Source organism: Carassius auratus, chromosome 34 (assembly GCF_003368295.1).
Source record: "Carassius auratus strain Wakin chromosome 34, ASM336829v1, whole genome shotgun sequence".
NCBI lineage: Eukaryota > Metazoa > Chordata > Actinopteri > Cypriniformes > Cyprinidae > Carassius > Carassius auratus.
Genome location: NC_039276.1, coordinates 1,973,729 through 2,075,308, shown reverse-complemented (window position 1 = coordinate 2,075,308; position 101,580 = coordinate 1,973,729). Strand labels below are relative to the sequence as shown.

Here is a 101,580-nt window from a genome sequence, read left to right as displayed (position 1 = left end):
TGTTTGAAGAAAAGAAGGCATTCTTAAGCAGTAGGCTATAGGCTAATTTTCCTTTGAACATGAAATAAATCCAGGTTTATTATTATTATATAATTCATATATATATAGTATAGTCTAATAATTTTATTTATTTATTTACATTTCTTACTTTTTTACTGTATTTCTATGTTCTATGTTCTAAGTTCTATATTCTTTATATTAAAAACATTTTAGCATCCAGATATGTCAGGAACATGGAAACATTTGGATTCGTGCCGAATGAGAGATAGGCGTCAGCTTCAGCTTACATTAATTTGTTTTTGGATTGAGGTTTTTATAGCCTAAACTTTAGAGGATTTGATTTGAAGAGACACTAATAACTGTTTTTATAATGTTTTTAAATATTTTGCTTTAGACTACAGGCATTTTAGTCTTCATTATTTCAGAAAGTAATAGGGCTAATAAAAATGCAATGAGCCCCGACTTAAGTTTTTTTTGTTTTTTGTTTTTTTTTTACTCTCAAAATGCAATCTTACACAAGTGTTTTTACTCTCAAAATGCAATCTTACACAAGTGTTTTTTTTTTACTCTCAAAACGCAATCTTATTCAAGTGTTTTTTGTTTTGTTTGTTTTTTACTCTCAAAATGCAATCTTATACAAGTGTTTTTTTTACTCTCAAAACGCAATCTTATACAAGTGATTGTGTTTTTAACAATGCAGCAAACATTTTTAAATATCTTAAAAATACTTTTAAAGTGTTGAGAGGTTTTTTTTTTTTTTTTTAAGTAGGCCTAGCTTACATTTGGACAAAATCTGGTGCAAGCTAAACTGTAAGCGTTAGATCTCTATTTTTTCCTTTTTTTTTTTTTTTTTTTTTTTGAGTAAGGAAAACGCTATACTTTATTATTATTATTAAATTATTATTATTAGGCAAATTATAGGCAAAAAAATATTGTTTTTTAAAAAATAACGATATTAATTTCTTCCTCCAGAACCGGTTTCGGAACAGTAATAATATCAGAGGAACGCAGAACAGAAACGTTAAAATATCGATTCTGCTCGGAGTGAACCAATTGAATTTTTTATTTTTTTTTTCGTTTTCAAGCCCTGATTTTAATATTAAATGTTCAAACTGTAACTTAAATAAAATAAAATGAATGGGGAAAATGCATAATTTTGGTTGTTCATGGCACGTTACTGCTTCATCATGGTGAATGCTTATTGGTCACCGAGTAAACTTGTTACATTTGATTTGCAGCGGGAGCGCAAAATCCATTTCAATTTGAAAAACAGTTTGTCCATCTTCCGTCTATATTATAGACATTTGTTGGAAGCTAATTGTAAAAAATTCAACAAAAAAAAATTGATTTACGAAAATGGTTTAGACCTCAGCAGGCTCGTCAATCGGTAGACTTAGATACTCCTGCCACGACCACCAGTACCACGGTCTATGAGAGCCCAGCTGGCCCTTCATCTGCGAATGCTAGCTCCTGACAACCGCCAAAAGATTCAACTAGCGCAGCCATACACCAACAATCTTCAAGTCCTTCAAGTCAGCGGACAGCGGTTGATGATATCGGGACTGACAGGCCTGTCCAAATTGTGTTAAAACAGTATCCTGTAAGGGGCGATCATTCGTTGATAAATGGTTTCACAACAGAGAGTGGTTGGAGTACAGTGTCAAGGCAGACGCAGCATTTTTGATAGATGTGGTTGGGTTCTTGGTTGAAAACCAGTTGCCTCTACGGGGGAAGATTGATGCTTTTGATGACATGTCGGAAGGGGGGTCTGGACTTTTCCTTTCCATGCTTTATTACACTATCCAAAAGGATCCTGAATTGGCTAATGTGGTGAAGACAATCCCTCGCAATGCCACTTACACCTGTCATGATATGCAAAATGAACTTATAATAACACTCAGTAATGTGGTGACAGAGGCTATAGTGGAGGAAGTTGGTGAGTCCTATTACACTTTGAAAGTTGATGGGACGCGTGACCCCACAGGATGTGAAAATATATCGATTGTGCTTCGATTTGTGAATGAGCCTTACGAAGTTACAGAGCGTCTGCTGTGCATCGCTACGGCTCAGAAAGGTGACCGACAAGCATTAACTGACACCATTCTGACTGAGCTTAACAAGGTTGGCTTGGATAGCTCAAAAATTCTGAGTCAGGTATATGATGGAGCTGCACTTATGTCGGGGAAACGTGGTGGTGTTGTTCAGAAAATTCTTCAGGACAGACTTGGACGTGAGATACCATATGTGCACTGCCTTAACCATCAGTTGCATTTGGTTGTTGTTCATGCCATGTCTGCAGAGACCGCACTTTCAGAGTTTTTCGAGGTGTGCGATTCCCTGTACAAGTTCTGTAGAAAGCCAACTGTTGCTATGCATTATAAAGGTGCGCATCTTAAACGTCTACTGGAGCAGAGATGGACAAGGCATCTTGCCACTGTATCAGTCATTCTTAAGTCATTTAATGACATAAAATCGATTCTGACCGATGCTGACACTGTGCTGAACTATGGCTCAGAGACGAGAATGGAAGCTACAGGTCTGCTGCGTGAGATATCTGAGCCAAGTTTCATGTTCCTTGCCAACTTAACCCACAGAGTCCTTTCTCTATTGGACCCACCGAACAAGCTTCTCCAGAGAGAGGACACTGACTTGTTGACAGGTTTAAGTGTTGTGGCGAGTGCAAAAGGATGTGTTAAAAAACTCAGTTGTGATGAAGAGTTTAAGCAGATGCTGGATACTGCCACGCACACCAGTGAGTCACTGAGACCCGGGCCAAAGCAGAGACGCGTAGAGAGCACACGGATGGTTACATCGTTACAGGGCCTACAGGAGGACACAGAGGTGATGGTGACGTGGAAACTGAACTTCGGAGATTGTACTACAACACTATTGATTCGGTGGTTGGGGAACTGGAGCGTAGATTCAGCGAGCGCAGCTCACAACTGGCCAGTGCACTTGCAGCACTAAATCCAGAGGCCGATAACTTTCTTGATGTGAAAGCTGTGAAGCATATTCTCGACCTGTCACAATCGATTATTGTGACCATGAGTTTGAAGTTGCTAAAGAGTTTTTAATGTCACAAAAGCAAGCAATGCAGGGAGACTGGACCATACAGCACATCATCTCAACGTACCACAACCATCTGATTGCCATGCCCAGTGTGCTGACTGCTTTCAAACATGCATTGTCATTTGGTGCATCCACAGCAATGTGTGAGAATTCATTCTCCACTCTGAAAAATGTTTTTTCGGAGCACAGACGCACAATGCTACACGAGAGAAAGGCCAGGTTAGTGCAGCTTGCATTCGAGACAGACTTAACACGCAAATGCACAAGCGAATGGAAGGACACGGTACTTAGACGGTTCAGTAGCAACACTCGTCGCCTGCTACTCTTCTGAGGGTAACTCGTTTGTTCAGTTCACTTACTGAAGCCAGCCCAGGCTTTTATAAGGCCTACTAAGCAGGTAAATTGTTAATGAATGTATGTGGGTTCTAACTGCATTTGTGTTTTATACTTGGCTATCTGTAAAGATATGTGGTTTTATGTCATTTCTGCTTAGTGCGTGCACTGCTGGGAGGTGTGTAACCCAGGTTAAAAACAAGTATTAGCATAAATAGCAGAATATACATTTATTTTTGTTCTTTATTTATTTTGTTTAGATTAGTCCTTTAGAGTATTTAAAGTCCTTGAAACCCTAAGACAAAACAGTGTTTAAAGAAATTATTTTATTTGTGGAAGCACACTTTGTATTTTCTGTATTAAAATTTTATTTTATCTTTATCTATTTCTCAAGTTCTACGAAATTTGCATTCTACGCAAACCAAAAACAAAATATTCAGCTTTACTTAAGGATTTTTCATTCATTTTCCCGCATATATCACTGTGCACTAAGCCAAGGGGTTCAACAGCTCTTTTGTGATCACTGCTTTTGAACTCGCTGCGAAAGTTGATGCTGATGTCACTAGCATATGTGTAGATGATGATGATGTCACTAGCAGGTGTGAAGATGATGCTGATGTCACTAGCATATGTGTAGATGATGCTGATGTCACTAGCATGTGTGTAGATGATGCTGATGTCACTAGCATGTGTGTAGATGATGCTGATGTCACTAGCATGTGTGTAGATGATGCTGATGTCACTAGCATGTGTGTAGATGATGCTGATGTCACTAGCATGTGTGTAGATGATGCTGATGTCACTAGCATGTGTGTAGATGATGCTGATGTCACTAGCATGTGTGTAGATGATGCTGATGCCACTAGCAGGTGTGTAGATGATGCTGATGCCACTAGCATGTGAGTAGATGATGCTGACGTCACTAGCATGTGTGTAGATGATGATGATGTCACTAGCAGGTGTGAAGATGATGCTGATGTCCCTAGCAGGTGTGTAGATGATGCTGATGTCACTAGCATGTGTGTAGATGATGCTGATGTCACTAGCATGTGTGTAGATGATGCTGATGTCACTAGCATGTGTGTAGATGATGCTGATGTCACTAGCAGGTGTGTAGATGATGCTGAGTAGATGATGCTGATGTCACTAGCAGGTGTGTAGATGATGCTGATGTCACTAGCATGTGTGTAGATGATGCTGATGTCACTAGCAGGTGTGTAGATGATGCTGACGCCACTAGCATGTGTGTAGATGATGCTGATGTCACTAGCAGGTGTGTAGATGATGCTGACGCCACTAGCATGTGTGTAGATGATGCTGACGTCACTAGCAGGTGTGTAGATGATGCTGACGTCACTAGCAGGTGTGTAGATGATGCTGATGTCACTAGCAGGTGAGTAGATGATGCTGACGTCACTAGCAGGTGAGGAGGAGCATGATGTCACTAGCAGGTGTGTAGATGATGCTGACGTCACTAGCAGGTGTGTAGATGATGCTGACGTCACTAGCATGTGTGTAGATGATGCTGACGCCACTAGCAAGTGTGTAGATGATGCTGACGTCACTAGCATGTGTGTAGATGATGCTGACGTCACTAGCAGGTGTGTAGATGATGCTGACGTCACTAGCATGTGTGTAGATGATGCTGACGTCACTAGCAGGTGTGTAGATGATGCTGACGCCACTAGCAAGTGTGTAGATGATGCTGACGTCACTAGCATGTGTGTAGATGATGTTGACCTCACTAGCATTTGTGTAGATGATGCTGACGTCACTAGCAGGTGTGTAGATGATGCTGATGTCACTAGCAGGTGTGTAGATGATGCTGACGTCACTAGCAGGTGTGTAGATGATGCTGATGCAGGTGTGTAGATGATGCTGATGTCACTAGCATGTGTGTAGATGATGCTGATGCCACTAGCAGGTGTGTAGATGATGCTGATGTCACTAGCATGTGTGTAGATGATGCTGATGTCACTAGCAGGTGTGTAGATGATGCTGATGTCACTAGCATGTGTGTAGATGATGCTGATGTCACTAGCATGTGTGTAGATGATGCTGATGTCACTAGCATGTGTGTAGATGATGCTGATGTCACTAGCATGTGTGTAGATGATGCTGATGTCACTAGCATGTGTGTAGATGATGCTGATGTCACTAGCATGTGTGTAGATGATGCTGATGTCACTAGCAGGTGTTTTTTCCAGCTCCTTTATTTTTCCCATGCCTCAGCAAGAGCACTTAATTAACATAAAGCAAACAACAATACATGTATTATTTTGTGTTAAACATAACACTTTAATAAAAACAACTCATTAATTTGGAAAGTTACTATCACATTTATGCAATAATATACCAGTTACTTAGAACATCAATTCAAAGTTAAATAACCTACAAACCAGTATAAAATAATTTGAATTGACTACATTTATTATTCTGCATTTAGTTTATTTCAGTAGATGGGGTTAACTTGTTGTATAACAATATATACACTATAATATTTCCATCGTTATTTAATTTTTTATTTAATTTTTTTTACATAGACTTCATTCATAAATATTTGATCTAGCCAAATAAATTGTATTTCAAGCAATAAATAACTAGAAAAATATTCACTGTAAGAAATAGCCATAACTGTCTTTTTTCCCCCAAAATAGGTATAAAACAGAGTATATATATATATATATATATATATATATATATACATACATATATGGGAAGTTATAACTTAAAGTGAAGAAATATTTCAGACACTATTACAGTGACTAAATAATGTAAATGAGCTTCATGACGTTTTCAGCTGGATTTTGAAAAATGGTTTTACATATAGCATGCATAAATCTATCAAGCCAAATAAATTGTATTTAATACTATAAAATAATTAAAATATTCTCTACTGAAATGTCCATGACTTTTTAAAATATTTTATTAATCTACACAATGTTTCCAGGTTTGGGAATCATCATTTTGGATTTTCAAAAAAAAAAAAAAAAAAAAAAAAATATATATATATATATATATATATATATATATATATATATATATATATATATATATATATATATATATATATATATATATATCATGTAAAATGTAAAATGTAAAATTTATTTAAATAATCATGTTTTTAAACACAGATATATTTAAAATATATTTGATTGTTCTACTGAAATAAAATAGGAAAACAAGATTTTAAAAATGTAATAAAAAATATATACTTACGACATACGGTTTAATATCTACACTATTTCTAGGTCATTTCTATGCAAGTAAACCATTGTCATGTGTCTCTTTGTAGAGATGGTCAGATGTTGATCTGAAATCATGCTGGAGAACATGATCATCAGGTTTAGTTCATGTAACACAAGTCCTGCTTTATTAAATCAAAAAACACCAAAAACTGATGCATTCCCTTTTCAGTCAAATAGTTTAGCTAATAACACTAATAACTTCTAAAGCAAAACAATGCATTAATTTTCACTAACGCTCTCAGATGTTTAGTCTGTGAATGAAGACACAACATGAATAAAACAAAAATCTGTTTTTATTCAAAAGTTCTCAAAGAAAGTAACAGAAATAAAGCTTAATTAACAATCTACTAGAAAAACAAAGAGGAAAAGGGAGAAAACTTTTCTTTTTTTTGGCTTAAACACTCAGAAAATAAAAGAAACAGATACAGAGGCAGGTTTCTGATAAACCGAATGTACAAGATACCGCTGACATCGAAAACAGAGGAAGAAATTACAAAATCAACTCTCATATAGACATCTCTATCAAAATCTTTTTATTGGTTTTGTTTTTTCAAACAGTCTGTACAAAACGTCTCTCTTCATAAATTATTACTTTTCATATAACTTAATGGCTGTCTAGTACATGATTTTTCATATTCATGAGCAATGTCTCTCTGCACAACAAGCCTTTCCAACTCTTTGACCCAGACACAGATTGGCACTTCGGATTCGGATGTTACTAGCAGCATGAGCCACACAAGAACTCCACACACACACACACACACACACAGATGCACGTCAAGAATGGACTCGGCTGTGAGCTGAGCACCGCAGATAACGCTGGACTCGGTCTGAAAGCAACAGTATAGAAGCTTGTTTCTGACACCGGATAAAAAATAAAATAATAATAATAAAAGCAAATTGCGACTTTTTCCTCACAATTCTGATTTTTTTCTTGCAATTATGAGTTTATACTGTATCTAAAAACTTTTTTCCTTGCAATGGCAAATTTCTATATTTTTTCTCTCTCACATGGTGAGTTTATATCATGCAGTTGTAAGTTCTAAACTTCTAAAAGTTTGCAATCACAATTCTGACTTTTTTCCCCCTCACAATTCTTAACTTTTTATTCTTGCAATTCTGAAAAAACAGACAGAATGATGTAATGTTAACTTGCAATTGCAAAATATAAAGAAAACTCTGATTTGTGAGATTAAAAAGTTGCACTTACCTTATTTATTAAAAAACAAACAAACTGAGATGTAAACTTAGAATTCAGAGAAAGTCTGAATTACAAGGATTTAACTTGCAATTGTGAGAAAAAACAATTCAGAATTTTTGAGTGAAAAGATCGCAGTGACCTGTCTTTTATTTTCTAGGTGGAAAAAATAAAAACAGAATTGTGAAATATAAACTTGCAATTACAAATTTATAATTTAGAGAAAAAAAATCTGGCCTGGCGAGATATCAATTTGAAATTGCATGACAAAAGACAAAATCCTGAGATAAAAAGTTGCAATTACCTCTTTTAGTTTTTATTCTGTGGTGGAAACAAAAACAGAATTTTTAAGATGAATTTAGAATTCAGAATTAACAGAATTCTGAGGGGAAAAGTCAATTGTGAGATAAAAAGCTGCAATTACTTTTAGTTTTTAATTCTGTGGTGGAAATGAAAATGGGAAAAAGTCAGAATTGTGAGATAAAAAAGTTGCAATTAACTTATTATACTGAGCTCGAAAAACTGAGAATTCAGAGAAAAAAAGCATTTTTTTAATTCCGTGATAGAAACAAGCTTCAATACAACAGTGATGTCTCTGAAAAAACACAACTTTCAGCATCGCTGTTCCTCATCGGCTCGGTCTCTCTCTCGCGCACACTTTCTTGTCTACTTCCTATGGACTACTGGAATATCTCGTGATGAAAAGCAGCAGTTTTTTTTTGCTTTTGAAACGATGAATCTGAATGCTAAACAACACTACAACGACACTTTCAACGCACAACGTTCCTTATAACGATAAAAAAAATCCGTTTGAAGAAGAAGAGGATTAAAGTATTTAAAAACAAAAAACCTGACAGAAATCAAGTGTTTGTGGGCAGCTCCAGAGCTGGCCGTTTGGTCTGGAGGGGCGGGCTGAACCTGCTGCCCGACCAATCAAAACAGAGGACAACAAAACTCTGAGGTAGATAACCGGTCAACAAGACCCACCAGGTCAAAAACACAGTCTTTTGGAAGACAAATTAATGAATAAAGCCTTAATAAACTATATTGTGAGTTTAAAAGAAAATAAAAACATTTTCCTGTAATGGATGCGATTATTATTTCAAAGGCTGTGTCCTAAAACCTTGTGAGCTGCCAACTGTATTTTCCAGAAAAATCAGGTTTTTTTATTACCTGAAACATATATATATATGTATGTATGTGTGTGTGTGTGTGTGACTGTATAAACTATTTATATGATGCAATTATTAAAATCAAGCATGCAAAACATGTTGGTTGGAGTTACATGTTTGATGTTTATAGTAAATGTTTGCTTTATACTTAAATTTTTCATTCCTGTTCTAAATTGCATCACATTTAAAGAATTCATTGTGTGGTGAGGAGAACTAAAACACATGCTTATGTTTATGTTTGTAAATTTACACTGTTTCCAAATGTAATAAATTTGCGAAGTATCTGCCTTTTTTTTCCTTCTCAATTTTGCCACGGTGTGACTTATAGACATCAAAACAACGTGTATAATGCAATTACATAACGCACCTGTGTTTTACATTATTAAGAACTTAATAATAAAACTGCAGTTTACAGTATCTGTGTTTTTTATTTCTCAACAATGCAATTTTGACCCGGTGTGACTTATAGCGTGCCGTATTTTCCACAAAATACGGTACATATGCAGTTTGATATCTACTTTTGGAAGCATCACACATATCCTTCACTTAAAGACAAATTCATGATGCATTTTAGGTGAAAAATTCATCTCAAAACTGTTGAAAAAAGGGTAAAAATAGTTAAATTCTAATTAATAACAACTAATATTTTTCTGTGCTTTGAACTGTAATTTTACTGCTAATATTCCAATGCAAAACTCCAGTGAAATCTATTTGCACGATGCATGTGGATCGTGCAGAATTACTGAACTATGTAGGCAGCTCACAAGGGTTTTGGAACGGCGTGGTCGTTTCAATCTGTCCTCGTTCCATGTTTTAGTTTCAGTTGTCTCCGCTCTGTAGTGATGTCTTCGTTTAGTTTGTGGCACTTGCCGGATCCAAATCGTCCTTCAAATCGGTGTCCGCATCTCGCCAACTAAAGACAGCTGAATGCATATGTACAAAGAAGGCACATTCTCCACAACTGCAACCTAGTCTGTTATAAAGTCTCAGCGTGGCCTGCCTCGAGAGAAAACGACGTCACTGTCTTTGGTGAAGTAAACTTGAAAGTGCCGAGATTTGTTTGTCTGCTATAATAAACCGAGCACTAAAATCTACACTGTCACCTCTCCTGAAGAAGCCTGCTGCTGAAAGTTAACACGGGAGGTTTTACTCTGAACGTTATTCGATCTGACTGACAGGCCACGCCTCCATCCCGCCCCCTCATTAGAATACAAGACAAAGCTCCTCCCCCTCCCACACGAGTTCATCTAAAGCTAAACTACAACACCGAGATTTATAAACGAAAAGGCAATTATCAAAAATGTGATCGTTCAGCAGAATTTCTACCACATTCAAACAACCAAAGGCTCGTCGTCACCTCTGATTATAAAAACATTCAATCCTATTAAAACTCCATTAGTGTCACTCGAAAAGATCGGAAAAAGCAAAACACCGAAATCCAAGCACGGCAAAAATTTAACTCTGCGAGATGCTAAAAAAGCCCTATTCAGCTGATTTACAAGGCAGCGGCCGGACGGCTTTTCTTCGGCTGCTGTACGGGAAAGAGTTTAAGGCAAATCGTAAAAGACGGACAGATTGGTCAGACCGAAAAGATGAAGCACACGACAAAAACACATCAACAACACTCACACCGCAAGCACAAACGCATCTTTCTCAGGATGTCCGGCTGATAAATCTCTAAAAACAAACGTCTGTTTCAGTACAAAAGAAGAGAGAGAAAGAGAAAAAACTAATCTGAAATCATAAAAATAAGAAGAATCTCCATGATGATGAAGTTCCTGCATCTACGTGACGGTCCTTGGTAAAAAATAAGCGTTGTTTCCTTAGTAAAATAAAACTTTTCTTTTTCTTCCCATTTTGTTTTCTCTTTGTTAGCATCCTCTGATGAAATGAATCCTTGAATGGAACTTATACCAAAATAGTTGAAGTAGTTTTATTATAAAAACCGAGGAACTCATCGTAGAACCTGTGCAAAAAGTCGATTCATCGGTAGAGCCGGTGCTTCAGAGGAAGCTGTTATTGATTTAGCAGTCGTCTCCTTTCGTTCTCTCGAACCCCGGGAACCCTGCAAGAGAATCAAACACTTTAAATCCACAGCAAGGATGCATTAAATTGATCAAAAGTGACACTTCTATAATGTTAAAAAGACTTGTATTTCAAATAAATGCTGTTCTTTTGAGAGTTCTGATCAATTTCATTGAGACTATTATATAAACATTTTATATATAGAGTACAGACCAACAGTTTGGAAACATTACTATTTTTAATGTTTTTGAAAGAAGTTTCTTCTGCTCATGAAGCTTGCATTTATTTGATCAAAAATACAGAAAAAACTGTAATATTGTGAAATATTATTACAACTTAAAATAATAGTTTTCTATTTGAATATACTTTAAACAAATAATTTATTCCTGTGACGCAAAGCTGAATTTTCAGCATCATTCCTCCAGCCTTCAGTGTCACATGTAACATCCAGTCGATCACATGATCATTTAGAAATCATTCTAATATTCTGATTTATTATGAGTGTTGGAAACAGTTCTGCTGTCTAATATATTTGATCAATAAAAGGTTAAAAAGAACTGCATTTATTCAAAAAAATTATAATTTCTAATTATATATATTATAATAATATATTTTCTTTACTATCACGTTTTAGCAATTTAACACATCCTTGCTGAATAAAAGTATTGATTTTATTTAAAAAAAAAGAAAGAAAGAAAAATTACTGACCCCAAATTACTGACCAGTAGTGTATATTGTTATTACAAACATTAACATTAAATCATTAAATCCATTTTTTTTTAAAACATTAAAGGTCCCCTTCTTCGTGATTCCATGTTTTAAACTTTAGTTAGTGTGTAATGTTGTTGTTAGAGTATAAATAATATCTGTAAAATTCTAAAGCTCAAAGTTCAATGCCAAGCGAGATATTTTATTTAACAGAATTCGCCTACAAAAAACGAGCCGTTTGGACTACAGCCCTCTAGTTCCTGCAGTAATGACATCCCTAAAACAGTTTTTTGACTAACCTCCGCCCACATGAATTCACAAACAGGGGGGCGTGGCCCTGTTGCGCTCCGATGGAGAAGGAGGAAGAGCTGTTTGTGTTTGTCGCCATGTCGTTGAAACGCTGTTTTTTTCATCTCTGAGTACAATCACCTTTGTTTGGGCTTCCCAGGAACGCTGTACTTTGACATTAATGGTTACAATTTATGTTTAACTCGGTTCCCGAAAATTATAATGCACATGTAAAACTATGTGCAGCTCATTTTTGCTGAGGACAACTTTCTCAATCTCAATCAGTTTAATGCTGGGTTTGCACAAAGATTATTATTGAAAGATGGAGCAGTTCCCTCTTTGTCTGGAGAAGGCGTTGTTTATGGACCACAACCGGTAAGTGTATTTTATTATTTAAGTTGGTGCGTTTAACAGTTTCTGTAACTTATTACACAAAGGGCAACGCTGTTTAGCTTTGTTAACTAGATGTTAGGGCTGTGCAAAAAAAACAAATGCGGTTTTCATGCGCATCTCGTCAGTAAAAACGCTCCTGTGATTATAAATACATCTCCAGCACTTGTGTTCTAGCCCAATCACGTTACCAGGAGGGCAGCCTGCTCTCAGCTGCTGTCGAATCACAGCACAGGAACCGCTGGCCCAATCAGAACTCGTTATGTATTTCTGAAGGAGGGACTTTATAGAACGAGGAAGTCATCAGCCCGTTTTTGTGACAGTGAAAACAGCAGTATACAGATAGGTGAACTGTGTGAAAAATACTGTGTTTTTTTACACGCGAAACATGAACACATGTTATATTGCACATTGTAAACACAATCAAAGCTTCAAAAAAGCGCGTAAAACGGGACCTTTAAAAATAGTAATGTTTCCAAACTTTTGGTCTGTACTGTATATATATATTAATATATATATATATATATATATTAGTGGTGGGCCGTTATCGCCGTTAACGTGCTGCGTTAACGCGAGACTCTTATCGGGCGATAAAAAAAATATCGCCGTTAATCTATTCTCAAAGTTTGGTTGGGAGCTGGGTCTATACAAAGCGAGCTATGATGACTTTCACCTTTATATTTTATATAACTGACTGGTTGAGGCCAGTCTAATTGACAGCGACACTGAACCGAGCTCTCTTCTGCGAAGTTCTCCTCAAAGTCCCTCCTGCACCGGAGCGAACAAATACAAATCGCAGTTTGAAACAAACAAGATGTGAAAGAGCCCAATTCAGTACTCGCGGTGTTCTGGTGTTCAGGGCTCACGCAGAGAAAGACGTCTCGAGACGCTAAAAATAAGCGTTTTCAACAGTTTTGATCAAAACACTTGAACATCGAATTTGCTTATTTTTGCTCTAGTGCCGACAAATACATACGAAATATGTCAAAATGTCCACCTTGGAAATTATGCTCGAAAAAATAGTCAGTAAACAGTTGAGGAAAAAAATGGGATGTGTATTATATTGGATGCGTTCATCGTCTCTTAAAGTGACCGCGCCTAATTTAGCTACTGGCTGCTGTAATGTTAATCCAAGAAAATGAAAATGAAAATCACTCACTGCTCTTGGCTACTTTGTAGTTTTAACAGTCAAACCAAATATTATTCAGACACCAGATATATATTTTTGATATATATAGCAAAACTGTAATAATGTGAAAAATGTTGAAGGTGTCTGAATAAATGTAGGTTTGATTGTATATTTCATTTTTACATTGAAGACTATCCAGTGCATTTTTACATTTGATTATTTAGTTTCTGTACCTTGACACCTACAAACTTGAAAAAAAACCCTTAAACATTGTGTAAATAGCACAAACAAATAAAAATAAACGAACATACAAATTAGACAATTTCAAACAGGGCCCACTGGTACAACCTTCACCGGGTCCCCGCTTGTGCAATGTGGAATTAGTTTACAGATTTTCAAGCAGTTTGTGATGCATTTTGGAAACAGGAGATGTACATTTCTAATGCACCATCTAGCTTGATAAACCCCTTCTCAAAGACTTACTGTTTGTAAATTTTATTTGGGTAACACACATATTCTGAATGCCGTCGGTAGAATTCGAATGAGCCATTTTAATCTAGATTAATCTAGATGAATCTAGATTAATTTCAAGATCACAGTGAGATTAATCTAGATTAAAAAAATTAATCTATGCCCACCTCTAATATATATATATATAGAGAGAGAGAGAGAGAAAGAGAGAGAGAGAGAGAGAGAAATACTTAAAATTTTCGTATTTTCTGTATTTTTTCAATTTTAGTATTTCTACTTATTTTTAAAGTGCATTTAAAGTACTAGTAATTTTTTGTGTATTTTTTATGCTTTAGTAATAGTTATTTTAGTACACACAGAGTTAAAATAAATGAAAATAATATTTTTTTCTTTACTTTTTTAGGTAACTATAACAATCCTTTCTGATTTGTATTTCATTAATGTTCAAGCAGTTTCTTGTAAATGCACCTCTTGTATGTGTGGATGTAGAGATGTGATATGCAGTACCTCTTCATCACTTGGCCTGCTGATAGGTATACGGTGAATGATCACTGGACGATTCCACCTGAGGTTGTGGACTGTTCTCCTGCAACAAAACACAGCGTTTCATTTCTCACATCTATACACCAAACCAGCACGGCCTGCACAAATCATGCATGTTGGGCTGAAAAGTTCTTCATTATTTTAATATATTTAAAAATGTTCTATAGCAGAAATTAGCAAAAAATCTAAAGGCAATACCCACAATATTACAATGCATAAATATTTAATAGTTCAATTTAAATAATAATTTACTGTTATTGTTGTTATTATTATTATGCATCACAGTAATGAGGATTTAGGAAGAATTGGATTAATTGTCATGAAAATAATCTCACAGTGTAAAACAATGTCATCAGTCCTAAAAATGAAATACCACTGGATTCAAATAGAGTATTCTCTGTATTACTGTAAAAATAATATTAATAATAATATTATTGTAATAAAATAATTTTTATTGCAATATAATAAATAAAAAATTATATATATATAATTATATAAAGGCAATGCATAAAAAGTAGAAAATACTTCAATTTAAATATTATTATTATTTACCTATTATTGTTGTATTATTATTGTGCCTCATAGTAATGAATATTTAGTGATGAAAATAACCTCACAGTTTAAAAAACAAACAAACAGTGTTCCTAAAACAGGCTTTAATTTCTTCTGAAATATTCTATTTTATTTCTTTTGTTTAATTTGGTTCCCTGGACATGATCTTCACAGGTTTTTCGTGCGATTCACTCTAAAACATTTCAGCACAGCTGCAAGGACACTCTGTTCATGAACGTTTCTCCATTTATGGTGATTGTAAATTCAGTGGAGGACGAGGTTAAATCTGTGTCTGGGAAAGTGTTTTTCGTCATGAACGCACCTCTACTGAGACGGTGGTGGTCTGCATGTGAGAGTATTGAGGGATGTACGGCCCCTGGAGAGCTGGACTCGCTGTCATATACTACAGAGAGAGGGATGAGAGAGATTCACATGGACACATCAACATATGTTGCTTCAGTACAAATCTGCACACACTGTGTTTCGTGCTCTCATTCAGTCAGCAGTTCATTTTGTTGTGCATGAGTCATGTGTTGCCTGCATGAGTTTAAATATATACATTTTTTGCAATCAGTTTGTCTATATAATGCAAAAAAATAGTATTTTTAGAATTTTCTACATAACATTTGATTTTTCATTATGCACAGAAAATGTTATTCCATGTTTTAATTGCAACTTGATTATTCACCAGTAGATGGCGAGGCATTTAAGATCAGTCATGCAGATTACTATAAATAGAATACTAACACTATTTCAGCAGAATATGGTATGCACAATGCATAAAAAAATGATACCATCATGCAATAGACTTGGTTGAGTCAATGCACAAAAAACACACTGCATAGAAAAACTATCCCACAATGCAATGCACTCACTTGACTCAATGCACGTGTCCTTTTTTATGTTTAATGCAAATAATACCACAGTTGAATTTCAATATTAGTGTATTTCTATTCACTATTTGTGTTTTTATTAGGTTGCCAAATGTTAGGAAATTTTGAAAGTTTAATTACAAATGCAAATAAAAACACACTGCATAGAAAAACTACCCCACAATGCAATGCACTCACTTGACTCAATGCACGTGTCCTTTTTTAGGTTTAATGGCAAATAATATCACAGTTGAATTTCAATATGTCTATATTTCTATTCACTATTTGTGTTTTTATTGGGTTGCCAGATGTTACGAAATTAGGAATGTTTAATTAAAAATGCGAATAAAAAACACACTGCATAGAAAAACTATCCCACAATGCAATGCACTCACTTGACTCAATGCATGTGTCCTTTTTTAGGTTTAATGGCAAATAATATCACAGTTGAATTTCAATATTTCTATATTTCTATTCACTATTTGTGTTTTTATTGGGTTGCCAAATGTTAGGAAATTTTTAATTTTTTATTCAAAATGCAAATAAAAACACACTGCATAAAAAAACTATCCCACAATGCAATGCACTCGCTTGACTCAATGCACTTGAACTTTTAAAAATGTAATGACAAAAGTAATATCACATGTATTTTAATTTCGATTCATTGTTTGGGTTGCCAAATGTTAGGAATTTAGGAACTTTTTATTTAACTGCCATTCACATGCAATGTGATGAGGTCATGTGACACCAATATAACAACTATATTTATCATATATTTATATTTCACAGTGCATACTGTTCTGAAGTGGTAGGCAGTATGCACTGTATACTGCAGTATGCACACGCTATTGCATTCTGTCTGCATTCACAGGTTTCAACAGCTGTGAAATTATTTTGCGGATCTTGAAGAAACAAGACAACACATATGTAAGCACTCAAGTGTTGGTTTTGCTCACCGTTCCTGCGCTGCCCATAGAGAGGTGACTCATCTGCTGAGTGAGAGGATTCATCATGGACGCAGGCTGCAGAGACATGGAGTGATCTATAGAGGGCGATAACACTGCTCCCTGTGACACAATGGGACAGTTACAGTACATTTATTCATTTAGGAAGTAAAAGCAAGAAAGGCACACGCATACACTTCCTTTCCACGGATAATACTGTTAACTAAAAATTAACTGAAATAAAGCTGTTATTTAAATTTTTTCATCAGATAATTTTTTTTTTACTTTGAAATGTTGCCTTGGCAAGTAATATTTGACTATTTTACTCAATACATCCCCTTGGAATTATAAGGTTCTATCTGACATTTTTGTCAAAATTGAGTTATTTACATATTCTTATTCTGTGACAACTTCTTTACATTATGTGATGGTTTTTTTGAAGTTGTGTACATTTTGGGACTTTTTATTGAAAAAACAAAAAGGTTCTATCTACAAAGACAAACTCTAACTTGGCTCTATAAGGTTCTATCTGCGTGAGCCAATCAGCATTTCGAATTCACAGAAGAGGACCAATCAGGATCAACTTTATATGTCATGTCGCCGGCTTTAGATCGCAGTGTGAGGATTATTGCACGCAACAAAAAGGTTTTAAGAAACCTTAAGATCGACAATTTTATTGACCATTTTGTCAAGGACCGCAGCCCGAATTCCAGGCAAGTTCACCCTTTAATTTTTTTCATTTTTTTAGGTCTTGCTGAGAAGATTGTTTTCATAGTTAGACTTCACACTAGCCAGCAGCGCTAGCTTTATAGTTCCTGATATTAAGAGGCAAGCACTAAGATACAAAAAAAATAATAATAAATACAGAAAAAACTAAAGAACCTATCCTACTCAAAATAGCGCGTTTACAGTAAGTTATGATCGTTATATGAACATGTGAAAGATCGTTAAAGCAGTTAAGTTACCTCAGTATTAAAACGATTTAAGAATGATTGTAGACTGTGTAGCTACTCAGTGGTATACCATGCTAAATATGTATAATGTATTTAAATATTATGTTTAAATATGTATTTTTTCAAATGTTTTTTTTTTTTTTTTTTTTCTCCAGGCAGGTGACAAGGATGCAGCAGGGCCTAGGGTCTTACCAGACAAACCAGTGGGGAGCCAGTGACTGCACCTAACAGTTTACAAATTAAAGAGCTGGGGGCTACTCAGAAAAGAAGACACAGGAGAAGTGTCTCAGATAGAGAGTATTCTAAGTCTGTGTTTGAAAAAATGTGTCACAGAGAGTATAATAGTTATGTGTTTTAAAAAATGAGTCTGACTTTTTTTTGTGATTTATATATAGTCAGTGAATAATTTTTGCTGAGAATAACTGTGGAACACACTACACTATTTATATTTATATACACATACACTTATTTATCTAACATGCATACTGCACATAATATACATGTACATACATAAATGCTCATTGTAATATACAGGTACCTGCCATACACTGTCAATTTGTATATTGTCATTCCTTACCCCACCTATTTGTATATATTTTTTTTTATTCCTTATTGTGTGTTTTTTTTTTTCTGTCGCTGTTATGTTTCACAGCAGAGCTTCTGTCACGAAAACAAATTTCTCGTATGTGTGAACATACCTGGCATTAAAGCTCATTCTGATTCTGATTCTGATTTTTCAATGATTATTAAACTTTATGAATTAATTTGCTGAAGCATGTCTTTTTTTTTTTAGGTCTTAAAATTTCAATATTAAGCCTTAAAGGTCAAATAGTCAACAATTTAATTGATTGGGTCTTAATTATAACAATAAACATTAGCATGTTATTTCAGCCATACTGATGTCTAGAGAAAGCCATTTTACCTGGCCCACTTTAGGTGGAATAAAGACCTGCTCAGATATATTACTGTAGCTTCTTTCTGTCTAAACAAAAGAAAGATTAAAGTAACAATTTCTGCAATAGTGTGTTTAATTACCCACAAAATTGTTACTAAAAATTAACATCTGCACTCGACAAAATATTTAAACCTACCTTGCTTAATTTGAAATCTTCTTAATACATGGAAGTGCTAAAAATATTAAATAAATGTCATAGACAGGATAAAATTTTACTTTCTAACACATGTTGAGACATTGTTACAACATTAAGTTTATATTTAATGGTCAAATAATGTTTTGGCAGATAGAACCTTATAATTCTAAGTGAAAAGTGTTTTTTTAGAATTAGAAGGTTCTATCTGCATTTGACCCATTCCAAAAATACCCATTTACAAATTTGAGAGGATTTTGATATTGAATATTTAGAATACATTTAGGGTGCCTGTTATCTTCATGTTTGAAAGAAACTTGTTCCCCATATAAATTTTCCTATATGTAATGCAAAAACTTTGAAGCTCAATATCTCAAAACTGCTCAGAACGCAGATAGAACCTTATAATTCCAAGGGGACGAATATGTATTTTCAAGCTCTCCAGTATTACTGTTAAATGAAACTAAACCTGTTCTTGTTCTTTGAAATGCAACTGAAATAAAATACAATTAAAATGGTATATGAAAAACCTAAACTAAAAAAATTATTATAAACGAAATATAAAACAATAAGTTATTAATTGGTATAAATAATAATTGATTATTTTACTCTATATGTGTACTATATACTTTTAAGCGTAAGCAGTTTTGATTTGCTGCTCTTTCAGTGTTGTCATTGCTAACTAAAATATACAAATTTGCTGTCATCAATTAAAATAAATCTGAAATAAAATGCAAATATCAGATAAAAAATAAAAAAATAAATAGAAAATGAGATGTTGACTTGGCAAGTAACTGAAATAATAAAAGATAATAAAAATGTATAAAAAAAATAAATAAATAAAATGAAGCTGCGGCAATTAACTGAAAATAAAATTTAATACAATTTTAAAATTTTAAAAGGAAAATTAAATGTTTACTTGGCAAGTAACTGAAATAATAAAATATAATAAAAATATATAAAAAAATATGCAGTGGCAATTAACTGAAAATAAAATAAAATTAAAAAAAGTTAAATAGAAAATGAAATGTTTTCTTGGCAAGTAACTGAAATAATAAAATATAATAAAAATGTTAACAAAAAAAAAAACTAAAAAAACTAAAAAAAATTAAAACTGGATGTTGTGACAATTAACTGAAAAGAAAATGTTGACAATAGAAAATGAGATGTTGACTTGGCAAGTAACTGAAATAAAATAAAATAAAATAAAATAAAATAAAGGACAAACTCCTTATGAAGCCCACATGTCAGGGCACTTTCGTGTGATTGGAGCACCCAGGTCTCTCTGGGATGTGCGTGATGAGCCCTGGTTTCTTATTCTGTGAGTCAGACTCTGTAAATCTCTAAAATATCAGCGTCATAACTGGCCTTTAACTCCACAGTTTCCTCATTTCTGATCGCCGACGCTCACTCTATAAGTACTGACTCACAACAGTCATTAAACACACATTACTTACATATAATACACACACCCACACAAAAACAAACACACAAAGAGTCTCATTTAGACTCTCCCTGTATGACAGAGTCATTCATGCAGCTTCACTTATTACCATCAATGATCTCACACACATACACACACACACACGCACACACACTGTAATCCAGCATCTGGGTGTGATTAGGTGTTAGTGCATGTATACACACACACACATACACACACACCTCACACCAGTGTTTCCTGCACAACAGTGATGGCCACCGCTGCTCTTCAGAAGGAAACACACGTCACTTATCAAGGACTAAATGTCAGCGGTTTGCTTCAGACAATGTGGCTCCTAGAAGCTGCTTCTCAAACAATTCAACTACTGAATTAAACCACGGACATCTAGGTGTGTGTTCTTTGTAGAAATGTTATTTTAGTATCACTGATACACTGTGATAGTTTTTGTTAATATTCCGAAGTGTATTTTACTTTTATTTTTTCTGATTTCACTTTAAATTTAGTAAAAGTTTTAGTAATTGTATTGTGTATTTCTGTAATTATTCTTTTTATATATATATATATATAGTTTTTATAAATGTATCTTTATTTGTTTTCGTTTACTTAGCTTTAGTATTTGAAAATGAGACTGGAGTTTTTAATATATCATTTGATTTCAATTCAAAATTGTATTTTATTTTTAAAGTTATAAAATAGTTTTTTTTAATGGTTAATGTTTTAGTTAACTACATAATACATATGACAATAATAAAAATAAAAATAAAATAAAATAATAATTATTGTATAACTTTTTCACAGTAATTCTATAAATAATTTTTTTTAAGATTACAGAAACTTAATTTTGTCTAATTTCTAACTGGTTGACACAAACAAGTTATTACAAATGGTAATTTATATGAAATAACATAAATTACATTTTATATTATAAATAAAAAATAAAAAAATAAATACAATAATAAAACAAAATAAATATTATAAATATAGCCAAGCATATTACTACTAAAATGAATTAAAATAAAACAAAATATAATATAATATATTACATGTAAAATTACAAAAAATAAATAAATAAATAAAAAAAAAAATATTATAGTAATTAATATAGCAGCTATTATATTAATACCGGTGTGTCTAAATAAAATGAAACATTTCTTTATAAATGCAAACTTCAGACTCTTCATTCTGTTCGGATGCAAATCTACTGTGCCCACCTGTCAGCTTCATAACTTTATTATTGTGCATAAGCTTGTTGATTCTGATTACTCATAAACTGCTGTGCTTTCTGCTTCAGTATGTTTGTTCTGACTCTCTGTCCCTGTCGCCCACACTCTCAGTCCATGAGCAGTCAGGATGAAGTTCAAGTGTATTTCCCACACACACACACACACACACAGCTCAGGACAATCACAGACGACACTCACCGGATGCTGCATGATGTAGGGCTGATGGGTGACCCAGGATGGATTCTGTACCTGAAAAATAAAACACAGATTCTCTGAGACCTGGATCTGTCTGGAAGCAGTAGAGTTCGATCTGAACTATATATCGTGTGTTACCTGGTATGTGGACATAGGAGAGATGTAAGGAGAAAGTGGGGTCTGTGTCATCATTCTGTTTGTAATACTGTAGGCAGTGGGATAGAATCTGGAGAAAGATAAAAACGGCATATTTAAGCAATAATGTTTGACAGGTCCTGGAGTATTATAAATAGTATTATTCTGATGAATTGAACATTTTAAATTTAGATTTTTTTTTTTTGCCTTTGACCGCTTACAGAAAAAAAAACAAAGTATATATATATTTTTTTTACTGGAAAAATTTACTTGAAAAATACCCTTAAATAAAAACAGTGAGTTAAAAAAAAAAAAAAAAAAAAAACTAAACATAAATTCGTTTTTAATTAAATTTAGAAAGGTTACCTTGGCAATTAACTGAAAAACATAAATAAAAATAAAATAAAATAAAATAAAATAAACTTTAATTAAATTAAATTAAATTAAATTAAATTAAATTAAATTAAATTAAATTAAATTAAATTAAATTAAATTAATAATAATAAAGAGTTTCTAAGAGCTGAAAAATTGATAATTTAATGAATTAATTAATTAAATGACTAAAATTACTAAAATTAAACTATATTTAAACTTAAATAAACTACAAATATTTTAATGAAAATAAAGCTGAATTAAAGTAATCAAACAAAAAATGTTAACCTAAAAAACTTGAGCAAAAATTTGAAATGCAGAAGTACAAAAATTACTCAATCTGAAAAAAAAAACATAATAATGACAAAAATCACATAACAATGAATAAAACGTGAACTAAGATAGAAATGAAAAGAGAAAATATCCAAATAAAATCTAATAAAAACTACAATAGTATATAAATAATACTACATTAACTCAGGACTCTGGTGGTCTCGTACCCATTTTGCATAGCAGCTGTGTTTGGGTCGTATGTGAGTGTCATTCCAGTCTATGAGACAGAAAGAGAGAGAAAGAAAACATCATTCTTACACAATTCAGCTCACAGCAGCTTTTGAAGGGATGAAAATGAAGTCATAAGTGTTGAAATGATTTCATACATCCACTAAAAGACACTGAGCAAAAATGACGAAGAAAAGTGTTCGTTAAAAAGTACGTGAAGTGAAAAGCTCCTACAGTATTTCAACACAGATACAGACTAAAAATAAAACCCGTTAAACTGTATAAGAGTTAATGAAATGATCTGACCTTCTCTGTATATGGCTTTATTTTAAGGGAGAATTTGTGTGAAGGCTGTTAATGCTTTGTTTTTATATACTGCAATCCCAGAATGCATTGTGACAAAATCACATGGAGGTTGGTTATAAATACGAATAATTAAATCCCAAAGATTAGTGATTAATATGCATACACACGCACATTTTAATTAATTTTTTAATTATTAAATTTATTTCAATCACTGCGTGCATTTCGGGACTAGTTAATTATTAAATATATTCAAGACAGCGGACAAAGCTAAAGAAATGTTGATTATAAATATGAATAAATAAATAAATCCTGAAGTAAATCAAATTAAATAAAAAATGTAATACAAAAAAAAAATAATACAAAAGTTTATTTTATATTATAAATGAGACAGATTTCAGACACAGAATTCATTGCAAAACTAAATAAAAAAATAACTTAAAATTGACAGACAAAAAAAAATACGATGATTATAAAAATAATACATTCTGACCCCCCCCCCCCCCCCAAAAAAAAAAAACTATATATAAAAAAACAATCAAATATATTATACTAAAACTGGTGTGCAGAAATGAAAGAAAGAAACATTTCTTTATGAACAATGCATTGCAAAGCAAAATAAATGTTGATTATAAATATAATGAATTAAATCCTGAAGGGTACTGATCAAAATAAAATAAAAAAGAAATACAAAATAAGAATATAATAATGAAAAACAATAATAAAGTAAAATAAAAAGAAATAGGTTATTAATATTGGTCAAATCAATTCAAGATGTCAAACAAAGCTAAATAAATGTTTATTATAAATATGATTAAATCCTGAAGTACTAATAAAACCAAACAAAATTAAATTAAATTAAATTAAATTAAATTAAATTAAATTAAATTAAATTAAATTAAATTAAATTAAATTAAATTAAATTAAATTAAATTAAATTAAATTAAATTAAATTAAATTAATACTGGTCAAATCACTTCATTATGCCAGACAAAGCTAAATAAATGTGCATAATAAATATGATTAAATCCTGGAGTACTGATCAAAATAAAATTAAATAAAACAACAAAATTAAATAAAAAATTGGTATTTTATTGGTTATTATATTAATACCGATCAAATCACTCAAATCAATATTTCTGACAAAAGTAAAAGAAACGTTGATTAAAAACACAATTAATTAAATCTCAAGGAGTAGTGATCAAAAAACTGATTTACAAAATATTGGCATGCTATAGTTTTTAAAACTAAGTATCACATCTGATATCACTCGTCAAGGTACATTTCAGTTCACTAGGTCCGGGAAATGACTAAACGGTTTACACACACACACACACACACACACACACACTTCTCAGTCTCACTTCTGTGGTTCATGTAATATATGACTGTGCTGGTGTAGCTTGTATAAACACACACACACCCACACACACACACACACACATCCCTGCTGTCCATGTGTTCACTAACAAGCAGAGACAGGTGATATATGTCCACAAAACAGATCCGGACACACAACACGGTGATGAGAGCAAAAGAGCAGTACTCACAAGTCTGGTCTCTCCATCTCTGGCCCAGGCTCGTCCGTTCTGCGCATATTTATTTTGACTCAGACGCTTCTTCTGGCCTCCGTCCGCAAACTTGCACAGCAAGGGCTCTGATGGGGCTACAGACACACACATGATCTCTCAGCGTGATGATGAGTGCTCACGCAACGCTTTAACCAAAACCATCACAGCAGAAAAGACGTGAGATCTCGTTAAACTGCTGAACGCTATTCATGGAGTCACATTTTAGCATCCTCTGAAACACTTTCCTTTTGGATGACATCACTAATGACTCTTATTTTTAGCCCCTCCCCCTCTGACTCCATTCTGGAATTATATATAAAACCCACTTTTCACAATCCGATCGATTCTTGATAGAGAGAGGCACAAATATAACTGCAGAACATCAGATGAATATGGCCAACGTTTGTTTTCATTCGTTTCGCCCTATTTCAAGATTTGAGACGATAAAATGATAACAACAGATAAAGATTGAACCCTTTTGGAGATTTTAGAGTAACATCACTCTACTCTTAAAAGCAAAGTGCTTTAGTTAGTTATTCCGCCTCATTAGAAAAATAAAATAAAAAAATCATACTTTGGTAAACAGTAATTATGAGATTAAAAAGTGGTATTTATTAGATCAATTGTAATATCCACAATTTATTTTATTTTTTCAGAATTTTGGCTTTTTGACATAATTATGACTTTTTTTGGCCAATTTTGACTTTTTCTTCTCTGACTATGTCTTCTCATAATCACGACTGTCATCATTTTGCCTTTTTGACAATTATGGCATGTTTTATCTTATAACTATGATTAAGAATGTCATAATTTTGACATTTTATCTCATAATTATGACCTTTTATCTCAATTTTAAACTTTTTATGAATTATGAAAATTATGATTTTTTTTTTCTTGTGTGAAAATTTAGTTTGAAGTTTTTTTTTTTTTTTAAATCTAGACTTACAAATATAATCTACATTTAATATTTACATATTTACAATAACATTTACTGTCTTCATTTGGAATATTTTCATCTAAATTTAAATTAAATTTTTTATGTCCAAAATATGTTATAATTCAACTTTTTAATTATCAAAGTGGGTTTTTCCAAACATGTTTAATGTATTATTTTATTGTTATTTTATTAGCTATTTTTTTACTTAATAATTTAATAATTATTATTTTTTTTTTACAAACCATGATATTGATTACTTTATGACTGTCATATTATTTACTTTTTATCTCATAATTATACCTTTTATTTAATAACTAACTTTTTGTTATAATTAAATTGACTTTTTTTCTTATATGGCAGAAATGGGTTTTCATAATTGAAAGTAATTTTTACTCTGTTTTATTAAATACATTTTATGTTTCTTTTTCATGATAGATTTGCAATATCTATTAAATTACTGGCTTTCAAGCATAACATTTAAATAATTTCAAGCCCTGTTTTCTTCCAGACTGAATATCAATGTTGCATGAAGAAACACATGTAATGATGTTGTATATTTTCAACTTTAATCTCTTTTTTTTGTTGCACTCAGAAACGTACCCTCTCCTTGGAAAGAAAAGTCATGCATGTTTGGAAACAATATATGAACGCAGACATATTTTAATCTTTTCATGAGTAATTGTATTAAGTAAATGTGAAGCATGCAGACGCACACTTACCCATAACTCCAGCTGGGGTTTTGAGATATTTCCCGTTGAAGTGAGAGATGACAGCTTCACATTTCTCTGTCGACTCCATCCTAGAGAAACACAGTAAAGGATTACACATTTCACTCTCGGTTTGGATATAAAGCATCATTCCCTTCACCTGCACCAGCTGTCAGTGTTCAGAAACATTAAAGTCATATGAAGAACAACTAGGGGATTTTGCATTACTAAACTACAGCACAATGCACTCATCTTAATGCATGATCCTTATTGTCCTTTTCCTGACATTTAAACTTGATTTTAGTGAAATGTTTCAGTCGGTTCATTTAAGTGAATTAACGTGTGCCCTCTGCAAGGCGTTTTTACACATTAAAAAGTTTAGCAATAATATATGTAGTTAAATATTGCTGTTAATTTCTATATTTTGTTATATCCGTGCATAAATCTTTCTCCAGTTCATTCAGAGTGGAAAGCATGCTCGGATTATTTTAACAGCAAACAAATACATTGCAATCAGTTTCAAAATGAATACAGAAATTTGTATTGCATATCATCAAAAGAGTCATGCAAACTGAGATTTTCATAAATGTTTAGACATGCCGAGCTTTGAAACCCATATCAACAGAAGATTTGCCAATTATGTTTTGTTTATCATAAAAAAAAAAAAAAGTTATTATGAAAACGTACTTCTTGAAACGTGTTCATCTGATGAAATAAACCAGTTTAGTTTCCTTTAAGGGGTTTTTCTCTCAAATGAGCAGGAATAACCCTTTTAAGGTTAATAAGTCATCAAAAGAGAGTAGAAACTGACATTTTTGTCAATTTTTATACATGCAGAGCTATGAAAATCATAAAGACATCACGTTTAGCCAATGCATTCTGTGTTTCTCATTAAAAACTCTTTTTTTTTCATTATTTTTAGTTATATCATTCATATTCGAAACTCCTTCATCTGATTAGATAAACCAGGTCAGGGGTTTTTCACTCAAGTGTGTGAGAATAACACTTAGTAAATTTACGACAAGTAAAAACTTGTGCTAAGAGATGTTCAGAGAGCTTATATGTCAGATGCACAGCTATGTTTTTAAGGAACTGACTGGCGCTAAGGATCATGGGAACTCTGAAGTGTTTGTGTTGCGGTGGGCAGAATGCCAGGGGCTTTCCAGGACGCATGAATCCCTGACGGACGCTGTAGGATTGAACCGTAGTTGGTACATAGAAGGGGAATTCACAAAGAACGATAGCGTGACAACAAGAGTTGACCTGGTGATTCGGGGTCAGATACAAGAGCCTCACCTTGCGAATCCGACCCCTCGGCTGGCCCCGTTGGTGTCCCGCAGTATGCGTGTGGACACGACCTGTCCGAAGGGCTTCAGCATGGCCTCTAACTCCTGTTCGTCCATGCTCAGCGGCAGATTAGATATGTAAAGGTTAGTGGGGTCCTGCTCTTGTTGCTATCGGGAGAGAAGAACAAAACAAAAACGGTGAAACTTTCACCATTTGATTGGGTTTCCTGATGCAAAAGTCACTGATTAATAGCATCAAAATGAGCTCAAGTTGTATTGAACATGGATCTTTTGTGTAAAGAAGAACAATTACTGTTATTTTTAGCACATGTAGGTTAAGCGCACCTGTAAAAACACCTCAGATCTTATTCACACACACACTGTCGGAGCTCCTTCATAGTTTATACACACTTTATCATTTAACAGAGGAACACCTGGAGACCTGACAACAGAAATCAGTGGACATCCACATCTGCAAGTCAATAATGGGCCGCTTACAAAACCTAGTGTGCTGCGTGCATGGATTGCTTCTTACATGTCCCAACAATCCCGAAGAGACAAGTAGTCTGTCTCAAAATACATGGCATAATTCCGACCAATCAGATTCAGTTTTGTGGAACTGGATTTTGGACCAATTGGATTTGACTGTGGGCGGAGCTACTCAGTGCAACATAGGACAAACATTTACATTACATTTACGCATTTAGCAAACGCTTTTATCCAAAACGACTTATAGTGCATTCAGGCTAACATTTTTTTACCTAACACATGTTCCCTGGGAATCGAACCCACAACCTTGCGCTGCTAACCCAATGCTCTACCACTTGATCCACAGGAACATACAAATACAATCTAAGTAGCCAAAAACTTCCCTGTGCTAATTTATTATAATGTATATTTTTTATAAGACTGCACTAAATTTTTATCCATATACAGTCTTGTTCAAAATAATAGCAGTACAATGTGACTAACCAGAATAATCAAGGTTTTTAGTATATTTTTTATTGCTACGTGGCAAACAAGTTACCAGTAGGTTCAGTAGATTGTCAGAAAACAAATGAGAACCAGCATTCATGATATGCTCGCTCTTAAGGCTGTGCAATTGGGCAATTAGTTGAATTAGTTGAAAGGTGTGTGTTCAAAAAATAGCAGTGTGGCATTCAATCACTGAGGTCATCAATTTTGTGAAGAAACGGGTGTGAATCAGGTGGCCCCTATTTAAGGATGAAGCCAACACTTGTTGAACATGCATTTGAAAGCTGAGGAAAATGGGTCGTTCAAGACATTGTTCAGAAGAACAGCGTACTTTGATTAAAAAGTTGATTAGAGAGGGGAAAACCTATAAAGAGGTGCAAAAAATGATAGGCTGTTCAGCTAAAATGATCTCCAATGCCTTAAAATGGAGAGCAAAACCAGAGAGATGTGGAAGAAAACGGAAGACAACCATCAAAATGGATAGAAGAATAACCAGAATGGCAAAGGCTCAGCCAATGATCACCTCCAGGATGATCAAAGACAGTCTGGAGTTACCTGTAAGTACTGTGACAGTTAGAAGACGTCTGTGTGAAGCTAATCTATTTTCAAGAATCCCCCGCAAAGTCCCTCTGTTAAAAAAAAGGCATGTGCAGAAGAGGTTACAATTTGCCAAAGAACACATCAACTGGCCTAAAGAGAAATGGAGGAACATTTTGTGGACTGATGAGAGTAAAATTGTTCTTTTTGGGTCCAAGGGCCACAGGCAGTTTGTGAGACGACCCCCAAACTCTGAATTCAAGCCACAGTACACAGTGAAGACAGTGAAGCATGGAGGTGCAAGCATCATGATATGGGCATGTTTCTCCTACTATGGTGTTGGGCCTATTTATCGCATACCAGGGATCATGGATCAGTTTGCATATGTTAAAATACTTGAAGAGGTCATGTTGCCCTATGCTGAAGAGGACATGCCCTTGAAATGGTTGTTTCAACAAGACAATGACCCAAAACACACTAGTAAACGGGCAAAGTCTTGGTTCCAAACCAACAAAATTAATGTTATGGAGTGGCCAGCCCAATCTCCAGACCTTAATCCAATTGAGAACTTGTGGGGTGATATCAAAAATGCTGTTTCTGAAGCAAAACCAAGAAATGTGAATGAATTGTGGAATGTTGTTAAAGAATCATGGAGTGGAATAACAGCTGAGAGGTGCCACAAGTTGGTTGACTCCATGCCACACAGATGTCAAGCAGTTTTAAAAAACTGTGGTCATACAACTAAATATTAGTTTAGTGATTCACAGGATTGCTAAATCCCAGAAAAAAAAAATGTTTGTACAAAATAGTTTTGAGTTTGTACAGTCAAAGGTAGACACTGCTATTTTTTTGAACACACCCCTTTCAACTAATTGCCCAATTGCACAGCCTTAAGAGCGTGCATATCATGAATGCTGGGTCTTGTTTGTTTTCTGACAATCTACTGAACCTACTGGTAACTTGTTTGCCACGTAGCAATAAAAAATATACTAAAAACCTTGATTATTCTGGTTAGTCACATTGTACTGCTATTATTTTGAACAAGACTGTATGTATATTTATGCTTCATTTCTTGGGGAATCTTTTTCATTGAGCATATTATTATAATCAGCAATCAGCATAATAAGCACAAATATTTATCATATAAAAACAGAATATTTAATATATATTTAATATATAATAGTGTAACATAAAATATCAATAAAACAATATTACAAATTATTAGGCTTAACATCTGCAAAATATAGAACTGAATGTGTGTGTGTGTGTGTGTGTGTGTGTGTGTATTTATATATATACTGTATGTATAATTAAAAAGATAAAAGATTAAATATTATATAATTACAATATTTTGTCTTTTTCACTAGGTTTGTCTAATGCATTATGGGATAGCTGCAATGATGCCTACCTTTTGGGCTTTGTGTCAATGCATTAAAATGCTGTCTAGGTAGACATCTCACTAGGTTACAGTAAAACTTTGAATGAAGATCATATCTAAATCCATGGAACAGGTGAATTATATTCATAAAAGAGGTTAAAGTGAAAACATATCTCTCTCTCCTGACTCTCCAGCTAATAAAGGGTGAGCATTAATATTGATGAGAGGCTCGTTTGCATGCGGCTCTCGGTCACCCCCAATACAAGCAGAGAAACCTCGACTGATTTTCCGCCGTGGTTTCCCTTCCATCAGCAGAAACAGAGCAGAGAGCGAACGAGAGACTCTCCCCGGGGACAAAACATTAATATTCATTAACATCCTACTGCGTTCAATCTCCACCCCTAAGAGATGGAGGAAAAATGAGCAGAACAAAGAGAAGACAAGGGAGAGGCGGGATTGGATTACTAAAGTAATAACAGGCACTGGGGATCCTGGAGAGTCATCGTAGAACACGGTTTAAAAAAAATAATAGCTATTGACAGTGCTATGACAATCCCCATAACTAAACACTGAAGGACGGACGCTGAAGCTAATGGCGGGTGTTTTATGGGCCGTTTTTGAAAGGCAAATAAATTCACGATGTGCTTGGCTTGCTCCAGAGGGAGAAGTAAAACGCTGGCGTGGCTTTAAACAGACTTACCCCGACCGAAACCTAATATCAGAGCCACATACCAGTGCTACCTCGGCTCATCAGGCTCGGGTTACAGCAGCCATACGCAAAATCTTATTTAAAAGGTTCTGGAAGCATGTAATACTTGACTAAAATATGCTGAATTGTAATTCAAAAATGCATTAAATGCAGGGATGCATTGAACTGATGAAAAGTGACAGTGAAGGCATTTAGTAAAGGCTAAATTTGTAAATAAAAATGTTTTTTTTTTTTTTTTTATAAATGCTGCTGTCAATCAATTAAAAATATTCCACGGTTTCCAGAAAAATACAACTGTTTTCAGCTAATAATACAGATAATAATCATCATGTTTCTTGATGATTTCTGAAGATCATGTGACGCTGAAGCCTGGAGTAATGATGCTGAAAATACAGCTTTGATCACAGGAATAAATTGCATTTTAAAATATAGTCATATCAAAAACTGCTTCTTAAAATTGTAATGATATTTCACAATATCACTGTATTTATTGTATTTTTGATCAAATAAATGCAGTCGTTGTGTGTAGAAGAGATTTCCCACACCAACCAAATATATATAATACATAAAATATAAACATATATTTAATCATGAACTATATTGATATTCAAATATAAAATATACGTGCATTTTGTACACAAATATAAACGGTCAATGAATTTCCTCATAAATCTGAATAAATCTCATTAAAATAAACTGGATTAGCTGCAGTGTTTTTTTAGTAACGTTGATATGCTATTACAGTTATTATTAATTTATTTTTATTTTCTGCCTTCACTTTAATTTGAGTAAAAATCTAGTAATTTTATTATGTTTTCTTCATTTTTAAATATGTCTATATACTTAATTATTTTTTTATTAGTTTAGTTATTTTAGCACTTCAAATTAAACTAAACTAAAATGAGAAATCCGGGAAATTTAGCTTAAATTAAGTAGTTTCAATTAAATTAGTTTTATTTAAGTGACTTTATTTTTCAAGATATAAAGATATAGTTTGTTCCAAGTGTGCATAATTTCCAAAATTCCATTTGTGTTATTTCATGACATTTTTATGACTATTATTCCAAAATGTGCTCTAAAAAGAATAATTAAAAAACAATTAAGCGGGGCTGGTGCATCGGGTCTCAGATTACAGGACAGAGCTATGGAAAAGGATTACAGGACATGGAAATCAGCTCAGCGCTGGAACGTTGTGACACTGAGCCGGCACGCAATGCTGAATTACATCTCTCAGGTCAGACATTAAGAGCTTTATCCTGATATCAGTGTACAGAGGCTAAGGAAAAAGGTGCTTTTCCCTTTCCATCAATCTGACACATACACATCCCTATCAGCTGATCACATCAGTAACCCTAACACAATATAAATCAGCCAATCTGTAAAAAACCAAGTCTGAAATATCGCACTAGACTAGTATGAACCGGAATAGCAGTGTAGCAAACACTGTGTGTGGGCCTGCATGTGTGTCACCTGCTAACAATTTACTCAACACGAACCATGTGACAGAAAAAAGCACTCAATATGTATGTGTGGAGTACATGTGTGTCAGACACAGATGGTACGAGAGAAAGTAGGAGAAAGAAACCAAGTGTATATGTGTGAACGAGAATGCATGGGCATATGTGAGAGTCTAAGAATACTGTGTTCAGAATAGCATCCTAATCTTACTTTTCCTGCAGTATATTCAGTGGCCAAAGAAAAAAAAAATCAACCCCCTTTAAAATAATCACATTTTGTTGCTTTGCAGCCTGAAATGAAGAAAGACAGTTTTTGTTCTATCCAGCTGTATTTACTCAGTGCAACATGAAAAATGGATCGTCTCCCCTCCTAAAAATGACTTGTAAACTCAATCAGGTGTAACTAATTCACCTTCTCAATGGCGCACAAAGCCATTTGAGTTTCAACTGTTATCAGCTCTACCCATTTTGATCAGCTCCGCATATAAATAACTTTCCTGGAGCATTTCAGTCCTTGGTAGTGCAACTGAAGCAAACAATCAAAAGATCTCCGGGATAAAGTTGCGCACATGCACAAGTCATGAGATGGATACAAAAACATTTCAAAGGCTTTATCAATCCACCCATTCACTGCAGAGCATTCACTGGTGAGCAAGTGATTTCTCCAAATCTGTACTGATGAAGAAACAAACTCATCTACATCTCAGCAATTTTTAACAAAATCAGATCTAAAATGCAGTTTTTGATAATGATAACTGAATTAAGCATGCAACGTAATGAAATCATGTGACAGCAATGCAGTATAAGACTGTTTGCAAGGTTTATTGTTGCATAATGTGTTCTGTGTTTCACATTTATATTTTTATAAAACACTGGAAGTATAAAGGACATGCTTACATTAAAATGGTAAGCCAGTTTTCCATCGCAAACAAAGCCAGAGAGCAGGGTTCAGACACAGTGCTATGTCACCAGGTTACTCCAGAGGCTTCCTGTCTGAGATATTAATGTCTAACCATCTGTTCCTATATCATAAACAAGGTGAAAGGAAGATACATGCAAGGAAAACAAGCCAAGAAGTATCGCCCTCTCGCCCGAGCAACTCCATTTCTAATGTGCACGGAAAAAGACAAAACTTTCATTTTATAGGTGAACTATTTCTCGAGTCTTATTAAAGAACATAACTCTGCTCTTAAATGGTTATTTCCAGACATAAAAATGACATGTCTTGGCAACTAGCTGAAAAACAACAAAGTTTTTTATATATTTGATAGTTTCAAGTAACATTTTTTTTTTATGGTTTTAGTTTTAACTTTAACAACAACCTTAAACCTCGATATCTAAAGTCAATATGAGTTGTCTTTGCATTTCTTCAACATAAAAACTCCAGGCTCGTCTAACAAAAAATGTAATTTAAATGGAAATAAAACTGGGGCAAGAAGGCGTGAGGACCGTTGAAATGCTCACTAGATTTGAGCGTCCCTGATTCATGTGAACGAGTGAGACACACCCTGACTGAGGCTTTATAGGCTTCAGACAGACAAGCATTCACCATGACAACCTCCAATTGTTTACTTCCTTTTCTTCAGCGCAGTAATGTAAACTACACAACTGCAATGCAACACAAATGCAACACTTTATGCCTTTTATGCATGATATTATTTTCATTACAACCGAGTGCATTTTCTCAAATTCTACCAAAACAATTCCAGGTGTTTTAAAATGATTCATTAGAGAGATTTAAAATCAGTTATTACTAATGAGCTTAATAATTAATGTAATTAAAACATTATTTTTTTTTTGTTATGAAAATCAGCCTAAATTTACGGCCGAAAAAAAAATACATATAAAATTCAACTTTTTTTTATATTTTTTTATGTGTTTGCAATAATGAGAATTTGGCTGAAAATGTGTTTCATTGCCAGAAAAATGCCAATGCAAAAATATCTTGATGATCACAATGTTCTTTATAGAATGAATAATTTCTAATATAATTTGTAATTCCAGAATAAGAAATTATAACTGTGCGTAATTGCAACATAATTGTAAAATAAACGTAATTGTGCAGTATGATATTATTTTCATTACACCTGAGTGGATATTATCCCAAATTCTACCAAAATGAATCCGTTTAAAACAAAAATAATTCCTATTATTCGCAATAGAGATGATTTTTTTTTTTTTTAAGAATTCATTGTAATGCATCACCTTAAAAATCTAGAAGACGGTCTTCATTTACTTTATAGAAAAAGATAATTTCTATATAATTTGCTGGCTGTTAATTTTAGTGGTGAAACGTGATCTGGACATGTTCCTGTCTTTCAACCGGTCGGCCGGCTCGTCTGGATGCTGCACCTGTACAGGTGTGTCCTCCTCACACTCTCAGGCATCTGCCTCTGACATCACCGTCTGCTGACGTCACATGACTCAGACGGATCTCGCTGCAGGTGACAGGAGAAACAGGTGTGTTCTTACCTTTGCCATCTGTGCCTGAACTCCGCTGGTCTTCAGAGCGCTGACGGCTTTCTGAGCAGCAGCAGGGCTGTCAAAGTCTACAAAGCCATAACCTGAGAGAAAGACAAGCACAACATGAGCTGTGACACAGCTTTAAAGAGACGGCACACAGTTTTGAGCTAAAGAAACAAGGTGTACTACGGTAACAGGGTGACTCTCATGACTAAAAGATACCCATCTTAGATTTAAGTCTGAAATAAAATGAGAAATAAATAAACATGGGGTTGATGATGATGATAATGATAATAGTAATAATAAGAGAAATAAGGAAATAATAATAAAAGCAATAATAGAAAAAAAATTTATAATAATAAGACCAATTAATAATGATTAATAATAAGGATATTTATTAATATTATTTATTTATTTATTTATTTATTTTTAAAAGTGAATGCATTTAAGACCAATAAACATTTAATAAATGCTTAATAAATACGACTACTAGTAATAATAATAACTGTATAAATACTACTACTACTAATAATAATAATAATAATAATGTTATATTTATTATGAATCAATAAAGAATTATTAATTATTAAATATTCACATTATTTTGCATACTTTTTTGCGTTACAAACTCTGTTTTGCATATTTTTCCTGTTTATTCTCAGTGGTGATTCTCATACATAAATAAAATAAAATACCTCTTAAAATGCCCACATCTTTTTTTTAATCGCCACATTGCGTCTGCACTATAACCGAGCTGGGGTAGGTTTCCCAAAACAATAGTTGCTAACCTGTTACACAGTTGACACAGGAATTGTCTCTTGCTCAATCGAGGCAGTGTTGCATCGTCACTAAAGTTTAGAATTTGCATTTCTTTTTAAGCCTTGCCAGTGTTTAAACAGTACGCTCATGCACACTCAGAGCTCGCACACATAAGGCCACCTCACATTCGGCTCACAAAATCAGGCTTGTGCTGTGTGCAAGCTATTGTGCAACAATTGTCCCATTGTTAAAACAAAAATGCACTGCATTATCAAACATTTAGGTGATCGGTGATCAGCTCAAAAATCCCAATCAACAACAAATTACATAATTTACAAAAAAAATAAAATAATAATAACCAGAAAATCAAGATGCATGGCTCAGAAGATCTGAAATGACAGCATCTAATGGATACACTGATGTTTTTTTGAGGCACAAATGGCCAGCGAACACGCACACTTTAATGGCCGCAGGAGGAAGCAAAGCTCTGCTTGTAGAAAGCATCTCAGTAAGTGTGCTGTGAGTCATATATCAGAGAGCCAGGAGTTAGAGAAGTGCTGCACTATCAGTGTTTGCTTCCTCTAATGAGAACAATTAAATGGACATGAGGAAGTGGATCCAAGATAAGTCCTTGCGTTCAGCTCCACCCTTCACACTCCTCTTGTGTAACTGCTGCTATATTTAATCAGCCAACAGGTCAAACCACAAACGCAGCTCATCCTGAGTAAAAGCTGAAATATATGTGACAAAGAAACACTCACTAAACACAGCTAGGATCCATCCGCACAACTATTAATGATAGACTTTTGATAATATACCGTATATGGATTTGCTCTGAGAGTGGAATCATCACACATTTATATTTATCAATATAACAATATACAGAAAGGAACATTTTCCCACACATTTTTACTAAAGCATTTTAATATATGAAACACGGAGAGTGCTGTTGAGTGATTCATTGAATCAGTTTTAAACATAAGAATAACGTTTCATATCGTTAGTAACATTTCAAGATGAACACTTAATTTTTTCAGTAATTTTTGACTTGATTACCCATCTTTTTTTTTTTTTTTTTTTTTTTTTTTTGAAAAATTATATTCAAATGTGAGTATCAAATATGATCTTCAGGCTTTTGAGGAATGTTTATTTATATTTAAATCGTTATGACAAGTACTTTATTAATACTATATGCAAGTGTCTGCTGTACTGTTATAAAGATCTCACTGATTTACATAGCAAGCATCACGATTTCTTCTTAACTTTAGTCCATATAAATATCAGCATCTGCAACAAATTGCATGTTTTTCCTCAGTTTGGGTCTCTGATTGAAATGTAGGTGTTTTTCCTCCATATTCTTACTATATCATACTATATGAGCCATAAAAGCCTGACGTATCAAATATGATACTCAAAAACAAAAATGCAAACATTATTATTATTTCTAATATTATTTTAAGTATTTATTGACATTGTTAACCAGACTCAATCAACGTAAACTGTAAAACTAGTCTATACTAGAATCATTAGTCAAATAGAAAACTTATTTTTACATTTCCGGCAAAATCATGTCGTAACTATACAATATATACAGTATCGCCCAGCTTAGTGTTGGACAGTTTAATGTGAAAGTGAAAGGCTCTGCTGGTTAAACAATGGGTTGGGTCAGTCGCTCAGTGACTTTAGATCATTTGCATTTGTACATCACCGTGATACTCTGGGTTAATATTTTCCATCCGCCTTCTTTAAATTCGGCTGGGTTGAAAGGGGCCTGACAGAAATTACTCAGCACATAAATAATCCAAAGCGCTGTGACTAAACCACAAGCTCTGGGGCAGTCGTGCCTTCGAGGTGCCAAACCAGGAACGGAGCCAGATCCTGGGCTACAGAGGCCTGGAACAAACCCAGAGGCCTGATACACCCACGCCAGCATAGCTGCACAATGACGCAAAGTAGTGCGTGCAAACACACACTCACACACACACCAGTGCATGCATGAACACTCAATCAACACATAAGTGTGCTTACAGATGAGAAACTCTTATTTGCACGCACTCATGTAATATATTGCAATGCTTTTGATGGGAATGTATGGACGCCTGTTTCTGCCACAATTAAAAATATTGACTTTTTTGTCTTTTGCATGACTTTCATTCTTGTAATTCTAACTTTAAATCTCACAATTCTAAATTTGATTTTCATAATTCTTAGTTCAAATCTCACGATTTTGACTTTGGTTCTCTTAAATCTGACTCTGATTCGCATAATTCCGAGTTTAAATCTCACAATTCTAACTTTGGTTCTCATAATTCCGAGTTTAAATCTCACAATTCTAACTTTGCTTCTCATAATTCTGAGTTTAAATCTCACAATTCTAACTTTGGTTCTCATAATTCCGAAATCTCACAATTCTAACTTTGGTTCTCATAATTCCGAAATCTCACAATTCTAACTTTGGTTCTCATAATTCCGAGTTTAAATCTCACAATTCCAACTTTGCTTCTCATAATTCCGAAATCTCACAATTCTAACTTTGCTTCTCATAATTCTGAGTTTAAATCTCACAATTCTAACTTTCGTCCTCATAATTCCGAGTTTAAATCTCACAATTCTAACTTTGCTTCTCAAAATTCCGAAATCTCACAATTCTAACTTTGCTTCTCATAATTCTGAGTTTAAATCTCACAATTCTAACTTTGCTTCTCATAATTCCGAGTTTAAATCTCACAATTCTAACTTTTGTTCTCATAATTCTGCACCAATCGACCTAATATTAATCAATTACCAGGATCTCACTCACATCTTCCTCGTCCTCTTCCTGAGCCGCTTATGGAAGCCGTGCTTCAAATCAAAAGCTTGAAAGCGTTAAGTGACAGAAAAAGCTTTCAGGGACACTCATAATTCCGAAATCTCACAATTCTAACTTTTGTTCTCATAATTCTGAAATCTCACAATTCTAACTTTGGTTCTCATAATTCCGAGTTTAAATCTCACAATTCTAACTTTTTATTCCTGTAATTCTGAGTTAAAATTTTATTAGATTTTTATTCTCATAATTTAAAGTTTAAATCTTCTCAATTGCAAGTTACAAAATCACAACTTTAAGTTTATATCTTACAATTGAGATTTTTTTTTTTTCTCAGATTTTCAAGAAAAAAGTTACAACTGCCAGCCTTGGATCTGGAATATTTTTTCCAGTAATTATTAACTATAAAACAATATTATTTAAAATCATTTTCTCCATGTAGAAAATGGGTAGGATTTATACCCAGCACTTAACTACGAAATCAGCTGCATTCTTTCATTATCTCAGCCATAAAAGCCATTTTCAGGATCTGTTTTAATTAAAAGCTGGGCACAACCATACAATGTGATGATTCAGAGTTTTCTGAACCAAGCATTGACATCCTATCTTAGGGCAAAAGTCTAAACTTCACAGATTCTGAGCCACATAAATCAGAAAGCAGAACATAAACGTACGTACCTTTGCATTTGTTCGTGGTTTTGTCTAAGATGGCCTTGGTTGATACGATTTTTCCATATCTACAACAAGAACAAACAAAGATGCGTTAAGAATTTTAAAACACAGGTATAAAAGGGCCAGTTTGAACGTTACCATATTTGTACCATGGTTATAATCTAATTGAAACTAAAACCACTTGCACTGCAGGAGAAGGCGTCTCTGGAGAGAACAGAGCGGGGAAAGAAGTCCTTGGGGGGAAATGTGACTGATTTACGAAGAGGTTATAAAACTGCAGTGGAATGCTGCAAGGCACATGTGAGTGGAAACATGACCTTTGACCTTACAGCACGGGCACCAATAACACCTCACGAGTCACAGCCACCAATGGCAAGAACAGATAAAGGGGTCATTAAGCACTTTCAATTAATAACTAAATGGGAACGACTTCATGAGATTTGAAATCCAATTACAGCAGATGACTCTTAAAGCCTGTGCCAGTCTCTCCGGGGCCACAGTGACATCACGCTCCGATTCTTCTGGGGGATGAAGAGTTTGCACCAATCGACCTAATATTAATCAATTACCAGGATCTCACTCACATCTTCCTCGTCCTCTTCTTGAGCCGCTTATGGAAGCCTTGCTTCAAATCAAAAGCTTGAAAGCGTTAAGTGACAGAAAAAGCTTTCAGGGACACTCAGGAGATTCTTTCAGCATCTTGGTTCCTGAAGTAGTTTTCTCACGGGGATTTTTAAAAGACTTTGTTAAAGAGTTTGACAGGCTTTGTATCCAAACCAACCAGCTACGATGAGATTCACAACATTACAAACTTTGATTTGAAGCAAAAAAGTGCTTGAAAATCAGAGAGAAAGACTGTGAACTTTATTCTCTCTCTCTCGCTCTCTCTATCTCTCTCTCTCTCTCTCTCTCTCTCTCTCTCTCTCTCTCTCTCTATATATATATATATATATATACACACACACACACACACACACACATATTCATACACACACACATATATATATATATATATATATATACACACACACACACATTTACAAATATATATATATATATATATATACAAATTTTAAAAATAAATAAACGTTTTACAAATGCTTCTCTTTAACTCTGCATTAACATTCATTTTTTTATATTATTTACTAAACATTAAATAAATGAATATTACTATGAATTATTTTCATTTGATAAATAACTAAATAATAATCTAGTATACACATGGTTTTGCAAATGTGTCTCTTTGCCTACACATTGTCATGAGTTAGAAGCAATAGTTTAAGTATTTTTTCACATTTGTTTTGCCCATTGGGATTAAAATAAAAGTCTTTGCTAAAGCAGTAAAAGCCATGAACCAAATCAAATAGCTATAAGGAGAATTAAAACATTAAAACATTGGTGTTTGAAAATTGGACAGAAAGACAAATGTACAAGACTATACATGATAGTTTTAGTGTGGGAAAGAACTACAATCCCATGAAGCACTGTGAATGACAATTGATATAAAAATGGACAAATATCAAACCACTGATGTAAGGATTATGCATTTAGAATTCACAAATATTATATATATATATATATTAAATACAAACACATAGAAGTTTGAATGTTTAGTGTGAGCTAAAGTGCGATTTTTTTTGTTTCGATGGAGATTTCTCTGCAGAATCATGGGTAATGTAGTTTTTTACCAGGAATTCTGATGTTAAATACCATTGTTTTAAAAATAAGTTGAAATAACGTGGCTAATGGCTTCGGAAAAATAGCATATAGCATCGATTAACAACCTCATAGCTCACAGTAGGTCTGTCTTAATGATTTATAAGTTACTGTTCAAAATCAATTCTCCTATGGAGGAAATGAATGTGACTGTAGCGCTCTGTAAACAGAAGTATATGCACCACACACAGATATTGAATGAAATGCATTAGAATTAGCCAAAAGGCGGCATCTTATGACTTCCTTTAGGTTTCGTAAGAGAGCGAACACGTTATGAAAAGCTGACAAATGCCATTCATTAATCTTGCTGTCCACAGAGACAGCACAACAGCGTTTATAGCTCTTTTTATGTGCTTCATCGTCCGGTTTACCGGAAAACGATGAGGCCATCAGGAGGAAAAACCTGTCCTAATAGGCATCCTCTCCATTAGCTCGCACTGAAAATCTATTAGAATTGAATTGCAGAGGCCAGACGGTGGAGAAGAGACAGAGAGACGGATAGAATGACGCTCCTGAGAGGAGGAACAATGTGACTGGTGTTTCACCTGCCGTTTCAAGCCCAGTCTTGATCCCATTATAGAGATCCAGTTTCCCTGCACCAGGAGCTTATTGATCTCCATAGTAAGAGCTCAGGGCTGCGTGAGCAAACATCAGCAGACTTCTCTGCTCTGTGTTTACAGACTTCCTATTTGTGATTTAAACGCGTAGAGATTAACAAGGGATGCACAATATTTGGTGACCATAACAGTGATGGTATTTCAGAAAACTGTATAGATTTACAATTTAATTAATGTAGGCTCCCATACTTTTTGACTACTGAATATCCAGGACTTTTCCAGTCATTCGAGAGGATTTTGAAAATGTACGGAGCTCAAACGGTCTCTGAAAATTTAATTTTTATTTACTCAAAAAATGCATTTAGATATAGATGCACACAAACCTGCCAATTTGCAATCAGGTACGATTGTGAAACGAGTCAAATCACAGTTTTTAGGAAACAGCATTATAAAGTCATTTACAAATTTGACATTGGATGACAACACAAGCAGGAAAATAACCTGAGTGACAGGACAAGAGACAAACTCAGATGAACCAGGAAGAGTTTGCTTTTATATCGTCTCATTATTGCACCACGTCTGGTTAGGACACAGTGTACAGTGACCATTGAAAAATGTTTGAGGAATTTGTCCTCCCTGGTTTTGGCTCATTTACAGATAGACAGCGTTACCTTAAGGACATGCTCTTTAATCTACTCTAGTCTGGATATGAGCAAAGGTGAAAGGGTCTTGAAAGCCATATCCTCTGATTTCAATGAATATGACTTACATGTGCTTACTTTAAGTGTTTTTTTGTTTTGTTTTGTTTTGTTTTGTTTTATGGGAGTAAAATCCTCCCAACAGAAATTCATAAGCATAGTTATCGTGATTTTTTTATACATTCAGTAAAACATAGGTAGAAGCTTTCTACCTAAATAAAAATATAAAATGACAGACAGACAGATAGATAGACAGATATAAAATATAAAATATTTATTATGCTATTTATTATGTTTAAATAATTGATTTATGTATTTGTTATATAAGTATATTGGCTGGATTTATTGATAATCCACATTTATATTGAATTTATAGGGCTCTACTGTATTTTTTTATTTTTTTTCAGTTGGAATTTTTCTGGATTCAATTTTTTTTTTCTGGACTCTGTCTTAATGGTTAAAATAACATTTATTCATTAAAAAACATGTCTAATTGATTGAAATCATGAAACTTAGTTAACAGCAATTTATTAAACTAGTAACAAAAAAATCAAATTTTTAGGGCCCTATGACATACTTTTTTTTTTTTTTTTTATCAAATTCGGTGTTATTTTTCACTAAATACTGTGTTTTCTCTTAAATTGTTCTGGATTACATTTCAATGGTTTAATACAAATTTTAACTCTTCAATAAAATAAATTTTAATTATTAATATTAGTTTAATTAATATATATATATATATATATATATATATATATATATATATATATATATAATTTTTTTTAAATAGGACCATGAAATGTGTTTTTTTATTATTCCTTGAAAATAAAGTTTTAATAATAATGTTATTAGTAGTATTAGTAGTAAGACATACATTCTACTGTAAAATAGACTTATATTTCTGTCACAATTTCTTCAAGTTAAACTGCACTTTTAATTTAACGGCTTGCAAATCTATTAAAGTGACTCCCAGAGTGTAATAGCTGAATTTTGCTGATATTAGTCATTTCAATTTCAATCTATTTGGCAATAGTGACTGTTTGACTATTGGTGGCTGAAATAAATAAGTAAATAAGTACATTAAAAAAATCTTTTTTAAGCAGGCAGTTTGAGGAAATACAACAATATCAAGATGCAGAATATCATCAAAAGGCTTAAAAATATTGAATCATATAAAACTATAAAACAGCCCTTAGAGTATTATATCAGCAGTCGTCTGAAGCCAATGATCAGCACAATGATCTGAGGTTTCATGGTCATTTTATTTGATTCTCAAAGCTCCATAACCTCAAGTTATGACATCGATATCTCTGACCTCATATCGTTCACAGGGAAGTGACCTGGAAAAGGTTACATCCCAAAGGTTAAAGGACAAGTCGCTCTAGGCATCAGGATGAGATTAAGCTAAATCTAGTGAAGGGTTAGAAGATCACACCACTGAAAAGCCCAACACTAATCCAGAGCCTCAGTCACATCCATGCATGAACTGAGCCGTTCTCTTTAAACCGCAGCAGATTTCTAATTAAAGACGCTGATTCAGTTCCTTTGAGGACAGACCTGTGAACATCACAAGACATGCAGTCTGAGATTTGAAATGTTATTTGCAGTGATGCAAATATCAAAAGCTGATTTCTAAAAGAAGCAAACACATTGGCCTACGCATTCAATAGTATTGTCCCAATAAATGTGACACGTTAGGTCACTCCCAATTACTCCACATGCTTACAATTGAAGATTTCTCAAGTCTAAAAAATAAGATCATGAGTCGATGAATGCATGTAAAGGTAACTGTTGCCTTGAAAAAATAAATATACGTGTTGTGATATACATTAGATATCAATATTAATATAGATATCAATCATTTCAGTGGTGAGCAACATATTTGTAGGTGTCATAAAACATTATTATAATATGTATTATATTCAAATTATATAGTACTTATTTAGCAACTAGGTTTCAAGTAAAATAAATGAAAAACAGAATCATGATGTCATATAAATATATATATATATATATATATATATATATATATATATATATATATATCAAAATTTATTTAAATGAAAATGAAAATGCATGTATTTATTAAGCAAATAGGTTACATATTAACTAATATATATATATTAACTTATATTAACTTTTAATATATATATATGTATATATATATATATATATATATATATATATATATATATATATACACATACATTAAAAATAAAATAAATAATAATAAATAAATAAACATGCATATATATCAATGTTTTTACTGGCAAGCAACATATTCTTATGTATTTTAGGTTATAACAAATATATATATAAAGTTATTAATACTTTATCACTACATAACTATTAATTAAGAAGATAATGAAATAATGTAAATGCATACTGATGTATATATACAAATACAAATACATATACATATATATATATATATATATATATATATATATATATATATATAGGCAGAGAAAGCACAGATATACATATAGTTGAGTCCTTCTTTTTATTCTTTAATAATCAGATTCTAATTAGGAAACAAAATGGCCATGTTTTTCCTAAGAAGTGTGTGTGTGTGTGTGTGTGTGTGTGTGTGCTTGCACGCACATTAGTGGGAGGAAGTTTGATGAAGGGCTCGGAGGAGGAAACTGAGACTTCAAAGTCACATCGGTGTCTTTCATCCAGTCACCATCCGTGGTTCAGTAACTGGATCATTCTGTGCTTCTGCTACAGTGATGCACCAAAACAAACCCTGTGGTCCTTTGAAACAATCCATCTCTAATATTCTTAGAGCTTGTACTTAGAGTTTGAGCCGGGTGGGAAAATGATACATACAAAACGACCACACACTTTTGAATACTTTTCTACACCCTTTACATGATGATCTGCTGGATGGACTGCTTTATTCAATTTACATGTGACCGCAAAGAACAAATATAGAGTGCTCAAAAATTCAAAGCGCGATGTGTCCTAAATAAATCAAGAGGAAGAACTTGTTATCGAGGAGTGTTTTGCATAACAAAAAGCAGTGTTTAGTGCTGATGTGCTTCAAATCATTTTCAATGTAGATTCGTAGTTTCCAATTGTTTCATAATGTGAAGCTGTTTTTGCACTAATTTAAGGTTTCAAATCCAAACAAAAACCAAATATAAAAAATTTATAATAATCAAATGATATGAAGCACATTGCATTTGAAGTTTGTGTTTTGAAAAATGAAATGAAAATGCAAAAATGATAATAATAAAACAAAACAAAGCACCTTTCCTGTGTTATTTAAAGGTCCCATGTTGTACACTTTTCTGGATATTTATTTTAGGTTTTGATGTCCTTAAGAATATATATTTGCAGTGTAATTACCAAAAACCATCTCATTATATTTGTACAGCTCCTTTCTCAGGAGTTCTGCTAAGAAGAGGTAGATTTTAGCCTGTCTAATTAATATTCATGAGCCTCTCTTCTGATTGGCCTGTTGTGTTCTGAGTGACGCACGGCCAGGCCAATCACAGGTAACTAGGGTCAGCCGACGTCAAAACAAAGGGGAAACTGGAGGCGGCCCACTCAAACCAGTGCAGATTCGGCTACGTAAGGATCTTATAATATCATCTTGTGATGCTGGGTACCAGAATCAACGTAATACAGTCTCAAATTAGAAATCTGATCACATATCTGCTGCCACTGCCAGATAATCAAACCGATGACAGCTGTGGTTAAACGCGATGAAATGAGCAGACTGCACAGAGACATTCATAAAAAATGCTCGAAAAGGTAATAAAGTATGGTCTTTTGTTGTTATGCACGAGTCTACAGATTTCTTGCCATATGTATCTTATGATGTCCTGTATGAAAAAATGTCTGTGCGGAAATTTATATGTAATTAAATAGCCCCTAGACCTCAATTATCGTGAAAAAAAGCCAGGAAGTTTCACCTTTGATAATACAGGACATTTAATTTAATGCAACTGACTATCCTACAATTCATACACATTAAATAACCAATCATTAATGAGTTTTTGTATGATAGTCAATTGAATTCAACTATTTATTCATAAATTGCATTGAATTCAGCAAACATGACTAGATCCTGTGATATAATAATGTAATTGCGTATAGCGTTTGGTCATCTCACCCACTCAAAATCAGACTCACAACACCATGTTCTTCTTCTGTTCATAACATAAGTGTCATTTGAGTCTGCAGTAAAGCAGTGTGGAGGATCTGTCAATCTTCTAGTGCCTTCACTCACAGGAGTCCTCTGATTCTGCTGGAAAATCACTTATATCACCCAATAGGCTCAGAGAGACGCAGCATATGCCTCATCTTTTATTGATGGCATTCATCCCAGACCTCTTAGAGGGGAAAGTCATCCAGCAGCCCTTGACACACAATGACCGAAATATGAGCGTTCCCTGAGCCGCAGTGCCAGGATGATGAGTGAGATTACAAAACTAAGACCAGAGAGCGGCCAATGGCCCTTTATTTATCCAACACCGTCCCAAATACTCCTACAAATGTTTCGGGTGCAATCAAAGTGAAGCGCAATGGACAGCATTTGTGGGATAATTATTTGTTGCATAATCCCTTAGTTTATAAAAAACAGTATTTAATACACTTACGGTAGTGCACAAAAATATACAGAGTGCACGGATATTCAAATTCTGGCTGATACAAATCATATCATGGCCAATAATCAATTAATGGCCCATTTTAAAATTCTACCAATAAATACATTTATAAATATATAAATTAAACTCAACTCAACTATTTAAAAACCATGAGAATGGACCAAAATACTTTTTGTATAAAAAAAATAAAATAAAAAAAAACTAAATATAATAACATCACAGCTTGACACAACTATATATCATACACGAAATCCAGCTCAAATGCCAAAAGGCTGATGAAATGACTAAGTCTTTAAGTTACTTTTAAAAATATCTAGAGTTGACGAAGATTTCATGATTAGCAGCAAGAAATGCCAAAGTGTAGGAGCCGCAAACTGAAAAAGTGCGATAAATTACAAACGAAACAATGAAAATCAATTGTTTTAGATATATAAAAAAAATCTAAATAATTTTTCAGATTTGTTAAAGACTAAAACTTTGCTTTAAATTGTTAATTTAATTAATGTAAGATGCTACCTAATCTAAATAAAAGTAGGAGAAATTAGCATGTACAATTAAATATTGGGAATCATATGTAAAGTATAGACTGATTATGATACATTTAAATAATAATAATAAAATTACCAAATAACTAATATTCTGATAACCAATAATTAATTATCTGATGGCCAATAATCAAAAATTTCCCATATTAAAGCTATATTAATAAATACATTTATAAATGTAAATAATTTAAAATAGAACATTGAAAATTACTTGTTTAGATGTTACAAGTGAATTTATGCATGAATAATATATTTTAGATTTGTTAAGATTGCATTTAACGATCTAATTAAATTAGTATTGTAACTACTAATTTTAAAATTAAACATTTTCTAAAGATAAGAGCACTAGATGGCAATCTTAATGTAAAAGTAAGAATAATTAGCATGCACTATTAGACAATATTTGGACAATATATGTAAAATATACACTGATAATGATGCATTTTTTAAATAATCTGTCATATTAGCTGATAATCAATATGATTCCGATATGACATACATCCTGAGAAAATAGTTTTAGATATTATTAAATAAGTAGATTTAAGACTTTATACATGTTAACATGAGACTAGTGTGAGAGAATAACAATGTGAAAATGTGTAAAGTTGTACTCAATCTTTTAAATTCAACATCAAATGTGCATAACTTATGTAGTTCGCTTTAATACTAGACACCAAAAAGAGACGGCGAAAACTTAACAGTAATTAATAGAATATTAATAGATAACTCATAAAGATAATTTACAAGTTTACAGCTTGAATAATAAACAGATTGTTACTGAATAATTCACATAAGTCGGATATAACACTGCCTGATTGCTTGTATTGGCATAAAATGTACACTATAGTATGTTATAAGATATATTAGATATAAATAACATATACAGTAAAGATAATAAGATATAAAACACACACACACACACACACACACACAAGCTTACATATTTCTGCCTTTTTATTTTTTAAACAAAAAAAAAAATGAGTCAAAACGTTTTTCTGTGATAATCGGCACCACGCCACAGATGCTGAACTTGCATTGAGTGCGAACCAGACCTTAGATCTCAAGCAAAGCTATTACACTCAATAATGTGCCTCCCTTTCTGAACAGAGAGCCTCTGATCGATAGACCAACCACATGTTGAAGCGTTCATCAAGCAATAACTGCACACTGATTCAGAAACAACTGAGAATCGACTACAACGATGACCTTGTAAGCACTAGCCCTATGGCCACAGTAATCAATCTCCATTTCCAGGAGCCACCGTCTCGCAGTGAAACTGGGCTTAATGAGACACATCCGGACAAACCGGGACGCTGGAGGCCACACTCTTCATCTTATCTTCCTCCACATTAAATAAAACATCTCTTAAAGCTGTTAAAGGTATAGTTCACCCAAAAATGAAAATTGATTCTGGAAATGTACTCATCCCTCAGGACATCCAAGGTGTAGATGATTTTGTATCTTCATCAGATTTGGAGAAATGTACATCACTTGTTCACCAATGGATCTTTTGCAGTGAATGGGTGCCGTCAGAATGAGACTCCAAACAGCTGATTAAAAACATCACAATAATCCACACCACTCCAGTCAGTCAGTTAATGTCTTGAGAAGACAAAAGCTGCGTGTTTGTGAGAAACAAATCCATTATTAAGACGTTTTTAACTTCAAATTGTTGATTCCTGCTATTATGTTATTCTGGATAGAAAACTCAAATTTTAGCCAGACGATGGATTTGATTCTCAAACATCTTTTTCAGATGTTAACCGATGGACTGGAGTGCTGTGGATTGTTGTGATGTTTTTATCAACTGTTTGGACTCTCATTCTGACGGCACCCATTCACTGCAGAGCATCCATTGGTGAGCAAGTGATGGAGTGCAATCTGTTCCTGTGAAGGAACAAACTCATCTACATCTCAAACGGGTGAGGAGGACATTGAACTATTCCTGCAATTGATCCTGTATTTCAATACTCTTTTAATGAGGATTGTAGGATATACTGCAGCTAAAAAAAGAATATCCTGATATTTCTCAGCCTTCCGGCAGTATTCGATCGTAATATTTACATCTGAAGGTGGATGTAGGGTGGTACTCACGGCTGGCAGAGCTTGACCAGGTCATGGTCAGTGGTAGTTGGCAGTAAACCACGAATGTAGAGGTTCGTTTTACTGAGCTGCTCCCAGCCGGCTGTGCTGCTGCTGCTGCTGCTGTGATTGGTGCTGCTGTTGGTGCCAGGACTGGGCGGAGCCATCGGGTGGAAGGCGGGGCCAACAGGGGGCTGGAAGGAAGGACACAAAACAAACCGTGGTCAGAGACGAACAAGGTCAAAGAAAACAGAGAAGCAAAAAGTAAAACATATGCCTCATTTTACTGAACAGAATCCAAATGAAATGTGTAACACCGCCCGTCACACTGCAGAGTTCATGAAACACACTTAGGAAGACGTTAAACAACTGTGATGTACCTTTGTTTACACATTGTTTTACATTATTACTCCATTACTCCAACCTGCATGCTGTTATTTTACATTGGGCTACTGTGATGATGTTTTCATAATATTTAAAGCTCATCTCAACACATTTTGCTGTTTAAACCCTTTCTGCAGATTTTAATGCAAACTCTGTGTAGAAATGTAAAATATTACTGGTCTAGGCCAATTAAACATACATTTAGTAGTGAAATTTTAGCTTCTGAAAAGGTTTTAGACTTTTGGCGAGTTAATATATCTCATTCACAAAAATGTAAGATATAAAAAATATTTTCTGACAGCCAACCGAATAGGTTTTGTTTTACACATGCTTATCAATATCCATAATTATTAATCATGAATAAAACCCATTTCGGTTTCAGTTTCTAGCTGAATGAAAATGGTAATTTCGGTTTTGGTTAAAAATTATTTTCAGTGCATCATTGCAAATAAGTGATGCTTTTACAGATTATGCAACCCTAAAAAAACACAACTAATCTGCATAAAAAACCACCAAACATCAGCTTTATCTGAAAACATAAGAATAAAAGCAAAACAGGAAACCAATGTGATCATTTTTAGACCCTTACATCTGTATTTGATTTTGAAACAGAAACAAATTTTCAATTCAAGTTTTCAGCAACAGTGCATGCATGCAAATCTTTGGCAAGTTAAAATGGTTAATGCACACATTTTGTAAAGATTGCAAAACATGTCAAAATGTAAAATATGTCTGTTCTGACTCACCAACAGAATACGTTTTATTTTGAATGTTTTTCAATAACCATTATTCTGAATTAATTTTATTAATAAAACCTTTTCAGTTTAGCTTTCTCACAGAATGAAGATGGTCATTTTGGTTTTGGAAAAAAGAAAATAATAATAATTTCATCATTATAAATAAGTGCTGCTTTTACAAATTCTACAACCATAAGAAAAAAAAACACTTCAAGTCTAATCTAAAAGAACAAACTCCAAACATCAGCTTAATTTGAGAACTTATAGATCATTAAAACAGAAGAATAAAAGCAAACGGGAAAGTTTGATACATATTGATACATTTCAAATTCTCAGCAAACGTGCACGAGTGCAAATCTGTCAAAAAGTTGAATTTTGCTAAACACAAAATATCGTAAAGACCGTAAAATAGGAAATATGTCTGTTCTATAATGTTCAGCTTTTGACTAACCGCAAATAATGACTAATTCTATGACTTAAATCCAATTCTGAATTTTGGAGGATCAAACAAGAATGGTTTAAGGCTGGAGGAATCAATGAATCGCTCTTTCCCTCCACACCTATAGTGAAGAGGATCTGTTCCTGAACCTCCTCGGCTGTAATGCTACACTTCTCATGTTAGTCAGAGCGAGGATGGGTCTCTGGCAGCGCTGTGATCCATATCTGCAGTGCAGTCTCTCCTTCTTCAGAAAGCAGTTGTCAGCATAAAGAGGCTCCTCAGGGGCCAGAAGCCCTGACCTCGGAGCACGGCTGATGGAGAAGACGCTTCGGGAATCTAAAGGAAGCGAATGCGGCACTGAACGTTTCTACGCGCTGAACACTTTTGTTGAAGGTTTGGACGAGCTTGATAAGCAACAGACCCAAAGCTTTTAGTTTTCTCTCAATGCAGGTGAATCCTTCTTGTTCTGTAGAATTTAATTTCTAGGTAGGTCTGCAACAACTTCAAGAGGATCATCAGGAATTGCTATTCCTGTGGTAAAAACTCATTATAATTTGGGTTGAATTTGCAACATTCAAAACGTCCGCCCTGCTACACCGTGTGAGCTAGAGACTTACAATTTCACAAAGTCCCACTTCTCACGGGAAACGATTTTTCCTCAAGGACCCGTGTGTTTCGTAATTTTCATTTTAAGGTAAAACCTTTCAAATTTATTCTCTCATGAAACACTCATCCAATGAATCAGAGATTCTTCACACGTCATCTTTGGATCTATATTTTATACATATGCACATTTTAAACTGATTTGCTGAGAAAAATACACTCTGAACAAAAAGTCTGAACCAATTTGGAAATAGAAATTAAAACCTGCGATGTCAATGTCAATGCAACTCCATGGATTCTAATATTACATTTTACTTTAAGAAAACAACTTGATGCTCCAATTAAAGTGTTTCACCACAATCTAAAGCAAATAACACAAACAGGACGTTATATACTTTTATACATTTGCATTTTTTGCTTCTCACGGATGAAATCAAGATATTTTTTATTAAAACAAAAGCCTACAACACGAAGAACTCAAAAATAAAAGAGACTGATAAATCTTTGTACAGTGAAAACCTGAAAGTTTTATTGATTTCTCACGCATGCAATAAAGCTATTTTTGCTCATAATAATAGTGAAATTGTTGTGGTTTATCATGCATGCTCTGAACACATGCAAAACTTAGCAAAAGTGAAGGAGCATGAACGAAGTAAAACAAAAGTCAACTACATAAAATACTCAAGCTTTATCAGGCATAAAATAGTTAAGTCATTGATTGTACAGTGAAAACTGGAACTTTGGATCGATTTCTCACGAATGCAATAAAGTTTTTCTGGTCATAACAGTGGTGAAACTGCGATTTATCGTGTATGTTTTGTACACGTTTAATCCAGTATTTTCTGAGAGCAAAATGGAAGGAATATGAACTATCCAAAACAAAAGTCAACACAAAATACTCAAGCTTTATCAGGTATGAAAGAGTCTCAAATAAAAGACGCTCCACTGCAACAAACATCAAGTAAATGTCACGCAGATCCATTCCAAACTTTCGTTTAACCAGAACAGATTCAATCCAGAATGCGAGGCCAACGGCAGTGAAAATGATTGGGAATGTCTGAACGGCAATGCTTCATTCTTCGCACTATAAAGGAGTTCTTGTGTGGTAAAGACATCACTTCCGTCCTGTTTGTATGGACACAGATGTTCTGAGCTTCGGAGGTCTTCCTGCTCAAGTGCCCTCGCAGTTCAACTGTGATTATCCCGCTCTCTTTTTTGTGGAAGTAACAAGAAAGAGGAAGCGTTCGGAATCTCTGGAATGCAGCAGTGACAGTTCACTGAACGAGATCCAGAGAGAGGAAAACTGTCCCCCTGTGTTCCCATCCTGCTTTTTACGCAACTTCTGATCCAACATGAAACTAACAGAAACTTAATTGTGAAAATACAATCCATTTGTTATCCTACTGAAATCCTATTTAAACTTCTTCTTCTTCTTCTTCTTCTGACCCAAAATTTTGCAACTGCTACTCCTCCTAGAGCGTTAACTCTACAGACTCCAAACTCAGCCCAGCTCTTCAGCCTATACCCACCGGGTGTGCTATATCTTTTCTAACTGATTGGACTGATGATTTTCATAAAAATGAAGATTAAAAATCATAAAAATCCCATAGATGACCCAAGCTCCAAATCCCTTTAGACTCAATCAAGCTTCGATGCTAATCAATTTAAACTCATTCAAACTCATCTAATCTATCTATCTATCTATCTATCTATCTATCTATCTATCTATCTATCTATCTATCTATCTATCTATCTAATATTTCTTATCTATCTATCTATCTATCTATCTATCTATTTATCTAATATTCTTATATATCTATCTATCCATCTATCCTTACAACATGCTAATCATGCTAAAATCATGCTAGCAACATGCTAATCATGCTAGAAACATGCTAGCAACTAACATGCTAGTCGCATGCTAGTCATGCTTGAAACATGTTAATCATGCTAACAACATGCTAGCGACATGCTAGTAACTTGCTAATCGTGCTAGCGACATGGCTAGTCACTTGCAAATAATGCTAGCGACAAGCTAGCAACATGCTAATCATGCTAGCAACATGTTAGTCACTTGATAATCATGCTAGCAACATGCTAGCAACTTTGCTAATCATGCTAATGACATGGTAGTCACTTGCTTGTAATGCTAGCAATATGTTAATTACTGTCTTTTTTAAACTTCTTAAACTTTAAAAACTTTTTAAACTTTTCACATTTTCTAACTTTTCTAACTTTCTAAACTTTTCTAACTTTCTGGTCAGGCTTTCTCAAGCCAACTTAAAGTTTGTCTTGACAAACTTTTTTATCTAGTTTAACATGATATTATTTCATGTCACATTAACTCATCATCTTTCCATCAACCAAGAGCCAAAACACCTTTATAAAGGATCTAAGCTGAAGTCTGTTTTTTATTCACAGAATTTGGTTTTGGATTTACTTTGGAGCAGTTATCACAAATTGCTAGTAAATTTCCACAAATAATTAGAAAGAAATGGCACACTGAAAATTAGAAAGACTGAAGTGGTATATTTAAAGTTCCAATAATCTGTGGAGACTTTGAAAAATCATTTTTACAGTGATATAAGTACTGGGAAAAGGCATTGATCTTCCACTTCTGTCTTCGTCCGAAGTCCTGAAATCTATTTAACTAATTTAATAAATTGAGGTAATATTTGATGTATTGTATGCAACAATCTTTGCATGAATTATGTGATATAGATATCATTCTGATTCAAAATAAAGTGTATGCGCAAGTTTCTAAAGACATAAACATGTAACATGGCTTGGCTTAGCAGAGGAAAATCATTTGAGACCAGTTTTTTTTTTTTTTAAATGTTCCACATTATGCAATTTTTATGCAAATGCAAGATTTCATTTGAGAGCAAAGGACTCTAAATCGAGTTCAACACTCATATAATAGCATATTAACATGGTTTGTAATGCATATGAGGCGTATACATTAAATTAAATATTGGGAATAGTGCCAAGGGTTTGTTTAGATGAATATTATTTTATATTATGCTTTCACTAAGCATTGCTGTTTACATCGACTCACAATTAAAAGAACAATTCACTGCAAATGACAATATTATTATAATTTACACACCTCCAACCTCCTTGGACTCGGTGTTATTGTCTTTCTTACATGCTAAAAGTAATTCATATGATTTATGTGCAACATTTCTTGTTTTCTGAAGCCATGTGACAGCTCTGTGTGAAGAGTAGACTGAAATGTAATATTTCTCACCATCATATAAGCTACTGTTTGCAGGTTTTTTGGAGCGTGACGATATAAAAATCACAATCCATTTTCACGAATATGGAAAACAGAAGCTTGGACATTCTCCTGTTTACAGGTTTAATGTGAGCAAATGAAGACTACTTTTAATTTTAGGCTGAACTCTCCCTTTTATTCCCACACAAAAGCAGAGACAGCAATGAAAATGACCAAGATTGGCAAGTGCTGAAAACCACAGACCTGCGCTCCAGGAAATCCAGTAGTGCTGAACAAAATATCATTTCATTGAAGGTCTACATAACAAAGACAGCATTTATGGGTCAATGTCCTATTGAAATGGCCTGGCAAGCCTTTGGCTGCTCTTTCTGCTATTGTCTAATGCAGCTGCGTAAAGAAGTGATCACAAGACTGGATAAATAAGACAAGCTCGACTTTAAAAAGGCGGCGGTGGATTATTAAAGGTCAAAAGCAAATCTAAATCTGCCTCGATATGGATTGCTCCAACACTGCTTATACTAAACATTTAACAGGGTGATAAAAGCGCTTTCTATGAGGCTTCTGAAATTAGACAGCAAAGTATTGTTATTACATGGTTTCTGGTTTAAAGGCATAAGGAACAAATACTTAATTCAGCAAACAACCAATATTATGCATTTTAATACATAATTAAGTCACATCCCAGCTGTTTCTGAAAGCCATTTCTCAAATGTTTTTACATTTAAAAAATATTTCTTCTGGGTTTATGTGAATGTGTTAAAGGAACATTCAATTGTATCATTTTGCTAATGTTACTTTTGAATGTTCTTGGAATGTTCTGAAAAAATATTGTAACATTTTAAAATACTAAAACTAGAAGGTTCAGGGAAACAAAAAGATGTATCAAGAAGATTCTTGTGGTAACATTTTGAGACGTTACTGAAGAGCGTTTCTTCATAACTTTGAGAGAACGTTGCCAGAACGTTCTGAAGAAATTCCCTGTTTGCTAGGATAAAAGTTAATCAAGTTGAACTCAAGTTTGAAAGCATTTCTTAAATTGCTTCAGAAGAATTTAATACAATAAAACAATATAAAGCTGTAACTTTTAGCCTCCATTCACACCATACTAAATGCATTAGCTCACATTAATAATGTGAACGTAACCAGCTAAAGGAAGGCAAGAGAGATGATTTATTTGGTGTCACTACTAGATAGTGAAAAACGAGTAATTAAAACAACTTTTGAAATACTGTTTTTGCTTTGTTTTTGTAGGCTATTGCAAATTTTTAAAGCAGTTAAAATAAATGCTTGACGAACTTCAGTCAAACATGATTAATAATGACATTTTTGTAATAACTAGCATGTTAATATAAACGTTAGAAAATGCATAGTACTGGGTGCTTGTTGATTGTGTAATGATGATTTCCCTCCTTCATTTTGGAGATTGTGTTCTCATCCTATAATTTTTTCGGAGAAGTCACTGCCTCCCTGATCTCTGAGAAAATGCCCCTGGTTTCTATTTTAGATTAAAATAAACTTGTCTTCCTGTAAAGCACAATGACTTTATGCTATTAGTCAAGCGTTCTGAGAGGACACGCTGGAAAATGGCACAGTTAGTCACGTTTCTGGTCAAGAGGGAAGTCCTTGAAGCGTGCTAATCTTTTTAAACGCTCACAAAGTGAATGGTTTAAACAGCATCATGTTTGGACATCCTAAACTGCAGTTCATGACACGTAAAGTAGTAAAGTAGATTATTTTGGTGAATTTTCCTATATCAGACTGAAAGCTGTGTCGCATTTCTATTTACTTCAAATAAATATCCGTGCACTTCCCAAGAAAACACCAAGTCTGTTTTTCAGCATCAGGACAGACCTCAAAAACAAAACAAGACAGCTCATCTGATCTTTGCACTGGAGAAACAGCCGTGCAAACAGGAAATGAGGCACGAACTCGGCCTGCAAGTGGACAAAGAACATCTTTGAGGAACGAGAAGCCAGTGTTTCCCCTCGAAGGTCCCCTGCCCCGACTGAAACCCACACATTCCCAGAGTGGAACAGGCTTTTCTTAGGAACTCAAAGCCTGTTTGTATCTCACATCTGTTTGACTATTCAGCTTGGCGGGGAGAGACTGGCTTCTTATCAGAGCAGCGCAGACCTAGCCAGCCCATCATATCCGCGCTGGAAATACACTGAACTTCCAGTAACCGCCCTAACCCTGTGAGAGATGCGGCTCTGCTGCTAAACAGCCTATGAAAATATGCATAATCCTCGAGTGACTACCAAGCCCTTCCTCTTCCTCTTTTAACAAGAAGTCAATCTGCTGATAAATCAAATTTCATCATTAGGCGACGCACTGTGAGCATGTCATTCGCATTTTATTTTCATTAAAATTAAACACACCAGTAGCATAAATCCTCATTATTGTAATGCAGACGCTACTTTTCAGCTTCTTTATCATTCCTATTATTATTGTGTGTTGTTACTGAGATATATGTTAATGTTTCAATGTAAATTAGATACAACAAATACAGCATAAGTAAATATCATAGCCTTTTGGCATTTAAGTGAATACAATTTGAAAGGGAAATGTGTGTAATGTCATGAAAATATGTTATTTTCTTTATGCAAAAACTAAAAATATGGCTGAAGTATGACTGACATGTTCGCTTTCAGGTTTCACCCAAAAAACTAACATACAACCATGAGAGCCTCAATCAAAGTCAAAATATGATTTTTACCCATTTACCATTATGCATAAACTTCAATGTGTGTCCAGAATTTGCAAAAAAAAATTATCTTTAACAAACAATGGATGGATAAATGTTTCAATCTTGTACATTCTCATCATAGACATTTGCATTTTCTTTATGCATAACCTAAAAATAAGACCGAAATATGATTTGGACATGTTGGTTTCACCCAAAAGACTTTATAACTGCAATTTAAAGAGCATGAGGGCCACGATTAAAGTCAAACAAGATTTTGTTTTACCTGTTTATGACTATGCAACATTCTCACCGTGTGGCCAGGATTCACAAAAAATATTTTTAACATCCAAAGGATATATAAATTAGAAACATTGAAATGTATTATATCTTGCATGTTCTTATCATTACAATTTGTCATTTTCGTTATGCAAACTCTATAAATAAGGCTGAAATTTGACTTGCATATTATTTTATAGGTTTCATCCAAAAGGCTTTATAATATAAGATTTTTCCCTGTTTTCAATTATGCAACATCCTCACTGTGTAGAAGAATTTGCTAAACAATATCCACAACAACCAATGGATGACTACATTCCCCAAATGCTTCTATTTTGTAAATTTCCATTATTAAAATTTAGAATAAAGAATAAAAAAAATAAGGCTGAAATTTGACTTGGACTTGTTCTTTTAGAGGTTTCACTCAAAAGTCTGCATTATTGGAAATAACCACGAGGAAAACAGTTAAAGTTAAATATTATTTTCACCTCTTCTCCTCACAGTGTGGCTAGTATTGGCAAAAATCATCCACAAAAACCAATGGATAAATACATATCCAGCAAATGTTTCCATATTGTACGCTCTTATCATAAAAAAATTTCATTTTCTATATGCAAAATCTAAAAATAATAGACAGATGTTCAATAATGTTACACGTTTTCTGCATTAGACTTTATAATGCACAAATATCCATGGGAACCACAATAAGATTTTTACCTGTTTTCAATTATGCAACGTTCTCACTGACGGAATTTGGACAAATAATCCATAACAACCGATGGATGAATGATCTCTTCTGTTTCTATATTGTACATTCTCATTCAAATTTCTTAATGCAAAATAAGGCTGAAATATGGCATGGACATGCTCAAGTCTAAAAGTGCACATGAAGGATTTAATGAAGAGTGTCATTCGTGCATCAGTTCAGCACGGTGACTTTTGACCTTTACAGGACGATAAAGCAGATTAACCAGCGAAACCAAACAGTCCATCAAAAGAACAGACAGGCAGGGCTGTGAATGTAGATTCCCATCAGTGCAAGATACATCGATGTGCATGAAAAACACATAAAAACTTGCTCAAATAGAGGCCTATTTTTAAACTGGTGGGAGGGGTTTAACTGGGAGAGGGGAAAGGTGTGATAAAATTGTGAATGAGATCCGGTGCCATAACACAATCAAACTAAACACTAGCACAACAAACACACCCATCGGAGGGGAGCATCTGATTGGAAGGGAACCAATGACAGCTTTTCTTTATGGATTTCGTTTCATGGAAGTACTGCTTTTAGACACTAGTAGTCTTTCATCCATCAATCATCACTGGAACAAATGACAATAAAAGTGTCAATAGCAGTTTCCACAAACACATTAGCCCGGATCATTTCAAATGATGACTTTAAAACCCAACTTTAGACAACAAATAACCATGAGGCCCACAATTAAAGTCAGAGAAGGTTTTACCTGTTTACGATTATGCGACGTCCTCAACGTGTGTCCAGAATTTGCAAAAATCATCCTTAACAAACGAACATCCACTGAAGGATGAATAAATTTCTACCAAAGGTTTCTATTGCGTACGTTCTCGTGTATCCAGGAGGGTAAAGTTGTATCAGTGGCTCTATAAACCATAGAGACGGAGCAGTGCTGTCATAGAGTCTCACTTTGACGTATCTTTAAGACAAGGGAAGAAATAATAGCGTGAGCAGCTTATATCCCACGGACGCTTGCTATAGTCGGCTTGACCAGCCCGTCTGTTTCGCTCAGTTCATTGATCTGCGGTGACTTCTCCAAAGAACTACACCTCCCACTATGGAAGAAGCCACTGTGCTCGGTTTAGAGGGGGGACGTGCACACAAGCAACACTTAAACACATCACAAAACAGACTCTTCACTCAGATACTAATGCATATTGCATGCTAAGCATGCATGAATGCATTTACATCCACTGTAGCATGCACAACGCTCTAGTTTTAAAACGAGAGGATATGACATTAAATCAATCCCCCCTTTGGCTGCTCTTGGTTTCCTTTGCCCCGCATACTTCACATTCCTGAGTGAGGCCATTAGGTTTTGTGGTTTTACAATTTCATATGTGCTATATGGACTGATTTAACACTGTGTTTAGAACAAGAACCCAAAATGTAGGTAAACAGCATGAAAATCAATGGAAATTAAATATAGATATATTCTAAAAAAGGGCCACTAATAGCTTGTCGGTGTTATCTAACTGCAGGAAGAGCTGGTATGTAAACTGACACTCCTCTACGGGTGGAAGAGCTGGCTGTGTAGTTAGGGTAAAATTCACGAAAACATGTTCAGGTCACGCTCAACCTTGTAAAGAGAATGGAGAAACCAGGAATTATATTTTGCATGAATTAAATGAAGCATATTGTAGGACCATTAAAGATTATTTGCAATGTGACAGAATTTTCATGACAAGTAGACACGGATGACTTTAGGAGTGCTTTGTTTGCTTTGTCACATTTATTTTAATTAAAGTGATTTATTAAATAATATTTAGAGGCATGTAATATAGATAATTATATTACATGGCATTACATTTTATATATATTTAATTATTTTAATGCAATAAAATAGTGGGGGAAATGTATGTATGTGTTTGTATGTTATGTTATTTTATATAATTTTCATTTTATTAAAAGAAAAAATAATAAAACACATTTACATATACATTTATACACACACACACACACACACACATATATATATAAAGAGAATAGACAATAAAAATGCAATATAGTAACTAAATATAATGTAAAGAAAATATCAGTAGACAGAATTGTGAATGTGCATATATATATATATATATATATATATATATATATATATATAATTATAATTATTATTACTACTACTACTACTAATACTAGTCTACAGAGTTAATTTTCTATTCAACCAGATTTGGCTTAATCGCTCAACATAAAAAATAATAATAAATTAATTAATTACATGAAATCAAGCAAATGCTAAATGTCCACAACCTAAAAACCATATCTGTATCAAATAAATCAATGAATAAGTTGAAGTTTCTCTATTACTGACGACAAGACTCTGATATCTGCATGAATACTTTATTTAAACTCAACTCACACCAGCAACTATATTAAAAGTATGACATAACAGATGAGAGGAAGTCTGGCAATAACGCTGTGACCAAGACACGTGACACAAATGCAGCCTCTCTTATATTTGAGCTGCTTCTTGGACTAGATTTCAGCTCTTCTCAATCTGGAAATTCATCAACCAGCTGCATCACTGAAGGAGGAACATGCATGCTAAACACTTGATGATGCCTTTCCTTCACTGTCTGCTGCAACTCATCCATTTAGACACGAATAGAAAGAAAAATGTAATTCTCTCAATGCACACAGCACGTCTCGCTTTTCTCCGTCGCTCTTGCTCTTTCTCGGAGGCTGTGATGAATGTAAGGCACGTCCTCGCACCTAAACAATGCATTTCCTGTTGTCTTCTTAAATAACTTCCCCTGAGCTCATCAGTTTTTGATTTCACTCTGCTGTTTTGAATCTAAGTTTGATCTTAAGAGCACCGAAAACACCTTGTGGTATCAATAATCCTCGCCTATCCCCCGATTCTGCTTAGACATCATAGTTAAGATGGAAATAGGTCATTTTTATCGCTTTTATCACAGGAATTAATTACATTTTACCATATATTCAAATAGAAAGCAGCTATTTTAAATAGTAATAACGTTTTAAAATATTACTGATTTTATTACTTTTTTGATTAATTAAATGCGGTCTTGGGTGCAATTTCATTACCTTAGCTTAAGCATTCTGCTAATATTATAATGTTTTCATACATTTTCAAAATAGACAAAGTGATCCAGATGCGTTTTTAAATAGTTACATAAGCAGAGAGGTGCAATAATGTGGTTTTCTGCACTCGAAGGACACTCAGGGTCATTCACTCGGTCATGTACGTGTTTGTATGAATGATGGCAGCCATTCAACAGGCAAATATAGCAGAAAGGGATGAATCAGCAAAAGCAGAGGGTCAGAGAGCAGAAGAAGAGAGAGCAAAGAGACAAGCATTACTTAGATTTAAAATGTGAATATATATAATAACAATAAATAGTTTCTTAAAATACAATTCTATCCATCTATCTATGTATCTAGCTAGCTATTGTACACACACACACACACACACACACACATATACATATACATATATATATATATATATATATATATATATATACAGACACACACACACACACACACACACAGGTGCAACTCAATAAATTATAATGTCGAGGAAAAGTTCATTTATTTCAGTAATTCAACACAAATTGTGAAACTTGTGTATTAAATAAATTTGGTGCACACGGACTGAAGTAGTTTAAGTCTTTGGTTCTTTTAATTGTGATGATTTAGGCTCATGTTTAACAAAAACCCACCAATTCATCTCAACAAATTAGAATACTTCATAAGACCAAAAAAAAAAAAAAAACATTTTTAGTGAATTGTTGGCCTCCTGGAAAGTATGTTCATTTAATGTACATGTAATCAATACTTGGTAGAAGCTCCCTTTGCTTTAATTACTGCCTCAGTTCAGCGTGTCATGGAGGTGATCAGTTTGTGGCACTGCTGAAGTGGTCTGGAAGCCCAGGTTTCTTTGACAGTGGTCTTCAGCTCATCTGTATTGTTTGGTCTCTTGTTTCTCATCTTCCTCTTGACAATAGCTCATAGATTCAGTCAAGCACACCAACAACATGGTCATTTAACCAACTTTTGGTGCTTTTGGCAGTGTGGGCAGGTGCCAAATATTGCTGGAAAATGAAATCAGCATCTTAAAAAAGAAGGAAACATGAAGTGCTCCAAGATTTCTTTGTAAACGGGTGCAGTGACTTTGGTTTTCAAAAAACACAATGGACCAACACCAGCAGATGACATTGACCTCCAAATCATCACAGACTGAGGAAACTTAAAACTGGACTTCAAGCAGCTTGGGATATGAGCTTCTTCACCTTTCCTCCAGACTCTAGGACCTTGGTTTCCAAATAAAATACAAAACTTGCTCTCATCTGAAAAGAGGACTTTGGACCACTGGGCAATGGACCAGTTCTTCTTCTCCGTAAGACGCCTCAGGAGTGGCTTAACAAGAGGAATATGACAACTGTAGCCAGTTGTGTGGTGGCTCTTGATGCCTTGACCCCAGCCTCAGTCCACTCCCACTCAAATTCCTGAATCGATTTCACTTGACAATCCTCATAAGGCTGCTGTTCTCTCGGTTGGTTGTGTATCTTTTTCTTCCACACTTTTTCCTTCCACTCAACTTTCTGCTAACATGCTTGGATACAGCACTCTGTGAACAGCCAGCTTCTTTGGCAATGAATGTTTGTGGCTTATCCTCCTTGTGAAGTTGTGCATCTTTTTCTTCCAGACTTTTTCCTTCCACTCAACTTTCTGTTAACATGCTTGGATACAGCACTCTGTGAACAGTCAGCTTCTTTGGCAATGAATGTTTGTGGCTTACCCTCCTTGTGAAGGGAGTCAATGATTGTCTTCTGGACAACTGTCAGATCACCAGTCTTCCCCATGATTGTGTAGCCTAGTGAACCAAACTGAGAGACCATATTGAAGGCATGGCATGACACAATATTCTAATTTGTTGAGATTGGATTGGTGGGTTTTTGTTAAATGTGACAATTAAAAGAACCAATGGCGATTCCAATTGACGCGCATCCACAAACTCGTTGCGCTGTCGCGTCTTTAATTGCCGAACACATTGTTTCCCACGACTGTATATGCACTCGCGACTTTGATAACTGTGCACATCATTTTGTCTGACTGTACATCTAACGGCAGCGAGCTGCAACTGCCGCAACTAAATTACATTATATTTGTCCCATATTGTCATTAATATACATACTGGCTTCAACTTGGTCCACTAAATAAATAGACTGCTATGTTATGCAAGTATGAGGGTTAGATTATTTAGTGTACATGTCATTTCAAGAGTGATAAAGTGATAGAAAATATTTATTTTAATGCATTTTAAACGTTTAAAAATGTGGAAAGCACTCATTGCATCACACCATCTCCTGACTGCATTATTATTTGTAAAACGGGCTTTATGGAGAGTGTGTATACATGTTTATAAGTTTAACCGTTTATATTTCATTAATTAAGGGAAATTAACAAGTGTCTCATCCCTCAAGGGACTATTTGGCCAACAAGCTTATTCCTGCTTGAAAGGAAACGTTATTGATAGAGTAAAAAACATCAACTTTGAAACACATGCTGATTGATGGACTAGCATTACTCAACATTACCTTCCAGCAACGCTGCATTCAGTGAAGGTAAAATCTTTTAAAATCTCTTCAGACTTATGTGCCTCTAGAAGCTTGCGTTCTGTAAGTGAACGTCGCTTGATTGTGCCATCCCAAAGAAGCACAAAGTCACTTTTACGGACTTTTAAATTAAATGTTCCCTTCTGGTGGAATGAACTTCCCAACTCAATCCGAGCAGCTGAGTCCTTAGCCATCTTCAAGAATCGGCTTAAAACACATCTCTTCCATCTTTATTTGACCCTCTAACTTTAACACTCACTATTCTAATTCTATTCTTTAAAAAATCTAACTACCTTTATAATCTTTTTTTATTCTATTATCTTTTAATTTATTATGCAATTGTATATGTATGTGTGTGTGTATGTGCAAAGACCTCTAACTAGCTTGCTCTATTTTTTTTTTTTTTTTTATTCTATCTGTTTTCTTTTTATTTATTATATTAGTTAAAATCCCATGGTAGGTGTACTGTGTTAACCTAACTGAGACTTGTTATAGCACTTATATATCATTGCTCTTTTGTTGTTGTTTTTGAATGCTTCCACTGTCTTCATCTGTAAGTCGCTTTGGATAAAAGCGTCTGCTAAATGAATAAATGTAAATGTAATGGAAAGTAAGAGTGAGTTCACACAAACCCTACACAACGTGCAGTGATTTTAAGAAATGCCCTTTCAACAATACTGACCTAATATGCAAATTATTGAACATAAATTAATCTAAAACAACTCTTTCTATTATTAGCATTTAACTTTAGACATTTACGCTCTTAGCAGGAGAATTCTTAGTATATGAACTTTGAATTTCATCATAGAGTATATAGTATATATTGCTTTACGTGAAAATACTGTATGTATGCATGCAGAAATAGTTGAACATACTTATGAATCCAACTTTATTTAGGGAGCTGGACGATACATGGAAACATGTTTCCACCATGGAATAAAAAAAATACAATTTTAGACTATAGAAATGTATTCTGAGGAAAAACAGACAACGTCTGTTTACAAAGATTTGCAAGATGTCAGTTCGCAATTGAGTTTTTATTCCGAGATGCATGTTTTTCCTCAGAATGGCAAAGAAAAAAATAGATTTTTTTTTGCAATTAGATATTTTAATTCCACAGTGATAATCTAGTTACATTTTGTGATGATATAAACAATCATGCAGCTGAGATTTGCTATATATATATAGTATACAGTCTCTTGCTTTACTTGAGTGTGCCGGATGTAAGGTAGGATGGACTTGTAAAGTACAATACAATTTATCCTTTGCAATACCATTCAAAATGTGAATTAAGCCAATTTGGGGACATTGTTGTTGACATTGTAAGATAAACATCTGAGTCCTGAAGCAAAACCAGTCAAGAACCGCTGGTTTACAAGAGCAAGGATGTTTAGTAAAATCTCGAGAAGCTGCAGGAAAGCAGCCCACAAATCAGCCCTAAAGTAGCCCTGCTTGACACGGTACAGCTGTCTATGCTGAATGTGCAGAGAAAACAAATGAAGAGAAAAGCGTTCGCCTCCCCCACAGGCGATCAGAGCGACTATATATCACACTCCAGCCTGCCAACATGTGAGCACACATGCATGTGTATAAATCCATGCACACTCAGACTATCTCTGTACTGTAGTTAAGGCACCCTCCAAACACCTTTGACTGCTGAACAAGAAGCTTTTGAACTCCGATGCAATGTCTAAAGCGCCACGTTAAAGCGAGCAACTTGCCCAGACCACATTCTCGACATTCTCCCTGCCTTCCACCGTAATGGAGAAACATTTCAGCCTGTGACTTCCTATCTTGTTCAGACTCGGTACATCTGCTCTGTATAAATAAAACGTTGCAATGTGTGCGTCGTCGAAACAATGCCAGCATACGTACCTTCCTGCCTCTGCCGCCTGGCTCGAATCGAGGGCCCCATCTTCTAGACGGGGGCCACATTGTAGTCGTTAACAGCGACAGCTTCGAGTTTTGTCACTGCGAAACCAGCGTGTTTACATGTGTGTGTGTGCGTGTGTGTGTGTGTGTGTCGCACAGGAAGACGCCTCTTTCACACGGACAGTCAGTGAGAGAGAGAGAGAGAAAGAGAAACAGAGAGAGTTTGGATGTGTGCAGGGCTGGTGGGAATACAACACTATACTGTAGCTTACTACTTACTGCACAGTATGCACTCTTTACTGCCTACTGCGTTTTAAAAATAGTGCATTATGCAATGCTAAATGTTTCAAACAGCTGTACGTCTTATGAGCTCATCACGATGCATAATCTTGATAATCTTCTATTGTATAGAAAATCCATTTACATTTATGCATTTGGAAGATGCTTTTATCCAAAGTGACTTAAGTTGCATCTAAAGTTATATTTCACCCAATAAAAACAAAAACAACTCTAATTCAAATTGTGAGGTAAACTATCCCTTTAAGGTACACATTTTTATTAGTTATTGCTTTCTATGGAAAATACTCCACTTTTTGCAATCCAAGCAAACCTTGAGTCATGGAAATTGATGTTAAAATCGTGGATCTGTTTACTTCCAGTTCATTCACATTACATTAGAAATGAAAGCAGAAGTTGAGGGTGTTGTATTGTGGGATGAAGTATCCTGTGCAGTACACATACTTAAGAAGCAGACATTTTTATGATATATATATAGAGAGAGAGAGAGCAGGTTATCAATATAAATGCATATATATATATAGAGAGAGAGAGACATTATTTTTTAATATTAAAATGAGACAATTCATTGTTAATAAATATAACTCTGAATGGCTAAGAATAAGATGAGAAAATGAATAGACCAGAAGATCAGAATGCTCAGAATTTATGTGTGTAATTATTTTGCACATAACACTGAGACGAGCTTTGCCAATGTAGACAACTTCTCGGATTTTAATTGGAATGATCTCGTTTCATCCAAATACGCTGGTCGCATTCACTTTAGACATGGATGATGTGCATGCTAGGATGCAATCTTAAGTGTTTGATTTTGTCTAAATTGGAATTGGATTGGGGCTCTGAAAGAAATCCAGCAAAATTAGATCCTCTAAAATTCACGTCTGTAATATGATTTGTGTAATTGCATGACACAAAACAACACTTCGCTCCCGCAACCCACACATGTAATTTTAACACATGAGACATTCTCCAGAGTGAATATTGAAAAATGACAAGAAGATGATTTTTTTTTTGCATCCAAACCTGACAATAACAGCATTAATAATCCCACCGTCGAGTGAAATATTCATATGTAAACTGATTAACTGCAGAAAATGAGTATACGTAAATTGCTCTGAGGGAAAGACAGTGACAATGTGACATCAGTTGTGATGCTTTCAGAAACCATAATGATGAATCCAAAGTAAATAAAATAAATATAAACATTCATACATGCATTAATATTAATCAGCTTTATTCTCGGATAATACGGTGAATTAAATACTTCATATATGATTATTTTGTCTTTTTATTTGGAACTTAACATAACAAAAAAAAAAATTATATTTGTGCAACAACAGCTTCTTCACATTGTTAAAAAAAGTAAGAAAAAATATAATTAATATATAAAACTAAATAGCTTTATTTTGGATAATGAGTAGGTTAAAATGAATTACATATGTCTTAATATATGTACAAATATTGAGCAAAATTCACAATGTGATCGCACTGAGTTTTACAATAATAAAGAAAGATGCAATGCTTTTTATTTATTTTTTTGCATTGTCACGTTATCTCATGTCATTCCCATGTGTGAATGGTGTAAAATCATCCTGTCCACTGATACCCAACACAAAAACATCTTCCGCTAAAGCAGAATCTCTACCAGCCGATAGATTTAGCGTCATCCGACAGTCTTCAAATAGCTTCTTTCCACAGCGAACCTATTTTTACCCCATTCGATCTGCACATATTTACTTACACATTTACTGAATTGCCTGTATACACAATCTAACAAAGCAGGTCTATTAATACCAGACGAGTATGTGTGGCTCTCATTGACCTTGTCAGTTAAGCTGAAGGGCTTTTCCAGCTCTCCGTCTGTGTTTGTGAGACAGGCCCTTGGCAGAGCGCTTCACCGCCGCGGTGGGTAGTATTGTGAGCCGGTCCCTCATTTTCCACATGTCAAAAAGTTCCCAGAATGACTATCATAGGAGAACAATTGGAATTCTTTCAGCTCGGCACGCATATAATGAGGCGGCTGCGGCGCTGGTTAATTGTGTACATTCTGCTGCCAGGCAACTCTTCAGACTTCATTGTAAACATTGTATAGGGCTTTTTAAGGCCATTCACAATGGCTTTGTTTGGTTTGCAGGCTCTGTGTGTAATGTCCAATGGCAGTTAATGTGCTAAAACCCACCCCTCGATCACAGGCTCATGTTGACACGGCCAGCCCACCTACACTGATCAAAAACTGGTGATTTTTTATTGTTATTCATATTATTGACGATGCATTTTTTTAACACTGGTGATAATGCAACAGCACGTCTCGCTTGACTTGGGAATTTTACATGAATAACTTGTTACAGTTCGGTTGCTTCTCAAATAGCTACGGAATTCCTCGGCCAATTTCATGCATTCTTAAGAAAATGCACACTGCAATCTCAAAAAAAAAAAAAAAAAAAAAAAAATGCTCAGGTTGCGTTTAACATCAAAAAAAAAAAAAAAAAAAAAAAAAATACCCGGATTCTTATTAAGCTTATTTTACCCTTTATATTAGTTGCACATTATTTTCATTGCAATTAAGCACAAATTCCCCCATATATATCAGTGCCACAATGCAACTGAATATTTGCACTTCCATTTATACTCTTGCTAAAACTGTTTTGCACAGACTGTAGATAGATCTAGTGATTGTACACTATTGCACAATTTATTATTCTGCAACACTTACCAGATTACACTTCCATTTACATACAGTTTTCTAAACCCACTTGTACTATACTGACATTTGTTCAATGACAATAAATTGAATTTAATGCCATCTAAAAATGTCAATAAATGGCTATTACACAATAACTTTTATTTAAATCAGCATAAATTAAAAATAAATACTGCTATGCACTACAGTAAAAAAAAATTATAATTCAAAAACCTTAATAGTCCTCAAACATGCTTAGTTTTTCTATAAAATAAAATATAATACTGTGAAATATGATGTAAAGATGTTTTTGACACTTTGACCCTTCTGAATTTTAAATCTTTTTTTTTTTTTTTTCAGTTGCATATGCTATTCTTAACTATTATTCACTGAAATTAGTTTAACAACAACATTTGTCTAAGTTAATTTAAATGGCTGTAAAACAATCATTTGTATTTAATTCAGCACAAATTAAAAGCAGTTTAAAAGACTGCTATGCATTATAGTAAGCATAATTTGGCAAGAAATGTGCTTAAAAATAATGGCATAATGCATCATTTAAATACATAATGTTAAAATGTTCAATTTTTATAAGAAAAATATAATAGAGTGAAATATAATGAGAACACATTTTCAACAGGTTTTAAGAAATTGAATCTTTTTTATTTTTTATATTAAGTAAAGATTTTTTGTTAATTTTCTACCATATATATAATAAAACTTAATTTTTGATTAGTAATATGCATTGCTAAGAGCTTCATTTGGACCACTTTAAAGTCTTTAAATTCTCAATATTTGATTATTTTGCACCCTCAGATTCCAGATTTTCAAATAGTTGTATCTCGGCCTAATATCATCCGATCTTCATAAACCATACATCAATGGAAAGCTTATTAATTCAGCTTTTGCATGATGTATAAATATGCATTTTTAAAAAATGACACTTAAAACTGGTTTGCGGTCCACGGTCACATTTGTCAAGAAATGTGCATTAAAATAATGTCATAATGCAAAAACCTTAATGCTCATAAAATATGCTCTATATATGCCAAACATAATAGTGTGAAATATGATTATAAGCATGTTTTCAACAGGTTATGTGAGACCCATTTGACACTACAATTAAACAGTTAATCACATTCAGATCTGTTCAAATTCAATGCATAAGATTTGTTTGTAGCTTAAACTGGACGTCATGCTGTAAACAGTCGAGTGGAGCGCCATATAAATGTGTTCTACCTCTCCGCCTCTCAAATAAAGACAAAAGCTGTTGGCTTCCAGCCTTGAAAGAAATCAAGCTGCTGCAATAATAAAAAAAAGCCCGTTCCTCCCTTCCTTGTCAAAGCTTATCTTACAAAAGCATCTCAACATGTTCCAAGCTCCTACAAGGGCATGTGCCTAAATATAGCAAACACTGGAAACTTTCTGAATCAGAAATGAAATTCTAATTACAAATATAAGAAATGAGGGAAGATAAATAGTGTGAACTCGAACCGTGGGCTATTTATTCTGTCCACTTCATTGTGGAGTTGATGGAGCGTTTATGGGCCTGTATAACTGTAAGTATACTGCAGTGTTTGGAGGTTCAGGACACTTCTGTAAAGTCAACATGTTATACAACAATCCAAAGCTTCATGGCCTCTCATGTGCAACCCATATCTTGCCTGACTCCATTTGAGCCAACTGGTACAACTAAAGACACAAAAAATCTAATTTGATCTTATTTATACCTCCCCAAGCTCCTGGTCTTGTTGTACATGATTCATCAGTCAATATTATTCTAAAGGAGACCAAAAAAATAAAGTTTGTCTTTACTAAATGTATATCAAAATGTAATTTACTACGCAACTAAGTCATTATGGGACGACATCATTAATGCTATGGATGCATGATTTGGGGGAAAAAATAATTCTGATCAAAATTGAAAAATCGTTATTTAAAATGCGACTAAAAATAAATATTCCATTGTACGGTTGCACAATTAGTATTATTAATATTAATCAACAATTATACTTAATATTGTTATTATTATTATTATTAATTAACAAAACATTTTAATGTTGTTATTATTATTATTATTATTATTATTATTATTATTATTATTATTATTATTATCTCCTATTGCAAAATTGCACTTTAAAATAAAAAGTTAAGCATTTTTGCATTACTTTAAATTTCAATTTATGACCATTGAATTGAAATATTAATTTTCAAATGTTAAACCATCATGCTTTTATTTTCACAGATTTAAACTTAATAGGCACTTTTTACTATCAAATAAATTCCTGATCAATAAACTCATGTCTGGGCTTCAATGTTTCCGTCAGAAACACATGATCAGACTAAAATGTGTTGACACATTGACTTTGATAATACTGAAATATGAGGCCTTGCTGGAGACAAGAACATTAAAGCATAAAAACACTCAAGATCTGATACTCATCTGACAATCACAGTCAGACAAACTTTCCTCATTTGCATCAATTTTAATAAAGCAAACTATAAACTATTTATATCAAATATTCAGCCACTGCAATAAATGTGATGTGCAATTAGCATCATATCTAAAGTCAGGCAGTATAATGGATGTACTCCTCAGTATTGATCATCTGTGATGATGTCTCTGATAAACTTCCTCTCTGCTCCCCATCTTTCATGACAATTCTCACCTTGTTCTTTTAAACAGCCTTTTACCATGACTTAAATCCAGCACTGTGAAAACGGCATGTCTTTTTTAGCTTATTAAAATTTTTTGGGGAAAAAATATTAAAATTACAGGTCGACCAATATAACTTTTTATGAAAGATGTTGATGGATGGTGGTGTTCATGAGGAAATATACTCCAAATTGAGTATAGTATTTGAAAACATTACAGCTAACTAGGCATGGTTTTCTGTTAAATGCACTAAAATATGTCAAAATATTTAGCTGATTGCACTAAATAAAAAAAAGAAAGCACCAAAATAATACAGTAGATCAAGACCAACCAATCAGCTAATATTTCACCATTTAAAGGTACAGGTTGTAGGACCTGCCAATAGAGGGCGCACTATCAAAACAATAACGGTCGCTTGGTTTGATGACGAAGGAGCGTGGGATGATGGGATTTGTTGTCTTCTACCCAACCGCTGACAGCCATCAAATCAGACGGAAACATAAATCATGTATTTTATGACGAGTTCAACCATTTGCGCGAGTAGATTACATACCCCGCGTTTGGCGTGTATGCCTCATAATACTAATCTTGTTGATCGTTATAATAGCATACGTTTTCTGTAAAGATACAAATCAAAACAACTCATCTGTTGAGTAAAACACAAGCGAGATCGGCATCTCTTTCTAGTTGAAGTATGTTGCGAAGCTACTTCCGCATTTGTCCATCCACGACACTGCTGTCATGTGGTTTGTACGTCAGTAAAGGTGGTAAAAATGAGTAACTAACGTCATTAGATTCATATCCATGCTACATACTCCGATACAGTAGATGGCGGTATGCACCTGAGGGCATGGTTGCAATCTGCCACAAAACTAAGAAGAAAGAGAACTAACATCATGCCCCATGTCACTGTTTAGAATGGGAATTTTTCTCATGATTTACAAGTAGTTGAAAACATTACAGATATTGTTAGTAATCAGCTGGACAAAATATATAACACTAGCCTAGTGGTTTTTGTATATTTCACTGCAAATATCTTACAAATTGTACCTTTAAAAGATTATCGGCCAGCGACTCGGCCTCAATGATTTGACTGAAGTAGCTAGAGAAAGTTTCAGTTTCCACAACATCTAACAACAGCCTTGTGAATGGAAAGAAATCATTTTCAGTTTTGATTTGTTTTTAATTTAAGAGAGAGAAAGAGAGATTTTGAGTGACTATTGTGTTTACAAATATTTATTTACTAATATTAAGAAGTCATATTAATTCAATATATTTAATATTAAGCATTTTATCTCGCAGTTTATAAAATTTGCCATGATTAATTTGTCGTATCTAGCCTATAATATATAAGTAGCCTGTGTTAACCATTAACCAGCCTGCTGGAAAAACTGTAAAAATATATATATATATATTATTATTATTTATTTTTTGTAAATACAAGAATAGGTTTTAATACATTTGATATTAAGAATTTTATTTATTTTTAATAAAACATTTTATAACATTATCTATAATATATCAGTATGTCAGACATCACTCAGCCTGCTAATATATATATATATATATATATATATATATATATATATATATATATATATATATATATAGGCGTTATATCGGTCATTGACCACCCACTAAAACACTACATCCGTCAACAACCAACTGTGTAAACAAACTACACAGCCGGTCTTCTCACAATGAAACTGATTATTTTGAACTAAAAGACACAATAATGGTTTAAAAGTGGCTAAACCAGTGTTATAAATGAACAAGTTCACAGGAGAATCGATCGCAACATCGCGCACTAGACCAGAGTTCAGCGCGAGCGCGTCATGTCACAGGAATTCACAACCAGCAAAACATTGAATAATGCCAAAAACGACGGCCACAAAGAGTTTCAACCAGCCCTGCAGCGACGATTAGCTTATATCTGATTAAAAAACGATTAAAAATGTCCGCCCGAAAGTACGCACGCTTTAAACTTACTGACTACAGTATCGACCGATACTTTAAAATAGCCCACGGTATCCAATAAAACATGACGCACAGTAGTCGGAGCCACAAAAGCGATATCAAACATGAGGTAAAACTGATTTTCATACCTTGGCTTGCAGGTAAGGGGGGTAATAGTAGGTGTATTGGGGGTACATCTGCCTCCACACCTTGCCCATGAAGATTATCGGTAAATTTAGATGCGGATGTCACTTCTGTCAGACCTGAAACGCGGAGAAAACCAACACCGAGCGCTGCTGTCGACGTCCAAACGCGGGGACTGGAGTGTAGTGGGCGGTGGAGCTGCAGTGGAGCAGAGCAGCCGCCCTCCGGTGCACACACACTCTGCCCAACAGTCTGCAACACACACTAATAACACTGTGCATCTAAAGCAACGTGTGAGAGTCTGCCATACATGTTTCAGTGTTTTTAATCTTGCAGTATATGGTGAAAAATAAAATATAATAGACTAACAAATGTTCTTGGCTTATTAAGAGGTTGAATTATTACTGCAGACATTGTTTTTTACATTTTTTTAGACAAGACATCAAATGTACAGTATGTACCTGCTCATTTCGCTAATGAGCCAAATAGAGGAGATGGGGGCAAGTTGTCACTTTTTTTTTTTTTACACTAAATGTTATTGTGATTGACATACACAAACCTTAAAAACTTAACTACACAAAAAATAAACTTTTGAATATGTTTCTCTTATTGACTATGCATTCTGACCATTAGTGTGGCATATTGTCACTGTATCTGGGGTGTAAGTTGTCATAAATTATGACTAGTCTATAGGCTTTTCAGCTAAATTTAAAACAATACAGACAAATTGATATGGCAAAGAGGGTCGCAATAAGGGAATGATTTCAAAATACTTATCAATATCATATAGCCAAATATTTCACTAAATTGAGCAAGCATGTTTTTAAATACTAGATCTTGATAAAACAAACTCTTAATGCCAGTTAATGTGCATTTGGACATAAATATAAAGTAATGCAAGCTCTCCAAGTAAACTATTTAAAGTATAACATATTAAATAATAATAATAATAAAAAGCCTTTATTCATGCCCAACAAATTACATTGAATTGTAGGATAAAAAGCAATTAAAATGTTGCATTAATAATATATGACATTATTTGGCATTAAATCACTTTTTTATTAAGAACACCAGTGAACGATTTGAAACTCTATAAGTGCTATAATTATCTATGCAAACAGAGATTCAAATGCTGCTTTCACAACATTTCTGCAGGCCTGTAGTTTGGAGTCCAGCCAGATGTTGGTGTGAGTGATGCTTCCTGTTCAGCTTCAGGAGACAGGAAGCATCACGCATGTCGGAGCGCCCCGTGAAGAAGGGTTGGACCAAAGCCTGCTGTTAAAAACCATGAGCCAGTGAATCCCCTTAATCTAGACGACAGAGAGAACGAGAAGGGAAAACGATGACTAAAGCTATAGTCATATAATTAGGTGTGTTATATACCTGGAATTAAAATTTTTCAATGCATATCTGTCCCTTTCCAAGTTTCCATGTGATCATTGTCTTAATTGCCTTGCAATTAGTCTCAGACGGCACTCCCACAAACCTGTCTGATGCACATTGTGCAAAACTTCTATTATACTGATTTGATATGCATCAGACCAGTTCAGAGCAGCTCCTCGTCTCTAGCTCTTGCTTTTGCATGTTTTTCTTGACTGTGCAGTAATCACAGAATTAAACATAATGTCATCCAGGCGTGGGAAGGGCCTGTTCAGGTCACCTTGTGTTTTTTTGTTTCCGTCCTGCCGTGGTTCCTCTGCCCTGATACCAGCTTCCAGATGGAGCCTCGTGACACAGTCATTTATCATAGAAAAACACATACAGCCATTTATTACAATGAGACACTCATTTGCTGTAAGTTCATTTTTTATTTAATCAATTGTGAATTGTAAGAGAAGGTTCATCCATTCATATACTTATGGACCATCTTTAATAATACTAATACAAAACCTGGCCCAGTGTTTGGTGTAACAACAAGTTCAGGTGGGTAGAGTTTAATATGGAAACCCATTTCTGCCATGGGATAAAAAAATAAATAAATAAATAAAACAACTCTAAAATATTAAAAGTCAGAAATGCAAGTTATAAATTCTGAACTGTGAGATATAAACCTGCAATCTTAAAAAGAAAAGTCTGTATTCTGAGATTTAAACTCGCAATTGTGAGAAAAAAAGTCACAATTACTTTTATGAAATTGTTTATTCTGTGGCAAAAACTAAAAACAATTGCGAGATGCAAACTCAGACTTCAGTGTAAAGAGAATTGTGAGAAAAAGTTATTTATTTGTTGCAATCTTTTTTCTCAGAATTGCACATTTATATTGTGCAATTATGTGTCTCTATCACACAATCCTGACATTAGAATTAGAATTTTTCACTTTATATCTCAAAATCTTTATTTAAAAAGGATGAATTATGAGATATAGACACAGAATTGTAAGATAAAAACTAGAAAAGTTATAATTGAGGTATAAACTGAAAAGAAGTTGCACTAACTTTTTTATTTTTTAATCTGTGACAGAAACAAAAACACTATTGTAAGATGTAAACAGAATTCAGTAAAAAAAAAAAAAACAATTGCAAGATATAAACTTATTGTGAAAGTCAGAAATCTGACTTTGTATCTATGACTGTTTATCTGAAAACTTCAAGAAAAAGTTCAGAATTGCAAGAAAATATTGCAATTACCTTTTTTATAGCATGGTACAAAACATGCTCCAAGGCCTTAAATGCAGCAAAAAAACATGTTTTTAAAAGTTTTTCATTTAATTCATTTTAATTTAATAAGTGAGAAAGCACAGAGGAAATCTACAAAATCACAAAAATGAAAGCACGTCTAAATGTAAGATTCAATGCATTTTATTAGTTGCTAATAACTCAGCTCTTATTATTTTTAAAAACTACCAAAATTAGCCTGGATGAGATAACTGTTGTCATACAGTATCGATGTAAAATAACTTCGAATATGAGTTGGTAGTGGAAAAATTTGAATGAAAAATGACTTTTGATTGCAGACTTTGCTATCTTTGGCAAATCTGATCACAGTTTGAGATCTTTGTTGAGATGTGATATTACTAGGGTGTTTTTCTTAGGAGAAGTGCAAATCTCCGTTTGATCTTCATTTGCTGTCACTGTTTGTGATTTCCTTCCTGTTCATGTATGCACACCATATCCCAGTCACCCTTTATTTTGGAGCGAATGCAGGAACGTATTAAAAGTGTAATGGTTCAGTGAATGCATGTGTTTCTGAGGACCTTCATTCTGCTGACCTGTGCTTTGTGTTGTCATGGCTTTTTGCAGAGCTCTCATTCTTCAGCTTGTTTTTTTCTCTCTTGTCCATCAGCTCTGTGACCTTTGTGATAGTACGAGCTCATTGGTCAGCCCACTCCATAGGCCACACCCCCAGGATGTTTAGAAAACAGCAGCAACTTTTTTGGACAATATAACAATGTCAGTGACAGAGCTGATTTAAGAATCTGTGACACAGTTAGATTCATGTGCCGGGAAATGACCGCAGGGAAAATTTCACTTCTCAAGTTTCACTTTAACAAAAATAACTCTATTTGTGTTTGTTACATGGAAGTAGAGTTCAATAGGCAGGTTTCAGACATAAAATCGAAATTGTTTTCTCCATAAAGATTTTTATTAATACTATTAAACATTTCAGACCTGCCATGAGCTCTGAGGTTCGACAGTTATGATATTTGCTTAGCTTGAAAGTTTGCAAAACCAAAAATACTTATTTTAAAGTATTGTTTTTATTCTTATTTAATGATTTTAAATCGATTGTTCTATTTCATTTTTATTTGATTGTCTCGAACAATACTTTATGGAATCATGCTGCATTCATTCATAATTTAAATGCAAGAGTCTTATACCTTTTTTAATGCATTTTCATACATGTTTTTAGCTTTAAATCAAGTACGTTAAAATTCATTGTTTTAGTTCATGACAGAACTGTTAATGTTTTTAAATACCTAAGAAGAACAGTGGGGGGGGGGGGATACCTGCAAAAAGTACCCCAGACTTTCTCATCAGCTTTGGTTGCTTTAGTATGTTTCCCATATTGTCGTGTTATATATCAGGGAATTTTAAAATGGTATTTTCCATTGGAAACTGGCTAAAAATTTCGACATTTTGGATTTGAATAACATTTCTTGGTCATGCACAGCTCAAACATATACTACTGATAGAAAGTGCTCTCTTTTTAAATCCTATCGTATAGTTCAAATTCACAACATTACATTTAAAAATGATTTTCCAGTAATCACAAAAAGCCATGAAGTTGTCTAATTAATTCATTGTTGACAAAACATCAGCTGAACAAATAATTGTTTATTTCTCTCTTTCTCTCTCTCTGTGTGTCTTTCTCTATTACTTTTTTCACTCAAAATAGCTTTTTTGGGCATAATTGTATAATGTTTCTATATTCTTAATTAATGACTCTAAATGTTTTATTTTGTACCATCACATTTATTTGATTTTGACTTACAGTGCTTTATGGAATTTTAGTTATATATGTTTATATCTGTGTATGTGTGTGTGTGTGTGTGTGTGTGTGTGCGTGTGTGCGTGTGTGTGTGTGTGTGTGTGTGTGTGTGTGTGTGTGTGTGTGTGTGTGTGCGTGTGTGCGTGTGTGTGTGTGCGCGTGTGTGTGTGTGTGTGTGTGCGTGTGTGTGTGCGTGTGTGTGTGTGTGCGTGTGTGTGTGTGAGTGTGCGTGTGCGTGTGTGTGTCCACAATACAGTTTGTGCAGTATAAAAAGCAATATATGGAGAGTTCCCAGAATGATGGGAATACCTGTGTGTGTGTGTGTGTGTGTGTGTGTGTGTGTGTGTGTGTGGTGTACAGTAAGTGAAATCCAATTCAATTCAACTGAAATAAATAACTTATAATTATATATATTGTGTGGTGGGTTTAGTTTGGACTTGTTATCATGGGATGCTCTAATTATGACAAAAAGAAGTGAAACTTCTGAGCAATATGACGCCAGTTGAGTCATCACCAAAAATAGACATTAAAATCCAAGCCAAATGAATAAGTTCCTTATTTTATTTGTTATTTTTCTGTTGGTGTACTTAAATGTCCAGCTAAGTAAGACATTTGTATTTTCCCTGACTAAAAGAAATCGGATTATAAGGACTAGTAAACAAAATTTGCCCCCGTGATTCTGGTGTTGTTAGCCAAGGTGTTGATATGTGGTTGCGAGGGTTCTCTGTGGTTTCTGGTGTGTTTCTGTACTGCCAAACCTGAAACATTAACAGATGACCGCCCACACTTACACGTCAGTTTCAGTGTTCAGGAACTAGCAGGATAGATACTTTTATTCCTGAACAGCAGGAGAACTGGTGAACGTGAATCCCGTGGGTCGTGAAATGTGATCTCCTGTGTCTTCTCTGCATTCCAGAGCAAGATTCCTAATTACGTCTCGCTCCCATGAGCCGGCCGGGTGCCCTTTATCTGATCCCAGACCTACAGCAGTCTGTTTATTCTGTGGTCTCAGAGACAGATTTACCATCGTGTCGTTCTGCATCAGCCTGACTGTGTGGTAAAGAGTGAACGAGAGAGAGAGAAAGACCAGATACACAAAGAGATAGACACCTTTTATTTTTCTAAATGTGTTAATGAGTGCTTTCTTTGTTTTACTCTGCATTTTCAGTGGTTGAGGCTTACATGCCACTCAGGTGTCGTTCCTATAGTCAGTTATGTGTTGTGTAAGATCTGGATTGGGGAATATTTGACCAATTGAAATAAGAAAGAGTATTATTTTAATACCTTTACTCGATGCTTAAAGGTTTGGCAAATGTGAAGAAATGACTGTAATTTTTACATTTTCTTCTTTTGTTTGTGCACTGATGTTTGTTGATCTTAATGTTTTTATGGTTGGGTTAATGTCTGGCCAGAGGAGTTGAGAATTAGCCAGCTGGCTAATACTGGCATGTTTACAGTACTGTTAATTAATATGCACTGTGATCTTAAATAAACTAGAGATAATGAGAGATTCTACTGGATATACTGTTTTACAAATATATATTGTACAAAGTATTTTTCTTTTCTTTACAACCATTGAACAAAAATGACTCAATACCGAACAATTTATGAGCTAAGCTCAGTAGCTATTTTTTTTTTTAATATCTTTAAATTATTTTTCTCAAATACTTGTTTATTTAATATTACTTTTGATTCATTTAATCCTAATTTGCGAATACATTTTGCCCATACTTGTGGATTATTGTGATGTTTATATCAGCTGTTTGGACTCTCATTCTGACGGTACCCATTCACTGCAGAGGATACATTAGTGAGCAAGTGATGCAATGCAAATCTGTTCCCATGAAGACACAAACTCATCTTGGACGGCCTGAGGGTGACTTTATTTGCACTATTGCTAGTTATTTTAATAGTAGTGTGTATTACACAGTGTTTGATTGAACAGCCAGTGAGAAATCTGTACCTACAGGACTAGATATAAAAGCAGTCAGGAATGACCTTTTGCTAACGACTTCAAAGGAACACAATGTAAGCATTACACTGAGTAGGACCCTGCAAAAACTCACACTGAGTCACACTGAGATCCATGAACTGATGAGGCCTTTTCTCAACCAATCTGAAAAGAGTAACAGGGCCATTGCATGTCATTTTGATCTGCTTTTGAGATTTGTACTGATCAGTGATGTCTCCATGGTTTAATAATAATTAAGATTTATCCTGGAAAATACCTATAAGCAATTACAGGGCGCCGATTCGTCATCACCTGCCCAGGCACTTGAGAACATTCCTGTCAGACATGAAATCCCGCGGAGTATAAATTCAGCAAATTAAATAATGTCACGGTGCAAAAATATTTAATGGTCCTAAAAATAAGATAATAATCCAAATAAGCTTACAAAAGAAAATTTATTTCATTTTGGTTTGAATTTGGGATGAAAATGTATTGAGAATTCTATGTACACACACACACATTCAAATGAATAAATATATAGGAAAACATTTTGAAACCTGTCATTCATAAATTTTGTAATGCATGTAAGAAAGGATTACTTATTTATTTATTTATGTTGTAATGTTTGTAAGCAATAATTATTTGTTTGTTTTGCAATGCAAGTAAGCAGGATGATTTATTTATTGGTTTGTTTATTTTTAATGCATGCATTTGTTTTTTGTAATGCATGTAAGCAAGGATTTTTATTTATTTATTTTATTTTTTGTAATGCATGTAAGAAAGTATAATTTATTTATTTATTTATTGTAATGTATGTGAGCAAGTATTACTGATTCCCAATGTTGAATGCAGGCTTGATGCAAGCTGTCTTGTGTGTAAAGTACAGTAAAGTGCAGTCAAGCTATTCTTACAGAAAACATAGTCTCTGCCTTTCACCAGCTCACTGTCGTCTTTAGTTTCCACAGTTTGAGCAGCAAGTGCTGAGAGACGCTGCTTTTGAGAGTTTCTCAAATCAGGCTAAAGAAGAGCAGTAACACAGACCTCCTTCTTAATTACAGAGAAGTGAGCATTAGTGTGGATATGTGAGTGTGTGTGTGATTAAAGCATGAGGCTGTGTCCTGAAGGATGGGTGTGGGAATGCTGCGGATGACAGGGCAAGGATACTTGATAAGGCCGGTCGGTGGGCAGATGGCTGTGTTTGTTTCGGTCGGTTGTCAGATCACTGATTGGGACGCTGCTGTCACATGGAGAAGAGCATTGTGCTCTTGAGTTTAGAGATGCACTGGAGTTTAGCAAATGCATTGACATCTAAGACCTTGGATCACTCATAAGTGCAACTTATATGATTATTTCACAGTTTATTAGAGACAAAAAACAGAAAATAAGCTGTTAATGCATTTGGATTATTGCAAAGTAATGTTATGCTGTATTTGGCCAGAAGACCATTACCTTTCACAGCAGATCCTGAGGCAGTCGGTGATTCAGGCCACAAAATGCTTAGAAGTGGAAAAAAGAAGAAGCAAAAAGCTGTGTGTTCGTAGAAAACGAATCCTTTTTCACGTTTACCATTGTTTCCGGTTAAGATATGAGTCCTCTATCCATTAAATTGTTTATCCTCTAGAAAGATCTGCATGGATCGAGCACCGTGTACAAACGTAAACAGTTCAAAACAGCTCGAAACAAATATGTGCGTCGATTTTGACTGGGGATTCATTTTTTCACTGGAGGAAGGGATTATGGACTGGTATTTTGGACAGAAGCGATGGTATGAAGTTAAAAACATCTTAATGATGGATTTGTTTCTTACAAACAAACAGCTTTTGTCTTTTAAAGATGTGAACTGATGGGCTGGAGTGGTGAGGGTTATTGTGATGTTTTTATCAGATGTTTGGACTCTCATTCTGACGGCACCCATTCACTGCAGAGAGATCCATTGGTGAGGAAGTGATGCAATGCTACATTTCCCCAAATCTGATGAAGACACAAACTCATCTACATCTTGGATGACCTGAGGGTGAGTGAATTTTCTGCTACTACTATTTTTTTTTTTTACTATTCCTTTAAAAGTAAAACATTCATTAAATGCATTTTAATAAAAATGAAAATAATGCTGCAGTGCAAAACATCTCGAAAGTCCCATCATTTTATTCGTGCACAATATGATTTCTTGTTGTCTTAGGTGAAATGTGACCTGGACAAGTTCCTGAGATGATTTATGATGCACAAAGGGGTGAATCTGACCGTGTTTTAGAGCTCGGAACATGAAAACACACTTCATAGGCCAATTATTGGATGTGTTTTATTGCCAATTTTGTGAAGCCAAGTACTGCTTTATCCTGCTAAACTCTAATGCTGCCAGAATGTTGTGCCAAGCTGAACCTGGTGACCTAGCACTGTTCTCTCTGTCTACAGGTCTCTTTGCAGTACTCTGTCTGTACCATTGCCCAATTCAACCCCGATTAATGGCTCTAAATGCCCGTGGATTAATGATTGACAGGCCTCACTGATGACTTCAGACCAGGATATGATGGCACATCAGTGTAGGTTCGGGTTACTGTGTGCTACTGCAGGTCACCTGCCAAAACAGACTGAATGTACCCGACGGGTTCAAGTTTGAAATTAATTAGTTTTATTAAAGCATGATTAGATACAAAGATTATACATTGTATTGCTTTGTAAATAATTAATGCAATTTCTTTAATTGCATGCTTTACATATGACTACACCAGTAGTAGTCAGAATAGTATTAGTTTGTTTATTTTATGCATGCAATTTTCTGTGGCTCGTATACGACATTTAGTTTGTTCTTACATAAATAAATAGGAATAATGAAATACATATTATTGCTAGGTGTAAATAGGAACATTCATGAAGGTAGAATCAACTTTGGCACATGCACAATCAACAAGTGCTAATCATAGAGCAGCGGTCAAACGGTCATTTGGACACATTAACAGTCATGCCGACACAGAGAGACATACACCTGCTTCAGAGAGCCAGACCAGCCAGTTCACCTCGCAGTTTATCCCAGTACTGTAATGAATTATTCAGGATGGCGTCTCAGACAGTAGCCGAGGCGTCAGACTCACTCGCTGCAGACTCCTGGAGCGTTAAACACGAGCAGATCTTCACTTACACTTCATCAGTACTGCGTCTGCAACATTGACAACATCAGGGGGAAAATACAATTCACAAATGCAAATTATTGCCCTCTTTTCTGCTGACAAAAAAATACACTTCAGCATACTTTTTAATACATTTTAATAGCTTGTACTTACGTGCAAACTAAATGCATTGTTTTCAGAAACACAAGTGCATGCTATTAACAATTAAACAAACATGTTTTACAGTTTAAATTAATATTAAATGCAATAAGCTGAACTTTCATGCATTTAGATCCCCTTAAATAGACATTTTTAAATCATAATTACTTCTTCTACTGTCTTTGAAATAAGTGCACTTTCAAAAGTAATATGAGCATTTATGGCAAACTGTGACTATATGTCAATTCAAAATGTGTATATCATGCATTTAAATATAATTGTAATGACAAAGTATGTATGTTAGTACACATTCAAATAAATCTCCTTTTTAAAGCCATGACAAAAGATTATTAAAACATTTTACAGCCATGAATGCATCTATATTTAAACAGACTTCACTGGCCTTCTATTTCATTCATATTTAATTATAGTACATGTTTTTTCCTACACATTCAATACACTTCTTTTTCACATGAGCTATAGTAATTGACTCAAGAATGCAAATGTTGTCATTTCTGCAGCACAGCCTGATTACCACAAAGTCTCTTTGTGTGTTCAAAATAAAAACTCTCAGGAATTTATAATAGCAGGCATCCTCGTGCACCAAATTCACCGATACTGAGATGTCTGTCGTCTAGATGCGGGTGTCTACAGTGGAGTGTTTTACCTTCAGACAGCAGCCTGGTGTGAGTGAATCATATCCTGTCAGTAAGAGCTGATCCTTCAGTGAGATGTCAGTGTGTGACAGGAATGCCAAGCATGCGTGGAGTGTGTGTTGTGTGAATGTTTGGTTTTAAGGCGGTGTCCCACATACTGCTGAGGTGGGGCACATTCTTCATCTGCAGCGTACATTCCTTCAAAAGCTCTTTGTGTAAGAAAATGAGCAATGCCATTAAAAGCAATGCTTTTCTTTTTCTTAGTGTGGAGATCATATTATACTCCAAAGAAACTCGTTCCACTGTATAACCTTTTGTGCATTGAAAATGTTCTATGGATGTTTAAAGGACATGAACCATTAAACTGCTAACAGGGAACGTTCTCAAAACATTCTATCAACGTTCTGAACAAACGTTCTTTCAGTTACATTAATAGAATGTTTATTCAAAGTTCTCTGCTCTTTAATGATGTTCTCAAAACACTTGCACAAAAACACAATCTATACATCGTTCATTAAACATTTTTTTCTTTCTAGTTGAATGTTTTTTAAATATTAGCTACTTGTTTCAGAGCGTTCAGAGAATATGCAAAACGTTCCCATAATATCTGCAAAATAATTACAGAATGTACAGTTAATGATCATATAATCAAGATTTTAATCACGTTTTAGAAACTTTTTTATTTTTTGGGATGCAACGTTTTCATAACTTTTTGGGAACATCGAAAAAAAAATGTTTGTTACCTGCGAATGGGAATAACGAAAACTTATTTTTAAGAGTGTGTTAAGTGATTGAGAAAGCCTGTTTTATGAGAGCTCATCAAACCCAAAGGAAATCCTTCAAAAGAAGGAGAATTTGAACAATGTATATAGATTTATACGGTAAAAGCTGCTTTCCTGCATGCAGATTAAACAGATTTAGTCCCAGACCAAAACACAGATCTTCAATGGTGGATTAAGACCACAATGATAACATACTTAACACTTTACCTGGTGTTTCCAGTCAAAACAGGCCTTGTAAATATTCACATTATTCTCTATTATCACCAAATAATTCATAAGCAGTTTTTGGATGCAGAACAGCACAACAAGGTTGGGGGCAAATCCTAAAAAAGTACAGACTGTGTGAACATAGCATTAACTGGCATTTTCAAGGTCCTCTCCAAGTCAAAATGACCAGAACACAACAACATTTGTCAACATTTACTTTTCTAAACCAGCAACATCATAGAGCTGTAATGCTTTTCTGAATATGAAAGCTGGATGTTGAATTATTTAGCGGGTTGTGACTACTTACACAGCATACACTTGTCTAAACAGTCGCCTCAGGCTCTGCGCCTGGCCCTGGGAGAACAGAGATGAGAAATAAACCTGGGAAGACAATTAATATGCAACTGCCAAGAAAGGGACGTCGTGCACTCGAGATCCACCTCCACAGCGGAGTCAGGTAACTGTGAAGACATGCATTAATGCACACATCATGTCTATGTGTTGTTAAGCACTTTCTGTGGTGAGAGAGTCTCATCTGAAGAATGCAAGCGATGCAGATCTGCAGTCGGATGTGGTCAGTCTGGTGATGTGTTGGAAACACCTGCCTGGATCACTTTTAATAGCTGATCGATTTCTAAAAAGGCACTTTCAACTGCATCAGGATGAAAGACCCTTCATTTCATGTTCTCCTTGTGAAATGTATGAACGGAGAAATTTTTGTATGAAACAAAATATTTTTAAGTAGCGTATTTTTTAACTAAAAATAAAACCATATTTTTTTGCCATTATTAATTAAAATAAACATAACTAAAAAATCTACAGATGTATTAAATATTTACCTTAAAATATATTAAAAGTAATATATTAAAATATTTTTTAAATCAAACTTACAAAACTCTTCAGCCGTTTTTTTATTTCAGACATAAACAATACAATATAATAATAATAAAAATATATATTTTAATATAAATTCTTAGAAAGCATATATACATTTACAAAAAACATTTAATAATTTTAAGATGAAAACAGAAAATATAAAAACTGACTCAATATATTAATAAATCGCAATATTAGTATCTCATCGACAAAAAAAACAATATGGTTATTGTAGTTTTGTTTAATCGTATTATTGTTTCTATTCATATTTCAAATTCGTTTTTCCATTTTCTTTATTTCTTTATTTTTCAATTTTTATTTAATTTTGGTTAAAGTTTTAGTAATTTTGTTTTGTTTTCCATTATTATTATTATTATTATTATTATTATTATTGTTGTTGTTGTTGTTTTATTTTTTTTATTTCTGTTTTAGTATTATTTATTTAGTTTTAAGCTTAACTAAAATACAATTAGAAATATTGCCTTGGCAACTAGTTTTTGTTTTATTTAATTCCAGTTAAAATCTATTTGATTTGAAGTAACAAATATTTGTTTGTTTATTTATTGGTTTTATATGTTTATGGTTAACTAGAATAAGGTGTGACGTTGCAAACATGAGCAGCACTGCCATCTAGTGGCCAGTTCTCTGACATGACATCCAGAGCTGTGGTTCAAATACAATGAAATGCATGTTATTTGCATCACTAAAAATCCCCAACTGAGGAAGATCACCAGTGCTTTCACTACTCACTCATTCCTCCATGAGCTTATTCATAGGCTTTCATAGATGCTAATAATGACTGCAGCAAAATCTCTTCAATAAAAACTATCCATATGTACTGAACGAGTTGAGGACGAAGCTGTCAGTCATGTAACATTGACAGGATGTGACTCTTAACAGATATCTGCATGGGGAAATCTCATGTTCCTCTGCACAAAAACCAAACCAATTCTGTCAAAGCTTGAGCAACTCTATATATGGGCTCTCCTGTATTTAGAAAAGCTCATTTAAAGTTCACTTCTGTAGGATTTTAAACATTACAGGGTTGATAAATTGCTTTGTGTCGTATAGTAAGCACTGTACATCATGCTTTCAGATATTTAGGTATTTTTAAAATGCCTCCCACTGACAATCTCAAGAAAATATAAGATAATATACAGCTATTTCTTCTTGAAAAGCTCACTTCTTGACAGGATGATGATGTCGTTTTCACACTTGTGATGATTTTGATGGAGTATTTCATTTTAAAAGAGTGAAAGTAATGGATAACTTAAGTTCTTTGTTATAATACAGGATTTTAAGTAAAATATAGTATACTTATTCTAGCATCATTTAGATGCTATTTTAATTTTGTATTTGTATCATTTTAACATTAAAATAACAATTTAATGCATACTAATATTATTTTTTGCTTTCATTTTATTTTTAGTTAAAGTTTTTTTGTTTTGTTTTGTTTTTTAGATTATTTTAAATATTTGTATTTCTGTTTTCATTGTGAGAAAAGTTGCCTTGGAAATTATCTGAAATAAAATAATAAATAAATAAGTTATTTTAATAGAACAAATTCACTGTTTAATTAGCCTATTCGTTGTTGAAGACATATGATAAACTAAAAATGATGAGGGACGCACAATTGCATCACATTTCTACATCAATGCTTGTGTAAAACTTACGCTTTTTAAGTACACTTTTAAAGAGACAGAATACAGCCTATAAGTACAGATAGATAGATAGATAGATAGATAGATAGATAGATAGATAGATAGATAGATAGATAGATAGATCACGCATTAAAAACAATATTAATTTAATGACCATGTAATTTGTAATGTTGATCATTTGATTGATAATTATGTACAAAGGGTAGGCTTAATAAGCAGAGGCTTCAGCCTACACCTTTTTATGTACAACTTTATTTATTTTTGTATGATTGATTGTCTGTGAGGACCGAAATTAAATAAATAAAACAAAAAATAAAATAAATAAAACAAAAATAATGTCAAACCAGTGCAAAATGCGTCAAATTAAAGTAAAATAGCATGCATGCGCACACACTATTGTGTGTTTCAACAGCTCAGATACACGAGCACACTGATATATATAACAGGCGCACACACACACACACACACACACACACACACAAACAGAGAGAGAGAGGCACAGACACACACACACACACACACACACACACACGCACGCACACACACAGTCGTCGCTGATTGGCTGGAGCGGCTGCAGGCGGAAGTGGAAGGCGCGCGGGGATTCCCCGAGGGAAGTTCCAGCTCTTTGTAAAACATAAAAAATGTTCATTTGTACGAAATAGTTCATTTCCTCCCGTTAAACGCGCACATATACGAGTACCAGCGTCGCGATGTCCAGACTGCGCTCATACAGCTGCTGTCTGCTCTGTCTCTGAGTGAAGGTAAGACGCCAGCGCTGCACACTACTGAGTGCCCTTAACTTACTCCATCCACTTCACAGTGCTCAGATACGAGGGTGTTTGACGGGCGCTTTAGATTCGAGATGATCTGAAACGCTTCATGTTGTCTGTCAGTGGGAAGTTGTGTTGTTTGTTGTTATCGTTCTGTTTCTGACTTGTTTTACTGATTGGTTAAAGTGTAGAGTTTGTTTTGAAGTTTGAACACGCCGTTGTTGTAGTATCTAGGCCGGGGCTAGTTGTCACAAGGTCTTTAGTTTCACAGATGCTTGTTTTGCGTCATCATCATCGTGTTTTCATCTTTTAGCTAACGAGTGAGCACGATAGAAAAGAGAAATGAAGTTAAACCGCGATTATTGTACATCAGTGTCAGATTAGGGCAGGTTGTCACGTGTGTTTTGATTGATGTTTGGGTTTTATACAATATTAATCTGACAGAACAGTTTTGTTTTACATTTCCGCTTTTTAAAGAATAATTGTGTGTGTAAGAAAAGCTTACAATGGGTTCTTTAATGTCAAGTTCCCTTTGTGACAACTTACCCCGTGATGACAGTGTGTGTGTCTAACTAGCTGTATGTTTTGTTCCTGGGCAATAATGATGGAATATGTTTTTATAAACAAGATTTTAAGGGTTGTATTTATATATAAAACTGGCTTAAGAAACAAACTTAGTTTGCAAAATATTGACTAGAATCAATGTGTGACAACTAGCCCCGGCAGAGGCTAACAGAGCCAGAGATTACTTGCATTAAAAGTTTATGCTAAGCAAATGTATTTAGGTTTTTTTTTTAGCGATGCTTCATGCTTATGTAAGTGGTTTCGCCACGTCATGTGTGACATTTCTTTCAGTCTCTGCATGTTAGGCAACACTATACTGTACTGAATCTGAAACATTGTTATTATGACTAACTGCATGCATGTTACTTAAATGTAAAAAAAAAGTTTATTCTTCACCAAACCTGTGAGCTTGCAGTATGAAATGGAAAAATAAGATAGAAAGACAAACCAATTATTATTATTTTTTTTTAAATAAGCCATGCACTACTTAATACCCCATGTGTCAAAAGGAGTTATATTATGTTTTCTAATTTAATATTTGAAATAAATAATAATATATATATATTGAAGCACTTATGTAATGCAGGGAAAATAAAGGACTTTGCATTGACACTCTCATTGAGTTTTGTCACGCTATCAGGTTTTATCACATTTATGTGATGTGGGCATAATATGAGATGTTAAACTGGGATTTTATGCTTTTAGTGTCTCTATAAGCACGACTGCATTTGAAAATATGTGAGCCTGGACCACAAAAGCATGCATATAGATATATATATATAGAGAGAGAGAGAGAGAGAGATATGATAGATTTTTCTTTTATGCCAAAAATCATTAGGATATTAAGTAAAGTTCATGTTCCTTGAAGATATTTTATAAATTTCCTACCGTAAATATATCAAAACTGAATTTTTGATTAGTAATATGCATTGCTAAGAATTAATTTGCACAACTTCAAAGGTGATTTTCTCAATATTTAGATTTTTTTGCACCCTCTTTTAAAATGTCGGCCGAATATTATCCAGTACTAACAAAGGAAAGCTCAGTTATTCAGCTTTGATAAAGAAAATGTATCAATTTCCTTATGTCTGGTTTTGTGGCCCCGGGCTCTCATGTGTGTGTTGATCAAGCGTGTGTGTGTGTTTGTAGGCGTCCCGTGCTAATCTCGCTCCTCTGAGTTAAAGAAGGGGTGTGTAAGCGTTCCTGTGTGCCTGGGACTCGGGCCCCGGGACCGCCCTGTTCGGAATGTTACTGAAGGCCCCGGAATGGACAGGACCATCAGTGAGCAGCTCAACAAAGCCTTCGACGCGTACCGCAAAGTTTCTATCGAGAAAGAGTCGGCCAGAAAGGAGCTCCAGGATAAGGTGAGCGTTGTGTTTGACTCGATCTGTCGTGTGTGAGCGTGAGCAGACACTAAACTGTTGCTTCTGCAGTCCGAGCTGTATCAACGGCACACTCAGCAGCTGGAGAGGAAGATAGAGGAGCAGGCGAAGACCATCACACAGCTTAAAGCTCAGCTCGGCTCCCTTCAGAAGCATGCGTCAGGTTGGAAATGCCTTTTCTCTTTACATCTCCAAAACTAAGCTGCACACAAGACTTCCCCGTGCATATTTATTGAAAGGAGAGGAATTGCCTTTAGTGATTTTTGCAAGGCTTTCTTGACTGTAAAAAATTTTGCTTTGCGAAATGCATTAGGACATTAATGAACATTTTTAAAAAATTATTTTTATTTATTTTTTTATTATTAAACTTTTTTTACATTTACTTTTAAATATATATTTTAAATATTATTGTTTAATAATTAAATAATTAAATTGAAGTATTGTTATTAAGTTTATTATATTAAATATAGCCTCTGTTGCTGATATGGTATAAAATGATAAATATAAATAATTCACAGAATAAATACTTAATCTGTAATTAACTTAGAAGCATCAAAATGAGGCGGTGCACACACCTAATTTGTTTATTATGTTTATTATTATTTCCACATTGTCATATAATTGTAAAGTCATTAAATCTGGGAAAGTATCTGTTCATGAGGTGTTTTTAAAATATAGTTTTGTTTAATATTTACAATGTATAAACAAAATTCAAGTGTTTAAGCAGACGCCTTTAGATCAAATGGTTGAAATATAAACTTTCATAAATAGATTAATTTGAGTGTGTCAAAAGCTTTTACTGATAGCATTGTGCAAAGACAAATGCAAAAAAGTATTAAAAAGGAAAGTATATAAAAAAAGTATATAAATATTATGTACATAATGCATATATATATATATATATATATATATATATATATATATATATATATATATATATATATTAAATGTATATATTATATATTAAATTTATAAAAATATAATACATTTATTTGCATTATTTTCATTCACACTCTTTAGTCACATTTTATTATGGTTCAATTAAATGTGATTGTGCATTACATGCCATGCTCAATATGAGTCTTTAGAAATCATGCCAATTCATGCATTTCTTATATTTATATATTGTAAACATATTTTTAAATGCACACGTTAAATCATTAAATGAGATTGTATGTTGCATGCTCCGTGTGAGAGTAGCATGCGAAATGCACAGTTGTCACCGATCACATGCACGCTTTGATGTGATGACTGATCTTGTTTTTGTTGATGAGTTTGACTGTGATAACGTGGTCGTGCTTTCTTTTTTTTTTTTTTCGTTCAGGGGAGGTCTGTGAGCCTGCGTACAGAAAACAGGAAGCAGAAACCTTGTCACCAAGCGATCATCGCGCCGACAACCCGTCCAGTTCCCACAGGACTAACCATTTCCTGGTGGGTGTTTTTTATTTGTGTTGTTGTTCTTATAAAGGGTTGTGACTCTGGCCAGTTTTGCATTTCCTCTCTGTGACTTGCAACACTTTGTCCAAATGCATGCACCAAGTTGTGTTTTCCAGCTATTGTGCAAATGCACATTTGGTTGTGATGTATTTGTTCTGACCCCAGACCTCGCAGCCTTTATATTTTTTATCATCATCGTTAACCGCCTGTAAGCACAGACCAACCGAATCTCTGAGTTTGCCGTGCTTCGCTAGTTATCCACAGTTCACTCGAGGGTTAAGTTGTGAGAAATGTGTGAAAAAGACGTTGTTCTCTTTCTTCACAGTTTGATATCATTTTTCATCGCTCTCTGTCCATAGTGAGAATGTTTCTCTAATTGAATCCAGTGTGATAATTCTTCTCAATTGTTTTAAACGATACCGGTTTGAACCCACAGGGGGCACTAGAGCACAACTCTTTCCTCTCGAACAGTGAGAATTGAGTTTTCTCCTCTGAGAGGAGGTGTCACTTTCTTCTAGATCACTCTTACTGAAAGATATAGACATATAACAGTTTGAAATGACTAGTTCTCCTTTTCCTGAGCTCAATCTTGGGTAGATAATGGCCTGCGTTCAAGATCTACACTGGGCTTGACCTGTAAATGTAACAAAGCATGTTCTTCTATAGCAAATGCATTCAAAGGCGTCACAAATAAGGGACTGGGAAGTTTTCTGATGAACTGTGGAGCTTATTAAAGGACTTTTTTAGAAGCTGGGTGACTCATACAAAACGCTTTAGGTTGAGACGTTATTTTCACAATAGTTCAGCACATTTCCACCCAGTGCTTTTTGACTGTAATGCAAAAAATCTCATGTTCATTAATGTTGTTAAATATCTATATAACCTAGTAGAATTGGTTGTTCTGCCTTTAATCAATGCTTTTTAAAATATAGATAATTTATAATACATTATATATTATTTAAGTATTTTAATATAATATTTTTTCATTCATATTTTACTTAAAAAATTATATATATGAAAAATATAATTATATATATTTTTATTTTTAATGAATTTATTATTATGAAAAAAATATATAATAAATAAATAAAAAATATTTAAAAAATTAATATATATATATATATATCTTTTTTATTTATTATTTTTTTTTTTCATAATAATAATTTCATTAAAAATAAAAAATTAAATAATACTAGTAAAATACATTAAGGTAATGCAAATTTTTATATATATATATATATATATATATTAAAGAGAAAATTTTGATTTTTTTTTTATCCTATCCTACTGAAAATATGTCTGAATCTATTGGCTGACGTACTGTAGAAATATATTTTAGAGTTAATGTATAAAAAACGTTTTTTTGTCATTCTGTGTATCTTTTTGTTCTTGTGCAGATAACGGATCCCACAGAGTATTCTCGGATGCTTCCCCATACGCTCTCTCCCGCCTGCGAAATGAAGAGGTACATGAATCACATCGCTTTAAAAATCCATTTTTAATGAAGGATTTTACACTTCCGTCCCATGGGCGCCCAGACAAAAGCTTTAATCTTGAGCTAAAACAACTGATTAACAGCTCTGTAGAGTTTGTTTACTGGAATTAGCAGGTCAGTACTCTCCTTGCAGAATATAGCTTGTGTAATATCTCAAAAACATTAAAGGCAAGAGCCAAACTGATCCAGAAAAACACCCCTAATGCCTCGTGCTCGTTAAAGACTCATGCATTTCCACTGATGTGGGATCAGTTTGGAAAAAGCGGAGGTGAACGTGTCTGAATGTTGGTAAATATCATGTTATATGACTTTCAGAAGTGGGTAAGGTATAGTTTATGGCTTATTTTGTTTAGTGCTTATAGGGGAAAATGTTACTGAAAGTGAAAAGGATGGCCTAGATATTTAAAATATGGTGGTAAAAATTTTTTTTACTTGAAAATATTTTGTGTGTTTTGCACTTAATGCTTAATCAAATGTGTTGCATGTGTTGTGCATATAAATAGATAGATGTATAGTTATCTATCCATATTTAGATCTATAGTAGATGTCTTGTATTTAAATCAGTATTATTCTGACAACATTTGACCTCTTTTTCGATTAGTGAGAATGTACTGGACACTTGGCAGGAAATCCAGGGGACTTTCCAGAGGATTCAGACTCTAACCCGAAAGCAGAAAGATCACCTGAAGCGAATCCACAAAGGAAACGAGGCCGCCAACGGTAAAGTCATTTGTTTTTTGAAACTATTTAGAAAGTTGGTCCTAATATCCGTTATTAAATTATAGCTGTTGTACCTCCTCACCCGAGCACATCTCTTTCCGTTCTAATTAAATTAGGTAGAACAGAAACCGTGGACTTACAATGACTTTAGAAATGTCACAACAAATAAGTAATTATATAGCTAGTAGTGTAATGCAGCATACTAGTAATTATACATTTCATTGTTTGTTCTTTCTTTCCCACAAATTAAAAGCAGAAATAGCTGATGGTGTACGGCATGGCTTTTTGCTCTAATGACCTCTGACCTCCACGCAGCATTGAAATAGACTGAGCAGATGAGCGTGTTCAATTATCACTTTGATAAATGTTGTTTTGAAGCAGCACACTGTTGCATAATTATATGTCCTCTGTGAAATCACTTGGAAAACAATACGCATGTGAGATAGATGTATTTTTGGAAAGCATGATGGAAAGCATGTGGAAAAGACAGAGTGTTTTTTTGCATACGTATTGAACGTAATTAGGGGTGTTTGCTCTTGAAAGCATTAATAAGAGCTGGTACTATTGCTCATACTCCGGGTTAGGGCTTCTGGAAAACCATCAAGTCTTTTAAAGTTTTTTAAAAGATCTTAAATGAGAGTCGAAAGCCTTAAATGCATAAAGTCAAGGCAATAAATGTTGCATTCAATGCAAAAACTTAATATCTTCCTCAGTATTTTTGTCTTGTTTTCCAGTACAAACATATGAATACCCCTTAAATCGAGATACATTTACTTGAAATGCAAATTGAAGATATGAAGTCACAAAAGTCACAAAATAATGTGATTTTATGCCATAAAATAATAACAAATATCTGTCAATTTTGCATGAAAACTAGTATTGCCTTTGAATTATACCTATAAGCATGCATTTTTCTTTCTCCATAAAATCATTAAATAACTTAATTTTGATCAATGTCTTAGAAAGACTTAATTTGTCATTTTGCTTCTCAAGTCCTCTTGATTTAAGAATCTTTAAACATTTGCACCGGACACGTCAAAAATACTGAGGAAGTACATTACATTTTTCACATTTGTTATCAAAAGGTACAGTAAACGTTATTTCATTATTCCACTGTTTAAGAGCGGAGGTTTATTTACTTTTTTATTTGTAAAATGTGATTGTGCTCTCAAAACAATTATAATAAATAATAAAAACTATTAACTAATTAATCGCACATTATTATTTTTATTAATTGAGATTAATCCCACCCAACATTAAAGTTGTTAAATTTGCTTTGAAATTAATTTCCATTAATCAGTGTTATTTGACAAAAACATTTTGCATCTCGCGATAAATCATTGCAACGGATTTTGGCTATATTTATTCGGAGAAGAAACGTTTCCTTTGCAGTTTTGCAAATTATTCCTTTTTTTCCGCATTGCCTGAAAAACCACCTAATGCAAGCGTATACACTTATTTTGTGATATATTGGTGTTTTTTTTTTGCGAAATTGACGCTTTTACATTAGGCGTATTTTCAATTCGCAATTTCAGTTTGCGCAATTTGCGCAATTTTGCAGGGTAATGGAAACACACCGAATGCTGGACAGTTTTGAAAACCATTGCATTTCAGAAACATGCTCTTAAATGTAACTTTTTATTGCCTTTTTGGTAACTTCATGACTAACTGACGACATAATTACAACACTGCATGCTCGTAGTTTCTTTTGCGCTTTAATATGACATGATATACAGCGCGCAACTGCATTTATTCATGCAATGTGAGCATGTGTTATGAGGACAGTATACCGGATGACAGGACAGGAAAAATCATTTTTACTGACATATTGCCTGACAACATCTCATCTGACCGCAGTTCATTGTTTTGTTCAGTTCACTATTAATGAAACCCTGTCATGCAATAAAACGCTTTAAGTTTAAAAAGTATATACTTTTTTGCAAAAAGAGATGTTCTGCTGAATGTCTGAACAGACTTGTCAAAAAAGAGCAGCTCAGACATTACACCAAACATCTGTTTGTTTCACTGAAGAGAGAAAATCTAAATTCTGAAGTAATAGTGATAAATATAAATAAGAACGTCTCCAATGTTTACCAGGATGTTGAATTATGAATGACGGTAATTGATTGTGAGTCAGGCTCTGATGAATATGATTTCATAATGTTACATTACTAGCTCAGTGTGATCACAGACTTTGATCAGCACGCTTCAGAGGTGGATTTCGAGCTCTGAAGTTGATTTTAATTGGCTAGCGTTGTCTTGCACTGGCAGAGGCTGACACAGTTGTTACGGTAGGGCAATTCTCACTGCATTGTTTGGTACTAAAATTGACAGAGTTCCTTATTAATAGTCAGTGTTGCATGCTGCGCATATCACTGCTGTGCTTTCTTTGCATTTGCATACTAATGTGCTTATATGTATATATGAGTATGCAAATGCAAAGAAAGCACAGCATTGATATATACATGGGCATTGAGCAAGAGAGAGACTGACAAGAGAAAATGCTTGATGTCTTAATACCAAACCACAACCGGTTTGTCTTCAGGTTATGAATGCAAGGAAAATTCCTATTTTTCTCCACCATTTGCATGAGGCCCATGATTAATAGATGCATTTGCATTATTTTGCTCACAGCAAACACTTCTATGCACATTAACTTACCATTACAGCTTGTGATGGACAAAAAGTGTTTATTGTTTGAGTAGGCATTATTAATTTTATTGCACCAGAAACATGTTTTTGATGCAGTAAATACATGATACCACATGTACTGATTATTTCAATGATTTGATGCCACTTTCCTGGAAAAGACTGCAGTGATTAGTTATTTCTTTTAATATGCATTTGCATTCAAGTAAAAAAAAAAAAAAAAAAAGGTGACTATTTTCAATAAGAAACTGCTAGTATTTTACACAAAAAATTATAAAGAATTAACAAGTAATGCATTGAATTAAGCATATAATTCTGAAGCATATAAACTGAAGTGGCAACATGTTTTTAATGTTTTATTTGTTTTATAGTTTTATTTAAAATAACATTTTACAGTGTGCATTTAGCAGGACCTTTAATCACAACAGGCACTGCGATGTGTACATGTGGTAAACAGCAGTGTTGCATATTAAAAAAAAAAAAAAAAAAAAAAAAAAGTGTATTTTTCATGATACGAGTGCTGGTGTTGGACAAATGCATAAACGTTTTGTTGGTTTCCTATCTGTTTTCCAGAGCAGTTTTCCATGCCCATCCAGTGCACCGAAGACATGGCAGAACAGGCCGAGGCTCCCTTCTCCTCACCACTGAGGTCAGAGGTCGACAATACTTCGACCTCCTCATCCCTCGCGTCACGCGGCGCCGGTCCAGACGGACCATTTTTTGATTCCCTAAGAGGCCTGAGTGTGAAGTTTCCCCCGAGCACAGACGATGAGTACGACTTCCTCAACAGTACGCCGGATAAACGTGTGGACCTGCAGATGCACAGTCCAGACCTGGGAGAACACATGCACACGATGAGAGAGGAGTCTTATCCCTCATTCCCTGCACCCTCTCACACATCCGAGTCTTCTGAGTCGCACGAAGATGTACGAGGACCCCAACAGGTAAGATGAAGACTCACAGCCAGGATGCATTGAAAGTTGCTTGCTAACTTTATTAAAGGAATAGTCCAACCCCCAAAAAATGCTGAAAATGTCCTCATCCTCAGACCATCCAAGATGTAGATGAGTTTGTTTCTTCATCAGATTTGGAGAAATGTTGCATTGCATCACTTGCTCACCATTGGAGTGAATGGGTGCCGTCAGAATGAGAGTCCAAACAGCTGATAAAAGCATCACAATAATCCACAAGTAATCCAGTCCATCAGTTAATGTCTTGTGAAGCCAAAAGCTGCGTGTTTGTAAAAAACAAATTAATTAAAGTCTGTGCAAAGGCAATACTAAACATGTTAGTATTGTTGGAAACGTATTGCTGAAAACACTTTGCAAAGAAAACAGTTTTTCACCATTTTTGTGTTCAGGATTTTTTAGGCAGTGCTGAAATCATGTGTCGATGATGCACTTACTTTTTCAAGATTTTGAGACCTTATTTTATATACTTGGCAGGTTTTTTTTTTTTTATATCATTTAAATTTGGCCAGTTTCTGTGGTTGGACAAACTCAGAACACATATTTAACATTGTTTTCCACAGACTTTAAGATGTTTTTAACTTTAAACAATTGCTTCTGAATCCATAATCCATTCCTCCATTGAAAATTTCATCCTCTGTTATCCTCTCGCATCAAAATCACACCAAATCCACCACCAACATATTTGTTTCGGCTGCTTGATCTGTGCAGATTTCTCTCCTGATTCAGACGAGACAATTTATTCACTCAGCTTGTTTGAAGTTAAAACGTCTTGATGGATCTGTTTCTTATAAACACGCAGCTTTTGCTCCTTAAGACGTTAGCTGATGTACTGGAGTGTTGTGGATTATTGTGATGTTTTTATCAGATGTTTGGACTCTCATTCTGACGGCACCCATTCACTGCAGAGGATCCATTGGTGAACAAGTGATGCAGTGCTACATTTCTCCAAATCTGATGAAGAAACAAACTCATCTACATCTTGGATGGCCTGAGGGAGAGTAAATTAAGTGATGTTAGCGACATGCAACACGTCTGCTTAAGAAAACATCTGTACAAGAAGTCATTTTTAAGATTTTTTACACCCAGCCAGTTTAAATTTGGAAACTTTACATTGGGTTTGGCTAATGTCACTCATAAAAGATATAGACTCTTAACGTTCTTTCTGTGAAGTGCACAGGAGATGATTGCTTACATTCTAATCTATGAATTCGGTTTATTAGCATAGAAATACACAGCACTCTGAAATCTAGGTTAAATTTTACATTGCTAATTAAGATGCATTTTCAGTCAATGCCAAAAAGTTTTGTTTTAATTAACATATCTCTTGACTTGAAATCCTTTGAAAATGTTTTCAATCAATTTAATTAAAATGTAATTAATTATTATAATTGTTTTTAGAAAAATGCTTCTTAAATTTTGCTTCTGGTATGGCGTTAAAAAACTAAACAGGGTTTATTATTGTTAACTAAAACTAAAACCATACAAAAACATTTTGGTGACTTGTAACATAAACAAAAAAGAAAAAAAGAAAAATTATATATATATATATATATATGTGTATATATATAACATTTTTATTAATTTTTTTCTGTTAGTTGGTAAGGCAACATTTCTAATTTTATTTAGTTTAACTTGAAGTACTAAAATAACTAAAACTAAATAAATAATATATACTATATATATATAATATAAATAATACAAACCACAGAGACATAGAGACTGTATATATATATATATATATATATATATATATATATATATATTTTTTTTTTATATATAAAATAAAATAATGACACAAACAATACAATTACTAAAACTATTATTAATTCAGTTATACTAAAATAACTTTTTCTGAACTCATCGCAATGCATTTTGGGAATGTCTGCAAAGGATGCATGCAAATCTGCCACAAAACAAGACATTTTAGAAGGGATTAGATACAAAATGTTTTTAATTTCAGTTCATTGTGAGCAGAAATCATAGTTTCAGCTCTGGTGTTTAGCTGCCTCCTTTACCGGTTTGAGTAAAATAATAAAAGTGGTTAATAATGTTCTTTTTAAAATGAGAAAACTGTGATGTGGTGAGGTGCAACTCCGGAAACAATTGGTCTCTGGTTTTTAGGAGAAATTCCAGTGTGTTGCATTCCGTTGTTTTCAGTTTTTGTTCCTTAAATCATAATCAAACTCTGCATAGAAGGCAAATGTCATCAATAATTCTACTCGTCTGTTTAAAAAGTCATGTGTGAATGCTAGACAGGCGTCTCTATAGGTTTCGCAATTTATATTAATACGAAGAATAATGTCTTTGCTAATTCAGATTTTAAACACTTATTCAGAAAGATTTTTTTTATATATATTTTGACACCTACATAATATTTTTGATGCATTAATATTCCAATAATAGTAATTGCTACACTTAATCTAAATGCAGGAAGTTATGGCTCTAAATCTAAAGAGCTCCCTATATAGGCGGCATTTTAATGCACCAAAAGCAAACTATACTATAATATTCCAGCTGTGCACATATTCTTTGTAAAGACAGCAATCCCATGATGTATTGTAATGAGCATTGGTGTTAATGCATTAAATGCATTTCATGCAGGACCTAAAAGTGTCAATAAAAAATACTTCAGTCTTCCCGAATCTGCTTTGAAGGTCTATAAAAAATATATTTTTAAATACCATTGCACTACACAAAAATTGATGACATTATTAAACACTGTTTACATGTTCTTTTAAAAAAAAAAAAGGATCATAATTTAGTGTTATGTTATAAAATTATTATTATTGAATTTAAATGTGATATTACAATTTGACATGAAATATGAATTATTATTGTAATAATTATTATTATTATTAGTAACAATAAACATATTAAAAAAAGTTATTATTATAATAATTGTTTACTATAATTATTATTATTATTATTAATATATTTAAAATACGAATATAAAATATGTAATTACCAAAAAGCATAATAAAAAAAATTACTTGACATATTAAACATTATATTAATATTATATACAAGTTTATTAATCCTTGTGAATGTATTTAAAATTTAATATATTTTATATTATTTCTGTTATTATAAAAACAAAATTACAATATATTTGGAATAATTTTTAATTAATATAAAATTAATAATATAATATTTTACATATTTAAAATAATAATTATTATATTATAATAATAAAAAATAGTATTAGTATTATTAACAGTAGTAGTATTGCCCTGGTGGAGCTATTTGGTCCCCATTTATTTTGCATTTATTATACAGGACAAAATATGATCTGAATTTGCGTAAAAGACCCGGTTCAAAAGTTTCCACACCCTTGGTTCTTAATATTATATTGCTATTGCTTTCAGCATTTGTGGCTGTATGTTTTTAGCTATTTGTGGCTGTGTGAGTCCCTGTTTTGTCCTGAGGAATATATGTAAATATCTGTTATGTAGCTTTACTTTTAAATGCTAAACATCTTGCAGAACCTGGAAGGGGTGTGTAAACTTACTCATTTGCAACTGTATATATTTGCAGCTCGTGAAATTGCAGAGGAAATCTAATTAAACGCATATAAGGCAGATGTATTTTCTCTTTACCTGTCCGTATGGAGAACCGTGAAACTCACACCTATTATGTAAGGCTCACATCTGCACAGGAATTCGGTGCTATTCCATTTAGGATGTCAATTAGGAAGTGCTAAGACCACAGAGAGCTGTGAATCACATATTACCTCGTCTTCTGTGTTGTCGTACTGTTACACTTGTTTACAGGCTGTTCTTTTCTGCTGTCTTCGAGCTTAAAAGTATCGCAGATACCTGAGCTCATCTGTTT

At 34.0% G+C, this 101,580-nt stretch overlaps 2 protein-coding genes across 4 annotated transcripts in view; one reads left to right on the top strand and one right to left on the bottom strand.

The window, feature by feature from the left end:
- Positions 1–10,482: 10,482 nt before the first annotated feature.
- LOC113052930 (RNA-binding motif, single-stranded-interacting protein 1-like) lies at positions 10,483–74,157 on the bottom strand. Of its 3 annotated transcripts, none has more exons than XM_026217413.1 (14): positions 73,943–74,157; positions 49,646–49,827; positions 39,423–39,481; positions 35,189–35,280; positions 27,671–27,828; positions 26,387–26,466; positions 24,710–24,825; positions 22,856–22,905; positions 21,987–22,074; positions 21,852–21,902; positions 16,958–17,068; positions 15,452–15,532; positions 14,542–14,620; positions 10,483–11,088 (listed from the first exon to the last, which is right to left on the bottom strand). In XM_026217413.1, exons 1-13 carry the CDS (start codon positions 74,009–74,011, stop codon positions 14,549–14,551), a joined length of 1,209 nt encoding a protein of 402 aa, XP_026073198.1. In that variant the 5' UTR covers positions 74,012–74,157; the 3' UTR covers positions 10,483–11,088; positions 14,542–14,548. The 3 variants fall into 3 exon arrangements, with proteins under 3 accessions (XP_026073198.1, XP_026073200.1, XP_026073201.1); XM_026217415.1 differs by lacking the exon at positions 73,943–74,157 and adding an exon at positions 66,208–66,357; XM_026217416.1 differs by lacking the exon at positions 73,943–74,157 and adding an exon at positions 59,460–59,785.
- A 14,170-nt stretch (positions 74,158–88,327) lies between these two features.
- Positions 88,328–101,580, top strand: part of LOC113052928 (TRAF family member-associated NF-kappa-B activator-like) — a 16,685-nt gene continuing 3,432 nt past the window's right edge. The window contains exons 1-7 of the mRNA XM_026217411.1: positions 88,328–88,522; positions 90,245–90,459; positions 90,529–90,640; positions 91,802–91,908; positions 93,312–93,379; positions 94,011–94,129; positions 97,352–97,722. Coding sequence (XP_026073196.1) covers positions 90,361–90,459; positions 90,529–90,640; positions 91,802–91,908; positions 93,312–93,379; positions 94,011–94,129; positions 97,352–97,722 — 876 coding nt within the window. The 5' untranslated portion in view covers positions 88,328–88,522; positions 90,245–90,360. The remainder of the gene's footprint in view (positions 88,523–90,244; positions 90,460–90,528; positions 90,641–91,801; positions 91,909–93,311; positions 93,380–94,010; positions 94,130–97,351; positions 97,723–101,580) is intronic.

What these genes read in the sequence shown, in the direction of transcription:
- LOC113052930 (XM_026217413.1), bottom strand. Translation starts at nt 74,011, where the DNA reads ATGGGCAAGGTGTGGAGGCAGATGTACCCCCAATACACCTACTATTAC. An exon ending in CCCCTTACCTGCAAGCCAAG is followed by an intron (nt 49,828 to 73,942) that starts GTATGAAAATCA and finishes CCTTCCTTCCAG; the next exon opens with CCCCCTGTTGGCCCCGCCTT. An exon ending in CCTACATCATGCAGCATCCG is followed by an intron (nt 17,069 to 21,851) that starts GTGAGTGTCGTC and finishes ATTGTGTCACAG; the next exon opens with GGAGCAGTGTTATCGCCCTC.